General features: G+C 36.8%; 2 protein-coding genes and 1 non-coding gene across 5 annotated transcripts; 2 read left to right on the top strand and 1 right to left on the bottom strand.

Moving 5' to 3' along the window:
• Nucleotides 1-5,549: 5,549 nt before the first annotated feature.
• On the bottom strand, nucleotides 5,550-74,208 carry NUP62CL (nucleoporin 62 C-terminal like). 3 transcript variants are annotated; one of them, XM_067722782.1, is made up of 11 exons: nucleotides 73,907-74,208; nucleotides 71,291-71,315; nucleotides 43,717-43,821; nucleotides 42,205-42,306; nucleotides 37,823-37,982; nucleotides 30,832-30,982; nucleotides 30,525-30,574; nucleotides 30,246-30,380; nucleotides 28,450-28,561; nucleotides 24,637-24,703; nucleotides 5,550-5,779 (listed from the first exon to the last, which is right to left on the bottom strand). In XM_067722782.1, exons 3-11 carry the CDS (start codon nucleotides 43,772-43,774, stop codon nucleotides 5,688-5,690), a joined length of 927 nt encoding a protein of 308 aa, XP_067578883.1. In that variant the 5' UTR covers nucleotides 43,775-43,821; nucleotides 71,291-71,315; nucleotides 73,907-74,208; the 3' UTR covers nucleotides 5,550-5,687. The 3 variants fall into 3 exon arrangements, with proteins under 3 accessions (XP_067578883.1, XP_067578885.1, XP_067578884.1); XM_067722784.1 differs by lacking the exon at nucleotides 71,291-71,315 and adding an exon at nucleotides 47,695-47,824; XM_067722783.1 differs by lacking the exon at nucleotides 71,291-71,315.
• Nucleotides 74,209-74,356: 148 nt separating this feature from the next.
• Nucleotides 74,357-114,844, top strand: DNAAF6 (dynein axonemal assembly factor 6). The gene is made up of 7 exons (XM_067723098.1): nucleotides 74,357-74,419; nucleotides 80,276-80,398; nucleotides 84,654-84,717; nucleotides 91,855-91,960; nucleotides 94,890-94,986; nucleotides 109,296-109,381; nucleotides 114,116-114,844. Exons 2-7 carry the CDS (start codon nucleotides 80,279-80,281, stop codon nucleotides 114,243-114,245), a joined length of 603 nt encoding a protein of 200 aa, XP_067579199.1. The 5' UTR covers nucleotides 74,357-74,419; nucleotides 80,276-80,278; the 3' UTR covers nucleotides 114,246-114,844.
• TRNAK-UUU (transfer RNA lysine (anticodon UUU)) lies at nucleotides 112,931-113,003 on the top strand. Its single transcript has one exon. It is a non-coding gene; the product is annotated as a tRNA-Lys (tRNA).
• Nucleotides 114,845-116,808: the final 1,964 nt, after the last annotated feature.

The raw sequence follows: 116,808 nt of genomic DNA, 5'->3' as shown, positions 1-116,808 counted from the left end.
ACATCCAAAATATCCAGCTCATAAGCCTAGGAGTCGCCTTTGACTTCTTGACTCTCTCATCCAGTATCACCAAATCCTGGCCCCTCTAATTTCCCTCGAATGTGTCCCTATCAACCCTGCTTCTGCTTTCAAGGACTTCTTATCCTGCATCCCACCTACCTGCTGTTTCCAGTCGAGCCTCTGGTTCATCCTCTGCAGTGTTACCAGAGTGATCAGACTCAAGTTTGACCACGTCACTAGCACAAATGGTTCTCCTCTGTCTCTAACAGAGGCTAAGACATTGTACTTCCTATCCTGAGAATCAGAAACCCACGTGTATTCAGGCCCATGAATGTTTTTATTGATAATTACAATGAATCAAGAGAGTGGTAGAACACAGTGGTTAAGAGAATGGGCTCCTAGTTCCCGGAAATGGAAATACAAATGTCCTTAAGTACATGAAAAGAAAGATGTTTAATCTCACAAGTGACATGTAAATTTCAAAGTACACTGACTATAAAATACCTGATGTGTACTCCTCAAAACTGTCAAGGTCATCAAAAACATGGAAAGTCTGAGCATCTGTCACAAAAGAATCAAAGGAGACATGATGACCAAATGTAATGTGGGATCCTGGGACAGAAAAGGGCCCTATGTAAAAAAATATGGAAATATCAATAAATTATGCACTTTAGTTAATAATCTATCTATCATTATCATTATCACATCTATCATTAGCTGTGACAAATATACCAGAGTTATTTAAGATGTTAACACTAAATAAAACTGAGTGGAGGAATACAGAACTCTGTACTATGCAACTTTTCTGTGAATCTAAAACTTCTCTTAAAAAATAAAGTTTATTTTCTAAAAGTACATTAAAATAACATTTTTCACCCACCAGATTAGTAAAGATCCACAAGTTTGAGAACACACTTGTTTTGTTGAGATTGAGGGGAAACAGGCATTCTCAGTACACTGCTGGTAGAAACATAAATTGGTACCTCTGTGGAAGGCAACTTGAGAATACAATTTAAATCATAAATGCACAATTTAAAGCAAGAATTCAACTTATCCTCAATACTATGTATCCTCAAGAAATTAATTTTATATGTACATATCTAATTATAGGCTATACAATTTTATAAACTATATATATTATAAAATTTTGTATATATATAAAATTAGTCATGCAACCTTGTTTATAATAACAAAATATTGGAAACAACTTAAATATCCATGAATGTTATACATCCATTCAATGGAAAACTATGCAGCAGTACCAAAGATGACAAAGTTCTCTATGGACTGCTACTGAACAATCTCTAAAATATATTCAGTGCAAAAGCAAGGTACAGCACGATGTGTATAGTATTCTTCCATTTTAGTTTTTAAAAAAGAAGGAATATATGTATGTGTTTGCTTGTATAGGCAATAAAATACCTCTGGGAAAACATAAGACAGTGATAAGTAAATGATTCCGGGTTAAGGGAACTGGATGGTGAGGGATAAAACTTTTCCCTTTATCTTCTTGAATTTTGAACCACATGATTATATTACCTAGTCAATATATTTTTTAATTAAAGAGAACCCTTCTTATATCACAAAGAGCCAAAGAAGAAAAGGATCATGGGTTTGGGGGGGGGGGGTCACACTGCTTGGATTCTCAGTTCCCACAGTTATTGACAATATAACATAGTAGGCAACCTGGACTTGAACTTTTGTTTGGTAAGTTACAAGACTATGTAAGTTTCATTAAGATTCTTTAACTGGTCTAGGCCAGTTTCCTCATCTGTAAAATGGGAATAATTCTTCAGAATAGGGTGACTATAAAGTACTATACAAAAGAATGTTTTTTGTTTTTTGTGCGGTACGCGGGCCTCTCGCTGCTGTGGCCTCTCCCGTTGCGGAGCATGGGCTCCGGACGTGCAGGCTCAGCGGCCATGGCTTACGGGCCCAGCCTCTCCGCGGCATGTGGGATCCTCCCGGACCAGGGCACGAACCCATGTCCCCTGCATCGGCAGGCGGACTCTCAACCACTGCGCCACCAGGGAAGCCCAAAAGAATGGTTTTAAAATCACTTGCAGCGTGGTCATCTATGAGCAAATATTCCAAGTTTATCCAGTAGGTTCAGACTTATTCAAACTGTCTGTATTGCCACACTCAAGTTAGAGGATAAGACCAAACAGCAGCTACTGGAAGACATCATACTTCCTATCCTGAGAATTTCTAACAGATGAGAATGTCATGGAAAGTACTAGAGTTACCCAAGACCTAGCATATGCAAATGACTGTGCTCTTGAAGCACCCAGGTGAATGAATGCAGCTCTAACATGCACCATTTTGTGGTTTTGGCACAGAACAGGGATGGAATCTAAGCAAAAACAAAGTGTGGGTCATAACATAACCTGCATTAAGTAAATCCTATATGGTGGTGGGCTGAATTCTGCTGCTTAACCAAACTGTCCAATTGACACATTGATCAACAAGGAAATGGAAGAATACACCGAAGTTGCTAGTGTGTCTGTCCCCTGGGAAGGTGGCAAAGGGTGGAACAGATTACTACACTGACCACCACACCAGACTTGTATACAGCTTCCTATAAAACATACATTCTATTGGTACTGAAGTGATACACACTACATTACAAATCCACTAGGTGGGATGAGTGGAGAATGAATGGCTAAAAAGACATACATGGAGTGGAATTACAACTACAAAGCAAGGTCATAAGGAAGTACTCTATGTACCTGTGTATAACTGTAGCCAGTCCGAGTGGTAGGTACCAAGGGACAAATATTCAGAAAATTGCGCTAGAAGGAAAACCAGGCTATTTCTAGCTCTGCCAAATTTATTACCTGTGGAATAACAGCTATTCCATTTCCCCACAGCATCCTCTCCCCACTTCAAAAGGATATCAGACAGTATATTAAAAGCTTTGAGATTTCTAGATGTTATTCATGGGCACAGAGATCTTAGCACGAGGTAATTTCACAATTTCGCCCCCAGAATTTATGACAAACTGAAAAATATGCCTCATGTGTCTTTCTGACAATTTAACAAGGTTAGTTTAATTAAGCCAGAAGTTCCTCCTTAACATAGACATATTTTCAGGCTTTGTCCTTTTTAGGTGCTTTGTTCACAGCACACTTCTGATGAATACATTATGAAGCAATTATAATTTCCAGATATGAAAGAAGATGCTAAAACCAAAAATCTTCTCTTGAAGAGGGATAGCATCACTCATCTAATATTAAGAGTAAACAACTGTGCATGTCTTTCAAATCCTCCAAATGAGATAGCATAAATGCTGTCTTTTTCAGAGGACAAAAAAAGTAGATAAGCACTGGGAAAGTGTCAGCATGACAAATTTAAGAATTCTCCTTCAGCTAATATCTTAGTTGGTCTTTAACAATGGCTGTGGGGGAGAGGGGTCTCAAGATTCCAGTACCTAACATAAATGTAGCCTTAAAATTACTTGCAAGAATAGGTTATTTCTGATCTTTTAATTAATATCTGTTCAACAATGCCATGTCTTTTAGACACATGTTAGAACTAGAGTCAGAAGGAACCTTAAAAACGATTTAGTCCAAGGCTCCAAACAGTACACTGAGATCTACCAGTAAACCCACAGTATTACTGCATTGACCTGGAAGTCACTTGCCATTCACATGCCTCTTTTTTTTTTTTAGCCTTTTTTTTAAACATCTTTATTGGAGTATAATTGCTTTACAATGGCGTGTTAGTTTCTGCTTTATAACAAAGTGAATCAGTTATACATATACATATGTCCCCATATCTCTTCCCTCTTGCATCTCTCTCCCTCCCACCCTCCCTATCCCACCCCTCTAGGTGGTCACAAAGCACCGAGCTGATCTCCCTGTGCTATGCGGCTGCTTCCCACTAGCTATCTATTTTATGTTTGGTAGTGTATATATGTCCATGCCGCTCTCTCACTTTGTCCCAGTTTACCCTTCCCCCTCCCCATATCTTCAAGTCCATTCTCTAGTAGGTCTGCGTCTTTATTCCCATCCTGCCCCTAGGTTCTTCATAACCATTTTTTTTTTTAGATTCCATATATATGTGTTAGCATACGGTATTTGTTGTTCTCTTTTTGACTTACTTTACTCTGTATCACATGCCTCTTTTATGTCCTGGAAAAAAAATATTAGAACTCCCAATGCAAAGTCAATAGGAGTACTGTAGCCTCCTCTTTCTTTATTTTACTGAGGAAGTTTACAGTAAGCAAGTACTGGTAGTGAAAAGACATAAAGGAATCAAAAAACTTGTGAGAAATGAAAACTAGTTTCTTCCAGTTGGGAAAATCTTCATATGGTCCAACTCTTTCATGTTATAGACAAAAGATAATGCTCCAAATGAAATTATCTGTGCAGTTAATTAAGCAGGGACAAGAATAAATCCAGTATTTCCTTCTATATACTATGTTCTCTTTACTGAATGTGGAACTTAACGTATTCACAGACTACAAGAGTTGAATTGCCAAAAACAATAGGGGAAATGTCTTTATCTAGGATAATAATATTGTATTCAAACATTAAAGATTACTCAAGATAATACTCAAAAGCTGTTTACCTACAGAAATCATCCATAAAATTAAATGGTCTCTGTAATTTTGAGAGGTAATGAAAACTTACCTGATTAGAAGCTGCTACTTTGAGAAGTGTGGGTAGGAAAGAAAGAGGCCATGTAAGTTCTGATATTTGGTTTACTCATAAGGTGATGTAAATCACTAATACTCATTTCAAAAATATATTCTTTCCATAATATGTACCCTTCAGGATGTTCATGTTCAGTCACTACAACAGAAATTCAGCTCAGGAATTACAGGCAATTAAGCTTTAGTCACTCAAAAACTTTTAAGTAGTTTATTTTAGTGTTATACTTTTATTTTTCAGAGCTTTGCCTTTATTTATGACTTAGGTAAAACATGAAACACAAGAAATCAGACTGTTTCCAAGCTAAGAACAATGCTTTTTCTTGAAAAACAGATAAACAAATACACAAAACCCACAACTATAAATCATATGCTAAAACCAAGTAAAACACCAGATTATCTGGACATCAAAAATAAACCAATTGCCTGAACCATACCCTTTTTTAAATAACCTAAATCAAGTCCCAAATCCATCCTAACTCTTCCTCCCTTCTCTGAATTTCTATAGCATACTTTCTGTACTTCATAACACACTTCCTTGTATTGTCTATACTGTTTTTTTATACAGACAGGCATTAAGTACATCTCAAAGTAGACAGTAAGTTCTTTTGACGAGAGAAACTTTACAGTAGCTAACACTATACGTTGAATGTTAACAGGCACCCAGTCAAGACTGGTTGGCATCTATTTTTTGGCAAACATTTCTTTATGATCTGGCTGGAGTGAAAAGGACAATGCGTGCTGCCGGTAAGATATGGAATCTAGCAGAGTAAGCCATGAATTGCACACACAGAGTCAACATCAAATAGGCTGCTGTCTAGACAGAAGAGCTGATATAGTTTTGAGTTGCTAATACTAAAAGCCAAACTACAGTATCATTGCCAACAGCACAATATTTAAGTGGGGGAAAAATACATGCAGCCTTTATTGCCACCAAAGATTAAATATTAACTGTAAATACTACTCTAACAAACACCATCAAAATTTGTAGGTAATGTATAATCCAAAAACAGCATGCTGAAGATAGGGTCATTCAATCAAAAGCAATCCTGACATTGCATTCCTGCTCCCTGTAATGACGATGCTCGAAAACTTCTATCTCTTCTACATTCCTTTGCAGCATGCCTATAAGGGGAAAAGGCACACATCATTACTCAGAGGACAAAATATCCCAGGAACATAACTTACATTCTCCCTTCAACCTATGATTGACAAAACTTTACATGTCAATTTTTTTTTTTCCATGCCATGCGCCTTGCAGGATCTTAGTTCCCCGACCAGGGATTGAACCCGTGCCCCCTGCAGTGGAAGTGCGGAGTCTTAACCACTGGATAGCCAGGGGAGTCCCATACATGTCAATTTTAATAGCTTTAAGTATTAGAAAATACAGAGGAAGAGAAAAACATGCCTCTGTCTGGTTGGAAACTATTGCACAAGACTGTTCTTGATTGGCTCTCCCTAGCTTTCAGGGAAGTAACAGTCTACCTGACATTTGTATTTTGTTGAAGAGAAGTGTTAACTGCTTTTTACTCATTACAGCCTAAAGGTGTCATACAGGATAGTCATGAAATTGAATGTGTGGATTTTGGTAGGTCTTTGCTGCCTATAAGCAAAGTAGTACACTGAATATTTTCACATTTCAGTTCCTTTCTAATGATTTATTTAACTTGGTGGTCCTTAATTTGCTCAGGGGCAGAACAACACAAAATACCATTAGTTTCACCATATAGAACAGTAACTTTCTGCAGTAAAAATAAGCTGTTGAAGTAAGTGTGATAATCTGAGTTTTTCTGTTAATGTGCACAAATAAATTTGGTCATTTGTTTTAGTATTCATTAATGCTCACTGGTTGATAAGCAATAACTGGTGCCAAAAATTTACGGAAAACTTCACAAGAGAAAAACTAAAAAATGTGGAACAATATACTTTAATTTTCTTCAGCCAATTGGAAAAGAACCAATGTTTTGCAGTTTTTGAAGTATAATACCTCATTCTATCTTATGACATATAGGCATTCCGTAAGATCACACCTTTTAAGAACAAGTGATTTAAATGATGGTTGTCTACTGAAAGGCTAGGAGAACAGTCTGGGAAAACACAACTCCTTTCTGTTGTAATAACTAACTGCAGGGACCAATTTTTTACCCCTGAATAACATTTTTCAATGTGACAGAAACACAAATGAGCACTACAACAAACCATTAACTTGAGGCCAAAAGTGTCAACTTAAGCACAAACTACTTAATTTGCTGATTGATACATATTAAATGCAAAAGAGTACTTTTATAAACATTTTTAAAAATCAATGAAATGTCGAAAAACACAAGTCAGCATTATTAAGAGAGGCTTACCATAAATATTTTGTCATGGTTTCAAATTGAATTCTCAAGACTATCTCTGTATTAACATACTTTACATTTTTCAGGAGTTTCATTCCTTAAGGGCAGAAACTGCACCTAGGCACTTAACTGCCCAGAGTTCTGGTCCCATGATATGCGTCAGTGATTGTCCCTGCAGGCCTATTAAATTATACATCATACTAGAAGTAAAATGCTAGTAATAGTCAAAATTTGATGGGAACTATGCCATATACATTTGACATTATTAAAAAAGTAATTGTACTGAACAATATGAAAGTGAAATTAATAAAACAACTCCATTCACAGTAGCATAAAAAAGAATTAAAACACTCAGGAATAAACTTAGCAAATGAACTATAAGACTTGTACACTGGAAACTATAAATCATTGCTAAGAGAAACTTAAGAAGATCTAAAAAAATGAAGAGATATTCCATGTTCATGGATTGAAAGACTCAATACTGTTAAGATGTCAATTCTCCACAAATTGATCTACAAATTCAGTGCAATGCCTATGAAAATTCCAGAAGGCTACTTTTGTAGATATAGACAAGCTTTAAAATTTACATGGAAAGACAAAGGACCCAGAATAGCCAAAGCAATCTGAAAAAGAATAATAAATTGCAGGAATTACACCACCCAATTTTAAAACACACTACAAGGCTACAGTAATCAAGACAGCATGGTATTAGCATAGGATAGCCATAGAGATCAATGGAACAGAAATGAAGTCCACAAATAAAACTTTATATTTATGGTCAATTCATTTTTAACAAAGGTGCCAAGACAATACAATGGGAGGAAGCATAGTCTTTTTCAGCCAATAATACAGGGACAACTGCATATCTACATGTAACTGAAGTTGACCCCCTACCACTAACTATGAACAAAAATCAACTCAAACCTCTGTAATAACCTATATGGGAAAGAATCTGAAAAAGAATAGATATATGCATATGTATAACTAAATCACTTTGCTGTACACCTGAAACTAACACAACATTGTAAATAAAGTATACTCCAATATAAAATAACAATTAAAAAAAAATCTCTCAAACACTTAAAAATCCTCAAGAAAATTCTAGCAAACCAAATCCAATAACATATAAAAGGAACTAGAAACCAGGACCAAGTAGAATTTATTCCATAAATGTAAGGTTGAATCAATGTTTAAAAATGTGTCAATGTAATCCACCATATCAACAAGTTAAAGAAGAAAAGTCATATGATTATATCAATTGATGTAGAGAAAGCATTTGACAAAATCCAGTACTCATTAATAATAAAAGTTAATGATAAAAAAAAGTCAGGAAAAGAGTGGAATTACCTCAATTTGATAAAAAGCATCTACAAAAAAACCTATACCTAAAATCATACTTCCAGTGAAAGACTAAACTCAGAAGCAAGGCAAAGATGTTTGTTCTCACCACTCTTATTCAACATGGTTCTGAAGTTCTAACCAGTGTAATGTGAGAAAAAGACATAAATAGCATACAGATGGGGAAGGAAAAAACAAAATTGTCCCTTTTTGCAGATGATGTAACTACTTATGTAGAAAATCCCAAGGAATCAAAAACAAAACAAAACCCCAAAATACCAAACTCCTAGAAGTGAGTTCAGCAGGCATACAAGATCAACATATAAAATTGTGTTTTTATGTACTAAAAATGAACATGTGGAAACTAGAATTTAAAACGCAATATCATTTACAATCACTACAAATAAAATGAAATACTTAGGTATAAGTCTGACAAAACCAAAACATATACATGATGTGGGTGCTGAAAATTACAAAATGCTGATGAAAGAACTCAAAGAAGACCTAAATAAATATTGAGACATACTATGTTCATGGATGAGAAGAATCAACACAGTAAAGATGTCAATTTTCCCCCAAATTGATCTATAAATTTAATGTAATTCCTATCAAATCCCAGCAAATTTTCATGGAAATGCAAAGAAATTAAAATAGCTAAAACAACCTTGATGGAGAAAAATAAAGTGGGAGAAATTACTCTCCAAGATATTAAGGCTTACTATACAGCTACATTGATTAAGAAAGTGTGGTATTGGTGGAGCGAAAGAAATATAGATCTACGGAATAGAGATCCCAGAAAACAATTTGATATCCATAGAGGAAAAAAAAGGCTTCATCTAAACCTCACATCTTATACAAAAATTAACTCAAAATGGATCACAGCCTTAAATATAAAATATAAAACAATAAAACTTGTAGGAAAAAACAGAGGAGAAAATTGGGGGTATATAGGACTACACAAAAAGTTCTTAGACTTCACACCAAAAGCATGATCCATAAAAGGAAAAATTGATAAACTGGACTTAATTTTAAAAACTTTTGTCCTGTGAACAACTCTGTTAAGAAGAGACAAGGTACAGAGTAGGAGAAAATATATGCAAACCACATAGCTAGCAAAGGACTAGTATCTAGAATATATAATGAACTCTCAAAACAACAGTAAAAAAAATCTAATTAGAAAATGGACAAAAGGCAAGAACTGACATTTCATCAAAGAGGATATACTCATGACAAATAAGCACATGAAAAGATGTTCCACATCATTAGCCATTAGGAAAATGCAAATTAAAACTTCAGTGATCTCACTACACATCTAGCAGAATGGTTAAAATGAAAAAAAAAAGTGAAAATACTAAATGTTGAGTATGCAGACAAATTAGATTACTCATACATTGCTGGTGGGTATGTAAAATGGTACAGTCTCTCTGGAAAACAGTGTAACCGTTTTTAAAATAAAACTAAAGACGCAACTACCATATGACCTAGGAATTGCACTCTTGGGCATCTATCCAAGAGAAATGAAAACTTATGTTCACACAAGACTCTGTACATAAACATTCATAGAAGCTTTACTCATAAGTAGCCAAAAGCTGGAAACATCTAAGATGTACTACAACAGGTAAATGTGTAAACAGACTGTAGTACATCTAAACCATGGAAAACTACTCAGCAACAAAAAGGATCAAACCAATGATACACATAGCAATTTAGATGAATCTCTGGAGAATTATGCTGAGTGAAAAAAAGCCAACCCCTAAAGGTTACATGCTATATGATTTCATCTTATATAGTATTTTGAAATGACAAAATTTTAGAAAGGGAGAATAGATTAGTGGTTGCCAAGAATTAGGAGGCAGGGAGTAGGGGGGATATGGTGGGAGGGAGGTGGGTGTGGCAATAAAAGGGGAATATGAGGAATTCTTGTAGTAATGGAACTATTCTGTATTTTTACAATGGTTGTGGATATACAAACCTACACATGTGATAAAATTGTATATGACTAAACACACACACACACACGCACACACACACACACACACACACACACAAGTAAAACTGTAGAAATCTGAACAAGACAAATTTTATCAATGTTAATACCCCAGTTGCAATACAGTACTACAGTTTTGTAAGATGCTATCACTGGGGAGAACTAGGTAAATTATAAATAGGAACTCTATATTATTTCTTCAGGACCTATATTATTCCTTACACTAAATGTGAATCCACAATTACCTCAATAAAAATTTCAATTAGTATAAAAAACTAACCCACACAAATAAGGTTTTGATTCCCAATTTCTTCTAGAAGTGCCTGCTGAGTATGCACATAATATGACCCCCAATTTATGTGAGGCAAGAGTTTTAACATTTATTCTCACTGCTTAATATGGTTGGCCATCGTTTCAGCTTCCAATATGGGTTTCCTCATTGTTGCATGCCTGCTAAGCCAAAGACAGATTTTAAGGTTTTAGTTACTGTAGAATATACTTCAGTATTAGGTTAGGCTGCTGTTTAAAAGCAGCCCTGGGGCTTCCCTGGTGGCTCAGTGGTTGAGAGTCTGCCTGCCGATGCAGGGGACACGGGTTCGTGCCCTGGTCCGGGAAGATCCCACATGCCGCGGAGCGGCTGGGCCTGTGAGCCATGGCTGCTGAGCCTGCGCATCCAGAGCCTGTGCTCCGCAGCGGGAGAGGCCACAACAGTGAGAGGCCCATGTACCCCCCCACAAAAAAAGCAACCCTGAAATCTCAGAAGTTTAACCTAATTAAGGTTTATTTCTCATTCAAAAAGTGGAATAAGGAGGTAGGAAGGGGGAGAGAGGGGAAGGGGGGGAGGAAGAAAGGAAGAGAGGGAAGGAGGGGGAAAAAGAGAGAGAGAGAGAGAGAACACTGTCCTCCCACTTATCATAGGTACTTTTAAGAAGATTCCCAGGTTATTGAAACTAAAGTAACACTCAGAATAAATATACTTGAATTCTTACTGTTAACTGTGATCTGGTGGGAAGAACAGTGTTTCTAGAAACATACGAAGCTCTCCACTCTGCCATGAGAATTCTCATCCTGATCTCACCACTGATACATTAAGGTGGTGTTGGGGGAGACCTTCAAGATGGTGGAAGAGTAAGACGTGGAGATCACCTTCCTCCCCAAAAATACATCAAACATACATCTACATGTGGAACAATGCCTACACAACACCTACTGAACATTGGCAGAAGACCACAGACTTCCCAAAAGGCAAGAAAATTCCCACGTACCTGGCCATGTGGCTGACAGGGTCTCGGTGCTCTGGCCTGGTGTCAGGCCTGAGCCTATGAGGTGGGAGAGCCGAGTTCAGGACACTGGACCATCAGAGACCTCCTGGCCCCATGTAATATCAATCAGCAAGAGCTCTCCCAGAGAACTCCGCTTCAACGCTAAGACTCAGCTCCACCCAACAGCCAGCAAGCTCCAGTGCTTGATGCCCCATGCCAAACAACTAGCAAAGGAGGAACACAGCCCCACCCATTAACAGAGAGGCTGCCTAAAATCATACTAAGTTCACAGATACCCTAAAACACATCACTGGACGCATCCCTGCCCACCAGAAAGACAAGATCCAGCGTCATCCACCAGAACACAGGCACCAGTCCCCTCTACCAGGAAGCCTACACAACCCACTGAACCAACCTTACCCACTGGGGGCAGACACCAAAAACAACAGGAAATACTAACCTGCACCCTGAGAAAAGGAGACCCCAAACACAGAAAGATAAGCAAAATGAGAAGACAGAGAAATATGCAGCAGATGAGGGAGCAAGGTAAAAACCCACCAGACCAAACAAATGAAGAGGAAATAGGCAGTCTACCTGAAAAAGAATTCAGAGTAATGACAGTAAAGATGATCCAAAGTCTTGTAAAAAGAATGGAGAAAATACAAGAAACATTTAACAAGGACCTAGAATAACTAAAGACCAAACAAACAAGGATGAACAACACAATAAATGAAATTAAAAACTCTCTAGAAGGAATCAGTAGCAGAATAACTGAGGCAGAAGAACAGATACGTGACCAGGAAGAAAAAGAGTGGAAATAACTACCGCAGAGCAGAATAAAGAAAAAAGAATGGAAAAGAATTGAGGGCACTCTCTGAGACCTCTGGGACAACATTAAATGCACCACCATTCTAATTATAGGGGTCCCAGAAGAAGAAGAGAAATAGAAAGGGTCTGAGAAAGTATTTGAAGAGATTATAGTTGAAAACTTCCTTAATATGGGAAAGGAAGTAGTCAATCAAGTCCAGGAAGTGCAGAGAGTTCCGTACAGGATAAATCCAAGGAGAAACACTCCAAGACACATATTATTCAAACCATCAAATTAAATACAAATTAAATACAAAGAAAAAATATTAAAAGCAGGAAGGGAAAAGCAACAAACAACATACAACGGAATCCCCATAAGGTTAACAGCTAAGCAGAAACTCTGCAAGCCAGAAGGGAGTGGCAGGACATATTTAAAGTGAAGAAAGGGAAAAACCCACAAGCAAGATTACTCTACCCAGCAAGGATCTCATTCAGATTCGACAAAGAAATTAAAACCTTTACAGACAAGCAAAAGCTAAGAGAATTCAGCACCACCAAACCAGCTTTACAACAAATGCTAAAGGAACTCCTCTAGGCAGGAAACACAAGAGAAGGAAAAGACCTACAGTAACAAACCCAAAACAATTGGGAACTGGTAATAGGAACATACATATCGATAATTACCTTAAAAGTAAATGGATTAAATGCTCCAACCAAAAGACAAGGACTGGCTGAATGGATATAACAACAAGACCCATATATATGCTGTCTACAAGAGACCCACTTCAGACTTAGGGACACATACAGATTTAAAGTGAGGGGATGGAAAGAGATATTCCATGCAAATGGAAATCAAAAGAAAGCTGGGGTAGCAATTCTCATATCAGACAAAATAGACTTTAAAATAAAGACTATTACAAGAGATAAAGAAGGACACTATATAATGATCAAGGGATCGATCCAAGAAGAAGATAGAACAATTGTAAATATTTATGCACCCAGCATAGGAGCACCTCAACATATAAGGCAAATGCTAAGAGCCTTAAAAGGGGAAATCGACAGTAACACAATCATAGTAGGGGACTTTAACACCCCACTTTCACCAATGGACAGATCAACCAAAATGAAAATAAATAAGGAAACACAAACTTTAAATGATACATTAAACAGGGTGGACTTAACTGATATTTATAGCACATGCCATCCTAAAACAACAGAATATACTTTCTTCTAAAGTGCTCATGGAACATTCTCCAGGATAGAACATATCTTGGGTCACAAATCAAGCCTTAGAAAATTTAAGAAAATTGAAATCGTATCAAGTATCATTCTGACCACAATGCTATGAGACTACATATCAATGACAGGAAAAAAATGTAAAAAATACAAACCCATGGAGGCTAAACAATAAGCTACTAAATAGCCAAGAGATCACTGAAGAAATCAAAGAGGAAATCAAAAAATACCTAGAAACAAATGACAATGAAAACATGACAACACACAACCGATGGGATGCAGCAAAAGTATTTCTAAGAAGGAAGTTTATAGCAATACAATCCTACCTCAAGAGACAAGAAACATCTCAAATAAACAACCTAACCTTACATCTAAAGCAATTAGAGAAGGAAGAAAGAAAAAAACCCCAAAGTTAGCAGAAGGAAAGAAACCGTAAAGATCAGATCAGAAATAAATGAAAAGGAAATGAAGGAAACAATAGCAAAGATCAATAAAACTAAAGCTGGTTCTCTGAGACGATAAACAAAATTGATAAGTCATTAGCCAGACTCATCAAGGAAAAAAGGGAGAAGACTCAAATCAGTAGAATTAGAAGTGAAAAAGGAGAAGTAACAGTTAACACTGCAGAAATACGAAGGACCATGAGAGATTACTACAAGCAACTCTATGCCAATAAAATGGACAACCTGGAAGAAATGGACAAACTGTTATAAAAGCACAACCTTCTGAGGCTGAACCAGGAAGAAATAGAAAATATAAAAAGACCAATCACAAGCACTGAAACTGAGACCGTGATTAAAAATATTCCAACAAACAAAAGCCCAGGACCAGATGGCTTCACAGGCGAATTCTGTCAAACATTTACAGAAGAGCTAACACCTATCCTTCTCAAACTCTTCCAAAATATAGCAGAGGGAGGAACACTCCCAAACTCATTCTACGAGGCCACCATCACCCTGATACCAAAACAAGACAAAGATGTCACAAAGAAAGAAAACTACAGGCCAATATCACTGATGAACACAGATGCAAAAATCCTCAACAAAATACTAGCAAACAGAATCCAGCAGCCCATTGAAAGGATCATACACCATGATCAAGTGGGATTTATCCCAGGAATGCAAGGATTCTTCAATATATGCAAGTGAATCAATGTGATACACCATATTAACAAATCGAAGGGTAAAAACCATATGATCATCTCTATAGATGCAGAAAAAGCTTTTGACAAAATTCAACACCCATTCGTGATAAAAGCTCTCCAGAAAGTAGGCATAGAGGGAACTTACCTCAACAAAATAAAGGCCATATATGACAAACCCACAGCCAACATTGTTCTCAGTGGTGAAAAACTGAAACCATTTCCACTAAGATCAGGAACAAGACAAGGTTGCCCACTCTCACCACTCTTATTCAATATAGTTTTGGAAGTTTTAGCCACAACAATCAGAGAAGAAAAAGAAATAAAAGGAATCCAAATCGGAAAAGAAGAAGTAAAACTGTCACTGTTTGCAGATGACATGACACTATATAGAGAGAATCCTAAAGACGCTACCAGAAAACTACTAGAGCTAATCAATGAATTTGGTAAAGTAGCAGGATACAAAATTAATGCACTGAAATCTCTTGCATTCCTATATACTAATGATGAAAAATCTGAAAGAGAAATTAAGGAAACACTCCCATTTACCATTGCAACCAGAAGAATAAAATACCTAGGAATAAACTTACCTAAGGAGACAAAAGACCTGGATGCAGAAAACTATAAGACACTGATGAAAGAAATTAAAAATGATACAAACAGATGGAGAGATATACCATGCTCTTGGATTGGAAAAACCAGCATTGTGAAAATGACTATACCACCCAAAGCAATCTACAGATTCAATGCAATCCCTATCAAACTACCACTGGCATTTTTCACAGAGCTAGAAGAAAAAATTTTACAATTTGTATGGAAACACAGAAGACCCATAATAGCCAAAGCAATCTTGAGAAAGGAAAATGGAGCTGGAGGAATCAGACTCCTGGACTTCGGACTATACTACAAAGCTACAGTCATCAAGACATTATGGTACTGGCACAGAAACAGAAATATATATCAATGGGACAGGATAGAAAGCCCAGAGATAAACCCACGCACCTATGGTCACCTTGTCTTTGATAAAGGAAGCAAGAATATAGAATGGAGAAAAGACAGCCACTTCAACAAGTGGTGCTGGGAAAACTGGACAGCTACATGTAAAAGAATGAATTTAGAACACTTCCTCACACCATACACAAAAGTAAACTCAAAATGGATTAAAGACCTAAATGTAAGGCCAGGCACTATGAAACTCTTAGAGAAAAACTTAGACGGAACACTCTATCACATAAATCACAGCAAGATCCTTTTTGACCCACCTCCTAGAGAAATGTAAATAAAAACAAAAACAAATGGGACCTAATGAAACTTCAACGCTTTTGCACAGCAAAGGAAACCATAAACAAGATGAAAAGACAACCCTCAGAATGGGAGAAAATAGTTGCAAATGAAGCCACTGACAAAGGATTAATCTCCAAAATTTACAAGCAGCTCTTGCAGCTCAATAACAAAAAAACAAACAACCCAATCCAAAAATGTGCAGAAGATCTAAATAGACATTTCTCCAAAGAAGATACACAGATTGCTAACAAACACATGAAAGGATGCTCAACATTAGTAATCATTAGAGAAACGCAAATCAAAACTACAATGATAAAAAAAAAAACCACAATGAGGTATCACCTCACACCAGTCAGAATGGCCATCATCAAAAAAATCTACAAACAATAAATGCTGGAGAGGGTGTGGAGAAAAGGAAACCCTCTTGCACTGTTGGTGGGAATGTAAATTGATACAGCCACTATGGAGAACGGTACAGAGGTTCCTTAAAAAACTAAAAATAGAACTACCATATGACCCAGCAATCGCACTACTGGGCATATACCTTGAGAAAACCATAATTTAAAAAGAGTCATCCACTCCAATGTTCACTGCAGCACTATTTACAATAGCCAGGACATGGAAGCAACCTAAATGTCCATCAACAGATGAATGGAAAAGAAGATGTGGCACATATATACAATGGAATATTACTCAGCCATAAAAAGAAATGAAATTGAGTTATTTGTAGTGAGGTGGATGGACCTAGAGTCTGTCATACAGAGTGAACTAAGTCAGAAAGAGAAAAACAAATACCATATGCCAACACATATATATGGAATCTAAAAACAAAATGGTTCTGATGAACCTAGGGGCAGGACAGGAATAAAGACCCAGACGTAGAGAATGGACTTGAGGACATGTGGAGGGGGAAGGGTAAGCTGGGACAAAGTGAGAGAGTGGCATGGACATATATACACTGCCAAATGTAAAATAGGTAGCTAGTGGGAAGCAGCTGCACAGCACAGGGAGATCAGCTCGTTGCTTTGTGGCCACCTAGAGGGGTGGGATGGGAAGGGTCGGAGGGAGATGCAAGAGGGAGGAGATATGGGGATATATGTATACATACAGCTGATTCACTTTGTTATACAGCAGAAACTAACACAACTTTGCAAAGCAATTTTACTCCAATAAAGATGTTTAAAAAAAAAGTTGGTGATGACAAGACACTCTTCTTGTATATAGCACTACCCTTCACACAAAATTAATAAAAAATACATTTAAAGGAAAGGAATAAAAATAAAAGATGGTGAAGGTATTGTGAGTTCTTGGAGGCATGGGCAGGAGGGGGACAAGATAGTAGAATTATTGCATTTGAAGTCGTTCTCAGGCAGTCATCCTGTTGAAATGTTACTTACTGTTCAAGTCTTATTTCAAATTCTAGCTCTTCTAGGGAACCAACTAAAGATAGGTTTCTCTTTCTTTACTGCTCCCTACACATGCACTTTGAAGCTTTTCGAGGCAGAGGTGCATGCCACTGATGTTTACACCTCCTACGCTGATTAACACAGCACCTTGGCACATAGTAGGTGCTTTGTATCGAGAGTCACTACTCTCTGGTTTTGACCTGTATCTAAAATAACACTTTCCATTATACGGCACTTGAGTTTTCAAAATGTCTATGCATATTACCTTATTTGATTCCCACAATATCCTAGGATGAAGAGAATAACTAAAAACTCAAGAAGGTTCAGTGGCTTTCCAAAGGCCAAAACTAATGAAAATTGACACTAGGACTCATATCTTCAGACTCCCATCTAAGAGCGCTTTTTCTGTTACAGTGCATCTGTTTGTCAAATGCTGGGAAATTTTTAAATAAAAAGTACTATCTGGCACCACATCATAACACTGTTTGTTGTCCCTTCAAACACTGAAGTGCTCAAAATAAGACAGGCCTATCTGAATCCCAACTGGGGAGATTTCATTGGTGAAATACTATCAGGCCACTTTATCTATGAGGTAGCCACAGAGCGTGGGCCCCAAAACTGCGTTATAGCAAGGCTTCAGTATATTTATAGTTTTTAGTCGCTAACAGGAAGAAAATTGCTTTGGAGAAAAATCTGTATACCTCACAAACAATATAAATTCTGCTATTTGGGAGTGATTTAAATCATGTTACATATAATTCATATGGGGAGACTCTCCAGCTTGAGGAAATTCACTTGGGCACAAAATGTACATAAGGAGGATTAGTGAGAAATCTAATTTTGCAGATGTATTGAGTGTATTTCAAATCTGGATTTACATATAGAAAGGAAGTTTGGGAAGAGGAGCTCTGAGAATGTTAACCATCACGCACTCTTTCCTAACAGAAGCCGAAGTCTTGATCATTTTTAATCTCAGTATCCTAATCTAACCTACAAGAAATTCTTTAGAATTAAGGAACAATGGTGTGATAATAAATCTATTTTGTCTGTAAAGAGGAGCAGAGATGAGCAGGTAGCTCATTAAACAATGAAAAGAAATAAAATACCTTTCAGTTAACTGCAATGGGAAGAAGCAAGTAAGTACCTGTCTCTGTTGAGCTTAACAGACCTTTAAAGTGAGTCTTTGTGTTGTTACCACATCTCTGACAGATCAAGAGCCTCTCAAGTATCTAAAGTGGAACATTATACTCCAGAACATAAGAGATGACCTCATCGATCAACCAATGTCACCAAGATTTCCCAAAGAACTTCAGAAAAAGAAGAGGTAAAAGAAACCAGCTTAATCAGTAAATCAGATTCTATTATAAAAGATGAACTAGGAAGAAGACACTTTGATTGGAATCCAAAGGCATCTTTTGGCATGTCGGCATTAGATACTCTTCAGATATGAGAGGGCTGAAAGTAATTAATAAAAAAATTTTTTAAAGCATTTCTTATCTGGACCAAAGCTTCTTAAAAAATACAGCATGGTAACTATAGTTAATAATACTGTATTGCATACTTGAAGGTTGCTAAGAGAGTAGATCTTAAAAGTTCTCACTGCAAGAAAAACAATTTTTTTTTTCTATCTATGTAAGGTGATGGATGTTGACTAGGCTTATTGTGGTGATGGTTTGGCAATGTATACAAATATTGAATCATGCTGTGCACCTGAAACTAATATAATGCTATATGTCAAATATACCTCAATTTTTTAAAAAAAGATAACAACATGCCCGGCCCTGAAAAATCTAATTTAAAATAATCCCGCAAACAATAAATATTAACATTGGGTGAAAATGAAGTATGATTATGACGTATCACAAAAAGCTGCTTCTCTAAAATGATTCTGAAGGCGTTTTATGCAAGGTAGTAGAGTCACGCTAGACGACTAAGTATGTTTTATGCCAAAAGTAAATAAGGTGTTCACAGACCACTGCTAATAGAACTATATTGTAGAAATACCGCAAAATTCCTTATGGCATTTTTAGTTACTCTGAAGATTCTTCTCCTTCTGCCATAAATAGCAGTCTAAATGTTGTGAGCAGCTATTAAATAATTATGGGGCTCTAACCCATAGGAGACTGCAATGATTATGGATGAAATACATTTTAGTCATGAAGCTTTGGGACACTTCATGAAAGAAACAAATGCCATGAAAATACTCAAGGAACTTTCAAATAACGACTTGCATAAGATTTTCCACTGCCCACCCCTTTATTATGGTGTTTGATAAATATTAACGGACATGACAAGGTTTGGTATATGAAGAAACAAAAAACGCCTACCCTTCAGTCCTACCTCCCTCCTCTAAAAGAAGTAGCTCCATATATTTAAAATGAATAACAAATTGGCTCAGATTGACTTTCAACTCTGTCATAAGTGGTCCCAGCAGAGCTGGAGTTGCTGCAGTTTCAATGACTGCCAACTGAGAAGACAGATGTGTGACTGCAGCGTTGCCATCAAGCCAACCTCGAAATAATGCCGTAAATTTGTATGAAGAGAAAGACAAGAGAGGGAACTAGTATTTGACTATAGTTACTATTAACTCTCAATTAGCTATATTAATCATGAGGAAAAGAAGCAAAGAAAATGTTAAAAAATGGATAAGTATCAAATTTTAAAACTGGTCAACAGCAGTACATGTTCAGACACTCCCTTAATTCAATACCCTTAAACTTATCTCTTCCTAGTTTGGTTCCATCAGTCAGTTCTATATGGGTTAGAGGAAGAAAGGGGGCTGGTTCTCTGCTTACTCATAGATATTGAAAAGTTGATTGGACAGTGTAATATTTTAACATATAAACTGTAGTGTATGATTTTCAAATCACTTTTAAAGATAAGCTGATTTTTAAGTTAAGTACATAGCATAACAGTTATGTTTTATAGCAGAAAAAAATTTGTACTGTCATTAAAGATATCAAATCATAAAAATATTTCCCAGAAACCTTCCAAGATAGAGATTTTGGCTTTAAAACCATTTTTATTTAAAACAAACCTTACTGTTAGAGATTTCTCTTTAATTAAAAAAATTACATTATTTCTATTGTTAAAATAACACATGTATTAGTTTTTTTATAACTATTATTTGGATGTGAATAAAGAGACTCATTAAGAAGTTTAACCTTAAAACTTCTCAGTCCACAGACCATTTCAGCAGACATGACCCCTTAATTATTAAAAAGTTAAATAAACCAACAACAAAAAAAACCCTTCTCTTAGCATGATTAAATCCTGCCACTCTCCATTCCTTGATCATGTCTTTTCCTGATATGAAAAGGAAAGGTTCCTTGTGGGAACAGCAAAAAAGGAGCCCACAGTATCAAGAATCACCAGGCTTTTTTCCATTATCATGGCTTCCCCATCTAATTTGGGAACCTGTATGAGCTCTCATTGCCCCTCCATCTCAACTCAAATTTTAGCAGAAAAGTACCTCCAAGTAATCATTACTCTCCATTGTCTTACCCTTTTTACCCTGTGTTGACTGAAACTTTACTCAGACACCTAGAACTTACATCCTACTCAAGTACTACCATTATCATACTTTGAAAACCCATGTCCTCTACTGTTAGGTAAATGATTAAGATTTGTTTTTATATCCAGTGATGCCTACATTAGAATTGTTTTAAGAGCATACCAGTAGAAAGAATACTGTTCTGATAATTAGGAAATTTAGATTCTGGTCCTAGCTCTGCCACTAATTAACTGTGTGTTCTTAGGGAAGTCATTTAACTTCTCTGAACCACAGTTTCTTCATTTACATAATAAAGTAAGTTCTTTGTAGCACTAACAACCTTAATTTTATCAGTAGGAAAACACTGGCTGAGAGCCTTGAGATTTCATTTATGACAAAGAGGATCTCAGCCAAGAGAAAAAAAAATCGCTATAATCTTTCTTTACCTAATTACATTTTGACATCCCCCCCAACTCTATCCAAGAAGCATCGCTCATTGTAGGAAAATATGCAACAGAGAGGAATACAACTGAGTCAAACTTTGTATGATCTCATTCCTCAGTGTTTTCTAGCCACTGACATTCTCCCACATCTCAGCTGTTCTTAACAACTTCTCTAGGTAAGTGGTTTTCAATGATAATCTATGCGGAACTGCTTTCTCTAGACTCATTTAATAGCTACCTTTTGAACCATATGACCATTCTTGTCCTTCTCCCTACCCCGCCCCTCCTATGTACAGTAAACTCTGACAACCAGTTCTGCTTCTGTCATTTACTGAGCACCAACCATGAGCCAGGCACTGCTCAAGGAAAGTTCAATTTTGCTTCCTTTAATCCTTACAAAAGCCCTAAAAGGTAAATATTGGCCCTCATTTTTAAAATAAGGATACAGACTCAGAGAGATTAAGTAACAGTTGAGCTCACACAACTATTAAGTAGTAATACCTTGACTTGAATCCATATCTGTCTGACTCAGAAACCTCTCCCTCTCAGGTAATTAATACTAAAGCAATATAGAATTTAACTTCCCTCTGATGATTCAAAACACAGTTTAGAAAGCAATAGAACACAGGAAAGAAAGAAGTAAAGATGGATGATGATGATATAGGTATGTTTGGAAGGGAAAGAAGCAAAGGAAGTTCATGGTTGATGACCTCTATTAATGTAGAGAATGAGGAATCTATAAAGCCAAACAAGATTTGTATTATTTTCATACTACATCTTTAAAAGTAGTAACTCTGATTGGCTAACTAGCCCCCATTTGTCTCAATTACTGAGGTCTCAATATATTCCATATTTAGGCAAAAGTCTATAAAAATCACTTTCTACCAATTTTTATTTTAAATCTATTAAAAAGTTGAGAGAATAGTAAAAGTCACAAACTTATATACCCTTTCCCTGGATTAACCCACTGTTACCATTTTGCCACAAATCGCTCCATCTTTTTCTCTCCACAAATGATTTTGGTTGAACCACTTGAAACAGAACTAGAGATATGACACTTCTCTAAATAACGTAGCATGCAGCTTCTAAGAATAAAAATATTTTCCTACATAACCACAGTAAGACATATAAGAAAATAAAAAATTCCTTAATATTTTATGTGTAGTCCAAATTCAATTTCCCCAATTGTTCTAAATAATGTCTTCTTGGCTTTAATCCAGTATCTAATCAAAGTTAATATGGTAGACTTGATTGTTATATTTCTTTTAATCTACAAAATCCTCTCAATTTTTTTGTTTTGAATTTTTTGGTTTCCCATGACTGATTTTTCAAGAGTCCAAGCCAATAATCTTTCAGAATGTCTCATGCATAGACTGATTATTTTCTTGTGACTTGATTCAGTTAAACATTTTTGGTAAGAACACTACATTTTCTTCCAGAATGTCTCACACATAGAATGTCTGATTATTTTCTTATTATTAGACTCAGGTCAAACATTTTTAAAAAGAATACTACATATGGGATATTGTGCACTTCTCATGTCAGATCAAGAGGCAAACAATGTCATTATCCCACTATTGGTGATATTAGATTTGATCACTTGATTGAAGTGGTACTTGTCAGCACTGTTGCAAAGGTACATTTGCTCCTTTGTAATTTTTAAGTAATGTGTAGAGTAATATTTTTGAGACTATGCAAATATCCTGTTCCCCAACAATTTTAAATTCAATGGTTTTAGCATCCCTTGATGACCCTTGCCTGAATCATTCAATCATTGAGCTGGGGCTACAACATGGTGGCTTTCTCATTAAATTGTACAATTAAAATGAGTGTATATAAATTAAATTAAAATGAGGTATATAAATTATACCTAAATAAAATTTTAAAAATAATTCAGTAACTTGCAATTTATATTTGGTTCATTTCCTGCTAGTATATTTTTTCTGCCAAGAAATGACTGACAGTTGAAACATTTTATAAATGAGGCCGAGTACTCAAGATCAGGGAAAGCTTAATAAATGTATTCTGTTGAAAGTGTTTTTAATGGTGGTTCTCTAATCCTATCATTCCTTCTATAATTATTAGCTGCCATGGGTCTATAAAGACTTTTCCCTGTACCTTCCATTTCTCTCTCTCTCTCTCTCTCTCTCTCTCTCTTTTTTTTTTTTTTGGAGTATCACTGTGGACTCATGAGTTTTTCTCCCTCCATGTGTTATAATCCATCACTGTCATTATTCTTTTTGATGCTGAAACCTGATTTGGCCAGTAGAAGCCCATTAAAGCACAATCTTGTATCCTGATATAATCTCATAAGTCGTTGAACAATCTTTGTTTTCTGGCATGAAAAGTGCCAAACTCACCCTGTACTTTCCCTGCCTGAGACCTGAGATCAGATATTTCTCCAAGGTTCCTTTTAATCGTAATGGTATTTAGAAACCAAGATCTAGGTGTTAGATGTGCTCACTGCTATCAGGATGTGTAATTGCTTCTTGGCCCCTTCCATGTACAGAAAAAGGAAATAGGAATTCATACTGATGTTTGCAATTCAAATTTATAATAAAAATATGAAAGGAAGAAAAATATATATCTCTTTTATCTTTCAATGAAAATCTTGGTTTCTATTATCAATATACTTGTGCATTTGCTTTCTACTATAATATATATAATGGTAGTAATATTATACCACATGCATATATAATACATAGTATAATTCTGAAACTAATGATAAGCTTACTAAGATAGCTTAAGATTTCTTTGCAGTTCTTTTTATCATTAAGATTACATCCTACCAAGGATGCATCATCAAGAACACTATGTACAAAAGTTATCTGAGCTGCACGTTTATGTTATAGATTAGTTACACAGATTTATTTGTTTTCATTTTGTATTCAATTTTAGCATTTGTCTTTCTTCCCATTATTTTTGGCTTAATTTAAATTTTTGAGTATTTAAACTTTTATATGGTCCAGAAGTCAAAATTGTATAAATAACAGAAGCACTGTTTCTATCCCTATCTCCTCCACCTCATTCCTAAACATCCCCTATTTTCATCAGTTTCTAGTTTATCCTTCCTGTGTTTCATTTTATAAAAATAAGCAATTACAGTTCTTCAGAATTAATATAGACATACCATGTGTTAATACCCCTACAACTGAGCTCTTATTTGAGTGTGGTCATGGTGCACAAAACCTGACTTGTATCACATTTTCTACTTACAGATAACTTGGGGTACAAATAAACTCCCACCTGAAGTCTGATGAATCCATTGTAGAAAGTCCATATGAGCATTCAGAATTTTGCAGATCTGCTGGAGCTAAAAACACACACAGGATTTTTAGATTATGATTTTTCTGATATGGTAAATTAAAAAAAACATAAAAAATTGAAATTAGGAAGTTATTTTCATTTCTTCTGGTAAGAAATTGACTGAGAATGTGCTAAATATTAATTGCATGGGGTTTTTTTTGCTATTTTATATTTGTAATGTTCATTACATCTATATATTAGTTCAATCTATTTTGTAACTGTCAAGAATTCAACTTCTATAATTCAATAAAACACTGACTTCTATAGTACAAAAATAAGTAAAGAACATTAAGAGACATTTGACAGGACAAGAACTTCATATAATAATTTTTAAAATATTACCTTTTTAAAAAAGGTAATCAACTTTTTTATTGAGGTATAACTGACATATGTAACATTATATTAGTTTCAGGTGTATACAGTAATGATTTGATATTCATATATATTGTGAAATGATCACCACATTAAGTCTAGTTAACATCCACCATACAGTTACAAAAAAAGTTTTTATGATGAGGACTTTTCCAATCTATTCTTTTATCAATTTTCAAATATGTAATACAGTATTATTATTAACTATAGCCACCATGACTTATTTATTTTATAACTAGAAGTTTGTACTTTTTGACCCCCTTCAGCCATTTTGCCCACCACCTACCTCCAGCCGCTGGCAACCACCAATCTGTTCTGTGTATCTATGAGCTTGGTTTAGTTTTAGTTTTTGTTCTCAAATTCCATATTTAAGTGAGATCATATGGTATTTGTCTTTCTCTATCTGACTTATTTTACTTTGCATAATGCCCTCAAGGTCCATCCATGTTGTCACAAGTGGCAAGATTTCCAAATAGCAATTTTTAATAAACGGTAATACTCAGTTGTCAAGTGTGTGGGGGAAATAGGTACATTCATATACAGCCTATGGTAATATAAATTGACCCAGCCCTTCAAAATGTAAATTTTTGCAATATATACCAAAGTCTTAAAACATTCGTACCTTTTAACTCAGTATATTCTACTTCTAGAAATCTATCCAGAGGAAGTAATGAAACCTAAACACACAACTGGTCATTACAGGTTAATTTCACAGTGGTAAAAATTTGAAACAATATCTCCATCTATAAAAAATGATTAAATATATTATGGTAAAGTCATCTCTAATGAAATGTTATAGAGTCATTAAAACCATATTTTCAAAGAATGGTTAAAATTTTGGGAAAATACTATGAAAGAATATTAAATGAAGACAGAATCCAAAACTTTATATAGGTATGTTTCCGAAGCTATTTAAAAGAAAATAAGTATTTTTACCAGCATAGCAAAAATACTTGGAAGAAATACACTAATATATCAGCATAGTACTGGTAACACAGGTGTTTTACTTTTCTTTACAGATTTCCATATTTCCCGAGCTTAATACATGGAATAAGCATATGCATTAACTTTGTAACAAAAATACTAATCCTTTTAAAAATGTTAGAACACTTTTGACAAATACTCTGGCAAAGTCCAGGACAATACTGAAAACAAGAAGAAATGAAAATGTTACCACACTTAAACAGTATGTAATAAAAACAGCAAATTCAGTGTATCTTAATATAACAAACAGAAATATAATTTGTAGTTGGAACAATGAATTTTTATAAAAATATGAGGCTGAATATCATATACCATAATATGAACTTGCTTAATAAAAATTTTAGAAATTAGGTGGTCTTTCCTATCTCCCCTCAAAAATGGTGAAAATAAACAGGTAAGTCTCATCATCGTGAATACTGTTGAACATACTTGGTATTTTTCTACCCTGGTGTATGGTCCACAATAACAAAGCTCTGTTGATCTGGTTACACTTAATTATCTACAAGAATATTATTGTTCAACAAATGTTTTCTCTGCTTCCTGTCCAATGATTTATGCTATCTGAGAAAAGAGATGAATTGTTGCTGATCTCTTGCTTCTTTTGTCCTGCTATCAAGAAGCAATTATCCTTTAATTCACTCATCTTAAACATCTCAATCACCCTTGCCAGTAAAAACAAAAAACAAAAGACTCAAATCATTTACTCCCCACTACTAAAATAAAATAAAACAATCCAAGGCTAAGCAGAGAAAAAGGATAAGGATGGGATTACAGTCTCCTTTTACTTACTCTGTTCAGAACACTCATTTTATATTAATTCAACACAGAGAGATTAGACATCAACTCTGCTTCATGTCTAAGTATGCATGTATTTATCTATGCATCAAAGTTCTATGACAACAAAACAATTTTGAATTTTAGAATCACAATGGTGATCTAATCTTTCACTAAAAAGAAAACCTATATTGTCAACTCCTGCATCTGCATGAACACAGGAAGATGGTAGCATGTATAATCCCAGACTAATTTATATTTGTAATTATTCAATTTTAGATTCACGCAAAGTAGGGAATGGCATAATTTTTATAGCTGGAGGAGACTTCAAGATCATTTAGTCCACCCTTGACATTCTGCAAAAGGAGCTAAGACCCAGAGAGATTAAGTGACTTGAATAAAATTCTAGTGCTTTCTCAACTATACCATGCTCTCTTTCTAATTAAAAAAGCTAGTAATATGTATATAGATAAAGAACTGTCTATGTATAATTGACAAAGAGCTCACTAAAGAATAATTACTACTTACAGATAGGTCACTCATCCTCGCCTATCCAGCTCCTGGCTCCACTCCTAATTATAATCAACTGATAGAAAGTACAATGGAAGCTCCCACAAGGGGAGATTCCTCTAACCGTCACTGTCATGGGGTGGGAGAGGGGAAAGGGAGGACTCCATTTAGCAGCTAAGACAATAGGGAAAGGTTGAGGAAATAAGCTCTTTAATTAGAGTATAGAAAAACGAAAATAAACCAGTCCTTCCTTACCTCCAAATTAACTCAAAAATCTCAACTCTCTAATTGGAGTCTCTGCTGTATTTTCTCATGTTACAATAAATTTACATTATGAGTTAACTAGGATTCCACAAGGCAGGTGGAAACCTAATAAGCATACTTAACAAATATCTATGGAAAAATATATTTTTAAGTCTTATAGTTGACTTATCAAACTTTTGAGATATATCCTAATTATAAGTTAAGGATTGCCTGGATATACCTAACAGACTCAAACATGTATATACATACAGATATATGTATATATACACACTTACAGTTATATGAATATATAAATATGTAAAAGGAAGGATAAACTAGCTAACGAGTAAGTGAACAGAAAAATAAGAACAAGGACAGGGCTTCCCTGGTGGTGCAGTGGTTGGGAGTCCGCCTGCCGATGCAGGGGACACGGGTTCGTGCCCCGGTCCGGGAAGATCCCACATGCCGCAGAGCGGCTGGGCTCGTGAGCCATGGCTGCTGAGCCTGCGCGTCCGGAGCCTGTGCTCCACAACAGGAGAGGCCACAGCAGTGAGAGGCCCGCATACCGCAAAAAAAAAAAAAAAAAAAAAAGAACAAGGACATACTTATAGGAAGAACAGAGAGAAAACCCTGAAAATTTTGGGAGAACAGTAATTTTTTCTACCCTCCTGGGAATAACCAAAAAAACTTACAACCTTTTCTGCTCCTAAATATTTCCTGCCCCACTAACTACACCCAAAAGCTTCATATATCTGGAGGCAGGTAAGGAGCACTACAGTGGACAGGAGAAGGTAACTAGCTAAAGGAACGACAGAATGCTAATTTCATACTAAATTCTGGTTGCCTAAATAGATAAAGCAGTTAACACACCGGGCCAGTAGTGTCAGCAGGACTTCCAAATGTATTCAGGTACTCAATAATGTCCTTGAGATCTTGGGCCGTTCGTTTCAGCCGAGCATATACATCTTCTGCTAACTGGTAACTGAAAAGGTAGGTAAAATAAAGGGATTAACCAGAAATGTTTTCTCCACTATGCACTGTTACTGACATACAAAGAATGATACCACCAACTGGATTTGCCCCAGTTCCCCTACCTTCTCATTTTAATGGATGTAGCATTCATGACCATATTCTAAAAAGACTCCATAGGTGAAGGCTTTTATCCATCTTGTCATTTTTACAGTCACCTATTTACTCTCTTTTTAGGTATCAGAATAAACCCATAGGTCACTTAGATATGTGAGAAGTTATTTGGTGTTTGGCAATATTTAGTAAATGCTGAGATGTCTTCAACAATTTTGAATACATAAATTTTCAAAGTAAAAACTTATACAAATATCCTCCATCATCCAACAAAAGATATTTTAAGAAATGAGATTCACAATAATCAAAGGCAGATAAATCTGCTAAGTTCACAACAAATTGATTAGTTGACTAAATTCTCAAGATTTCCACACCAACTATTTGTGCATGCACACACACACACACACACACACACACACACACTCTTAACCTAGTCAATGAATATGTTTATAAGAATTAAAGTGACCAGAGGATTTTTCAATCTTAACGTCTATAAATATTAAATAATTCAATTAGATTTATTGATAACCATCTACTGCTTTTCTGTCCCAAAGTACTTATAGGTAATTGGTTGCCTAGATTGTTGAAGATTCTAGTAAAGATTCCAACACAATGTAAATCTGACTACCTAAAAGCAATTGGAAAGAACCTAATGTTTCAATTATTTCTTCAACCTACAGTTAGGATCTCATGGCTGAAAATGTAAATCTATGTTTCCCCCCAAAAATGATAGAATGCATAGAATAGTCAATGCAAAGGAAAGAAATATTCACAAAGGCTGAAATACAAAAGCAGAAACAGAACTAGGGTCCATACAGATTAGCTGTACTTATCACATTTAATGCACCTACAAAAAAGCTAACTTGCAAGGTTTTAAAAAATAAGCTCAGTCTTGACTCACTAATAAGCCATTGATAAAATGAGTCAGATTTAACCTCAATCTAGTTTATGTAGCCATTCATACAAGTTCTCCTAACAGCATTTTATAATTTGGCCTGATTAACAAATCTCAGGTCCAAAGAGATAGAGTTACTGTGGGAACATTGGCAATATATTGACCAAAGGTGAAGACTAAATCACACACAAATAAAATATATCCAGCCCAAGACATTGACAAAATCATTCAACGTTTAAAAGCCATGCAGTTTGCCCCCAGATTAACTAATTGCCTTTAAAATAGGAAATGGATTTATCACTGAAGCAACTGAAGGAACATTAGGTTTAAAAGAGTTGGTATAAATAGGAGATCATAAATATTCCACAATATCATGACACCACATATATAAAATTGGTATTTCTGATTTAAGAACAAATTTGACAAATATAAAAACTTTATATAAGTGGTCATGTATAAGCTTGAGATTAATAACATTGTACAAAATGCTATAAAACAAAATTGCCAGAATGATTACTTCATTTTCAAGCAGTCTGAAAAGATAATAGTCAAATAAGGTGATAAATGGCAACTACCAGAACTTGCACTTTTCTACCAATTATTTTATTCCCTGCCTTTCAATACCATTTTTTCCCTTTTTTGGTAGCTAAGTCCTGCCCCATTCCTCAATCTTTATTCAGTTGCTTACATCCTCTCACGCTCCTCATCTGTATGCTGCAGACAAACAGACCCACTCTCGTCCTTTATAGACTCCTCTAAAGGGGTCAAGAGATCTTCTAGTTCTTTCTGCTGTGACAGGATAAAATACAATTCTTCCTCCAGCCTGAAAAAAATAACAAGTCAATAGAAGGGCTGATGAAAGGAATGTGGAGTGACAAAATAAATGTCAATAAACTATAACAAGGAAAAACAACTGGACAAAGAAATAGATCTTTAATCTTTCAACCTAGGGAATCTAAGATTCTACCTTTTCTGATCCTGTTTCACCTTTTGCACTTCTCCATGTAAAGCAATAATCTATAAAGGAAAATAAGAATACAATAGTGTAAATATTTGAATTTACATTGTAATTTTAAAGTAGTATTTTTTTTCTCATATACACTTGAAGTATGAAAGAGTTCCTAATTCAGGGCACTTATTACCTACAGAAAATATTTTTAAGTTTATCACCAATATTGGAAGGAAAAATTAACCACTAAACACAGGTCTATTCTCCTGTGTTCATCTGAAAGTACTTGTACAATGCAGGTAGATTAATGAGAATATCTTCTTACCGTCTCACCATTCTCAATCAATGTATAGTCCCAAGCATTGACCTGGGTGACCTGGTGAAGAAAGTGTTTCTCTTGATCCTCTAACTCAAGGCTCCATTTGTTTACCAGACCACTCAGCTGACCATATGTCATCACAGGAGTTATGATTTCACTAAAAAAAAGGATACAGTATGATCATATGATCATACTTTCAAAAGTATGATCAGATTCTTTTATACTTTAGTGCAACATATGAGGACTTAAAGAAGAAAACAGCACATGAGGAGTTTCTCAGACCTGCTCCCCAACAAAACCACCATAACTGGTAAAGATTATTTTAAAAACAACCATTCAAACTCTCTGGAAATTATCTTAATGGAATACAGCAAATAACAATTTATTAAGATATCTACTAAATTTCAGTAAGAACAGCTAAAGTCTGTGCCACAAACTGCTCCCTTCCTTCTCCCTCAACTCAGCATGACGTAAGCTCCATTCTGCATTTATGCGGCCAAAGAGATGGGATTCCCTCTCCCCTCAGCTCTTAGTCAAAGTGATCCACTCCCCATCTAAGCAGTATCCATGGCACAGTAGGCAGCTGATCTTCCACCCTCCACTGGGCAGAACTAAGGGGAACTCTGATTCCCCTACCAGGTGGTATCAAATAGGCTGAACAGATACCTTATTTTCCATCAAGGGACTGGCGGAACCAGGCAATGCTCTGATTCCCTGCTGGGGCAGTGTCGGGAGGGCTGGGTGGAGAGCTGATCATCAATTCCCAGCCCAGCAGAGGCAGGCAGTGTTCCAATTACCCCACCAGGGCATTGTTGGCGAGGTCCAATGATAAGCTGAACCTAAATCCCCACCCAGCAGCAACAAGACTTAATAAGGCAGAGTGAGACAGTGTTAGTTACCATGAGGCTTCACCCCTTGTCTTCAGTGTCAGTGGCGGCCAATGGAGACCTGAACCTGTATACCCACCTGGCATCATTAAAACTGAACAAGGTAATGCAACTCGGGCTAATAAGGACTCCACCTCCCACCACCCCTATGTCAGCAAGGCTAAGTGGAAAGCTTAACCTCTATATCCACTGGAAAAATTAAGACTGACTGAGGCAGGGCAAAGCAGGGCCAGCACTCTGTGCCCCTTCTCCCAGAGCCTCAGTCAGCACTCTAGTCCCCCGTCTCCCAGAGCCTATGTCAGTGGGACCCAGTAGTGAGATAAGCTTCCATACCAACCCACCATCAATGAGGCTGAATGAAGTGATATGAGGCAGAGTAGTTGACATCTTGCTTCCCCCCTCCGCCTGTGTCAGTGGGGCCCAATAGGAAGCTGAAATTCTGCAGCAACTAAGCAATATGAGTTAGTCCCCCGCTTCCTCTTGTTCTGGGAGCCCTGGGGCCCAGATGGGAGTTGAGCTTATAACCCCACTAGAGGCAATGAAGTAGTACGATGCAATTCCCCCACTTTCATGGGGAATGAGTCAGCAGGGCGGAGGGGGAACTGAACTTCCACACCTTTCATCTGCACTGAGGCAGTGTGAGTCACTGCACCACTTTGGCTGAGGTGGTGTGGGCAGGGTGCAGTGGGAAGCTGAACATACAAACGTACCCAACTTTTGCACTACACCTTAACAAAAGGATTCCCTAATTAACAAAGATTTAAATAGGACCAAGATCTCCTAACATAATAGATAAAATGTACAGGATACAATCGAAAACTACCCATCATATCAAGAACCAGGAAAATGACAACTCAAAAGAGAAGAAAACAACCTAGAGATCCCAACATTGAGAGGTATCTGATGTTGGAATTATCTGAAAAGAATTTTAAAGCAACCATCAAAAAAATGTTCCAACAAGCAATTATGAAGTCTGGGGAAACAAATGAAAAAAAAGAAAACCTCAGCAAAGAAATAGAAGTTATGAAAAACAATCAGATGGAAATTAAAGAAAAGAAAAATAACTGAAATAAATGCTCACTTGAAGGGTTTGATACTAGAGTAGAGATGACAGAGAATAGAATAAGTGAACTTGAGGATAAATTAATAGAACTTACAGAACAGCAGAGAGAGAATAGAGACAAAAAATGAAAAAAATCTCAAGGAACTGGAGGATGGTAATAAGAGGTAACATACTTATCATCAGAGAATTATACAAAGACAAAAAAAGACAGAATGAGATTTAAAAAGTATTCTGAAAAATAAAGGTTGAAAAATTCCCAAAGTTGTCAAAAGATATAAACCTAAAGACTTAAGAAGCTGAGCAAATCCCAAAGAGAATAATTCAAAGAAATCTATACTAAGACATATAATACTTAAATTTCTGAAAACTAAAAATAAAGAAAAAAATCTTGAAAGCAGCCAGAGAGAAACAACACATTACTTAAAATACAACCCTAATTTGAATGACAGGAGATTTCTCATCTTAAACCATAGAGGCTAGAAGCAAGTGTCACAACATTTTTCAAGTACTGAAGAAAAAAACTGTTGACCACAACTGCTATATCTGGTGAAAATGTCCTTGAGAAATGAAGGGAATATAAAGATATTTTTATGCAAAGCAAACTAAAGAGAATTTGTTGCTGTCGAAACTACCCTTGAATATTGGCGAAATAGAAAGGAACTGAAAACAGAAGAAGGCATGGAATTTCATAAAGGAAAGAAGAACAGCTAAATGGTTGGAAAAGGGTAAATATAATAGGCTATTCTACCCCTCGTGAGTTTTGTAAATCATATTTGATGGTTGAAGCAAAAAAGTATAACACCATGGAATGTGGTGTTCAAAGTACATAGAGGAAATACCTGAGACGACTATACTTAAAAGGTAAGAAGCATAAAGGGAACTAAACGGAAGTAAGGTTTCTACACTTTACCCAAAGTGGTAAAACGTCATTATGGCTAGATGGTTGTAAGTTACATATGTATATTGCAACACCTAGAGCACTCAGTAAGAAAACTATACAAAGCAATATACTCAGAAGCACTATAAACAGAACAAGCCGGAAACCTAAAAAATGTCTGAATAACCCACAGGAAGTTTAAAAAAAGAGAAACAGAAAACAAAAAACAGAGGTAACAAAAAACAACAACAACAAAATAATAAAATGGCAGACTTAAGCCCTAACACATCAATAATTACCTTAAATGTAGATGTGCTAAATATACCAACTAACAGAGAGAGATTGGCAGAATGGATAAAAATTATGATCCATCAATATGCTGTCTATAAGAAACTCACTTCAAATACAAGAACACATGTTGAAAGTAAAAGGATGGAAAAAGATATACATGCAAGATTAATTGTTAAAAATAAATGGCTATATTAATATCAGATAAAGTTGATTTGAGAGCAAAGAAAATTACCAGAGTCAAAGAGGAACATTACATAGTAATAAAGGAATTAAAGCACCAGGAAAGCTAATGATCCTGAATATGTACCAACCAAACAGCAGGACCCCAAAATACATGAAGCAAAACTGATAGGGCTAAAGAGAAAAATAGTCAAATCCACAATTACAGTTGGGAAATTCAAAAAGCCACTTTCCACAACTGAAAAGAAGCACTAGAGCAGCAAGGATACAGATCTGAAAATACAGTGAAGCAACAGAATCTAATTGACATATATAGAACACTCTACCCAAGAGCAGAAAACAATTTTTAGGTGCTCATGGAACACTGACCAAGAAAGACCATATCCCCGCTCGTAAAACAAATCTGAACAAATATATCAGAACTGAAATCATACAGAGCATGCTCTCCAATCATAATGGACTCAAATTAGAAATCAATATAAAAATAAAAAACAAGAAAATATCCAAACACTTGGATATTAACACACTTCTAAATAATCTATGAGTCAAAGAGGAATTCACAAGGGAAATTTTTTAAGTACATAGAACTGGATGAAAATGAAAATACAACATTATAGAAGATGTAGTACAAAGCTAACACAGTGCTAAGAAGGATATTTATAGCACTAAATGCTTTACATTACAAAAGGGGAAATGTCTCAAATCAATAATCTAAGTTCATACCTCAAGAAAAAAGAGCAAAATAAAACCAATGCAATCAGAAGGCAAAAATTCATAAAGAGTAGACGTCAATGAAATTGAAAATGAAAATAATAGAGAATAATCAATGAAATAAAAGCTACTCCTTTGGGAAAAGATGAATAAAATTGATAAAAGAAAGCTACAAATCACCAATATCAGAAATGAAATAGGGGAGTATGCCTATAGCTATTAAAAGGACAAAAAGGAAATATGTACAACTTTACACTCATAAATTCCACAATTTAGAAGAAACAGACCAATTCCTTGAAAACCACATACTACTAAAACTCATGGAAGATGAAACATAACCTGAATAGTCCTAGAACCACTAAAGAAATTGATTTATAATTTAAAAGCTCCTTAAAAAGGGGTTTCACTGGAGAATTCTGCCAAACTTTTAGTGAATTAACACAAATTTTACAAAATTTCTTCTATAAAATAGAAGAGAAGGGAATACTTCCCAGATCATCTTATAAGGCTAGTAACATTCAGATATCAAAACCAAGGACAGAATTTAAAAAAGAAAGAAAACAAAACTACGGACCAATATCTCTCATGAACTTGGATATGAAAGCCCACAAACAAAATACTAGTAAACTGAATCCAAAAATGTATTAAAAAATTATACATAATGACCAAGTGGGATCTATTCCACATATGCAAGGATGGTTCAACATTTGAAAATCATTGACTATATTTCACCATATCATGAAGCTAAAGAACAAAAATCTTAAAAGATCCTATCAATTGAGGCAGAAAAAGCATTTGACACAAATACGTCCAATTGATTTTTGACAAAGGTGAAAGAGCCATACGATGGAAGAAAATAGCCTTTCAACAAATGATGCTGAAAAAACTGGACATCCATAGACCCCCCACCCAAAAAAAAAGAATCTCAATCTAAAACACACACCTTATATAAAAATTAACTCAGAAGAGATCACAACCTTAAATATAAAATGTAAAACTATAAAACTTTTAGAAAAAAATTAGGAGAAAATCTTTGGGACCTAGGGTTAAGCAAAGAGTTCTTAAACTTGACACTAAAAGCACAATTCATTAAAGGAAAAATTGATAAATCAGACCTCATCAATTAAGTTTTGTTTGGTGAAATACTCTTTAAAAGATGAAAAGACAAATTACAGAGTTAGAAAAAATGTTTGTAAACCACATATCTGACAAAGGGCAGGTATCTAGAATACATAAAACTCTCAAAACTCAGTCAAAAAACAAATTCAAGTAGAAAATGGACAAAAGATATGAAAAGACACTTCAAATGAAAACATGCAGATGGCAGATTAACACATGAAAAGATGTTCAACGTCATTAGTCATCAGGGGAATGCAAATTAAAACCACAGTGAGATACCACTTCATATCTATTAGAAGGGCTAAAGTAAAAAATAGTGACAACACCAAATCCTGGCAACAGTGTGGACAAGGTGGATCTCTCATACATTGCTGCTGGGCAGGTAAAATGGTACAGCCACTCTGGAAAAGATTTACAGCGGTTTCCTAAAAAAATAAACTTGCAACTACCATATCACCCAGCAACTGTACACCTGGGCATTTATCCCAGAGAAATGAGACTTAGGTTCACCAAAAACCTGTACATAAATGTTCATAGCAGCTTTATTCATAATAGTCTCCAACTGGAAACAACCTAGAGGTCCATCAATGGGTGAATGGTTAAACAAATGATGGCACATCTATAATACCATGGAATACTACTCAGAAATAAAAAAGAACAAACTATTGATGCACATGACAACTTTATCTCAAGGAATTATGCTTAGTGGGAAAAACAGTTCCCAAAGGTCACATGCTGTATGATTCCATTTGTATGACATTTCTTTAAATGTCAAGGTCATAGAAATGGAGAACAGAGCACTTGTTGCCCAGGTTCAGGGAAAGGAGAAGAGGGTAGCGAGTGTGGATATAAAAGGGCAACAGGAGGGATCCTTGTTGTGATGGAACTGTTCTATATCTTGACTATATCAATGTCAGTATCCTGAATGTGATATTGTACTATAGTATCGCAAGATATTATTATTGGGGAAAACTAGGTTAAGTACACACAGAATTTTTTGTATTATTTCTTAGAAGTAAATGTGAATCTACAGTTAACTCAAAATAAAAAGTTTAATTAAATGCAGATGTACAGAACGGACTTGAGGACACAGTGGGGGAAGGGTAAGCTGGGACGAAGTGAGAGAGTGGCATGGACATATATACACTACCAAATGTAAAATAAATAGCTAGTGGGAAGCAGCTGCATAGCACAGGGAGATCACCTCGGTGCTTTGTGACCACCTAGAGTGGTGGGATAGGGAGGGTCGGAGGGAGGCTCAAGAGGGAGGGGATATGGGGATATATGTATATATATAGCTGATTCACTTTGTTGTACAGCAGAAACTAACACAACACTGCAAAGCAATTATACTCCAATAAAGTTGTAAAAAAAAAAACCCAAATACTTAGAGATGAACATGGCATAAATTGTAAGAATACAGGCTCTAGAGCTTGACTACCTGAATTTTAATCCTGGCTCAACCATTACCAAGTGTGTGACCAGAGGTGAATTATAAAATCTTTATGTGCTCCAGTCTACTCATCTATAAAATGAGAACAAAAATAGTACCTACCTCATAAGGTTATTGTGAGGATTAAATGGTATGATGCTGTAAAGCACTGTAATATTTCTAAACATATAGTAATTGCACAATAAATGTTATCTATTATTAGCAATAGTAATAATTGTATTATAATGGTATTCAGAAGACAATGGTATCCTTTTCGTTGTTCAACTTCCTAAGCAACAGAAATTCTTTCCCTAACTGCTCCTTGACTCTGAGTCATTTACCTAACATTCAAACACTATTCTAAAGATGTACAAGCAAACTATGCCTTCTATATGACAAAGAAAATGAGACTCACACGAATTTTCAAATAGGCTTACCTAATGGTCAAAGTAAAAGGTTTAGGAATCATGCCGAATGGAACAGTGTTATTCATGCCAGTTGATGTCAGTGGTTTTAGATTCATGGTAAAGCTACTGGTGGTGCTGGTGCTGGTGCTGGTGGTGGTGACCGTGGTAGTGGTGATGGTTGACGTTGTAGCTGGAAAATAAAGTGTATAATGTTAGTAATAAGTAAGGAATTTTTAAATTCAGTCCCTGATTATTCAGGATGAAAAACTATAGAAGTATTTTTTAATGTGAATTTGAACTCCAAGTTGTATGATTTTAACTCAATGTTGCTATAATATATGGCAGGCCAGGTATTTGGATTAAGCTTCCTGCTAACAACTTAAAATCCTGGATAAATGTATAGAAAAATACATTTTATAACCTAACCAGACCCATAACCATTAAAGAAATTGAATCAATCCTCAAAACTCTTCCCATAAAGAAAACTCCAGACCCAGATGACCTCACCGGTAAGTTCTGCTAAACTTGCAAGGAAAGAATAATTGCAATCTTACACAAAATCTCTGTACATCTATAACTTTGCATACTTATGTGAATATATCTGTGTAATTAATTTCTAGAAATGAAATTGCTAGATCAAAGGGTCAGCATGCTCTAAATTGTAATATAACTTTCCAATTCCCCTACCAAAAAGACTTTGCCAATTTACATTCCTATCAATAGGGGAGACTGCCTGTTTCTCTACACCATAGCCCATAGTAGGCATACATCTTAGCCAGTATTATAGTTAAAAGCCTCTCAAAGTTTTGTCTACAGCCCAGACCTCTCTTCTATGTGTCTTTTCTATTACACCCTTACTAAAATGCCCTGTCTCTGTACATGAAATTCTCAGTTCACATCATGGCCGAGCTCAGATTCTTCCTTCACCATGTTTACTGTCCACTTCTCTTCTACTCATGGTTATCTCTTGGTTTTCTGAACTCTTATAGCACTTTTGGTTCTTCCTTACACAGTGAGCACTTAACAAACAATGCACAGAAAATTGTGGCTGGTGGAGACTGGAAGTGTTTTCTTCTTTTTGGTTCTCTGTATTTTCAAATGTTCTTATAATTAATAAATGCTGCTTCTGTAACAAGAAATTTGTTATAAAAATATATTATAACATGTATACAATTATTTGTTTGTTTTACGTTAGCCTTGTTTTCCCAATTAACAATACTTTCAGGTTAACTGCCACCCTAGATAAATACATACATCATGGTGACTGCCAACATGCACTGCCTATTCTTAGGGAAACTGGCCTACTCTGTTCCTGCTGAGGGATCAGGCTCAGACACCCATTCTTTATTTCAGTAACTCTGTCCTTTGATCCTAGTTCACAGTTGACAAGGGTGGGCATCTGAAGTATAGGAAGCCATCCCATATGCTACTGGCAGCCTATAAGAGGGTCTGACACAAAAAGCTCTAGCCAAACAGGGATAAGGTAGGTCAGATCTCATTTTCGAATATTTAGAACTGTGGAAAGAATCAGACAGTAGGTAAAAATACGGAAATATTTCCAGAAATATGGAAAGAATCAGACTCTAAGCAGAAATTTGGAAATATTTCCAAGTATGTAGAAAGAATCAGACAACAGGCAAAGGGAGCTGAAAGGACTGACAGAGGAAAAACATAAAGTAGAATTAAAGAGTCATGAGCAAGTCAAAATTAAGAATATAAAGCAGAAAAAGAGGTAAAGAAACCAAAAGGAAGTTAAAAAAAGAAAAAAACAGGCAAAAGGAAAATAGCTGAATTATGTTTATGCAATATTAGATCCAGGAGGTCCCTAAAGCTGACTTTAGAACAACTTCTAAATTCCACATTCCTTGAAGTTCATTGCCACGATAATACCTGTATTAGATTTCCATAAGATTTCATTTCCCTTTTGGCCACAAGGATCCTTACAATAATTCCCCCATTCTTTTGGTTAGCTTTTGTGAAAGTAGAATGAGCACCACAAGAGAAGACCATGCCCAGTCACACATGCCGGGGTCACTATCACTCAGGACACTGGAGAGGTTAAAGATTGGATCCCACGTTCCATTCTTTAAAGCCATGTGGTCACCATGCTCTTCATCTGAGAATAAAAAGTCTTATTTGAAAAGAATTCCCTCCCCAGAAATGCTGAAAATTAATGACATTATCAAGACCCCCCCCTTTATTGATTAATTCATTCTAACATTGTGTAACTACTATATTCAAGGCAAAAAAACCCAGAAAAACAATTAAGAAAAAAACAAGTCCTTGTTGTAAGGGAGCTTATCTTCACCCAAAGAAGATTTTTTTTTTTTAAGTCAGAATTTCCTGACACGGACAGATGTCCAAAGATAACGTATACTTAAGAGAAAACAGCAAATTCTATGATTATGTCTGTGTGTATCCCATTTTTGTAAAACAAATAAATTTAATGTATGTTTGTAAGCATTTGGAAAAAAGCCTGTTAAGACAAGCACCAAACTGTTTTCTCTAGAGGGTGTGATATATGTATATATGCATGTGTGTATGGTTTTTATAATTTTTAAAAAAGCAACTACCATCACTACCACTAAAGAAAGAGGTTAACAGACAAATGAACAGCTCTCCAAAGATGCTGTGCGATACCTTCAGGAAATTAATACCTGTCAGTCTAAACACAAAGGACTCTTGAGTCATAAAAAAATGGTATGATTATTTTAAACTGTTTATATAGTATTTATCTTTGTTCCTTATTTTCATGGTATTTTTAAAAGGTATAAATTAGCTCTGGCATAGTAGGCAATATTCAAATAACAATAATATTTCAATTAATACCAAAAGAAGCAATGGTTTTGAGAACGAAGGTTCTATCACAGTCTGATTTTGCAAGTTACAACTTTGGTCTAAACTAAATACAGTCAGCTCTATGTTATCTGTGTACTAAAAGGGAAGCACTGTTCTATAAATAATAGAAAATAATTGCATACCAAATTTGGATTTACATTTAAATAAATCTCACTCTGATGATCTTAAAAATCATTACATAAAATAGTGAGACCAGCCTTTAAAAGATCTTACTATCCAATTTTCCTATCTTGTCTCTGATCAACAACTATGTATCTTACTCCATGCTAGGAATGGACATCATTACTTTCATAGACTAATGCAAAAGATGAGATTTATAACAAGCAAGCTTCTCTTAAAACTTGCTGGTTATACCTAGGGCAGAGAATAATCTCAAATGGCTATAAATTTACAAATACAGATACCCGAAAGCTGTCCTACAGGGCTAATTTGTGAGATGAAGAATCTGAGCAAGTAAATATACTTGGGGGGAAGGAAAGGTGAGTAGGGGAAAAAATCAACAGTGGGTTGGGGGTATTGAGTTGAGACATATCTGATGGGGAGGTGGGTAAGTACATAAGGCAGTGGTGGATGGGATGGGCTAGTAGCAAAGGTACCAGTTTGCAGGAAGGAATCTTAAGACTCAGATAGGTAGGGGATGAGTTATGGCAGAGTCACCAAAAAGCCTGCAAATTCATATTTCAGTGACTCCGCCCACGACTGAAAGAATCAATTTTTTGTTCAGCATTTTATAAGGGAAACTATGTGTTATATTTCTTGCAAATATGGTTACTTATAAAATTCTCAAGCCATGCCCTTCATAATGCTCATAGGTTGGCCAGTTAGCCGAGTACACAGTAGAAATTCAGTTAAGTGTTGGTCATGCAAAAGATGGTTTACATCTCTGTTTAGGAATAATTATTTTAAACTTAACAAGGACTGACTTTTAGTTTATGACAGGTTTGAATAAAGATTCATTTCAGCCCTAAGTAAACTTTTAAAAGTCAGAACAAACAAGACTTCCCTAAAGTGGAGTCTGACTTAAATGGTAGGTTTAAGTAGTAACTGACCTCTAACCACCCAGCTCACAACAGCTAAAAGGCAATGGATAACCAAGTTTTCTTTAATTTACAACCTAACTAGTGCCTAACTGGCAGAAACAAATTTAGGATAGGTCCACAGAAACTCCTGTAATCAGCTTAAGGAGAGGATCAACTTTAATACAGGTCAAACCTTAAATTAACTTTTAGAGAATAAAACTCTATGAATCCCAGTGTACTGGGTCACTTTAAATAGTATGGTCAATAATAAGAATTTTTAAGTTTCAGAGTTGACAAGAGTTTGATAGCAGCTTTGATTATGGTCATCTCAAAGAAGTAATCTCATTGACATCAACTGTCTCATTCTACCCTTTGGCAATTGTCAATACTGATGTACCTTTTGGATATGCTGGTGAGATGATCAAAACCTTCTTAGTCCTAGAAGCTAAGGAATACAACCTACTTACTGCTTTTGTTATGCAGTACATTTCCAGTGAGCATTCAAACACATCCCAGTAGTTCTAAAAATCTTACTAGATGCAACAGCAGCTGCTCCACCTGCTCCAGGGAAATTTAATCCAAATCCCAATGCTGTACCACCAAGCATTCCAGCCAAAGTTGTAGGGGCACCACCAACTGCAGAGAACAACATAATATTACCTATTATTCTTTTAATCAAAAACAGTGAATGAAGAATTTATATAGGGTATTTTTCATCTGAGTCCTTTAGTAACTTTGGCTAAGCCTCAAAAAACTACAGTCAATCCATTTATATGAAAAGTCTAGAAAAGGCATAGATAGAGACAGAAAACAGATTAGTAGTTGTCTCGGGCTGAGAGATCTTACTGGGATGATAGAAATGTTCTAAAACTGCACTATGGTGAGAGTTACACAATTCGGTAAATTGATTAAAAATCACTGAACTATACACTTACATTAATTTTATGACATGTAGATTATATCTCATTAAAGTTGATTTTAAAAACACTGTGGTCAAGGTTTCTTTTCATTTTGTAGGCAAGGACATCAAAGACAGGAAAGAAAAAAGAAACCTGTCAAAAGTCAGAAGTCAGACTTACCCGGTGGCACAGTGGTTAAGAATCCGCCTGCCAATGCAGGGGACACACGTTCAAGCCCTGGTTCGGGAAGATCCCACATGCCATGGAGCAACTAGGCCCGTGCGCCACAACTACGGAGCCTGAGCTCTAGAGCCCGCGAGCCACAACTACTGAGCCCACACGCTGCAACTACTGAAGCCCGCGCACCTAGAGCCCATGCTCCCCAACAAGAGAAACCACCGCAATGAGAAGCCCACGCACCGCAACAAAGAGTAGCCCCCACTTGCCGCAACTAGAGAAAGCCTGCACGCAGCAACAAAGACCAAGTGCAGTCCCAAATAAATAAATAAATTAATTAATTAATTTTTAAGAAAAGGTCAGAAGTCAAGTTTTTGATTGGAAATGGAATTCATTCAATAATTTTAACTCCCAACCTCAGACATGGTCATATTCACAAAATCTATTATACTTGAGAAGGATATTGCTTACATATATCAAAAGGTTTCCAGAATCTCAGTCATGTCTCAGGAGTGGAACTGTATCTACTTGGAAGAAAATACAATTCAAGTGGCAACCTGCAATTTCAACTAATGTTCCACCTACGCCAACTGCACAAGGCAATGGGGGATGGCGGCCGGCATTTTTCAGGCTCAACTAGGCATCAGCAATTCCTGGCAAGTTTTATTCCCAGAAATGGTGACAGGCTTGCTATAACAGGGCTTTGGGAGGGCCATATTACTGCTAGGATTACAATAACAAACTCTAATGATGAACATCATGGCTGTAATAATCATGTTAATATAAAATTCATAGTGAAAGCCATGACAATCAGGTTTTTAGCAAAGCTACTATTGATATCAACAGTTACAAACGGGATCAAGCATAATGATAATTTATGAGACGTCGGAGATCCATAGCTTATACTGGCAAATTGAGTTAAGTGGCCTGATGCGAAATAATAGTATTTTCTTTGCAACCAGTAACTTACATGAGAGTCCAGTAGCAGCAGTGGAGGTAGAAACATTTGAAAATGAGGTAAACAGCATGGTGCTTGAACTAGTAGCGGTAGCAACAGTAGATGCTGGAACCAACCCTAAATTAAAGTAACAAGCAGAAAAATATGTCAATAAAAATAATTTTTAATAAGTAAAACACCATTATAACAAACTTCACTTATATGGAGAAATAACAACAAAGCAAGGAAAATCAAGTACCCTGATAGTTAATAAATGTGACATAGTAAAATTACGATTTAAAAAATAGTTCATCAGTACTGCTTAGTATAGCCAGCCTTCTAGCACCATCATAAGAAAGAAACTCTACTAAAAAAGTGAGCAACCTAACAGGGGGGTCCACTTCCAAATTTGTGACATAAGAAGTCCTAGGGACCCATTCCCCAGTGAAGCAACCATAACTGGTAAAAAATATTTTTTTAAAAAAATTGAAATCTCTGGAAATTGTCCTGAAGGTACAGCAAATAAAGAAACATTTATTCAAGAAAATCTGCTAAAATTCAGTAATACAAGTGAGAGTCTACAGCATATGAATCATAACCCACGCTCTTCCCTCCATCCCCTTGCTCCCCTTGAGAGAAGCTACACTCCAGGCAGGAGTCGCCAAGAAGACTGGACTCCCTCTTCCCTCAGCTCCCAACCAATGAATATAGTATCTCATTAGGAGGGGAAGCAGCCAGCATTCCTCATCACCCCTGACACACAGTTAAAGGATTGAAATTCCTGGTGAGTACAGCCAAGAGCTGAGGGGCTCCTTTCCTCCAGTCAGCCCCCACTCATAGGGCAGAGGGTCTACACCAGGCACAGTAGGCTTGCAATGCTGGAGCCCCATCAATCACCCTGACTGCCCTGCCCCAGCTTACCTGTAGGGCTGAGGTTGCATGCCGGAAGAGAGAAGCAAGAAGATCAGAAGCAACGGTCACTGCCCAGCACCCAAAGCACTGGTTCAAAGATTTTGCCCAGGGATAAAGGTAGCCCATAAGAACAGAAAGCTATGTCCAGAAGAACTGACTTTATTTGAAACAGAGTATGAGGAAGTTCAAGCCAAAGGACTCTCTCGAAAAAAAATAGAGATTTTGGTGGTAAGCAATTAAGAGGAAGTAAGCTTCATGAGAGCAACATTTAGGCTGCAGGCCAGCCAGTTTAGCAGAGATAACCAGGGAAAGAGAAGGCTGAAAAGAGCCCTCCTGAGGATCAGAAAAATTAAGTACTGATACATGAATGAATCTTGAAAACATTTTGCTAAATGAAAGAAGCCAGACACAGAAGGCCACATATTGTATGGTCCCATTTATATGAAATGTCCAGAAGAGGTAAATCCATAGACAGAAAGTATATTAGTGGTTACCAGGAGCTGGAAAGAGAAGGTAATGGGAGGTGACTGCTAATGGTTACAGGGTTTCTTTTTGCAGTGATGAGAATGTTCTTGAATTACATAGTGGTGATAGTTGCACACTCTGTGAATATGTTTAAAAGAAACACTGAATTGCACAGTTTAAAAGCGTGACTTTTAAGATATATGAATTATACCTCAATTATGCTGTTATTTAAAAAATACATGATCATCTCAATAGAAGCAGAAAAAGCATCTGAGAAAATCCAACACTTTTTCACGATGAAAACACTCAACAAACTAGAAAGAGAAGGGAACTTCCTCAACATGATAAAGGGCATTTATGAAAAACCTACAGCTAACGTCATGCTTATCAGTGAAAAACAATACTTTTCCACTGCCATCAAAAACAAAACATGGATGTCTGCTCTTACCACTTCAATTCAACAACACACTGGAAGTTTTAGCCAGGACAATTAGGCAAGAAGACGAATAAAGGATACCAGATTGCAAAGTAAGAAGTAAAATTATCTCTATAAACAGATGACATGATCATGAATACAGAAAATTCTAAGGAACCCATAAAAAAATCTGGAGAAAAACAAATATCATATATTAACGCATATATGTGGAATCTGAAAAAATTGGTATAGATGACCTTATTTACAGAGCAGAAATAGAGACACAGACGTAGAGAGAACAAATGTATGGATACCAAGGGGGAAAGTGGGGGGTGGGATGCATTGGGAGATTGGGATTGACATATATACACTATTGATACTATGTATAAGATAGATAACTAATGAGAACCTACTGTATAGCACAGGGGACTCTACTCAATGCTCTATGGTGACCTGAATGGGAAGGAAATCCAAAAAAGAGGGGATGTATGGATAAGTACAGCTGATTCACTTTGCTGTACAGTATAAACTAACACAATATTGTAAAGCAACTATACTCCAATAAAAAAAATCTATTAGAACAATGAACAAGTTCTGCAAAGTTGCAGGATACAAGATCAATATAAAAATAAATTTCAATTCTATATATTATCAATGAACAATCCAAAAATGAAATTAAGAATATAATTCCATTTACGATTGTTCAAAATGAATAAAATAGTTAAGAACAAATCTAACAAAACAAGTGTAAGGCTTGTATCCAGAAAAATAAAAAACATTATTGAAAGAAATTAAAGGCATCCTAAATAAACAGAAAGCTCTCATGTTCATGGATCAGATAATTTTATATTGTTAAGATGGTATGGTAGACAGAAAAATGGTCCCCAAAGATGGCCACATCCTAATACCCAGAGTCTGTGAACATATTACCTTACTTGACAAGAGACTTTACAAATGAAGTGAAGGTTAAGTAACTTGGAAGAGGGAGATTATCCTGGATTATCCAGGTAAGCAAAATCTAAGGACATGAATCCTTAAAAGTAGAGATCCTTTCCAGGCTGTGGTCAGAAGGAGATGGTGACTACAAAAGAATAGTCAGGGGATTTCCCTGGCGGTCCAGTGGGTAAGACTGTGCTTCCACTGCAGGGGGCACAGGTTTGATCCCTGGTTGAGAAACAAAGATCCCACGTGCTTCGCAGTGCAGCCAAAAAAAAAAGAAAAAAAGAATGGTCATAAAGATGCAAGGTTTTTGATACAAACGGCCATCTAACACTTGAAATCATACTCAATGTCATTAGTCATTAGGGAATTGCAAATCAAAACCACGACGAGATACTACTTCATATCGACTAGGATGGCAATAACCGAAAAGACATAATATCAAGTGTTAGCAAGGATATGCAGAAATTGTAAACCTCAGGCAATGCTAATGGGAATGTAAAATAGTGTAATCTCTTTGGAAAACTGTATGCACTTCCTCAAAGTGTTCAACATAAAGTTACCATATGACCCAGTAATTCCACTCCTAGGTATACAAACAAAAGAAATGATAACATATATCCACACTAAAATATGTACATGAATGTTCACAGCAGCATTATTCATAACAGAAAAAGATGAAAGGAAACAACCCAAATGAATATCAACTGATGAATGGATGAATAAAATGTGGTATATTAATACAATGGAATTTTATTTGGCCATAAAAAAGAAGCGCTGATTCATGCTAAAACATGGATGAGCCTTGAAAACATGCTAAGTAAAAGAAGCTAATCACGAAATACCACATATTGTATGATTCTATTTAGATGAAATGTCCAGAACAGAGCAATCTATAGAGACAGAAAGCAGATTCATGGTTGCCAGAACTGGGGTAAGAAGAGAACGGGCAGCGACTGTTAATGGGTATGACGTTTCTTCGGTGGGTAATGAAAATGTTCTAAAATTGACTTCAGTAATGGCTGCACAACTCTGTGACTATCCTAAAAACCAATTAATTGTGCACTTTAAATGGGTAAATTATGTGGTATGTGAATTATACAATAATAAATCTGTGAGAAAAAGTAATAAATAGAAGTCTGGAATAAAGTTTCAGAAAACAAATTACCTGGACTCTTCTTGAAAATTTAAAATAAAATCTATAAAAGAAATAAAGCTAGAGAAATTAAGTACATGAAGACACAAATAAGCTTAATTGGTTAATTGAAAACAAAGTTTACCTTTTCATCCTCACTATAGATCATTGCACACGGCACGTGATAGTAAGTACTCAATAAATATTTATGCTGAATCGAGCCAACCTTTTCCAATACATAATTTTCCAATACATAATTACAGATATTCTTCTTCCTTTTCAAAAGGAAAAAGTGCTTAATAAGTAACTGCATTTGAATCTATTGATACCTGTATCCAACTGTTGAACAATTCATGACAATATATGATGTAAGACTCTGCTATCCAAAACATCTAGGGCCACCGGGGGTTTGGGGACAGGGGGGAGATGCTAGGAAGGAACCGGGAACATTACCACATACCTCCAACTATTTAAAATATGTATCATGGAATATCCCTATGTTTCATTTAAGAGAAGCACCACATGTATACTTTTAAAGAGATAACCAATTATAGCAAAGGTGTTTTAATATTTCTAATTCAATACCTACCAGTGAGGCTAAATTTTTATCATGGGTTTAATGGCTGCTTTAATTTCTTCATTCAAAATTGCCTATTCATGTCATCTGCCCATTTTCTCATTGGAGTATTGTCTTCTTATTATTGATTTTTAATAAAAGTATTATATATATATTGAGGCTATTTAGTCAAATGTTGCAAATATTTCCTAATCCCAGTTTGTCATTTGCTTTTTTGATTTTGTTTTTATTTTTTATGTAGTCAAATCTTTCCATTGTTTTCTCCTTTATGGTTTATGTCTCCATATCATGTTTCAAAATTCCCTCAAACATATAAAAGGTGTTCAACTTCACTTTTAGGAGAAAATCACACATTATAACTACCTTGAGAACAATTTCACCTAACAGATGGGGAGAAATAAAAAAACTGGTAACACACTCTGTTTAAGGACACTGTGAAGAAATGGGCAGCCTCCGAGATTTCTAATGGGAGTGTAAACTGGTATAACCCCTATGCAAAATAAGTGGCCAATGTTTTAAAAATTACAAATGCATCTATCTTTTGAACCAGTAATACTTCTTTTAGAAATTTATCCACAAAGATATACTTATACACCTGCAAAATGACATGTAAAATAAGATCCATTGCACCACTGTTTATATTAGCAAAAGAGGAAACAACCCAAACGTCCACCAGCAAAGGGTTAGATAAATTATAGCACATCCAGACCATGGAATTCTATGATGCTATAAAAAATACTGAGGAAGCTCTCCATATACTGATTGATGTGAAAAGAGCTACAAAATGTTTAAAATAAGTGTATTAAGTTTTACGTTTAAAAAGCAAGGTACCGAATAATGTGCAGAGTATACTCTCATTTATATTATTTTTTAAAAAGGCAGAGGGCTAAGAATATATATTTTTATTTGCTAGCAAATCCATGAAGAAACTCTGGAAGGATACATACAATTACAGTGGCTAGCTGAATAGAGGGGGTGGGGAAGGGGTAAGGGAGTAATACAGGGTAGATGGGGGCAGTATACTTATTTATACTATTTTTATAGTCTTAATTTTAAATCATTTGACAGACTATATTATATATTTTAAAATTATACTTAAATAAATGGTCCTCTCCCTAACCCAAGAAATATTATTTACACATTTTCATATTCACCTATGCTTTTTAAATATTTATGGTTTCATTTTCTATCTTTAATTCACCTAGTATTTCTTTCAGTTAATCTTTTTAAGCAAAACATAATCCCCTTCCCCCAAATCACCTGGCTAGCCAGCTATTGCAATTCATTTGTTCACTACTCCATCCTCTCTCCCCAGATTGGAAATGTCATCTTCATAAACCCAGGTTTGTTTCTGTACTTTAAAATTTTTCACTGATTTTTCCTTCTATCCCTGTTCCACAAGAGAGTTCCAATTATTGAAGCACTAGAATTCATTTATTTTTTATACTAAATATTTTAAACTTATAGTCAGAGAATAAATTTACAATATATTTTCATATATTTTTCTACAAGTACACTATCATTACTTTTCTTAAAAAACAAGACATGACTAGTCTCATGCACTTATCCCCTTCATTTAAACTCTAGAACCTTGTCAAGTCCCTCCTTCCTTTCCTTCCCTCAAAGATTCCCATTGTGGTTTTATAAGAATTATGTTCAACGTGTTGGTTAATTTAGAACTAAATGACATTCCTGTACTATCGAGTGTGTGTATTCTTCATTTCTTCATGTCTTTTATATTCCTCAGTAAAACTGTATGGTTATCTTCATATAGGTCATGCACATTTTTAAAGTTCATTCTTAGGCATTTCATACCTTTGGTTGAAATTGTTAATGGGAAATTCCTCCATTATATTTCCCAATTACTACTGTTTAAACATGGGAAAGTGACTGTTTTTTGCATTATTTATTTTGTAACTGACTGTATTACTGAAATCTCTTCACTAGCGCTAATTAAATTTACACTCAAGTTATGCCCATATTTTAAAGTCTTGATCATCTGTCTCAGATACTGGCATAATTTCAGGGGCCTGACCTTAAATCACATACCCAAAGGTAACTAAGGAAACAAATGCCATTTAATATGATGTGCTTTTAAGCTAAAGGAGCCTGACTCTTAAATAAGGAAGGGTTTAAAAGACAAAGTCTCATTTTCCTAATCATAGGGCTAGAACAGGGTTTTTCAACATGGCACTACTGACAGCTTGGGCCGATAATAATGGACAATGGAGGACTGTCCCATGCTGGGATTTAAGACATGCATATTTGGTCTTTGTACCCTTTCTTGGACAAAGACCCTAAAACCCTTGTAATTTCCTAAGTGAGGAGAGAGATAGAAGCATCTTCTGTTATAATATTTGGGTTTTGTCCCCAGTTTCAGAAATAGCTCCGAGAGCAATAAAGGTGAAAGGAGCCTCTGCAAGTCCCTTTCAACCACACCTGATTTATGTCAAAGAGGTGAACTTTAGAAAGCCCCTAAGGCTGAGAGACTGGTTACCAGAGGAGCCAACCAAGTGATTAGAGGGTTGGGGCTTTTAGCCTAACCCTCTGACATCTCAGGAGAGGAGAGGAGCTGGAGATTGAGTTCAATCACCAGAGGCCAAAGATTTCATCAATCATGCCTACATAATGGAAGCTCCATCAAAACCCTAAATGAAGGGCTTTGGAGAGCTTCTGGGTTGGTGAACACACGGAGGTGCTAGGAGGGTGACGTGCCTGGAGAGGACATGGACGATCTGGGCTGCTCCCCCATACTTTGCCTTACGCATCTCTTCTATTTGGCTGTTCCTAAATTGTATCATTTATAGTGAACCAGAAATTTTAGGTCAAGTGTTTCCCAGAGTTCTGTGAGCTGTTCTAGCAAATCATCCAACCCAAGGAGGGAGGGGTCACAGGCACCCCCAGTTTGTAGTCAGTTGGTCAGAAGTACAGGTGACAACCTGGGACTTGCAATTGATATCTGAAGTGGGGGACAGTCTTGAGGAACTGAGCCCTTACCCTGTGGGGTCTGTGCTACCTCCAGGTGGTGAGCATCATAGCTGAATTGTAGGACACCCATTTGGTGTCTGGAGAGTTGGAGAATTGGTTGGTGTGGGAAGAACTCCCATATATTTGGTGTCAAAAGGTTGTGTGTTGAGGACAACAAAATTTTCCTTTATGTGCACTGCAAAGTATTTAGCAGCATCCCTGGGCTCTACCCACTAGATGCCAGTAACACTCACCCAGTCTGGACAACCAAAAATGTCTCCAGATACTGCCAAATATCCTCTGGGAGAAGGGGCAAAAATCGCCTCCAGTTGAGAACCACTGGACAAGAGGAAGGGTTCAATACCATAATTTTCTCCATCTAGTGCTATAAGGCTAACAAAATCAGCCTTAATTCCTTCATGTTTAAGAACAGAGGAAAATGTCAACTAGCTTAATGAATTGTTAGCCATAGAAAATAGGCATTTTTTTTAACAGAATGGGGGAAGGTGGCCATACACTACAAGATAGTGGGGCTTGCTACAATAACGAAATGGTGATACTAGAGGAAGAAAGGACAGATAATAGAACAAAATAGGAAGTCCAGAAGCAGAACCAAGCATATATAATAATTTGGTGTATGAGGAAGGCAGCATCTCAAATCAATAGGGAAAAAATGGCCATTTAATGAAATACTATGGTTTAATTCACTAATCATTTAGAAAAAAGATTCCTAAAAATATAATGGAATTCTATAAATGTTCAAGTAATCAATAGGAAGGCAGGAAATTCCTAAAAATATAAACCATAAAAGAACAAAAAGAATTAAGAATCCTAAGGTGAAAAAGGCCTATACAAATAAGTCCAGAGAGAGAAACTCAGAAGAATGAGAGATTTGACAACATAAAAATTTACATCTTAAGGATTTCCATTTCCAGGAAAATGTACTTTCCCTATTCCTCCCACTACGTATGGCTTAAACCCCTGGACATTATATATAAAATGAACAAGAAAACCCTGAAAGGTGGCGAGAAGGCAAATCAACTAGGGATCTTGAGACCCAAGGAACATTATGGTAATGAATTCCATGGGTTTTCTTTCTGCCTTGTATTTCCCAGGCTCGGAGTTGAATAGGTTGGCCAGTCAGAAATGACAATGGGTATAGAAAAACAAAACCAAACCCAACAAAAACCTGCTCTCTAGACAAAAGACAAGAATGGGGCAGACCAACAAGACAGAAAACTTTTAGACAATAACCAAACATCACAGAAAAAAGTGTGGTCCCGCTCCCTACCTATTCCAGAGAACAGCAAGTGAGGAACTTAAACTTCCACCATTGTGAGGCTATAACGAGGTGTCCCAGTACCCCAGCCAGGATGGTATCAGAGAAGGTCAAGTAGGGAGCCAGGATGTTACCTCTGCCAGCAGTTAATGAACCATGTCCTCACAGTGTCAGTGGAAACCACATCAGGAGCAGGAACTCCCACTCCTGCCCAGCAGTAACTAGGAGACCCTTGCCTTGGGTAGCAATGGAGACGGACTAGGGAAAATGAAGTTCTACTCCCACCTTACAGTAACACAGTGAAACCCTTCTGTCTCATGCCAGAGCAATGTCACATAAAGCCAGCTAAAGCAAAAGTCTTGAATCTGATTCAGAGTCTCATAACATAATAAGAAAATGTCCAGGTTTCAATTAAAAATCACTCTTCCTACCAAGAACCAGAAAGATCTCAAATGGAATTTAAAAAGACAATACCAAGATAATAGAAATGTTAGAATTATTTGACAAATATTTCAAAGCATCCATGATAAAAGTGCATCAAAAAGAAATTATGAACACACTTGAAACACAAGAAAAAATACCCTTAGCAAAAAAAAGAAAAAGAAAAGAAATGAAAATCTCTACAAAGAAATAGAAGATATAAAGAAGAGTCAAGTGGAAATTTGAGATAACCAGATAACCAATAACCAAAATGCAAACCTGAAGCCAAGCAAAAGGACTCAGCAGCAGAACAGAGGGGATAGAGACAAGAATCAATGAACTTGATGACAGAATGATAGGAATCTACACCAAGACACTTAATAATTAAATTTCTGAAAACTAAAGACAAAGAAGAAATATTGAAAACAGCAAGAGAAAAATGTCATCTGACCTACGGAGGAAAAATTATTTGAATGACAAATAGTTACACAAATTGACATCCATACCATGGAATACTATGCAGCAATAAAACAAACAACTGACTCACACAACAATCTGGATGATCTAAAGGGAAGTATACTGAGTGAAAAAAGCCATTCCCAAAAGATTACATACTGTATGATTCCATCCATATAACGTTTTTGAAATGTCAAAATTACAGTAATGGAGAGCAGATTAATAGTTACCAGGGTTAAATAGAGTGTGGGAGCAGAAGAGAAGTAGGTGTTGCTATGAAAGGGCAAAATGAGGAATCCTAGTGGTGAGAGAACTATTCTATATCTTGACTACCAATATCAACATCCTGGTTGCAATATTGTACTATAGTTTCACAAGATGTTACCACAAGGAGAAAGTGGCCAAAGGGTATGTGGGATCTCTTTATTTTTTCTTACAACTGCATGAGAATCTACAATTATGTCAAAATAAAAAGCTTAATTTAAAAATTTAAAACCTTTTAATATCTATAAAACTAAGTAAAGTAAAACCGAAACAAACTGGGGAAAATACTTCTTTTTGGGGGGGAGGGGAATTACGTCCTTATTTTCACTAACATCTAGCAGAACCTGAGCACTTTCTTTAGTTATAAAGGTAGGTAACAAACCACGTAGGTTAGTAGTACCTGTGACTTTGTCACCAACAGAAATCATAGGTACAAAAATACTTCTTATACAAATATCAAAGCGTTAGGCTATTGCAACTGCATATAAACGAGAAAAAGATAAGCACCATATTAGAAAATTGAGCAGGGAATTCCCCGGTGGTCCAATGGTTAGGGCTCCACACTCCCACTGCCAAAGGCGCGGGTTCGAGGGCCTGGGTTCGATCCTCAGTTGGGGGAATTAAGATCCCGCAAGCCGCATGGTGCGCCCCCCCCCCCGCCAAAAAAGAAAAAAAGACAGAAAACTGAGCAAAAGATACAAAAAGGGAATTCATTCAATTTCCCTCTCTCTCTCTCTCTCACACACACACACACACACACACACAAACACACGAAAAAAACACAAATACAATTAATCAATCATTTGAAGAGAAGTCAGCCTTACTACTAATAAAGGAAAATGTAAATGAACATGATGCTATGATACTATTTTCAGTGTTAAACTACCAAAGCTTAAAAAACAAACAAACAAAAGGGATAATATCCAACATATTTAACACCGTGGGGAAATGTATACTTTCATAAAAACGACAAAGATAGCCAACGTTTATTGAATACCTATTATATACATGTCAGACAAGGTTCTAAGCAGTTATTTATATTCACTTACCTACCTAATCCTCACAACAACCCTACAAGGTAAAACGCTGAGCACTTACTGATGAGCAAACCAAGCACTGAGAGCTTAGAGTAACTTGTCCAAGGTCAGAGAACTAGTAAACAACAGAGCCAAAGTTCAAACACTTATTTCCTGGTTGTTTTTTTATTGATAACAGATATGTATTATTTGTAATATCAAAAATTCATTTGTACACAATTAAAATAATGCCCCCCAAGGTAGTGACCAAATATTCTAGCATCATAATGATTTTAATGCTCCACTTCATCTCTTTGTGTCCTACAATGCCATACCAACCAATCAAAATTGGTTACATTATCACTACTAAATACAAATTATAAATAAGTTGTTTATTATCTATAATTTTTTACATATTTTACCTTTTTGGTTGTTTCCAAAAGCTCTGAAACCATTACTATGAATATGTAATTCAATAAAATATACCATAAAGTAAAATGTATACAATATCTCACTCAGTGTATTTCTCAAGCTCTAAAATATCTGAGGCATCTACAGTAAAACCAAGCTTATGTGGCTTATAAACCAGTACTTTTTATTAACTGCATTTTGGTTTAGAAAGATCCTAAATGTCTTCTCATTAATGTTCAGTATAGGTTAAATGCATTTTACTGAATCTGACTTATTTAGAAACTGGTAACCCATGCATGCAAAATGTCTCTACCAGCCAAAATATTTTACCATTCCCCAACTATGCCATATAACTCACTTATTACTACATTATTAATATTCTCTAAAATTTTATACTACTCCAGAAATGTTCTTTCCTGTTTTATCGTACCTCCTGATAAATTTCATTTCAGAAGTTTTATTTTAAAAAAGGAAAACAGAACATATCAACAGATTGTGAAAAAAAATGCTTGGTAAACACAAGCATTAAACAGTTGAACAAAACATTTCAGTGTAACGCTATTATTACTAGTGGCCAATTTGTCTAGACTATTCATTCTCAGAAGGTTGTAACTTTTCCCCCAAACAAACATTCCTTGGTTCTAAACCTAAAAATGCAAAACCAGAAGGAGCAGTTTAGATTACATTTCTATCGCATTCATCAATAACACTAACCTCCAATAAGAGAAGTCAGTCATATTCGGATGAATCAATCAAATAAGAATCTCAAAATCAATCTTGAATACTGTGCTTCTCCATTAGAGAGCAGAGTTCAAAACTTACCAGTGGACTGTCCACCACGGTTGAAACGAGTAACTGATTGTGTAGCAATCGTTCCACTAGACGTCCGAGTAGCAGGAGTGAGGGGTAATCCTGTAAACGCTGTTGGTTGAGAGGCGTTCCCCATCAAGACAATATTGAAGTTGGTGCACCCAGTCTGAGGTGCACTTCCACCAATGAACGAGAACACTGCTGCAGACTGAGTGACAGAGCCAAAAGCAAAAGGAGTGGATGCTGTCCCCTGGTGTGATAGGGCACTGCTTGTTACAGCATTAGTACGGGTGCTGGCACCCAGCTCAAAAGCCCCTAGAATCACTGTAGGTTGTGTGAAAGCCCTGTTGCCCAAGTTTAATTTTATTGCATTTATTCTAAATAGAGAAAGGAAAAAATCAATATAATAGTTCGCCGCCACATTAAATGGCAGCTAGGTAACATAGCTCCTGTCAAATTAAGTTTGTTTTTTTTTTAACATCTTTATTGGGGTATAATTGCTTTACAATGGTGTGTTAGTTTCTGCTTTATAACAAAGTGAATCAGTCATACATAAACATATGTTCCCATATGTCTTCCCTCTTGCGTCTCCCTCCCTCCCACCCTCCCTATCCCACTCCTCCAGGCTGTCACAAAGCACCGAGCCAATATCCCTGTGCCATGCGGCTGCTTCCCACTAGCTATCTACCTTACTACGTTTGTTAGTGTGTATATGTCCATGACTCTCTCTCGCCCTGTCACAGCTCACCCTTCCCCCTCCCCATAACCTCAAGTCTGTTCTCTAGGAGGTCTGCGTCTTTATTCCTGCCTTACCCCTAGGTTCTTCATGACATTTTTTTCCCCTTAAATTCCATATATATGTGTTAGCATACGGTATTTGTCTTTTTCTTTCTGACTTACTTCACTCTGTATGACAGACTCTAGGTCTATCCACCTCATTACAAATAGCTCAATTTCGTTTCTTTTTATGGCTGAGTAATATTCCATTGTATATATGTGCCACATCTTCTTTATCCATTCATCTGATGATGGGCACTTAGGTTGTTTCCATCTCCGGGCTATTGTAAATAGAGCTGCAATGAACATTTTGGTACATGACTCTTTTTGAATTTTGGTTTTCTCAGGGTATATGCCCAGTAGTGGGATTGCTGGGTCATATGGTAGTTCTACTTGTAGTTTTTTAAGGAACCTCCATACTGTTCTCCATAGTGGATGAACCAATTCACATTCCCACCAGCAGTGCAAGAGTGTTCCCTTTTCTCCACACCCTCTCCAGCATTTATTGTTTCTAGAGTTTTTGATGATGGCCATTCTGACTGGTGTGAGATGATATCTCATTGTAGTTTTGATTTGCATTTCTCTAATGATTAATGATGTTGAGCATTCTTTCATGTGTTTGTTGGCAGTCTGTATATCTTCTTTGGAGAAATGTCTATTTAGGTCTTCTGCCCATTTTTGGATTGGGTTGTTTGTTTTTTTGTTATTGAGCTGCATGAGCTGCTTGTAAATTTTGCAGATTAATCCTTTGTCGGTTGCTTCATTTGCAAAAATTTTCTCCCATTCTGAGGGTTGTGTTTTGGTCTTGTTTATGGTTTCCTTTGCTGTGCAAAAGCTTTGAAGTTTCATTAGGTCCCATTGGTTTATTTTTGTTTTTATTTCCATTACTCTAGGAGGTGGGTCAGAAAGGATCTTGCTGTGATTTATGTCATAGAGTATTCTGCCTATGTTTTCCTCTAAGAGTTTGATAGTTTCTGGCCTTACATTTAGGCCTTTAATCCATTTATAGCTTATTTTTGTGTATGGTGTTAGGGAGTGATCTAATCTCATACTTTTACATGTACCTGTCCAGTTTTCCCAGCACCACTTATTGAAGAGGCTGTCCTTTCTCCACTGTACATTCCTGCCACCTTTATCAAAGATAAGGTGTCCATATGTGCATGGGTTTATCTCTGGGCTTTCTATCCTGTTCCATTGATCTATCTTTCTGTTTTTGTGCCAGTACCATACCGTCTTGATTACTGTAGCTTTGTAGTATAGTCTGAAGTCAGGGAGCCTGATTCCTCCAGTTCCTTTTTTCGTTCTCAAGATTGCTTTGGCTATTCGGGGTCTTTTGTGTTTCCATACAAATTGCGAAATTTTTTGTTCTAGTTCTGTGAAAAATGCCAGTGGTAGTTTGATAGGGATTGCATTGAATCTATAGATTGCTTTGGGTAGTAGAGTCATTTTCACAATGTTGATTCTTCCAATCCAAGAACATGGTATATCTCTCCATCTATTTGTATCATCTTTAATTTCTTTCATCAGTGTCTTATAATTTTCTGCATACAGGTCTTTTGTCTCCTTAGGTAGGTTTATTCCTAGATATTTTATTCTTTTTGTTGCAATGGTAAATGGGAGTGTTTTCTTGATTTCACTTTCAGATTTTTCATCATTAGTATATAGGAATGCCAGAGATTTCTGTGCATTAATTTTGTATCCTGCTACTTTACCAAATTCATTGATTAGCTCTAGTAGTTTTCTGGTAGCATCTTTAGGATTTTCTATGTATAGGATCATGTCATCTGCAAACAGTGACAGCTTTACTTCTTCTTTTCCGATTTGGATTCCTTTTATTTCCTTTTCTTCTCTGATTGCTGTGGCTAAAACTTCCAAAACTATGTTGAATAAGAGTGGTGAGAGTGGGCAACCTTGTCTTGTTCCTGATCTTCGTGGAAATGCTTTCAGTTTTTCACCATTGAGGATGATGTTTGCTGTGGGCTTGTCATATATGGCCTTTATTATCTTGAGGAAAGTTCCCTCTATGCCTACTTTCTGCAGGTTTTTATCATAAATGGGTGTTGAATTTTGTCAAAAGCTTTCTCTGCATCTATTGAGATGATCATATGGTTTTTCTCCTTCAATTTGTTAATATGGTTTATCACATTGACAGATTTGCGTATATTGAAGAATCCTTGCATTCCTGGAATAAACCCCACTTGATTATGGTGTATGATCCTTTTAATGTGCTGTTGGATTCTGTTTGCTAGTATTTTGTTGAGGATTTTTGCATCTATGTTCATCAGTGATATTGGCCTGTAGTTTTCTTTCTTTGTGACATCCTTGTCTGGTTTTGGTATCAAGGTGATGGTTGCCTCGTAGAAGGAGTTTGGGAGTGTTCCTCCCTCTGCTATATTTTGGAAGAGTTTGAGAAGGATAGGTGTTAGCTCTTCTCTAAATGTTTGATAGAATTCGCCTGTGAAGCCATCTGGTCCTGGGCTTTTGTTTGTTGGAAGATTTTTAGTCACAGTTTCCATTTCAGTACTTGTGATTGGTCTGTTCATATTTTCTATTTCTTCCTGATTCAGTCTTGGCAGGTTGTGCATTTCTAAGAATTTGTCCATTTCTTCCAGATTGTCCATTTTATTGGCATAGAGTTGCTTGTAGTAATCTCTCATGATCTCTTTTATTTCTGCAGTGTCAGTTGCTACCTCTCCTTTTTCATTTCTAATTCTATTGATTTGAGTCTTCTCCCTTTTTTTCTTGAGGAGTCTGGCTAGTGGTTTATCTATTTTGTTTACCTTCTCAAAGAACCAGCTTTTAGTTTTATTGATTTTTGCTATTGTTTCCTTCATTTCTTTTTCATTTATTTCTGATCTGATTTTTATGATTTCTTTCCTTCTGCTAGCTTTGGGGTTTTTTTGTTCTTCTTTCTCTAATTGCTTGAGGTGCAAGGTTAGGTTGTTCATTCGAGATGTTTCCTGCTTCTTAAGGTGGGCTTGTATTGCTATAAACTTCCCCCTTAGAACTGCTTTTGCTGCATCCCACAGGTTTTGGGTCGTTGTGTCTCCATTGTCATTTGTTTCTAGGTATTTTTTTGATTTCCTCTTTGATTTCTTCAGTGATCACTTCGTTATTAAGTAGTGTATTGTTTAGCCTCCATGTGTTTGTAGTTTTTACAGATCTTTTCCTGTAATTGATATCTAGTCTCATGGCGTTGTGGTCAGAAAAGATACTTGATACAATTTCAATTTTCTTAAATTTACCAAGGCTTGATTTGTGACCCAAGATATGATCTATCCTGGAGAATGTTCCATGAGCAATTGAGAAAAATGTGTATTCTGTTGTTTTTGAATGGAGTGTCCTATAAATATCAATTAAGTCCATCTTGTTTAATGTATCATTTAAAGCTTGTGTTTCCTTATTTATTTTCATTTTGGGTGATCTGTCCATGGGTGAAAGTGGGGTGTTTAAGTCCCCTACTATGAATGTGTTACTGTCGATTTCCCCTTTTATGGCTGTTAGTATTTGCCTTATGTATTGAGGTGCTCCTATGTTGGGTGCATAAATATTTACAATTGTTCTATCTTCTTCTTGGATCGATCCCTTGATCGTTATGTAGTGTCCTTCTTTATCTCTTGTAATAGTCCTTATTTTAAAGTGTATTTTGTCTGATATGAGAATTGCTACTCCAGCTTTCTTTTGGTTTCCATTTGCATGGAATATCTTTTTCCATCCCCTTACTTTCAGTCTGTATGTGTCTCTAGGTCTGAAGTGGGTCTCTTGTAGACAGCATATATAAGGGTCTTGTTTTTGTATCCAATCAGCTAATCTGTGTCTTTTGGTGGGAGCATTTAGTCCGTTTACATTTAAGGTAATTATCGATATGTATGTTCCTATTCCCATTTTCTAAATTGTTTTGGGTTCGTTATTATAGGTCTTTTCCTTCTCTTGTGTTTCTTGCCTAGAGAAGATCCTTTAGCATTTGTTGTAAAGCTGGTTTGGTGGTGCTGAACTCTCTCAGCTTTTGCTTGTCTGTAAAGGTTTTAATTTCTCCATCAAATCTGAATGAGATCCTTGCTGGGTAGAGTAGTCTTGGCTGCAGGTTTTTCTCCTTCATCACTTTCAGTATGTCCTGCCACTCTCTTCTGGCTTGTAGGGTTTCTGCTGAGAGATCAGCTGTTAACCTTATGGGGATTCCCTTATGTGTTAGTTGTTGTTTTTCCCTTGCTGCTTTTAATATGCTTTCTTTGTATTTAATTTTTGACAGTTTGATTAATATGTGTCTTGGCGTATTTCTCCTTGGATTTATCCTGTATGGGACTCTCTGTGCTTCCTGGACTTGATTAACTATTTCCTTTCCCATATTAGGGAAGTTTTCAACTATAATCTCTTCAAATATTTTCTCAGTCCCTTTCTTTTTCTCTTCTTCTTCTGGAACCCCTATAATTCGAATGTTGGTGCGTTTAATGTTGTCCCAGAGGTCTCTGAGACTGTCCTCAGTTCTTTTCATTCTTTTTTCTTTATTCTGCTCTGCAGTAGTTATTTCCACTATTTTATCTTCCAGGTCACTTATCCGTTCTTCTGCCTCAGTTATTCTGCTATTGATCCCATCTAGAGTACTTTTAATTTCATTTACTGTGTTGTTCATCGTTGCTTGTTTCATCTTTATTTCTTCTAGGTCCTTGTTAACTGTTTCTTGCATTTTGTCCATTCTATTTCCAAGATTTCGGATCATCCTTACTATCATTATTCTGAATTCTTTTTCAGGTAGACTGGCTATTTCCTCTTCATTTGTTAGGTCTGGTGCATTTTTATCTTGCTCCTTTATCTGCTGTGTGTTTTTCTGTCTTCTCATTTTGCTTATCTTACTGTATTTGGGGTCTCCTTTTTGCAGACTGCAGGTTCGTAGTTCCCGCTGTTTTTGATGTCTGTCTCCAGTGGCTGGTTGGTTCAGTGGGTTGTGTAGGCTTCCTGGTGGAGGGGACTAGTGCCTGTGTTGTGGTGGATGAGGCTGGATCTTGTCTCTCTAGTGGGCAGGTTCACGTCTGGTGGTGTGTTTTGGGGTGTCTGTGGTCTTATTATGATTTTAGGCAGCCTCTCTGCTAATGGGTGGGGTTGTGTTCCTGTTTTGCTAGTTGTTTGGCATAGGTTGTCCAGCACTGTGGCTTGCTGGTCGTTGAGTGAAGCTGGGTGCTGGTGTTAAGATGGAGGTCTCTGGGAGATTTTCGCCGTTTGATATTATGTGGAGCTGGGTGGTCTCTTGTTGACCAGTGTCCTGAAGTTGGCTCTCCTACCTCAGAGGCAGAGCCCTGACTCCTGGCTGGAGCACCAAGAGCCTTTCATCCACATGGCTCAGAATAAAAGGGAGAAAAAGTAGAGGGAATTAGTAGAAGTATGAGGAAAGAAAGAAGGAAAGGAGGGAAGGAAGAAAGAAAGAAAGAAGCAAAGAAGGAATGAAGGCAAGAAGGAAAGAAAGGAGGGAGGGAGGGAGGAAGGAAGGAAGGAGGGAAAGAAGGAAAAAAGACAGAAAGAAGATACAGTAAAAATAAAATAAAGTATAATAAAGTTATTGAATTAAAAAATTCTTATTTAGAAAAAAAAAGGGACGGATAGAACCTTAGGACAAATGTTGGAAGCAAAGCTATACAGACAAAATCTTACACAGAAGCATACACATACACCCTCACTAAAAGAGGTAAAGGGGGAAAAATCATAAATCTTGCTGTCAGAGACCACCTCCTCAATTTGGGATGATTCGTTGTCTAAAGGAGGGAAGGAAGGAAGGAAAGAAAGAAAGAAAGAAAGAACGAAGGTAAAGTATAATAACGTTATTAAAATTAAAATTGATTATTAAGAAAAAAATTTTTTTAAAAAACCATGGACGGATAGAACCCTAGGACAAATGGTGGAAGCAAGACTATACAGACAAGGTCTCACACAGAAGCATACACATACACATTCACAAAAAGAGGAATAGGGGAAAAAATCATAGATCTTGCTCCTAAAGTCCACTTCCTTAATTTGGGATGATTGGTTGTCTATTCAGGTATTCCACAGATGCAGGATATATCAAGTTGATTGTGGAGCTTTAATCCGCTGCTTCTGAGGCTGCTGGGAGAGATTTCCCTTTCTCTTCTTTGTTCTCACAGCTCCCAGGGCTCAGCTTTGGATTTGGCCCTGCCACTGCGTGTAGGTCGCTGGAGGGCGTCTGTTTTTTGCTCAGACAGGACGGGGTTAAAGGAGCCGCTGATTCGGGGGCTCTGGCGCACTCAGGCCGGCGGGGAGGGAGGGGCACGGAGTGCGGGGCGGGCCTGCGGCGGCAAAGTCCGGCGTGACTTTGCACCAGCCTGAGGCCCGCCGTGCGTTCTCCCGGGGAAGTTGTCCCTGGATCCCGGGAACCTGGCAGTGGCGGGCTGCACAGGCTCCGCGGAAGAGGGGTGTGGAGAGTGACCTGTGCTCGCACACAGGCCCCTTGGTGGCGGCAGCAGCAGCCTTAGCGTTTCCCGCCCGTCTCTGGGGTCCGCGCTTTTAGCCGCGGCTCGCGCCTGTCTCTGGGGTCCGCGCTTTTAGCCGCGGCTCGCGCCCGTCTCTGGGGTTCCTTTAAGCAGCGTTCTTAAACCCCTCTCCTCACGCACCAGGAAACAAAGAGGGAAGAAAAAGTCTCTTGCCTCTTCGGCAGGTGCAGACTTTTCCCCCAAATTAAGTTTTATAACATTTTATTCCATAGGTTATTTCATCTCAATACAGAAAGAAAGATAACCAGATATTATTACAGGAATACATGTACAGAGCTCCGTATTCGCTCATCCATAGATAAAGGTTTCCTAATTCGGTCTACTTTAAGGAGAACAAAAGTTTTAAAGGTTTTGATGGGGAAGGAGTAGCTGCGGAATTTTTATTTTCAGTACAGACAACAGAACTTACACTTCTTCTGCCGGTCTGGCAGACTTTATTAAAAACATAATTTTTAGTTTTAGACACTGAATCACAAAGTCACGTGAGGCATACCTTTAATAGAGTTTCTAGAAATTTTTAAATGTATTTCATGACCCACGAAAAAAGTGCTTCAGTATTTAAATTACCCGTCCTAAGAAAGGTTATTTAACACTCAATTACAGGTTATTAGATAACTAACAGTATAGGGGAGAATTCCAGAGGGAATTGCTTTCATCAGGCTATCAGGTGTTACTGAAAGAAAGGGCTGGATCCAACTGAATTTACATAGAAAGGCATTTTTTAAAATGCTCCCTTTAAAAATTCTGAGATGCAGGAGGGAAGAATGTATATCCAAGGTCATTAAAATGATCAATAGACAAAGATCTCTCTAGAGAGAGACATTTAATAAGCAAGCAGTCTAATTTCAAGATGGTATATGTTCAAAACCCAGTGAGTACTCTTCCTATGGCTCACATAAAACGAAGGGATACCACAGATCAGAATTCAACGTGCCTTGTGTCTCAAATCAGAAATGACTTCAATTTATAGGACTACCTTGGGAATGAGTAGCATAATTCCTAATAATTGACTTCGAAATGCCACACCATCCCTTTACCCTTTCCATACTCCGAATTGAAAGTTTGTCTTTGAAAGATGATTACCTTTGTAGCCACTAAAAGAATCAAATGGTACTCTTCTTACCCTAAGGAAATCCAGTTCCTACTGGGATAGGAGTTGATGCAACTGGTGCTCCAAAGCTGAATCCTGTATTCTGCCTAGCTGGAGTTGTGTTACAGAGTGAGAACAGGCCAGTAGAAGATGAACTTCTAACTGGTTGGTATGGAGTCCCTAAGTTAAACCTCCTATACTAGGTGTAGAGAAAGTAAACTCTGTAGCTAAGTGGTTGTCTCTGCAGAGCCAGAAGTGAACCAACCGGTAGGGGCACCAGTTCCTCCAAAAATAAACCAGCTCCTGACTCCAAACCCTAAATGGGGGTAAGAGAGGAATGGAAGAAGAAAATTTTTAGAGATCTCAATGAGACTTCCAGGTCAAGACGGCAGATGGGAGCCACACTGGAATCACTCTCTTATACTCCAAACTCCAAGAAATACCAGTTCAAAAGCATTTACTAAAAACACTTTTTAAAAAATACAGAGTTTTTTAAGAAAAAAGACAGTGTCTTCCCTGGAAGTCCAGTGGTTAAGACTCTCCACTTCCAGTGCAGGGGGCACGGGTTCCATCCCTGGTCGGGGAATTAAGATCCCACATGCCCCGCAGCATGGCCAAAAAAAAAAAAAAAAAAAAAAAAGAAAGAAGACAATTTTTCAGGTGCCAAACAGGGAATTCATATCTATGAGCAGAAGCTGAAGCTGCTTAGCCCAAGGGGGTGACTTGAATGAGATGTGTGCCCTAAAAGTTGGAAATATGCTAGATTGTGGGTAAATTTGAGGCCACAGGGTAAGGTCATAGGCTCCTCAATCAGCAGAAACCTAGTGGAGCTTATATCTGGGAAATCTCTATTAGGAGAATGAAAAAGGCAATGGAGACATGCAGGAACCCCAAGCTGGTACAGAAGATATACACAGACAGCTCAAATTCAATTTACCTTTGTGGTGTGGAAGCTTCAAACTAAGATGGTAACATAAAAACACTAATTAGGAGCTGATGAAACTTTCAGGGCCCAGGCAGGTTGTCCATGACATCACTTATCAGAGATATCTCCACTTCCTAGGTCATCCATGATCCAAAACACCCCGAGAAAATTAACTCAAAGACAAGAACTACAAAACGTCTAAGTAAGTAGTCTATAGACCTGAAAATTGAGGAAATTCTCATCTAAGGAATTAGAGGTGATAGAGCAATATGAATGGCACATTAAAATGTTTTATATGTTCAAAGAGCTCAAGAGGGAAATAGCATCCATAAAAGCAAACAAGTGAATGTGAAAAAGAACCACGGAGAAATCCAAGAAACGGATACAGTATTAGAAATAAAAAGGCTCAAGGGATAGATTTAAATAGTAGACTAGACACAGTTGAAGAGGGAAAAAAATCATTGAACAGGAAGAGAGAACAGAAGAAAAGAATCTGCCAGAGCACAGGGCAGATAAAGTGATGGGAAAGAAGAGAGAAATTAAGAGATAAGGAGAAAATAAAAGAGAAGTTTCAGTGTATATCCAGAAGGAATGTCAGAAGGAAAAAAATAGAATGGCAGAGACATTATTCAGAGTTAATAAATGAGTTTGCTAGAACTGAAGAAAAATGAGTCCTCATGCTTAAAGCCATCAAGTGCAATCAGGCAACTCCTCCCACCACCATACACACACACACACACCCTTTATATTGAAACCCTAAAATATTAAGAATAGAGAAAAAAATCTGAAAGTTATCAGAGAGAAAAAATCATTTACCTAATAAGGAGTAACAACCAGGTTGACAGCAGGCTCTTCATTAGCAACAGTAAATGTTAGAAGAAGATGGAATAATATCTCTAAATATCCCTTGAAGTGTTAAGGGAAAATCACTGTGTACTTATCATTCTATCCCAGTCAAGATTTCTAAAACGGGATGCGACTAACAATCAGGTTTTACATAATAGCTCTGAAAGGCAATTCTAAGAAATCAGTATCAAAAATATTTCATCAAAGTTATGAGCCCCATTACTTTATACACCAGTAAAAAGGAAAACAAAAACAAAAAGAAAAAAACCAACACCAATCTGTTACAGTTCCTTATCATCACTTATTTTTTTTTTACTTTTTGAAAGAGCTCCTTTCAATGTAGACACAGATTTTAATCAAACATGCATATATTAAGAAAAAATACTCAGAGTCCAATTTTCCACTCAAATTTCTTAAAGTCTTCTGTGCCACCAGGAGCACTGTTGCTGCAGCAATTCTTAAAAGAACTCATAAGAGAACTAAAAGCCATTTTTGCTATGCTTTCAAGCCAGCTTTGCAAATATGTAGACCAGCCTCCTTTTGTCTCCCACTTCAGCATAATCAATAACTAAGCCTGATTAACCATCTTTTGCGTTCGCTCCCCACAACCATTGGTTTCTAGGAGTTACAGGTGATCCCCTGTTATCTCTGGGATTTTCACCCAAGACACCCATTAGGCAGGTTTTGATCCTAGACATTTTGATATTAAATGTGCATATGGAAACAACTATGACATCACAACTGCCACCTAGCCAAAAGGGATTGTAAGATACCATCAACTGTTAAGACTCATTTCAATTGCAGAGATGTTAAAATATGGAAAACTATACCTCTTAAAATTGGTAAAATACAGTATCTTGAGTAGTGTTTGTGTCATGGTTATAAGTGAACACCTCCCCAAGACTAACTCTGAAGGACAATATTTATCTAAATGTGTTAATATGACATGCTTATTTTTAAGTCATACACATCTTAGAACTTTTAAAATGTGAGCTCCAAAGGGTGATTTCAGTGGTATAATAACTCAGTCCTGGAAGGCACAGAAAGAAAGGTATTCTGGGCAGAATAAGAGCCCTTGCTGTATTTAGTCTTATATTCCCAAGGGTACCACACTCCTGAGGTTATAAGCATTATAAATTATATTATAATAATATTATATTATTGTTATATAATTATATATTCCATATTTATGATATATAAGTATATGATAATATCACAGATGTTGACAGAAAAAATACTGTTGCCAAACCATGGTTCTTATACTGTCATAGACATTGATACTTTCAGAATTAGGTAGTGTCATCAATGTCATATTGCAGGCCAAAGGAAAAACTTCTGGTAGCCATCAAAAGGTGGAACTTTTTCTTGTGCTCTCGCATTTGTGGACTTTCCATTCTTTTGAAAGTAATTTAAGAATTACCCTGTTATTAGAATTTCTCTGCTAAATGTAGCATGAACATTTAAATATTTTCTTCCTTAGAAAATTGAGAAATAAAACAAATGAAAATCACCTTGGGACTAAAAATGAATCTGTCATTAAGAATTTGGAATTAAAAATTCCCTTCCGTCTCATTTAGATCGTATATCTGTCACATCCTTGTACTTTAAAAAATCTTTTTAATCTATTCTGCTTAACCGGTTTCTAACAAGGGTGTTTTAAATGTCTCTCATGGGCTCCCTGGTGGCACAGTGGTTAAGAATCCGTCTGCCAACGTGGGAGACACGGGTTCGAGCCCTGGTCCGGGAAGATCCCAGATGCCACGGAGCAACTAAGCCCGTGCACCACAGCTACTGAACCTGCGCTCTAGAGCCCATGAGCCACAACTACTGAGCCCACATGACACAACTACTGAAGCCCACACACCTAGAGCCCGTGCTCCGCAACAAGAGAAGCCACTGCAAGGAGAAGCCCACGCACTGCAACGAAGAGTAGCCCCCGCTTGCTGCAACTAGAAGAAAGCCTACGCGCAGCAACGAAGACCCAACGCACCAAAAAATAAATAAATAAACCTCGTTTCCAAAAAAAAAAAAGGTCTCTCATTATTAGAGATTATCAATTTCTGCTTATAATTCCATTGTTTTTTGCTTTATATATTTCAAGACTATGCTGTTAGGGGCATAGATTCATGGTTGATACTCTCTTGGCAGATCTCCTTTCTTTCATCAGTGTGAAATATCTGTTTATTACTAAATTGCCTTAGATCCCATTTTGTCTGACATTAATGTTGCTTCACCATTTTTCTTTTGGTTGCTATATGCCTAGTGTATCTTTTTCCTTCCCTTTGTTTTCAACCTTTCTGAGTCATTTTTAGCATGGCTTTTATGAATAGCAAAGCTGAAAATTTTAAAATAGAGTCTAAGAATCTCTTAATGAGTGAGTTTAATTTATTTACATTTATTATGACTACTGACACAACTGGATTCATATTTCTCCTTATTTTGTCTTTTTTATTTGCCATGTTGTATTATCTTTTATCTTTTTCTACGTAATTGGACTGATGGAATTTTCTGTATTCCATCATTTTTCCCATACTTGGAAGTTACATATGCTAATTATATTTATTTGTATGAGTTTCTCTTGAATTCTTTAACACATTTAAATTTATGTTCTTCTAAGAAAGCCTGAAGTTAATCAGTATTCCATATCCTTTTTAAGAAATAAGACCTTAGGAGCTTCCCTGGTGGCGCAGTGGTTGAGAGTCTGCCTGCCGATCAGGGGACACGGGTTCGTGCCCCAGTCTGGGAGGATCCCACATGTTGCGGAGCGGCTGGGCCCGTGGGCCATGGCCACTGAGCCTGCATGTCTGTAGCCTAAAAAAAAAAAAAAAAAAAAAAAAAAAAAAAAAAAAAAAAAAGAAATAAGACCTTAGCACACTTTAGCTTCTCTCTGCATATCACTACTTTAATAAAAATGGAAAACAAGTCTGTACTCCCTCTATGTGGCTATGAGTAGGAATATCTGTCTCTGTCATTGTTGAGTTCCTCTAGCCAACTTCTTTCTATTCCTCTTCAGAGTGCTCTCTCCTTATCCACACTGCCTGACTAGGAGCTTAAAGTTGACAAAACTACAGCTTTATATGTTGAGCCCAGCTTACAGTTCCATCCTGGATGTCTTAATGCAAGCACACATGTTCAAAGAAAGAAGTACTAGATGGTGAAGGACTTGTGCAGAAAATTCACTAGGCCTAAAGAAATCATCGGAGCTCACTGAAAAGGCTCCTGGAACTGGGCAGATGATCCCTGCCTGGTAGTCCAGTCTAAATGAGACAATTCAATCAGTGCTGCCACCTATCGGGCTGTGCTAATCACTTAAATGAATTAGAATCTGTTTCCTCACCTCTAAAATTCTGGCAGTTTCACTGAGTAACCAAAATGTTTTCTTAAAAATAAGTTTACAAAGGGCCTTCCACATATATTATCTTGTCTAATTTAATTTAATGTAAAGTGCTATATGAAAGCTTTCTAAAATATAATGCTGGGGTTGTCCTCACTGTCAGTGAAGGATCAGTCAATCAGGGGTATTTATGGGACACTCTCTAAGCTGGCCCAGAGAGTGTACATAAATTGCATTTCAAATTACAATTCAAAAAAATTACTACACAACTATCTCATTTATCAGCATGCAAATTATCTTCTTTTTGTACTACCTATCGTCCTTTATAGGTCCTAGGAGTGTTCTGGTTAGTAGGAAACCTGACTCAGGATCAATAAATGATGGTAGGTCATTTCAGGACACACCATTTTACCACTTAAGTTCTTGAATCTCTTGAATAAAAGGGAAATGATAAAAGCACTTACCGAATCTGACATTCCTCATCTTTTAATTACCTACAACAAACCGTAAAGGTATTTTGATCTCCATTCTATAGTTGAAGAAACTGAGGCTCTAAGATACTAAATTACTTTCCCAAGGTCAAACAAATAGTAAGTGAAGGAACTGAACACAATACTTTCACTGTAACATTAGCTTAAGCAACACATATTAGGAAGATAAGTCTGCATCTCAAAGAGCAGAAACAAAATAAGTTCAAGCCTGGGTACCTATTATAGGTCATTTCAACATAAATGTTTAGGGGCTTCTGTCTCACAAAGTATAAATGATTTTGGGGGAAATCACTCATGCCATTATTCCCCCACATTACTTTGAGAAATAACTGTCAAGAAGTGACTAGCATAGAAGTTCAGCCATGTAATGGATTAAAAAGTTTTTCTGCCTTCTTGGAGGCAAATCCTCTTTGGAGACAACGTTCTCCCTAAAATGCCTAGTTACTAGATAACCATTCATGAATTCCACGTGAATGGTGAATTCCATTCACCATTCCACGAATTCAGTTCACCTTCTCAAGAACATCATGACTAAACAACCTGGCCTGAAAATTCATGCAATGTGATTAGTTCTGGTATAAAACCATTCCAATAAATAGTAACTTCTGATGATACATATGGTTCCTTAACATATTAATTATGGAACTAAGGAGAGAGGCAGAGAAGCAAAGGAAAAGTACCAAATCACTGAAGAAACCCCTTTTCCACCAAGAAAGCGTTACAGAAATGGAACTAAAGAAGAAAGTAGAAAAATTGAAGCCTCAAAGTACAATAGGGTCCTTATTTGCACTGACAGTTATTGATGCCAACTCTGGAAGTAGAAACTGAGTTACCAATGTTTTATCCTAAATGTTTGAGTCCCCAGAGAGAATTGGATAGGGAGAGGTGAAATTAGCACAGCCATTTTCAAGGAAATAGGAAGGGATCAAACCTCTAATGGTAATCATTTTATTTTATGCCAAAATAAAATATAGAGCTATGGAAAATTGTGCATTAGTTTTCAGTTCATATTAAACATCTTAAGCAATATAACTCACTGATTATCTTTCACGTTAAGTGTTTTTCTCCCCCTTCGTACTCATACTATAACTTGTCAAGGCCATAATGTCAGAATCTTATTTTAAAGGCTAGAAAGGTTTTTTCAAATCCCAAAATTAAGACCAACTTTCCGAATATTACAAGTCTGACACTGCAGAGAAGACTGTACATTTCCATGAAACAAGTCTTATTTTAGTGAATGCCTTTAGCAGTTACAACAGTGGAAAAGAAAAGACCAGGGATGAGACCACAGGGGAGGGTGGGCAGAAGGACTCAAGAGAGGGGAAATCTTGGAGGAGCTGAGAAGGATACAAGGCAGGGGAGGGGACTCAATAGAGGACGGGAGTGGAGGGCAGAGAAACCCAAAGAGAAGGCTTGGCTAAATGGAAAGGAGGCAGAGGGACCCAAAAGGGCAGCAGTGAAAGAACAGGATTAGGAGAGGGGAGAGGAGAAAGAAGAGAGTACATCACTGGAGAGAACTAGTCTAAGAAATGAAAGAGGAATGGCATTCAAATGCAAAGTACAGCCTCAAGGCCTACTCACTTTTAGAAGAATCCTCCCTCAAAACCTTGGAGAAAAAGAGCAAAAAAAAAAAAAATAACAACAACAAATGAAAAACTGGAAACTTCTGAAGCATACTAGTATTCATAAAAATCTTAAGCATGAAGTAATAGTAGCATGAAGTAATAGTAGTCATTTAAAGATTTCAAAAAATATCATTTTACAAGGAAAAATAGATCTGGCTAATATAACTTAATTCAAGTTTATTTTTTAAAATAAATCTCACTTTTCTCAGGGCTTTACTCCACAAAAAAACTAGTCATCAAGTATGTTTTTCAAGGTATGCCTTTGAAAAATAAGCATAATTCTTATGTTTGTAATTTTTTTGTGTGGTAAAATATAATGTAAAATTTACCATTTTAACCATTTTTAAGTGTACAATTCAGTGGCATTAAGTACATTCACAACATTGTTTAACCATCACCACTCTCTATTCAATATTTACGAAACTTTTTCATCACCACAAACAGAAATTCTGTACCCATTGAACAATAACTTCCCATTGCCCACTCCCCCAGCCCCTCTATTTTACTTTTTGGTAACCTCTATTTCACTTTCTGTGTCTATGAATTTGCCTAATGTAGGTACCTCTTTTAGTGGTATGATTTATATGAATATTTGTATACTTGAAACAACCTAAATGTCCAACAACAATAGTGGAATGGAGATATTTTTAAGTGGCATAGTTATATGAGGGCTACTTTACAGCAATAAAAGCAACGTTTTTTTCTTTTCTTAATTTAGGTTTTATTACTCCTAAATGACTTTCTGTTTTAAGCTTTATTCCTGGATTGTGCAATAAGTCTACCGGGAGAAACCTATGAAAACTGTACATATTAAATGGCAAGATAGCATTTTTGAATATTTCTGTGTTACTGAAATAATTGTGTAAAAAATAAAAGTCACTTCACATTTTAGTATTTATATGAGTTATATATGTGTTATTTCATTTTAAAAATTTTTTAATTAATTTTTTAATTGGGGTATAGTTGATTTACCATGTTGTATTAATCTCTGCTGTACAGCAAAGTGAATCAGACATACATATACATATATTCACTCTCTTCCAGACTCCATTCCCATACAAGTCATTACAGAGCACCGAATAGAGCTCCCTGTCTATACAGTAGGTTCTTATTAGTTATCTTTATATATAGTAGTGTGTATATGTCAATCCCAATCTCCCAGTTTATCCCCCCTAAAATAACTAACTTTATCTACATTTATCAGTATAGACAAATCTCAAAAACAATGTTGACCCCCAAAAAGTTGCAGAAGAGTAAGTACAGTATACCATTTATGAAAATGTCAAAGGACATACAAAACAATATATTACAAATCATTTATGGCCATCTATGTTTGAGTGCACTTAAAAACACAGGAAAAATATTTAACAGCTTCAGAAGAACAAATATCTCTGGGATTGGGAAGGGGTACAAAGAGTAGTGTTTTAGTTTTATGTTTAGTTTTAGTGTAATGTTTTAGTTCTTTAAAAAAAACCAATATCTAATGAAAATATGGCAAAAGGTTAACAATTGTTAAATCTTTTGTGGGTACATGGATGATGGTGTATAATAGTCTCTGTAATTTTCTGTCTGAAATATTTTATAATTTTAAAAAGAGGCTCTAGTTTTAGAATGTTTTAGAATGACAGAAAATAAGACAACCTGTGTGCTTTGAAAAGGGGGAATGTGCTAATACAGACCAATTATAGCTTTTATTCTCCCAGTCAACTTAATTGCTTCCTTTATAAAAAATGTAAATTACAAATGAATACATACTCATATAATCTTTGGAAAAGACATTCAAAAAGAAAGCTAATCACCATGAGTGTTATTATGGCACTTGAATCTGCTTGAATATGCTATGATTCATACATTTTTTAGAGTGTATCCTTTTGAAAATGTCCATATTTATTAGTTAAAAAAATACATTCAACCTAACTCATATTGTGGTTGATGACTGCTACTCCAGCACAGAGAAACCTAGAGGGGCAAATCCATACATCCAAGGGGGCAAAAATTCACAGCTCAGGTCCAGATTCCTGGCCTTCTTGTTAGGATTCCTCTTGAGGGCATGGAAGGGGTTATATGTATAGCTAATCAGTTTTGAATACTCCAAACATTTATTAAGCCATCTATTCTGTTTCCCTTTTATTTAAAACCAAACCACGGAATTCCTGAGAAACTAGGGTCACAACTGTACCTCTAGGCCAAGTGCAAACACTCCGATTGCCAAGCAGAGCAAACTGGCGCCGCGCCAGCGTTTCTGCACTCCAAAGCGGGAAAAGCGGGGCACCGGGTCCGGCGACGTTCCCGTGAGTGGGAGCGACGCGTAGCTCCGGCCGGTGCCTCGCTGGAGCTGCATGGCAGCCGTAGGGGTGCTCCCCCTGGGGCTCCGGATCCAGAAGGCTTGCCCACAGCAGAGGAAAAAAAGCGCGATCCCACCCTACACACACATAGACACAAACACACACACAAACGCTGAGCCGGGACGGAACCACAACACGTGTCTCTGTCACAGCGCGGAAAGGGGGCGTGGGGAGCGCGTGGGGAGCCGCCACAAAACCTCCTCAAACCCCCCGGCCACCGAGCCTACCTTTCTGCCCACGCTGTTCGGGATCTGCTGGACAACTAGCGGTCCGATCTAGAATACACGTGCAGGAAGAAAGTAACAGTGAGGGAGCCTGCTGATTTCCTGAACAAACGAAAACCGGTGGTGGCGGTAACTGGTGGCTGCAAAGTAAAGGCGAAGGCAGTTAAAACTGCGGAGCGGCCAGAGGCGGACCCGGAACTTCTGCGGCCGAAAAGGGCCAGCCTGCGCAGCGGGCGCTTCTCCGCGGAGCGATGCTGAGACCCAGGCTTAAAAGGGGTCGACCTAGTTAACTGGAAAGGGCGGCCATTGACCACAACTGGCACGCGCCCGGATTGGTTACTTCTCGTGAGGTTTCAAAGGACACTCTTCTATGGTTGGCCAGGAAAGTCAAGCGGGAACCCGGAGGCGGGGGTTGGCGGCGATCTTAAACGACGTTGTTACCCAGGCAACAGAGGGACGCAGAGCTCTCCGCAGTGTATTTTTGGATCCTAGAGAGCCACCCAAAAACTGACCCAGGTGAGGAAACCCGAACCTTAGAAGGGGGAAAGAAGGGGTCCTCAGATGCCTTAGCTGTCAGAGAAATTAGGGAGAACTCTAGATACTTACGGCTCTGAGAGATACACTAAAAAAGCCACAAGTTGCCGATAGAACAGATCCGTTCTCTAAATCCCCCTGCCCTAGGCGCTCTAGAAGCAGGATTCAGCTTTAACAAAACTCAGTCTATCAGAATGTGAGTGAGATGGGGCAGTTTTACCAGACAAGGGATGGAAGCGGATGGAATGTCAGAAGGCCAAAATGAACAGGCGAACCTTCCCGACGTTTTTCTCTAGACACTTACATACACTTACTGTTGTAACGCTAATTTGAGAGTGAAAACTATTATTTCCTTGTAGGTAGATCAGGGTGCTCTAAGTTGAAGTAGCCACTGTTATCTTCTGTTTTACATGTACAGGCATGATTTATCTTGGACCAGGTTGCCTTGGTTGGGATATTTTTTTTAGGGGGTATAACGCTGTTCAGACTGAAAAAAATGGCCTGTATTTCGTGGACAATGCCCTGTGTGTCGGAATGTGAGCACTGTGGCCTGAGAGTTCCAACCACAGTTGGTCAGATTCGTTGAGGAGTGAGAAGCAGTCAGACCGCACTTGGGGGCCTGGAGCGTGGTGTGCAAAAGCCTACGTGTCCCTACCAAACCTGCTACTCACCAAGGGCTGATTGGGAGAGTAAGTGTTATATGTCGTTGGACTGTACCCGTCAAAAGGTAAGGGACTGTGACAAAAAATAAAATCTGAGTGAGGGGAGAGTACAGAGTTTGAGCAGAGAGGTAGGGGCCTCTTTTCCTAAGAGCTTCTTGTGACAGGGATTCAGAACAGAGACTATTTCCTGAAGAAATGAAGAAAACAGGCCTGTTGACTTAGGGAGAAAATTTCAAAGCCCTGAAGGAAAATGAGCTGTCTCAACTCCTTTTTAGATAGAGGTGGAGTATGGGAATGAGACAGAAACAAAAAAATTGTTGGCAAGTGTATTAAGTTTGGCTAAAACAAAGAATAACGGGTAGAGGAAATATTAAATCAAGAGGCTCATTTCTTGACATTTAGATTTATGAAATATTCCAGGTACTTTCAAAAATCATCTTCCATTAAATATATTTTAAATTTGTAACAAAAACTCTTGTTAAGTCCCCATAGTTACTTATGACTTGGTACATTCAATAGCAGTGAAAGTTAGAGACCTAAAAAAGGAAATTATTCTTGGTATTGTAAAAACAAGTCAAAATGAATTAGTTTTAATAGTCAGGGAATCATTGATGTGTATAGTTGTCAAAAAATGTAAGAAAAAACCAACCAGTATATTATAATTTAACTCAGACATAGGCATAGATGATGTTTACTTTTGTGTTTTCAGAAGAATTTTAATACAGGAATTGTTAAATAAGGTACTATATACATAAAGTTGCAGAAGAAATGCCAATTTTATTTAAGAGAGTAAATGAATTTTTAATACTTTGAAATCATTCAGCTATAAACAGTCAGTACTCTACATAGGGATATGTGTTTACCTATTAACCAAGTTCCCAAATGACACTATTTGGTGATTCTTTATTACCCTGATTTTATTTGCTATATAAATTTGAATTAATAAAATGTCATTTCTTTTTGAATAGTGTGTAATTCAGAATTTTCACTAATTTAACCTAGACTTCTCTCCAATTAGTTCAGGTCGAAGAGCCATTCCTGCTGAGACCCCAGCCCTCTTAACTAGAGTCTGACTTAATCTCGGGTTATTGATATTATTGTTATGGTGCCGTGAGTCTGGAGTCATCCTGGTTGAGCTTGTTTAGTCCCTAAATGGCTCCAATGTTTTGGTAAAGAGCTGGTTCTGAAGCATCTGTCTCTTTAGCTCATTGTGGCTAGTACCGAAAGAGATACCCCAATCACCTATGAAGGCCCTAAGGATTCAAGTTGATGTGGGAAAAATTAAAAGCACTGTCTAGAAAACTCTGCCACTGGAATTGGCCTAGCAAAAGAGAGTGAGAGAAAAAAGAAGGGTCTAGAAAATTTACTTTCTAAATAACCAAATCTCAAATAAAAGATTTAGCAATATATTTTTAAAATGAAGTTCCTGCTTAAATTTGCCTTAAATTTATTCTTGGCCTATTTAAGTGGCAATGACAGATTCAAACAGGCAGTGTGGCTCTAGAATTTTTTTTTTTAATCACTACACTATACTATCTGGGTAGTCTAAGCAAAAGGAAGAATACATTCCAAAGTACAAAGGCAGGAGATTATAGGGTATGTTTAATTAGCAGTTCAGTTTTTAACAGAATGCAGTTTACAGGTAGGAGAATAATAGGAGGGAAGGGCAGAAAATTAGGTTGGGGTTAAATCCTGAAGGACCTTGACTGTCAGGCTCAAGATGAACTTTATATCAAATTTACAAATAAAAGATAGTCCTACAAATAAATAACACTGCATAGTTCATAAAAAGGCATCTTGCTTTAATTTTTCCGATGTTATGTATTTGTCAAATGAACTTTAATATGTTTTTAATAGTTTAACAAATTATTCTTAATTTGTTAGACTTCTAAAAAAGCTAGTAGAACCTTCATTTCCATTGAAATTAGAATATAGTTTTCTAAAAATTCAGATCATTGTTTTTCTCTTTTGATACTTTGAGTTCTTTGATTAGTTACTTATAAAGTATTGCTGATTCTTTTGTTTGTCAAAATACAATATCAACAAACTTGTCGTGATTTATTATTTTGTGTTTATAGATGATTATTATGGTTGATATGGCAAAAATTATTTTTGCTGGAGTGCCAATTTTATTATGATATTTCTACTCCAATTTAGCTAAGTATGAACCTATGCCATTGTATGCCAGCATAATTTGGAATTTAAAAAGTCTGATTCCTAATATACTTCAGATATAAAGAGCATACTATAAATTATTGTGAATGATTTGTTTTACATCCCAAGGAGTGGTATTCCCTTCAAAGCAGTCACTTTGGGAGGCTATCCACTTATTCTAATGCTGTTGTTATTGCTCAAATTACTTTTGAAGCTACTCTTTTAGAATCGCCTTGAGGCTTGCAGCACATTCTTTTGAATATCCTCAAAGTATTAAATCTTCATATTTTGAAAGTAGATGTGATATCTAGATATATCTAGAAATCACTTGGAGACAAATCTGATGTGTAATCACACTGAGTGATACCATAGTGATACCTGTTTTCTTGGTGATACATATGAAGGCAGTTCCAAAATATTTTGAGCATTGATAGCATAATTTACATCAACGTATAACCTTTCAAGGTGACTATTTTGAAATCAACATTCGTATGAATTTAGTCATGCTTCATTCAGTATTCACCAACTGCTGACTACCTGCCAGCTCCGGTTACCGAAGACGCTCAGCCTCTAGGTGTAGCTTCCCACTGCCCACACTGCCCTGCCTCTTACCAAATGAGAACCAGGCGAGAGCTACTTCCCAACTGATGGGGATTTAGAATTAATCTGCTTTCCTAAATACAGTATCCAGTGTACTTACTGAACCACAGCCTTCCTTCATAACCTCCACTGGGACATTAGAAAGCCTCTGATGGAGTGCCTGTTTCCTTTTCTCTTTTATAGCTGTGATGTTGAGCCCAGCCTTATTCTGAACCTTCCTCTAGCTGCCGACTCCCCCATAATACTCAAGAACCCCTGCCTCCTATACCCCCACCTATGGACCAGGATCCTACTTTACCTAAATAGGCCTCCCTGTAACCATGGCTATTCAACCTTTCTGCCGAAACACTGCTCACGTCCTGAAACTCTCGCTGCCGTGTCACTGCCAAGCCCATGAGCACGCGTGAATAGCAGCTCTGATTGCTAACTCAGATGCTATATTTGGCACTTCTGAATACCCTTCTTCTGGGTTAGTTCTACTGGTTCCAGTTTCTTCCCTTCTCACCAGCCCACCATTAAGCTCTAGCAAGCCTCATCATCGTGTACCTGTGGGTGCTGTCGCTATGTGCCAAATAATAATGATATTTTTATAAAGCTTTTCATATTTCAGCAAACTCTTTTACCTGTGGTGCATAATACGGCCATCACAACAATATTGTAAGGTAGGTAATGCTGGAATAGTAAAACAATTTTGGCTATATTTGTTTTTTAAAAGTCTCATTGTACAATTTCAATTCAAAATACCATTTAAATCATTGCATCTGATATCTGGATCCATTTTTCCCTTTCACTGTCAAAGGTAAAAAATGTTTCAGTAAACTTTTTGCTTTTAATGTTAAGTAAATATTTAATGAACACATAATCATCTAGGACTTTAACAATATAAACAGAAGCCTCTTTGTTTAATTTAATGTGTCAATTATTCATTTCCATAGCAGACTACCAGACCATACTGTGAGAGAAGATTGTTTTAATCGGCTCTTATTTCACCTTTTCCAATTTAATGAGTTTTCAATGTAATGAGTTTTATCATTAAGTTATTCGACATCATTATTAGTTTAAATGATGTAGCCCAGAGTCACAGAGCTAGGAAGTAAACGATAGATACAAATCTAAGCAACATCACTCCAGAGCCCTTACTCTTAACCACTATGATATACTTGCCTCTGTGCTAGATCTATAGGGCAATTTAACATTTGTTTCATACCCTTGACATCTCCGATAAGCATTCAGATCAGTTTTCCTTTTAAAAAGGAAAGTCAAGATAATGGTAAAATATAATAGTAAAACAAAAGGTTTGTAAAACGCCATTTACATGCAGATTGATTTTGACAGGTGATTGTACCAGCACACTTTTGAGAATTCCTTTGTATTACTGTTCTAGGCACAACACAAAAATTTTAGTGGATCATTTAATAAAAGCACTAAAGAAAAGCTTCCTGTGAATTAATTTTCTAAAATAATATTCAAAAAATATCAGCAGAAGTGTAGAAAAGATTCCTATTATATTTATGCCCAAATCACTAACAATAGGCCTAATTCTACAGTCTTTATTCAGGTTATTCATTAAAGTGTGACACTCCCAAGATTTTTAAAGATCCTGAATTCCTACTCCAAATATAATGGTAGAGATTATTTAAAAGACTGATGTCTGGTTGGTAGGATTACAAGTAGTTGTGATTCTCTTATTTCTACTTTTAATGTATTATTTCCTAAAATTTCCACAATAGACATATATAGTATCACTATTATAATCAGAAAAAAACAATTTATTTTGTGTGAACTTTCACTAAAGTTAATGAACCAACCCACTAGAGGTCTCAAACAGCAATATAATGCAAGGCATCATCAAGGGTTGATTAAAATTTTAAATAAAGCAGAAGATACCGGCCTGCCTGAGGCAAAAGTGTGAAATGAGTAAAGTTCCTTGAGATATTCCCCCCAACAAACATCCTTTTCAGTTCACTAAATAGGAATATACAAGCTAGACAGCATATATTAGACAGATAAAAAGGTAGTCTACAAAAGTATGTTTCCAAATAATAATGTACATTCTACATGACACTGACAAACCCTTTCTCTTGGGGTAAAGTTTAAGGATGTGCATTTTTAACTAACTCCCCAAGTGACCTTTAAACACACTAAAATCTGAGAACCACTATGTAGGTGCTCAAGAAATGCTTGTTAGATTGAGCACGAAGTTTTAATAAAGCAAGCTGTATACTTGCGTTTACTTGCTGCCCCAGGTCTGTGAGTCAGCAAAATACATATATTTGAAGGAGTTTACAAGGATTTTCAAGGAGGAATAAGAGATAATGGAGTGACCCAGGGAAAGGAGGGAGATATGACAATTTAGAAAAATCTTCATGTCTTAAATAAAATAGAAGACTAAAATACCTCTTTCTATTATCTTCTTCCTCAGAATATGGAATCTGAAAATATGGAATCCGAACATATGGAAATGGAAACCATTTCCTCAGCTTCAGCTCTTCAAGCTCTCTCTAAGCTGCTTTATCCGGAAGAGGATGACTTTGAGTCCGGACAGGTGGTTGTATACTTACAGATGAATTAGTTCTGATCACACTAAGTTGTGAAACTGTATTTGAACAACTTGTTCCAACCTTGCTGTGGGAGCAGGGCTCTGTCATCTAATACATTCACAGGAGGTTGCAGGACTGATTATGCATGAGAGTATAACCTCTAGTACATTTCTAGCAAACATAATTATATTTTTTCTAAACTACCTGAACACTGAATAGGAAAATAGTTCTGTAACTATGGTAGCAATAGCCACATTTCAAAATGTTTGTCATTTATATTTATGGCCAAAGAATGCTTGACAACCATTACAAAGAGTGATAGCTAGGATTTTTAAGCCTAGACAATATTTCTATAAAACAAATAATTTTAATTAGACAATATTAATTAGGCCCCCAAAACCCTTAATTTTTAAAAATTTGTCTACACATGAAAGCAGAACAGAAAATATTTTGAGCCAAATAAGGGGACAAACTAGCTTCAGCCTATTAAAATTGGCTTCCTGCTACATGCTCAGATAGAGCTGTGGAATCTAATTAGTTGAATAGCATTTGGGGTCAGGACAGGGAACCTCAGGGAGGCTTGCAGCAGCAAGATGGGCTTCATTTTGGGTAGGAGAGTTGCATGAATTGACCTTTGGCCATTCCACAGTCACTGCCAGTATGCTCAGAATACTCAAAATACTTCCATGTAACCCCCTGCTCTCCATTCTCCTCCTCCTTAGATATTAGCAAACCTTGGCTATCAGACTGCCTATGTGAAGGCAAACAAAATTTGCGGCAGAAGTTTCATACTATAGGTGCTTCCCTGGTGGCGCAGTGGTTAGGAATCCGCCTCTCAATGCAGGGGACCGGGGTTTGAGCCCTGGTCCGGGACGATCCCATATGCGGCAGAGCAAATAAGCCTGCGTGCCACAACTACTGAGCCTGCGCTCTAGAGCCTGTGCTCTGCAACAAGAGAAGCCACCGCAGTGAGAAGCCCGCTCACCGCAACGAAGAGTAGCCCCCACTCCCTGCAGCTAGAGAAAGCCCTCGCACAGCAATGAAAACCCAAGGCAGCCAAAAATAAATAAATAAAATAAATAAATTTATTTTAAAAAGTCTCGTACTATAGCAGAATATATCAATTTGCTTTAAACTATTTTAATGTTCTTTGTTATCATGACCAGTTTACCATGAATAAACCATCTCCCATGAACATACATATCAATTTTCTCCTCCCCAAATTCTTTTTTGCCATAGTGTGGGAAAACAAGTAGTATAATCTAAATAGGCAGCCAATCCAGTGTCAACCAGATTGACACTGGATTGAGCTTCCACCCCCCAGGAAGAAGTTATGTGGAACAGGGCAGAATCAAGTAAGACATGCAATGGAAATAAAATTTGTAGAGGAGGGGAACTGAGTCAGCTTGGAGCCAGGATTAGGAACCAAGAAGTTTTAGTCAGGGAAAATTCTTAGTAGAGGCCAAAGAAGGAAAGAAAAAGCAGGCCATTAGTAACAGCATTGAATATATACAACAAATAGGACACAGAAGAAAAAGTTAAGTGCAATATCAATAAGTTTGGGAAGGCAAACTCGTTTTTGCTACCTTAGCTGAAATAGAATGATAAATCCTGGGAAAGGTAAAGTTATGTCATATAGAAAAAGTATAGAAAAGGTAAAGTTATGTCATATAGATAAAAGTATGTCATATAGAGAAACAGCGATGTGGAATAAAGGGAAGTGGAACTTGTAACTAGAACAGATTCAGAGATAAGAATTTTCCCTGGTTACAAAGCCTGTTTCCTTTGGCATTTATGTATGGAGATGTTTATTTGCATCTAGAGATGTTTCCAGGGGAAAGATGAGTGCTTATGAGAATAGAGAGACTAGAATCATTTTACCAAACTGTACAATATATAGAGGAAAATTACTATAATAATGTATGATTCTGTATATCTGGGTTATAAGCAATTTCGAGATAATTTGTCATTCAGCCACCACAGTACAGATATCATTAGAGGATATAGAATTGGGGTATCAGAACAGTGTGAGAAAAATTAATGTTTCTAATGAACTATTAAATTTTCCAGGAGAGAAACGGCTTTTCATTTTTTAACATGTATTAATCTTGGGAACTGTAGAACGATTACAAGAGCGATGTGTTTTTGAAAATACACTCACTGAAAACAGCATTTAGAACTGTTGCATACACATTGGTTTATTTACACTATCCCCACCAAGAATTGTTAAGAATATAGGAGATTGGGAAGAGAGTATGTCTGTTGTCTCACGAGGGGATCTTAAGACCTTGGGAAATAAGGTTTACCGCTCTGCACAGACAACGTAACAAGGATGTTCTAACTCTCTTACATATTGCAAAGTGGCATGAATTGCAATGACAAATTGCTCGGATAATTGGATGTAGATTCATGGTAGAGGCTGAAATGATATTCTTATAGAAACAATTACCAGATGGTTTTTAATGTTTTTATTATCCTGATCCATCTTTTCACTTGAAAATTTTATTTTTAATCATTTATTTTCATTAAGTTAATAAACTGAAACTCCTCCTCTGTTCTGATATACTGATCCAATCATCACTGTCCATGGAGAGCATACCAATTTTTGTCAGGAATGTTCAAGTTTTTATTTCTATGGATTTTAAATTGCTGAGGAAGGAAGCACTCAACAAAACAAGAGGCCCTCAGGTTCCAAAAAATGCTTTACCCTGGTTGACTATTAGTAGTATTAATATTCTCATGATTAATAACTTAAGAAAAGCACTGCCAGTTTACATGACTTTAGTGATTTAAAAGGAAAAAATGTACAGAATATTGTCTTGGGATTTTCACATAAAAATGCCTGTAACACCTTAACAGCAGACATAGCACTTTTGAAGCACCTTTTGGAAAGCAATAGTTACTGTCTCAGAAACCTTTGAAATGTTACAGATTAATTTATAATTTATAGCTGTTGGAATAATTTAGCATAAAAAAGACACAGTTGAGCTTTTCCACCAGCTTTCAAGGACAGACCCTATTCCTCTTGCCCAAACAGGACATTATAACTTGTGTACCTGTCTGAAGTCTTGGGAGATAAGGGCAGGAGCCTGGAAAAGGAGACTTGGAGGTACTAGTTTGCCAGGACCACGCAATAAGAAGTTTTGACTGCCAGCAATGGAGTGAATTGGAGCTGCAGAGTCTGACATCAGCAAGAACAATTAGTAAAAAAAAAAAATTGGGATTTCTTGAAGTAGCGAAGAACTCCTGACAGGGACCAATAAGGTGGTAGCCGCTATACTGATGGTGTAATGTGTGTTATGCTTAGCTGAAAAAAGAAAACTGTTCTTCTACTGGTGAGACAGGGGCAGTATGTCTGCTGTTCCTGTCCCATACAGGGGGTATGTCTGCTCGTACAGAAGATGGCAAAATAAACCTGAACTTGCATGAAGACTGAAGTGGTTCAGCATGTATTTGACACTATTAATCTGGCGTTGCTGTTTAAATCCACTAGTTCAGTGTCATGAGGTGATGGGACAAAGAAGTATTTCATATCCACAGTGGAAACAAGTAAAAGCTATTATCAAGACTTTTTGCGGTACGTGGGCCTCTCACTGTTGTGGCCTCTCCCATTGCGGAGCACAGGCTCCGGACGTGCAGGCTCAGTGGCCATGGCTCACGGGCCTAGCCGCTACGCGGCATGTGAGATCTTACCGGACCGGGACACGAACCCGTGTCCCCTGCATCGGCAGGCGGACTGTCAACCACTGCGCCACCAGGGAAGCCCTATTATCAAGACTTTTGAATGAGTTGTTTGATGTCTAAATACTTAGACTCTATTTAGTGGTTTGTTTTAATTTCTATAAAACTTTCCCATACTTCTGTCCCCCATCTAACTATGACCAGACAACTGCCAAAACCCAAAGGGGTCGATGCTCTTATTCTAACACTTGGTTCTAACCTTCAAAGAGTTGAATGTGGCTCATTCCCCTAGCCCCAAGAATACATGATTCACTGGGCTGGAACTGGGGATTTAGTCTGATCAAAGATCAATTCTGCCTTGGGGTCTATTAAACCAAATACTTTTTGAAAGGACGAGGAAAACACATTCAAAATAATACTTGACATCTGTCTCTTGGTTATATAATAGCAATGGGTAATGAAACTGGGAAGCTTAATGAAACTGTAGACGGAAAGCTTATCAAATTTAAAGTATCACTGGTCGTGCAAGTTATACAAGTAGTAATTACAGAATGTTGGACTTTTTTTCCTCTCCTCCAGTCAAATAGTTCATCTGAAATGGGTCCTGGGGATATTGGACCACCAAAAACAGAAGCGCTTAAAGGTAAGTTATTTAATAAAGCATATAGATCAATATAATCAGTATAATCTTTTCTTTGGGAGCAAAATGATAGGGAGAGTAATACTAACACTAGCACTTATCAAAGCTGAACTCAAATAATTGTGAGAACGATGAACAACTATTTACATATAAAGATATTGTTTTTACTCTAGTGTTGCAGGTAAGTTGTTTTTCTGGTAATGGAAATTAATTTGCCTTGAGTTCTTCACATTTTTTGGCATATTTCCTGAGATGGAAAACCAGGACAGTCACATGTGGTTAGATAACTTTTTTAGTATTTAGGGTCTAGTTACCACGACATTTAACTCCTTCACGTTCTGTGCTGCTATATTCTGGCAATTTCACAGAATTCATTAATTCATTCAATAAATATTTGTTGAGAGCTAATTATGTACCAGGTAGTATGATCATCTCTGAGACTACAATGGAGATCAAAATAGAAAGGTTCCCTGCCCCCATTGAGCTAATAGTCCTTTGGAGAACACAATGAAACAAATAACTACACAATTTTATCTTAAGTTGAAAAGCTTATAAATTAAAGCCCATGGGGTGACTTATAAAGTCACGGGTCCGGTAAACTAGAATAAATATTTTTTGGGTGTTTTCCCAGCATTTTGGCCTATACATTTTCACAGAGTTGAACATTTTGCACATCTTTAAAAATGTAGAAATCTGTAATTCTGTTGGTCGTGATCACAGTTACCAAAGGGTGGACAGGGAGAGGAGATGAAGTACTCTCATCAATTTAGGTAATTGTAAAAGATTTTGTCTGGAAAAATGTTTAATAATGACTAAAATGAGGTCTGAGTGGACAATTTTAAAATTTCAGTTATTCTACATACTCAAGAGCCTATTTGCCTTATTCAAGAGATATTCATTTCACAGAAGACTAGTTCAAATTTGGATGTATTTCTGTGCTGCCTGTATTTCTGATAATGTAGGTCTAATAATCTCTAAATTCTAAGAACAATGAGTCATATGTAAAACATTATATGTAAATCTGTAATTATGCTTTACAAAGCCCATGCTAGATGGAAGCAGATCATTTCAAATGAACTGGAAGAATTGAAAACCTGACAATCAGGTGCATTTCTGGGAATGCTTAACAGTAATCAAAATAATGTTCTGCACCTAATGTGGGTCTCCATTTGCTGCCGCAACAGTTGGAACAAATGCAAGCTGGGATTTAGCATGCCTATTTACTTTCTCTTTTTTTTTTAACATTTTTATTAGAGTATAATTGCTTTACAATGTTGTGTCAGTTTCTGCTGTATAACAAAGTGAATCAGCTATACCTATACATATATCCCCATATCTCCTCCCTCTTGCATCTCCCTCCCTCCCACCCTCCCTATCCCACCCCTCTAGGTGGTCACAAAGCACCGAGCTGATCTCCCTGTGCTATGCGGCTGCTTCCCACTAGCTATCTATTTTACATTTGGTAGTGTATATATGTCCATGCCACTCTCTCACTTCGTCCCAGCTTACCCTTCCCTCTCCCTGTGTCCTCAAGTCCATTCTGTATGTTTGCGTCTTTATTCCTGTTCTGCCCCTAGGTTCTTCAGACCCCCTTTTTTTTTTTAGATTCCATATATATGTGTGAGTATACAGTATTTGTTTTTCTCTTTCTGACTTACTTCACTCTTTAGGACAGACTCTAGGTCCATCCACCTCACTACAAATAACTCTAATTTCATTTCTTTTTATGGCTGAGTAATATTCCATTGTATATATGGGCCACATCTTCTTTATCCATTCAACTGTCAATGGACATTTAGGTTGCTTCCATCTCCTGGCTATTGTAAATAGAGCTGCAATGAACATTGTGGCACATGACTCTTTTTGAATTATGGTTTTCTCAGGGTATATGCCCAGTATTGGGATTGCTGGGTCATATGGCAGTTCTATTTTTAGTTTTTTAAGGAACCTCCGTACCCTTCCCCATAGTGGCTGTATCAATTTACATTCCCACAAAGACTGCAAGAGGGTTCCCTTTTCTCCACATCCTCTCCAGCATTTATTGTTTGTAGATTTTTTGATGATGGCCATTCTGACTGGTGTGAGGTGATACCTCACTGTAGTTTAGATTCGCATTTCTCTAATGATTAGTGATGTTTAGCATCCTTTCATGTGTTCATTGGAAATCTGTATATCTTCTTTGGAGAAATGTCTATTTAGGTCTTCTGCCGATTTTTGGATTGGGCTGTTTGTTTTTTTTTTGATGTTGAGCTGCATGAGCTGCTTGTAAATTTTGGAGATTAGTCCTTTGTCAGTTGCTTCATTTGCAAATATTTTCTCCCATTCTGAGGGTTTGTCTTTTCGTCTTGTTTATGGTTTCCTTTGCTGTGCTAAAGCTTTGAAGTTTCATTAGGTCCCATTTGTTTTTTTTGTTTTTATTTCCATTTCTCTAGGAGGTGGGTTAAAAAGAATCTTGCTGTGATTTATGTCATAGAGTGTTCTGCCTATGTTTTCCTCTAAGTTTTATAGTGTCTGGCCTTACATTTAGGTCTTTAATCCATTTTGAGTTTATTTTTGTGTATGGTGTTAGAGAGTGTTCTAGTTTCATTCTTTTACATGTGGCTGTCCAGTTTTCCCAGCACCACTTATTGAAAGACTGTCTTTTCTTCATTGTATATTCTTGCCTCCTTTATCAAGATAAAGTGCCCGTATGTGCATGGGTTTATCTCTGGGCTTTCTATGTTGTTCCATTGATCTATATTTCTTTGTGCCAGTACCATACTGGTTTTGTGCTTTGTTTTTGTGCCAGTACCATACTGTCTTGATTACTGTAGCTTAGTAGTATAGTCTAAAGTCAGGGAGCCTGATTCCTCCAACTCCATTTTTCTTTCTCAAGATTGCTTTGGCTATTCGCGGTCTTTTGTGTTTCCATACAAATTGTGAAATTTTTTGTTTTAGTTCTGTGAAAAAGGCCTTTGGTAGTTTGACAGGGATTGCACTGAATCTGTAGATTGCTTTGGGTGGTAAAGTCATTTTCACAATGTTGATTCTTCCAATCCAAGAACATGGTATATCTCTCCATCTGTTTCTATCATCTCTAATTTCTTTCATCAGTGTCTTATAGTTTTCTGCATACAGGAGTTTTGTGTCCTTAGGTAGGTTTATTCCTAGGTATTTTATTCTTCTTGTTACAATGGTAAATGGGAGTGTTTCCTTAATTTCTCTTTCAGATTTTTCATCATTAGTGTATAGGAATGCCAGAGATTTCTGTGCATTAATTTTGTATCCTGCTACTCTACCAAATTCATTGATTAGCTCTACTAGTTTTCTGGTAGCAGCTTTAGGATTCTCTATGTGTAGTATCATGTCATCTGCAAGCAGTGACAGCTTTACTTCTTCTTTTCCGATTTGGATTCCTTTTATTTCCTTTTCTTCTCTGATTGCTGTGGCTAAAACTTCCAAAACTCTGTTGAATAAGAGTGGTGAGAGTGGACAATCTTGTCTTATTCCTGATCTTAGTGGAAATGGTTTCAGTTTTTCACCATTGAGAATGATGTTGGCTGTGGGTTTGTCATATATGGCCTTTATTATGTTGAGGTAAGTTCCTCCATGCCTACTTTCTGGAGAGGTTTTATCACGAATGAGTGTTGAATTTTGTCAAAAGCTTTTTCTGCATCTATTGAGATGATCATATGGTTTTTATCATTCAATTTGTTAATATGGTGTATCACATTGATTGATTTGCATATATTGAAGAATCCTTGCATTCCTGGAATAAACCCCACTTGATCATGGTTTATGATCCTTTTAATGTGCTGTTGGATTCTGTTTGCTAGTATTTTGTTGAGGATTTTGCATCTATGTTCATCAGTGATATTGGCCTGTAGTTTTCTTTCTTTGTGACATATTTGTCTGGTTTTGGTATCAGGGTGATGGTGACCTCGTAGAATGAGTTTGGGACTGTTCCTCCCTCTGCTATATTTTTGGAAGAGTTTGAGAAGGATAGGTGTTAGCTCTCTCTAAATGTTTCATAGAATTCACCCATGAAGCAATCTGGTCCTGGGCTTTTGTTGGAAGATTTTTAATCACAGTTTCAATTCCAGTGCTTGTGATTGGTCTGTTTATATTTTCTATTTCTTCCTGGTTCAGTCTCGGAAGGTTGTGCATTTCTAAGAATTTGTCCATTTCTTCCAGGTTGTCCATTTTATTGGCATAGAGCTGCTTGTATTAATCACTCATGATCCTTTGAATTTCTGCCAGGTCAGTTGTTACTTCCCCTTTTTCATTTCTAATTCTGTTGATTTGAGTCTTCTCCCTTTTTTTCTTGATGAGTCTGGCTAATTGTTTATCAATTTTGTTTATCTTCTCAAAGAACCAGCTTCTAGTTTTATTGATCTTTGCTATTGTTTCCTTCATTTCTTTTTCATTTATTTCTGATCTGATCTTTATGATTTCTTTCCTTCTGCTACCTTTGGGGTTTTTTGTTCTTCTTTCTCTAATTGCTTTAGGTGTAAGGTTAGGTTGTTTATTTGAGATGTTTCTTATTTCTTAAGTTAGGGTTGTATTGGTATAAACTTCCCTCTTAGAGCTGCTTTTGCTGCGTCCCATAGGTTTTGGGCCGTCGTGTTTTCATTATTGTTTGTTTCTAGGTATTTTTTGATTTCCTTTTTGATTTCTTCAGTAATCTCTTAGTTATTTAGTAGTGTATTGTTTAGCCTTCATGTGTTTGTATTTTTTACAGATTTTTCCTGTAATTTATATCTAGTCTCATAGCGTTGTGGTCGGAAAAGATACTTGATACGATTTCAGTTTTCTTAAATATACCAAGGCTTGATTTGTGACCCAAGATATGGTCTATCCTGGAGAATGTTCTATGAGCACTTGAGAAGAAAGTATATTCTGTTGTTTTTGGATGGAATGTCCTATAAATATCAATTAAGTCTATCTGGTCTAATGTGTCTTTTAATGTTTGTGTTTCCTTATTTATTTTCATTTTGGTTGATCTGTCCGTTGGTGACAGTGGGATGTTAAAGTTCCCTACTATTATTGTGTTACTGTCGATTTCCCCTTTTATGGCTGTTAGTATTTGCCTTATGTATTGATGTGCTCCTATGTTGGGTGCATAAATATTCACAATTGTTATATCTTCTTCTTGGATTGATCCCTTGATCATTATGTAGTGTCCTTCTTTTTATTCTGCTCTGTGGTAGTTATTTCCACTATTTGATCTTCCAGGTCACTTATCCATTCTTCTGCCTCAGTTATTCTGCTATTGATTCCTTCTAGAGAATTTTTAATTTCATTTACTGTGTTGTTCGTCATTGTTTGCTCTTTAGTTCTTCTAGGTCCTTGTTAAATGTTTCTTGTATTTTCTCCATTCTATTTCCAAGATTTTGGATCATGTTAATATCATTACTCTGAATTCTTTTTCAGGTAGACTGCCTATTTCCTCTTCATTTTTTGGTCTGGTGGGTTTTTATTTTGCTCTTTCCTCTGCTGCATATTTCTCGTCTTCTCATTTTGCTTAACTTACCGTGTTTGGGGTCTCCTTTTCACAGGCTGCAGGTTCGTAGTTCCCATTGTTTTCGGTGTCTGCCCCCAGTGTCTAAGGTTGATTCAATGGGTTGTTTAGGCTTCCTGGTGGAGGGGGCTGGGGCCTGTGTTCTGGTGGATGAGGGTGGATCTTGTCTTTCTGGTGGGCAGGACCACGTCTGGTGGTGTGTTTTGGGGTGTCTGTGAACTTATTATGATTTTAGGCAGCCTCTCTGCTAATGGGCAGGGTTGTGTTCCTGTCTTGCTAGTTGTTTGGCATGGGGTGTCCAGCACTGGAGCTTGCTGGTCGTTGAGTGGAGCTGTGTCTTAGCGTTGAATTGGAGATCTCTGGGAGAGCTCTCGCCGTTTGATATTACGTGGAGCCAGGTGGTCTCTGGTGGTCCAGAACTCGTCTCTCCCACCTCAGAGGCTCAGGCCTGACACCCAGCTGGAGCATCAAGACCCTTTCAGCCACACAGCCAGGTACATGGGGATTTTTTTTGCCTTTGGGAAGTCTGATGTCTTCTGCCAGCATTCAGTAGGTGTTCTGTAGGAGTTGTTCCACATGTAGATGTATTTCTGACGTATTTGTGGGGAGGAAGTTGATCTCCACGTCTTACTCCTCCGCCATCTTGAAGGTCCTCTGAATGGTTAAACTTTACTGCTACTATTGGAGGGACTCCTGAGGAGGCAGGGGGTGGCTGTGGCTCACTGTGGGGACGAAGACACTGGCAGCAACTGCTCTGGCAAGTACTCATTGGTGTGAGCCTCCATTTACTTTCAAACATTTAAATATGACATGTAGAAACCCCAGGCATGTGCTCAGTTGACATAAAGGACAAATGAGAGAGATTTTCTTTAGAGCCCATGTCTATATGAGGAAAATAATGCATTAAAAATGATCATTGTCTCTACTGTTTTCAGTTTCTTTCACTGATAATATTTTTAAAGAACTATGTCAGGCTTGCACGGAAAAGGTATCAAGGGACTTTTAAATAGTAAAACACAAGGCAAGATAAAGTATTTCTATCCAAATCAGATTGATTGCATGTTTGATTTGTTCTTTTATGTAAAAATATTTTACGTATGATCCTATTTGTTTCTGAAAAAATGTGTAATATTTCTTTGCATATATGTTGTATATAATATATATTTTATACACAATATGTTATTTTATGTACTAAATATTTGTATATTATATGTTTTATATGTGTATATACACATATATGTATATATATTTCTGTAGATATAGATATAGATATACGCACATATACAGAGAGAGAGAGAGAGAGAGAGAGAGAGACTGGAAAGATGTACACCAGAATGCTATCATTGATCATCTCTGGGTGGTTAGAATGTAGATTATTCTATTTTCTTCTTTTTGCTTATATGTGTTTTCCAAATTTTCTACAATTATTATTACAACTCTTCAATGTATTGGCTGTGTGTTGATTAAAAATTTAAGTCAATTGTTACGAATTTAGCTTCTCTGACCAAAAACCAAGCTAGCGATTACAAATAGAAAATATTTCACTTCAGTGATCCCAAACTTAGTGTGAAGAAGAACAGGAGAAATTTCAAGGGGTAAAACAGGCAAAAGCTTCAACTTTATCTTCCCTTTCTTCACAGTCATCCCTCAAACAAGTGATGAAAATAGTGAGCACATCTGGAATCCGGAGGAGGTTCCAGAAGGGGCAGAGTACCATGATGTGTGGGATATTAGAGAAACACCAGAGTAAGTCAAATGAAGCCAGGAACATGTTTTTTGGGGTTTAAGTTAGATGTGTCATCTGATACCAGTCTGTTTTTGACAAGATTCATAATGTAACTTCTACCACATAAAAGGTAAAACTATGGTGACACACAGAAGGCATGTGTAATTGATGAGTTTTTTCCTTCTAGAGCAGAAACAAATATTAAGACATAATACCTTTCTTTCAGTTATTATCTAACAAAAAGTGAAAAGTAGTCATTTCCATTATCAATTTATATTTAATATCATTTAGTTGTATAATGTGGAAGTAACAGTGGGTAAAACCAGCCCATTAAATTACAAGCATTCATACAAACTAAATTATTATGCCATGTTTTTGTGTCAAAGACTTGCTTTTAATTACTCAGTGTTCCACAATTTCAGTAAAAGGCTATGTTCTGCCACCAATTATCAGCTGTTACCTGGACTAATTTACTAGTTATTTTAGGATTATGTTTAGTATATTGTGCAAGCAGGATTAAAGGCTTGCTTTCTAGTCTTTTAGTAGAAATTATAAATATGAATTTTAGAATTATCATAAAAAGCCTTTCGTACGAATAAGTGAAATCACTCATACTGTTAAGGATTAAAGTGTGTTTACATACATAATTGAAATTAATGATTAAATACACTAAGCTTTAAATATGTATTTTAAAATAAAATCTTGTTTGAATATTTAGAATAGCTTGAAAAACAAAGGCAATATTTATTAAATTATAGTGTGCTTTATGATGTCTTGAAAACTTCTATGGCAAATGATCTGAGAACTTTTCTAATTCTGACTGTAAAACTGTGTCCAATGCTTAAAAAAAAAAAACGATGCTTCTATCTTCTATGTCAGTTCTGAAAATAGAAGCAGTGGGAGACTGCAGATAATTAACTAGAGAAAAAGTGTCCAGCTTTCAAATAAACAATGTAAAAAAAAGTAAACCTCATAAAAAAAGGGGATTTTAAAACATTTCTGTCTGCATCTTAAGTATGAAGGGAGTGAATCCCAGGTTATGTTTATACAGTGCCCACACATCCCTGTGAAAGGTAAGATTTAAGTCATTCATTTGTCACATAGTTTAATGAATGTCAAACATCCATATGTGGCAAGCTCCAAATCTGAGAAAATTTTAATTTTTCATCCTGATGTTTGATGTTCTGTAGAAAGAACATCCCTCAAAGCTTTAAATGAACAAGAACTCCAGTCAGGATATGAAGAAGATTGCTTTATAAGATTTTTTAATCTCTATTTTCTATGTTATGCAAATACATTTCGAACTGTCCCAATTGGTAAAGAAGAAAATGGGTAAAGAAGGTGAACAGGCAGATCACAAAAGAAGAATCACAAGTTACCAAATAAAAAATAATAAGGGCCTGAGCTAAGTCACTGGCCTTGGAGAGAAATATGAGGGTCTTTATTTGAGAGATATTTGAAGGAAGATTTGGTATTTGATTAGATATAATGAATGAGAGGAAAGCAGTAGCTAGAGCAAATCCATGTGGGAGTCCTGGGCATATAGATCAATATCTTTCTGTTTTGTTTTAACTTGGCTTCACCTTTGTGAATACCTGGTAGCTGTTACAGTCTATTAAGAAAAAAGTGTCCTATCTCAAATAGCTATTTACTGTTAGCCCTATTCCAACTCAGAGAAGTCCCTCTTTCATCCTTGGGCATTCCTATTTGCAAGTGGTCAGAAGTTCAATGTCTCCAGATACAATTTTCCAACCGCCTACTATATACATTTGCCTGGATGTCCCAAGGCACCTCACATTCCACACACCCTAAACCAAACTCACCATTTCCCCTCCACCTACATTCCCAATCACAGTTAGTGGCTTCACTGTTCACCCAGTCACCCAAGCGAGTAACCTCAGCATCATCTTTGATGCTTTCCTCTCATTCATTATATCTAGTCAAATACCAAATCTTCCTTCAAATATTTGTAAATGTTTACTTACTTCATTCCATCTAAAAAGATAGGGTAGGGACTTCCCTGGCGGTCCAGTGGTTAAGGTTCTGTGCTTCCAGTGCAGGGGGTGTGGGTTCAATCAGGGAACTAAGATCCCACATGCTGTGCAGTGCGACCAAAATAAATAAATAAATAAAATTAAAATTAAAAAATAAAAAGATATAGTTCATTATGGCTGGGGGTTTCTATAAACCACTCTATCCCTGGGGTCCCAAATTTGGGGGCAAGGAAAGATTTATGAATTGTCATGTGTGAGGTGAAATACCAGAAAAACCTTTCACTGAACTAAGAATTCTGTAGGACTAAATTCTAAACACTATAGTTGTACCGGTGCTGACTACACTACCAGTGTTTCTACTGTAGAATTTTTGAGGTAGAAAACACAATAGAGATCATTTAGTTCAAACCCACCCCCTCCCATAAATTGTACAAATCCGGAAGCTGAGCACATGAGTTTGTGACTTGACCAAGATCACACAGTTAATGACAGAAAGAGTACGAAACCTGGATTTTCTAACTCTACTCTGAGGCTTAAATTTAACAGAGGAATGCTTCCATCTATCCATCAAACCCTGGATTATGGGCTCACTATTCTTCTGAGCCATTGTTTTCCAGGAAAGGACCTTCCTTTTTTCTTCTGCTTTTACTCTTATTAGAATCTTGTTAGAAGTTCCCTCAATCTATTTTATTTGTATAGCTCTGAAATAGTCAAGCTTTATTTTTAGAAACCAGTATACACAACATAAATCCTGACAGTGTTAGGTATTTTTGACTGAATTTCTAGACTTTTCTTCCCTTATATTCTGCTACGTGCCTGAAAAACTGCAAGCACTTTATTTATTTTGTCCTTTTATTTTTTGTAATAGCATGTCCTCATAAGTTTCTAGTTTTCTGCTCTGTGACAGGAAATTGCTCTTTCATTTGAGTCTCTATATCGCTGGCTTTTTTTTCAGATATGAAATTGTGTTCAAACAGAAGGTGGGAACTGAAGATATGTTCCTAGGATTGACCAGAAAGGACCCTTCAACTGCGTGTTGTAAGGATCTAGTGGTAAGCCTCTCCCCTCTTCCCCATTTTCCATTTGACCATTATAGTTAAATTGACTGTTGTATACATAATACCATAGACAAGGCTGTAAACCCTTTAAAAATAGTGGTTGCTATGTTTGAGGTACTAAGGGAATAATAGGATAGACAGTTTAAAATTGGCAAACATGTACAAAATAAACTAAGTTTACACATGTGGATAAGATTTACAAATAAACAGAATCATATGACATAACGCACTACTTCTAGTCCTAATAAAACTGCCCAATCTGGACTGAATTTTCTTTCATCCTAGTTCTGTCCCATACATGTCATCTGATTGGTTATTAATTTCTGATGAGTGACAGTCAATCAAAAAGTAATATTTCCTTCCCTGAATCGGTCTTATCTCTTATATCTGTATTTCTTTTAATGACTCAACTTACATTGGGGGACATAAAAGGGGATTTTTTTTCTTAAATTTTGGATCTGAACTACTGACTTAACCCTCTCAAAAGACATCCAAAATGTTACTTGGCTCCCTTGTCTGAATGACACTACAGCATGTTGAAGAGCATCCTTTGCCAAGCCACTGTTTCTGTATAATAACAGTAGCGATACCAACAATATCAATAAGACTTCCTTACTGGGCCTAACCAAGAGTGTGGAATGCAACTCACTTTCGCAATATACACTAGTAATTCTGGTGTTTGGTGCTGGGAATTTATTTTTTGAGATCAGGGGCTGTGCATCTGTATTTTCCCCTCCCTCTCTTATAATACTCTACAACACAGAGTACTGAAGTACCCATAGGAGATGCTTAATATTTTCCTGAAGCAAAAGATAAATGCATTCTCTCTTTTGCATAAACTTCAGGCTTTCTCTTATTAGCAAAACCTAAGACATTCAGTTGGATCACATAACATAATAGGAATAGCGTCTTTAAGGACCTCAGGAGATTTTTCAAACTTAATGAGTTAAGGTTTCAAGTGATCTTGAAGTAATTAGCTCCCAGGGTTTTACCAGTAATATTCAAATTTCTCTCTCTTAAATGACTGTAGGATTATGTTTTTGATGTTTGGTATTGCGGATTACTCTAAACTCTAAAGAAATTCTAGGCCCTAAATAAATAAAACTGTTGTGAGCCTTTCCATTTCCTTCTTGCAGCTTGCTCCCAGCATTAATAATAAAGGTATGCTGAATGAAGAATCTTGGAAACTAAATCACACCTCAGAGTAGGAGTACACAATTTATCTAAAACTCAACATGTATGTACAGAAAAAGACTTGATCCCTCCCTCTAATGAGCTTATAATTGACTGGGGAGACTAAACTAACATAAATGAACCCATTTTATTATTAACAATTAAATTCAGTGTTGACAATTTTAAGTTTGCCAGGAGTTCAGACGGTTTGGATAAGACATGGACACCTTTGAATGCCAGAAACAGATGAAACATTTGTTGGTGCCATGGCACTTCACCACATGTATAGCATTCTTTTCCTCTTTCTTTTTCTTCATACATTCAATCTTTAAATACTACTACATACCAGACACTGTCCTAAGTACTAGGGATACAAAGACAAATAAGAAACAGTCAATTACCCTCAAGGAATTTACAGGTAATGAGATGGACACCTAAAAAGTCATTGCAGTTCACTATGGCAAGTACATATTTGGAGGCATATACCAGGTACGTGGTGACATGAAGCAGAAAGGGCAGAAGGGGATCAACACCAGGTGGATAGGATTTCTCCAGTGGACAGCATTCCAAGAAGGGCATTCCAAACAGAGGTAAGAGCACATGGAAAGGTATCCAGGCATGAAATAGCATGACCTATTTGGGTAAGCATTGAGTGTAACAAGAGTAAAGAATAATTGTGGACAGTGGTGTACTGGTAAGCTGTCCCTCAAAAAAGAAAAAAGAAAACAGATCTGCGCTTGAATTTTATCCTATAGGCATATTGATGATGACACCCACTGTCATTGCTTAACCCTGCTGGGAAGACTCCGACTGCAGAGATTAATGACCTCATCTCAGATATTTCTGGCACAATTTTTAAGCTTATTATTCCTGTTAATAATATGGCATTTTTTCAACTCTAAGACATCATCAAATTGTAGATGTGCCATTTGTTTAGTAACATAGGAAAAATAGGTATACTACTATATTAAATATGCACATTGTGTGATTCATCCCAATAACAGAAACATAAAAATGTGAGGAAAATTGCACCTTAGAATTGGCTAAATATGTTATTTGGGTCCTGGACCTGGTCTCTATGTAACAATCTGACCCAGAGACTTTAAGAAGAAGCCCTCTGCTTAAGCTGAGGAAGGTAATAGGAACGCAAACAATCTGTTTAAATACAAGAACTGATTTGGGGTTTAAAAATTTATAAGAACCGCCTTTCCTTTACCCTCCCCAGACTCCAAATAAGAAAGCAAGATTTATGAGTCCTAAATCAAAGTGTTGATCCTAAACAAAATTCTGAGTTAAGAATATGTATGTCTTCAGCAAACCTTCCATCTTTTCCTTCTAACCCCAACCCAGAGAGTTCCATTATCCAAATTATGCCTGCTGCTCTACTCCTGAGTTTGTAGTTACCAAGCTTCCCGTGCCTTAATCTATATTTGGGCATTTTATTTTCTAAATAAAAACTGTATATATTTAAAGTATACAGTATATTGATATACATATACATAGTGAAATGATTACTACAGTCAAGCTGATTAACATATCATCTCTTCACATACCATTTGTGTGTGTGGGTGTGTGTGGTGATAGCACCTGAAATCTACCCTTAGCAATTTCCCAATATTCAATACAGTATTATTAACTATTGTCATCATGCTGTACATTAATTTTAGAGCTAGAACTAAGCCAGTGGTTTGCAGGTTTGTTTTGTTTTGCTTTTAGCTGCCAAGTCTTTTCTTCAAACAAAATTCTGTGAGAAAGCCTAACATATAAAACACATACTACTGCCTTGGTTAAAAGGGTGCTATCATCTATGAGACAGCTCCTAGGAGAAAAACTGAGGCTCTTTGTAACACAGTTTGAAAGTGTTGATTTAGACTTTCCTCCTTATATTACAGTTGGGAAAATAAGGTCATGCTTACGATGCCTCTTACACTGATATAAGAGAGTCTAGAGGGCGTTTCCTCCTAGGTGACATGCATGTTTTTCCTTAAACTTCATGAGTAGAATGCCTCTGTCTTATTTTATTTTATCTTAAATTATATTTTCTCTTTTATCTTCTATACTCTCCATCCCTCCCCACAAGACTTCTACTATAATGGATTTGATACATATCCTTGAATACATATTTATCATTGTTTTCTGTAATTTTTAAAATTCAACAAATACTTATTGAGCATTTACTACAGGCCAGACACTTGACATACAGTGTTGAACAAAATAGATATAAGGTTCTCCTTCTCTGCAGGTGCTTAACTGTTAAGAGGTCAAATAGTCCATAAGCAGCAGCACATATTTTCATAGATCCATCCGATAAGGAAACAAGTCCAAAAGGATATAGTTTATTACTTATACAGACGGCATAAGCAAGATCAGCATGGTATCAGCTCCCCATGTCCCTTTGCCCCACAGGACAACATTGAACTACAGGAGCCAGATGACAGGTGACACAAGTAGTGGGGCACTCTTGCTGAAGAGCCAACTATAGACTGCAGCTAAGCTGTTTAACAGCCTGCCTCTATACCCAGGGGAAGGGAGGTGGAAAATCCTATGCCTCATTGAAACATCATGGCATCCTCCTGCAAGATAGGGAGCCTCCAAGGTCGAAAGACAGATAAGAAACAGCCTTGAGGCAACTCCTCACAAGACCGCCTATCTTCTCATGCTGTAAGAGAATCACAGGATGTTCTGCCAAGACCTAGGGCAGACTGAAGTTGAGCCTTGCTTACATGGCCTATGTGAATAGTGCACAGTTGCCAGAATGCCATAGTGGAGACATTTCCCTACATTTACAGCCCATAAATAAAAGTTTCTATCCTGATTGTCTTCACTTAACATGATATAGTAACAGAAAACAATTTATATAATGCTTACTATGTGCCAGGCATTTCTCTAGGAACTTTGCACATAGTAACTCATTATTCCCACGCCAAAACTCTATGAAATAAGTGCTGTTATCCCCATTTTACAAATGAGGTTACTGAAGCACAAGGAAGTTAAATAACTTGCTTAAGGTCACACATTTAAACTCTGGCAGAACTACGATTTGAATCCAGGCAGTTTGAATTTGATAGAAGTGATATGGGTACAAAAAAGAGGAAATCCAAGCAGACTTCACAAAACAGGTGGGATGTGATGACATTTGAGGAACATAATAGTTTGCCAGGGTGGAACAGCTGTCTAAGCAGAGTAAACAGAATAAGCAAAGGCATAGTGCTGTGAAAGTATATGATGTGTTTTGAGAACTATATGTGATGTTCTTGGAGCCCCAGAATGCACTGGTGTGGAGTAATAAAAGATAAAACAGAATACCCAGCTTAGAGGTAGTTGTAAAAGTCTTTGAATATCATACCATATGCTGTGGACTGAATCGTGTCCCCCGCCCCCCCCCCCCCGGCAATTCATATGTTGAAGCCCTAACTCCCAGTGTGATGGTATTCAGAGATGGAGCCTTTGGGAGGTAATTAGGTTTAGATGAGGTCACATGTGTGGGGCCCTCATGATGATATTACTGCCCTTATACAAAGAGATACCAGAGCGCTTGCCCTGCTTGCTTTCTATCCCTGCCATGTGAGCACGGTGAAAAGGCAGCCAGAAAGAGAGCTCTCGCCAGAAGCCAACCATGCTGGCATGTCTGGCATTCTCAGACTTTCCAGTCTATAGTATTTTGTTATGGCAGCCCAAGCAGACTAAGATACCATGAAATTTGGACTTATTTTGTGGGCACTAGAGCTCCTCGACGTTTTAAAGTAAGTGAGTTAAACAAGTAGATGTGTATTTCAGAGCAACTCTAGTTGTTTGTGGAGATTATGGTAAGAGATGAGTGTGAGTTTGGGAGACTGGTGATAGGAAAACCAGTTGATAGACAGTTGCACTAATTCAGGTAAGAGAAGTAAGAGCCTGGACTATGGCAGTGGAGATAGAGAGGAAAGAATGGTTTCAGTAAACATTTTGGAGGTACAGTTAACCCTTAAACAATGCAGGGGTTAGGGGCACCTACCCTCCACACAGTCAGAAATCTGCTTCTAACTTTATGGTTGGCCCTCCACATCTGTGGTTCTGCATCCATGGATTCAACCAACTGTAGATGTGTAGTATGTATTTATTGAAAAACAAAACACATATAAGTGGACACACACAGTTCAAACCCAGTGTTGTTCAAGGATCCACGGTAGTATCGACAGGATTTAGAAAGTGGTTGAATGTGATATGTAAGGGAGAAACAGGAGTCAGATTTCTAGCTTGAGTGACTAGGTGAATGGTGATGGCATTAATCGAGATATGGGGAGGTAAAGTGGTTTATATCTGGATGGTAATCTTAGAGATGTTTTTTATTCATATTTGCTCATCTGAATTTTCTATATTTTTTACAACTACTATTACTTTTGGAATGAGAGTAAACAAAGGTGGTTTTGTTTGTGTTGTAGGGATCAGGTATGGAATGCAAAAGAGAAAGAAGACAAAGTTCTATAAGAAAAATATTAAGTTCGGGTAATATTGAGTTTGAAGTGCCTGTAGAAAATCTTGTTGGATGTGTCCAGCAGGCTGTTAGAAATACAAGTCTCTATGGAATTCAAAGACAGAGACTAGAGATGTTGATTTTCAGAGTTGGTGTTTACTCTCTGCAGGGGTTAGAATATAATACCACAGAGTGCTGGCTTTCATCCGGCTTGGAATGAAGTAGAACTGTTTTTAAGTAACATGTGTATGTTTGGAGAGGGGGAGGAGTTGAGGGGGATACTAGGAAACTTGCAGAAATGGGTCTAACCAGGGACAGAATAAATGACCCTTGGGACGGGGTCAACAATCAGAGACAAAGTTCTAACAGAGACATTGTAAATTCTAACTCAAGTTCCAGGCTAGGTATTGAAAACTAAGAGACATCGGCTCAATGAAATGAGGTTGGAATTGTGACATGGCTTTAGAAATGCAAACAATGGGCTTCCCTGGTGGCACAGTGGTTGAGAGTCCGCCTGCCAAAGCAGGGGACATGGGTTCGAGCCCTGGTCCGGGAAGATCCCACATGCCGTGGAGCAGCTGGGCCCGCGCCCCACAACTACTGAGCCTGTGCTCTAGAGCCCGGGGGCCACAGCTACTGAGCCTGTGTGCCGCAACTATTGAAGCCCACGCATCTGGAGCCCGTGCTCTGCAGCGAGAGGGGCCACCACAGTGAGAAGCCCATGCACCGCAGCGAAGAGTAGCCCCCGCTCGCCCCAACTAGAGAAAGCCCGCGGGCAGCAACGAAGACCCAACGCAGCCAAAAATAAAAAATAAATAAATTTATTAAAAAAAAAAAAGAAATGCAAACAATGATGATGGAGAAGCCAAAAAGCTGTCCTAGAAACAAGGTGGGAAGAATGGGAACCTGCCTACCCCTGAGAAACAGGGATTACTGAGGTACCTGACCTCTTGGGTGCCAGTTGGGGAGAGTGGAAAAGGAATTTTAGGTATCAAAGATATGTAAGCAGATAGCCTGGCTTCCCCATAGGACTATTTGTGGCAGAAATGGGGATGGGTGAGTGGGGAAGTAGGTCAGTGGATTTCCATTTTCACCCATGGGTGTTTAACAGCACACTATCTCTAAAATCCAAAAATGAATGGGGCTAGGTTTGTTGATATTCTGCCAAATGGCCCATCATTTGTCCTAGGAGCGGGGACAAACCTGCAGATGGCTTGATACTCTTTTTGAGCTGCCATGGATACATAATATTTTGGTGCTCCTACTATAATGGATCTATATTGATAAGGGGACATGTTAATGTGACTAAAAACAAGCCATTAAGCCTCTTTTTATTTTTCATTGTCACCTCCTCACTGGGATATGAGCCTTACTCCATCTTTAAACCTCACTGGGAACGGGGTGAGAGTCAGGGATGGCATAGGAGTCAGTCACCATCTGGCAGACACAACCAAGAGTCACATGTTTTATCACACATATTCATCTCAGAAAGAGCTATCAATCATTCTGAGCAAAGTGTCTGCATGTCCTCTAAGAATTCACTTCTTTCTTTAATGGCATGCTTCTCAAATCCCGATTTCTCTGTTAAGGTTAAAACAGTCATTTTCATTTACTTCTTATGAATAAATAGATTTGGCTGCTTGAAAATGGAGTGGATTCTCTTTCCCATTTAAAATTCTGGAGGATGGACACCTTTTTATGGTAGGCTTTCTGATTATGCTAACCTTACCTGACTGGTTATTTATCAGACTGTGTGTCAGGGAGAAGGATATTTCAGCTGTAATACAATTCCTTATTATCAGCTCCAGGCAGCACAGTAAACCTTCAATTAAATTTCTTATAGTTCTTTCAGTAATATAGATACATTTATAGTTAATATCATAATATTTTTCCATAACGATGGTAGGGGGATGAATACCTCCCTTAAAAGCTAATCTAATTGTATAGACTTAATATATTTCTGATGATGGAATTTATATATATTTAAAATTTTAAATAATACCAAAATTAGTAGAGTTGAAAATAAAAGTCCCCGAAAATGAGAGAGATAGAGATAGATAGATGCACAGATAGAGATTGAGAAAGACAGAGAGGTAAGAGAGAGGGACAGGGTGTTTGAGATGGGCTTAAGGTCAGGTATTAAATAAGGGTGAAAGATATCTTATACATATTACTTGGTAACAAAATCAGTAATTTTACATTCTGATTATGTCATTTTGAGGAGGTTTAATCAAATATTTTAATTATATGGTCCAGAATCCTTGAACCAGAACTGGCAGAAACTTCTGAACCTATGCAAGCAGATTCACAGGTTGACCATAGAAAACACAAATATTTGAGGGATGGATAAAGGAAGAGGAACTCAGAAGGATATGCAGAGATGGAGAAAGCTATAACAGTATCTCCCACTGTAGAAAAGTAAAGCAGGATTAGGATGCAGAAGAAATTTTTAGATTCATCAGTTTAGAAGACATTGGTGATTTTTGGAAGAGAGCAGCTTCAGAGGCATGGTAGGGGCCAACACTGGGTTGCAGAAAGCTGAGAAGTGGATAGGAATTGAGGAAGAGAAGGCAGCAAATATAGATTGTTCTTTGAAAAAGTTTAGCAGTGAAAGGGAGGAGAGAGAGGAGATGGTTTGTTGAAGAGGAGGCCCGGTTTAGGGATTTTTTTTTTTAGGATAGGAGAGACTTAAGAATGCTTTTCAGTTGATGACAAGAATCCATTCATTACTGTGGCTAAAACTTCCAAAACTGTGTTGAATAAGAGTGGTGAGAGTGGGCAACCTTGTCTTGTTCCTGATCTTAGTGGAAATGCTTTCAGTTTTTCACCATTGAGGACAATGTTGGCTGTGGGTTTGTCATATATGGCCTTTATTATGTTGAGGAAAGTTCCCTCTATGCCTACTTTCTGCAGGGTTTTTATCATAAATGGGTGTTGAATTTTGTCGAAAGCTTTCTCTGCATCTATTGAGATGATCATATGGTTTTTCTCCTTCAATTTGTTAATACGGTGTATCACGTTGATTGATTTGCATATATTGAAGAATCCTTGCATTCCTGGAATAAACCCCACTTGATCATGGTGTATGATCCTTTTAATGTGCTGTTGGATACTCTTTGCTAGGATTTTGTTGAGGGTTTTTGCATCTATGTTCATCAGTGATATTGGCCTGTAGTTTTCTTTCTTTGTCACATCCTTGTCTGGTTTTGTTATCAGGGTGATGGTGGCCTCGTAGAATGAGTTTGGGAGTGTTCCTCCCTCTGCTATATTTTGGAAGAGTTTGAGAAGGATAGGTGTTAGCTCTTCTCTAAATGTATAATAGAATTCACCTGTGAAGCCATCAGAGAAGAAAAGGAAGTAAAAGGAATCCAAATCGGAAAAGAAGTAAAGTTGTCACTGTTTGCAGATGACATGATACTATACATAGAGAATCCTAAAGATGCTACTAGAAAACTACTAGAGCTAATGAATGAATTTGGTAAAATAGCAGGATACAAAATTAATGCACAGAAATCTCTGGCATTCCTATACACTAATGATGAAAAATCTGAAAGTGAAATCAAGAAAACACTCCCATTTACCATTGCAACAAAAAGAATAAAATATCTAGGGATAAACCTACCTAAGGAGACAAAAGACCTGTATGCAGAAAATTATAAGACACTGATGAAAGAAATTAAAGATGATACAAATAGATGGAGAGATATACCATGTTCTTGGATTGGAAGAATCAACATTGTGAAAATGACTCTACTACCCAAAGCAATCTACCGATTCAATGCAATCCCTATCAAACTACCACTGGCATTTTTCACAGAAATAGAACAAAACATTTCACAATTTGTATGGAAACACAAAAGACCCTGAATAGCCAAAGCAATCTTGAGAACGAAAAACGGAGCTGGAGGAATCAGGCTCCCAGACTTCAGACTATACTACAAAGCTACAGTCATCAAGACAGTATGGTACTGGCACAAAAACAGAAAGATAGATCAATGGAACAGGATAGAAAGCCCAGAGGTAAACACACGCACATATGGTCACCTTATTTTTGATAAAGGAGGCAGGAAAGTACAGTGGAGAAAGGACAGCCTCTTCAGTAAGTGGTGCTGGTAAAACTAGACCGGTACATGTAAAAGTATGAGATTAGATCACTCCCTAACACCATACACAAAAATAGCTCAAAATGGATTAAAGACCTAAATGTAAGGCCAGAAACTATCAAACTCTTAGAGGAAAACATAGGCAGAACCCTCTATGACATAAATCACAGCAAGATCCTTTTTGACCCACCTCCTAGAGAAATGGAAATAAAAACAAAAATAAACAAATGGGACCTAATGAAACTTCAAAGCTTTTGCACAACAAAGGAAACCATAAACAAGACCAAAAGACAACCCTCAGAATGGGAGAAAATATTTGCAAATGAAGCAACTGACAAAGGATTAATCTCCAAAATCTATAAGCAGCTCATGCAGCTCAATAACAAAAAAACAAACAACCTAATCCAAAAATGGGCAGAAGACCTAAATAGACATTTCTCCAAAGAAAATGTACAGATTTCCAACAAACACATGAAAGGATGCTCAACATCACTAATCATTAGAGAAACACAAATCTAAACTAAACTTACTCTTGACTCCTGTGAGAGGAGAGGAGTCATGCTCCATGATCTTATGAAACAGATATGGCCATATAGTACTGGAATGTTTCACCATGGTAACTTTATAGAAAATGTATCCATTAATATTAAAAGATATCTGTTGGTTTTGTGTCCTAGTTTTGGAGAACACATACCTCTATATTTTTATTCTCCAGAGGTAAATACTTATACAATTTCAAAGTAGGGGGTCCATCACCTTTACATTTTTTCACTTTCCTATAGATTATCATTGTTCCTGAGAGTTTTTATAAAATATTTATTATGGCTGCAATGGAAAAAATATCTCACATGCGTTTCCATAGTAAAACAATGGGAAATTAAATCACTGAAGCAATTCAGAATGGGTCCTACCCAAACTTTTTCTGTTAATCAAAGTTTCCTAATGTTATGTTTCAAATGGAAACTCATATAGTCTTAATTTCTTTGCTAAAAATCAAGTATATTGGAGGTAGTTGCTGTATTTCTGTCAAATGAAAATATTTTTACAATATCTAGAACCTGTAAAGTAAGACTATCTTCCAAAGCGACAGGCCAAATTTTTCTGTATATCTTAAGCTTCACTAAAATTTCAGTAGGTAGCATAGACTGGTCAAGTTATATATATAAGGTATGTATCACTTATTCTTTTGTTCTGGCATTCAGGAAATGACAGTTCAGGAGGAAGCCTAAAATGGTTGGTCTCCAACAAACACTTGCTGTTTGGCCTTCTCATTTCAATTTTCAAACAACTTAAAATATGATCAAAGACACTCATCAGAGGACCTGAGGCGCCTGTATTAATCACTTATAGATTTTAAGAACCACCTTGTCATATAAATTTAGCATAAGAACAAGACAATAAAGAGGAAATTTAAAACTCAAAATGACAATCTCACATTAATGACCCCACCCCAAAGGTTTTGGCATATTAAGCCAGCTCTTTTACAACACATAGAGGAGAATAAATGAATGACAATGAAAAATAAGTTGTAAGTAATTTGACCTACATTTACCCATTTCTAGGAAAGCCCCAAAGTGAATTCCTATAGAGACTAAAGGAGTAGTTTCAACTACTTGCCCGAAGACAGGCTGAACATGGGAAAAAGGGATCTCACAAACTTTAAATTAGTGGACTCTTTTCCTGTTACTTTTTATTCATAAGGCCGGAAGGCAGAAGTGTAAATTGAAGTTAGTGTTGGGTATGGTGGTAGCCAGGCTTTGAGATGGTCCGCAATGATTCTCACCTCCTGATATTCATCCCTTTGTGTAGTCCCCTCTCACATCGAATGGGGCTGACCTGTATAACCAATAGGATATTACAGAAATGAAAGTGTATAATTTCTGAGGCTACATTTTTTAAAAAGGCATGGTTTCTGTCTCACACTTTTGGATCATTCACTCTGGGGAGAAGACAGCTGTTGTGTCATAAGGACACTCAGGGCCCTAAGTCCTATGGAGAAGTCCATGTGGTGAAGAACAGATGTTGCAGGAAGGGGGACCCCTTCCAGGGCCCGAGAGTGGGCTCTTGTCTAACACTCAGAAATGAATTGTCCAAGGAGACACACGTGCTGACAAAGCAAGAGACTTTATTGGGGAGGGGCACCTGGGTGGCGAGCAGCAGGGTAAGGGAACCCAGGAGAACTGCTCTGCCACATGGCTCTCAGCCTCAGGTTTTATGGTAATGGGGTTAGTTTCCGGGTTGTCTCTGGCCAGTCACTCTGACTCAGGGTCCTTCTTGCTGGTGTGCGCATGGCTCAGCCAAGATGGATTCCAGCGAGGAGGATTCTGGGAGGTTGGTAGGACATATGGACTGACGTCTCCTTTTAACCTTTCCCGAATTCTTCGGTTGGTAGTAGCTTGTTAGTTCCGCATTCCTTACCAGGACCTCCTGTTGTAAGATAACTCATGCAAGTGGTTACTGTCGGGCCTGGCCAGGGTGGGTGGTTTTGGTCAGTGGTTCCCCTAACACTGAGCCCTCTTGCCAACAGCCATGTGAGTGAGCCACCTTGGATGCAAATTCTCTAGCCCCAGTAAAGCCTTCAGATGTCTGCAGCTCAGCCAGTATTTTAACCACAACCTCATGATAGACCCTAACTAAGCCAGAACTACCTAGCTAAGCCACTCCTGAATTCCTAACCTATGAAAAATGTGTAAGATAATAAAAGTTTATTGTTGTTTTGAGCCATTAAATTAAGGGGGGGAGGAAGTATAATTGGTTTTCGTTATACAACAATAGATAACTAATAAGCAATAATATGTGACAGAACCAGAATTCAAGCCCAAGTTTGACTCCAAAGGTTGAGCTCCCAAAAGGTTGAAAGTTTCCCAATGACATTTTTAGCTATTTTCATTAGTTTACCTATTAAAATAATTTTTCTTTGAAATGAATTCAGTTTGCCTCCTATGTAAAGAGAGGAACATCAATCCCTTTGTTTGGTCAGTGACATACTGTATTTACTAATACTGGACAAGTTAGGTCTTGGGTACAGTCAGTTCGAAGTCAATAATAACAATGTCTATTTTCCAGGTATTCAATAAAAGTATTTCTGAAGAAGTCTGATTCATGTTTCAGGAGGAGTTTCTCTGTTGACTCTTCATTGAATCTTCTACCTTATGAGATATTAATGTGTATCATTAAGGAACTTAATTTGTTCCTTCTCCTGTCCCTCCTCTGAAACCATTTTAGTACACAATTTTAATTTCCTCAAGAGGAAAAATTAATGAGTTGTTTCTGAATTACCCTTAACTAGAGTTGCAAACAATTTTAAGAACCACTTTGAAGTTCTACCCAAAAGTTGTATCTAAATTTCACTTGTCATAATTTTTTTTTCCTTACTCAAATGTCATTTCGACCCTGGGGAAATAATTTTTTACCTTGAAAGAGATAAACATTTCAAACTAAAGAAGCAAATATTTGTACTTCTTAGTCCAGGTGAAATGAGTCATCCTGCAACTAAAGAACATCTCAACCTGACTATCAGATCTGAATGTTATTGAAGTAAGACTAGGTCTTTCTTGTCCAGTAGACTGCTCATTTAATTTGAGGTAGAGCCCCTATAACTACCTCTTTGAGAAATGTTCTATTTCTCTCATTCAAAGCATCTCTAATTAAGAAGATATGAATTTTCAAAATATAAATTAGGAGGTAATTCTTTGTTTAATGAAAATATTAACTAAAGGATATATTTAGATAGTAGGACCTGTAGAGCTCTATTTACAAATGTTTGTTTATATACAGTTTAATAAAGTAAAATATAACTCACAGACATGTATTTATTCACATACTTTATATCACAAAAACACTATTGCCTATTTTAAGCTTCTTATAAGGAATTCTAATTTTTCCCACTACTTATTTGATATGTATTTCCTTTATAACCTGTTGCTTTTATGCTTGCTATTCCAGCTCTGAACTCACCAGATATCCAAGATTTCAAGTCTTCTAGCTCATAATTGAGATGAGACAGTTTTAAGTGAAATCTTACTAAATCAATAAATAGTCCCATTTTTGTGTAGGGGTCATATTGTTATTTCTCTTCTGTTCTGTTAACAACTTTTCTGGACCCCTACATTTCTCCAGGAAATGTGTATGGGAGTTTATACCAGGAGACTATAACATGGCATCACCAACCCACACCCAACATGAGAACTAACCACTTTTTATACAAAGTACCCAGTGATATAAAAGTAGTTGAAGGTCCCCAACTCTAGCAGGTGCACTAGTATGCACCTTCAAGCAGTGAATGTACAGGCATGTAACCAAAGTGTTTCTATAATAGTTTTGGAGGCAGATAGATCTTAGTCAAATTACAGACAGTTGCCTTGGGTCACTCACTAAACTTTTCTGTATCTTGGTTTCTCCATCTGTAAAATGGGGGTAATAATCACTGCTTCTCAAGATTGTTACGAGGAAAGAGCATAGTCTGGCACATAGTCGGCATTAAATAAGTATTACTTCTCATTCCCCTGTCTTTTACTGCACTCTTCAAATTAACTGTTCCTCAAGACAACAGTATTTTTCATTTTCTCTTTCAGATTAAAATTAAACTGCCAAATACGATCACTTCTGAAATTGAACTCAACGTTCAGGAAATGACCCTTGACCTCCGTACTCCTAATAAGTGAGTAAAACTTAGAACTAGAATAATGAATATTATAATATTAATGAACCTTTAGTCAATATCCTTTATAAAAGTGTACGTAATTATTTTGTATCACTCCTAAAGTCTGAAGAAAAGTGAAAAAGTCAGTCATTCAGATGTTTGATCTAGGTAATATAAACATATATTTGTAAATACCTAGATTTTTTCCTACTTTACATGCATATATTTGGATTAGGTTGATACCACCAAGACATAGTCCTTGACATTCAGATACAGTTTGCTTATCTGTCAGGAAAAATAGCTAGAGGTGAAAATCTCTTAAGTTGTAAGTCTTGCATGTGGCTTTCTGGTACAGTGATGGCATGAAAGAAGCAATCTTTAAGCATATTGGATACTGTGGGGCTCTAAGGTTAAATTTGATTATATTCATCTAAAAATCAACAAAAAGTCTTATCAATTGCTTAAAACAAAAGTTCTAACAGCTAATTTATCACTAGATCCTCAAGTTGCATGAATACATTTAAAAATAATGCAGATGATAATGGAATAATTCAACTAAACATTTGATATTTTCAAAGTAGTCTTGTTATTATACAAGTTCAAATCATGTTCCCCGAACACAATGTATACGGTAAAATTCTGATAAAAATGTTTATCTTGAAACCTGGATAAATCAGCCCTGTCTCTCAAAACTAACTCTATAAGGAGGGAATCTATAGAACCTGGCAGGTGCTAGATAAAATGTCTAAATATCTCACTGCTTTGTTCACTTTTCATCTGGATGTATAGCAGTGAGCACACTTTGGCTGAGTGCAGTGATTCTTTGTAACTCATAGACATTTCAAACTGGGTGCGGGGAGCAGTCAGCTCCTAACACATTCTCTTCCTTCCATTATCAGTACCTACAATTGTCCTTTGTTGATTGTAGGGCTTCAAGAAAATAACAAAATTAAATCTCTGGTACAAAAGACTTCTGTGTGTAAACAACCCAACGTAAAATGCATAGCTTAACCTTGATTTCTACAGTAGATGCATTTAACCCCAAATGATCTACAGATGAATGCATATCAAATATTTTCTCATTACTTAATATGATTTCAAAAATGTATTCACTCAAAAAAAGTCTCATATTATAAAAATTACATTCCCTATTCCTACCATTCACTTCAAGGAGTATTGTAATTTTTTCCCATTACATGTTATACACGCATTTACTCTTCCACACAAACTTTGCAAGGAAAGTTGGTTAAATGAACAGTCAAATTTTTCATGATATTTGTGCACTTGTTAAAAGCACACACATATCTACACACTATGGAGTTAATTTCCGTTCCCCTAGCAGTTCTCACTGTCTCCATCCATCTTTAGGCAGCTGCTCTGGCTACGCTGTCATTCCAGATATTTATCAGAGCTCACTAAATGAAAGACTCACACAGAGATATTTTTCCACATAGAATGTAGGCTGCACTAGGTCATTTGGATCTTACAGTACTTATACATTAAATGCTCAGTGCATGAAGGTACTGTCTCTTAAGAAGAAGATTCATTAATTAAGATAGAAGACAGAAGATAGAATTAAAGTTTTTATCACTTTTCCTAAACACTTGAACATGCTTTGGAGCCATGCTATTACCTGAAATTGTATTATTGGAAATGTGTCTTGTTTTTTAGTTTATTGATATGCACATCTACTTTCTTTAGTTTCTAACTTTGACACCTGTAACACTATGCTTACCGGCTCCAAGAAAGATAAGAGCGGACATTCTGCTAATGTATCTATAAGGCAAAACAAGTGAATTTATTTTAACTGAATTGACTAGTAATATCAGTCTATTGATAGTCAACTGCATTAAAATTATAAATAAAACAGAATTTTGGCATTGTAGATGGAAAAGAAATAAAACAGTTTGCTGAATTCTTCATTTTTTACAACGTTGTTTTGGTATGTAGATTCCCAACATGGAGTAGATAGAAAGGAAGAAAGATAGGGGAAATTGTATAATGTCTCAGAATCTCCTGACTTTATCTTCATATGGGGTTTCATTAGTTTTTAAGATGAATTCTAAGAATATCATAAATGAATTCCTTGAATGTGATAATAAAAACACACTCTGAAGACAAATATGAGTTAATTTTTGGTTGTGTGTTGCTTTAGATTATCTCACCTTTGCGGTGCTCCTTTGATTTATTGCATTGGCCAAAAAGTTATTTCGGGTTTTTCCATATGTCTTCCAAGAAAACTCGAACGAAATTTTTGGCCAACCCAATAGATTGAGAGTTGGCTGATATTCAAAGACGTAAACACCTAAAAAAATATTTTCTAAATGGAATAGTGAACTGCAGCTCAGTAGCTATTTCTGCACTTTCTTTGAAAATAGTTATGTCTCCAATAGGAAACGTTAAAAAGGCCATGTCCTTTTTTTATCCCAGATATGTAAATCAAATAATTTATTAACGACATAAAATAAAAAGTGCATTATGTGAATATGTACAGAACAAGGTTGTCCTTTATTTAAATCTCTTGCAAGAAACATCAACTTGGGGCTTCCCTGGTGGTGCAGTGGTTGAGAGTCTGCCTGCTGATGCAGGGGACACGGGTTCGTGCCCCGGTCCGGGAAGATCCCACATGCAGTGGAGCGGCTGGGCCCGTGAGCCATGGCTGCTGAGCCTGCGCGTCCAGAGCCTGTGCTCCGCGGTGGGAGAGGCCACAACAGTGAGAGGCCCGCGTATCGCAAAAAAAAAAAAAAAAAGAAAGAAACATCAACTTGAATTCTCTAATATAAATGTAAACATGTGAGTCTATAGAGTTCACTGTACAGATAATTTTGGGGTTTTACTTTCATATATTATTGTTTGCATTTAAATAATTTCTAATGAAAATTAACACTGGATAAACATTTGATCAGTGACTAAACTGTAGCTTCTTAAAAGGCAAATATATTTTCAAAGTAGAGGCAGAGGGATTGGGTTCAAATGTTCATTCATATTTTATTATAGTACTAATTTATACCAGTTATTCAAATATCATTTTGTGGTGACCTGTTTGCTTTTCATTCGTTTATTCATTCAGTCAACAAACATTTATGAAGTCTGCTAGACACTGGGGGGACACCGAAATAAAACACAGTCCTGTTCTTCAATGAATTGTATATGATTAAGTATTAGTAGAATTTTATATTGTTTAAAATATAACTCTCACTTCAGATATCACACAGTATTTTCCTTCTTCTAAGAGCCTAAATAAGTTGCACAGTTTCTACTCAAAATTTTAGTATGGGAAGCTGTACTACTAAGGACTAGACAAAAATGCAGGGATAGATGGACCATTCCAATGGCCACTGTCTCTTTTGAATTTATTTCTCTCTGGATAGAGAAGTGCACATTATCATTGGAACTCCTTCTTCAACTGATTTTAGGTGTCTTTTAGTGCAATGAAGCTACCACCACTGAGCTTTGCTTTCTTTTAAAAGTGAATATACTATCATTTGTAGAATAAGGGATAAAGCAAATCTAACTCTAGTACAACCTATATTGTAAACAACTTTAAAAAGATGGACTCTCGGGAATTCCCTGGTGGTCCAGTGGTTAGGACTTGGTGCTTTTACTGCCGTGGGCCCAGGTTCGATCCTTGGTCAGGGAACTAAGATCCTGCAAGCTGTGCAGCAGGGCCAAAAAAAAAAAAAAAGGACTCAATGGTTTTTGCACCCATTTTTTTTGAGATGCCAAATATTACAGGGTATATTAAGAAACATCGCGATTTCATTACTTCAAGTGGAGAAAGTTGTTTCTCCTACCCCAGATATTTGGAATGGAACAAGAGTAACAGAAAATTCCTCCTATAGGTTCCAGAGATGTGTGATAAATACTTTTAATGAGCCCAGTTTCCTGAACTTAGGTCTTTGCAAATGAGCAAAGAAGCAATTGATTTTCAAGGGCTTTATTTTCAAATACTAGTTCTTTGTACAAGTATTCAATAAGTACCCCTAAAAATTACCACATTTCCTATACTGATTTGGACCTTATACCTTCTAAAAGAGCTTTTCTGCCCACTTTTTATAGAGATACTCAAGCCTTCTCTACTGAGAATGTGAGGTAACAAGTGTTTCATGTATTTAATTTTCTTCAGATACCAGCATGTGCCGACCCTATGCATAATTCAGATTCATACCACTATGACAGAATTATGGATGTCTCATCCCAACCATGCATCTAAAGCATACAATTATCCAGCAGCTGAGCCATAAACTGCAAACTACACTCAGCAATCTCTCACAGGAAATTTTTGCCAATGTATAGTAGAAAGAACAGAAGCAGGCAGAGAAAAGCACTTTCATTGATCTGGTATTGAAATCATTCCAGGCCTGAATTTCAATAACTACACCTAATGTAGTAGTAGAGATTCAGTTGTGTTAGCAGAATTATTTAGAACCATTCCAATTTTCAGGTTTCTATCAGGCAGCCACATTCCATCTACACATAAGTATGACTGGCAATAGATCTATCCAGCCAACTTAAAGTTGCAATGGTTCTATTTCTATGCCAATAAACATAGCCTGAGACTACGTGTATATAATGCAAAATGAGGTCAATTTAGAAAAAAAGAGGGGTGGTCAAAACCACTGGTTGGATTTTTAAGGCCAAAAAAATGGTATACTAAATAGTTTTTTGGTTCCTAACATTGTGGTGATATATATTGCTTCCCATTGTCTTGATATCACTGATTCTAGGTTTTTATTTTGTTTTGTTTTTTAGGAAGCTGTTGTTAACCCTTCCCTATCCTGTGGAATGCAACAGTGCCAAAGCTTTCTATATCGCTGAAACTGAGACTCTCGAGGTCACCATGACTATGAAACGAGAGTTGGATTTTATTAATTTCTTCTGAAACAACATGAATAAGGAGGAAAAGTGGTAAAATACCACTGATAAAAAATTTTAAAAACTTTGAAAAAATTGGTTAATGTTTACTATCTTCTCTTTATTATTCTGACATATTTCAGGCAGGGCCTAAATTCAATTCTAATACTATTCTCATCATTTACAGTCATTTCTATTAATCTAGTAGGAAATGCTGTTTTCTCATACTAATAAGCTATTCCATTTTTATAGTGATAGCTGGATAGAATTTACAGGCTAACCAATTAGATTACTACATGGTCAGCTAAATAACTGAAATATGACCATGAAATCGTTGGTCCACTTATTTCAGTAGTTTGAAGAACTTAAGCCAATTGATTATACCATGGTACAATCAGGTGCATAGCAATTGGTCATTACTGTCACCAGAAAAGTTTATTTAGTTTCCTTTTTGTTGATTTAATCAAATGATTTCGAGTGTTCTCTGTTTAGGCTCTCACTATTGTTCTGGAATATACAAATAACAGAGGATTATAAATAGTCTGATGTGCCATACTAACAACATGTTTACTAGAATAAGAAATACTCTTGAGCACACAGTGTTATTTGGCTTCCTCGGTCCTGTTCTCGGTGTTTGGATCTATTTAAGTTAAAAATACTTTCCTTTTGTGCACTAATAATTATTAACAATGCCTTTATGAGTACTGTGTTTATATTAATTGAATTTCTTGACATTTAAAAGGAATATAAAGAAAAGTGTGGCGCATTTACAAATCCTGTCTCTCTCATTTCGTATATCGTAATTGGACATACTTATGTTTGAATTTGTACCCTGCCTCTTCTGTACTGTATTGCATAAGTTTACTTTAGAATTATTTATGAATAACTTGACTTGGTGTCACACATCATTGTAGAACTCTGGAGTTACCTGGGAGTAAAGTTTGAAAAGAGATGAACAGCGGAAAGATGTGAACAATTAAGGGACTAAATACTCAAGCAGATATTGTCTAGGTTTAATTATGCAGATAACTATGAAGCATCTAGTTTATGACTAGATCAAATAGAAGGAAAAGACTGAGATTTTGGAAAAAGTGGTTATGTTAAAACACCAAGCTCTTGTAGAGAATTTGACTTTGAAATTACCACCATGACTTTCTTCTGAGGGTGGGATTAACTGAAAAGAAGTTAGTGTCTGTGAATTTAAGTCCATGGTGTCACAGAATTAAGAGTGTCCTACTTTGCTTTCTTAACATCTTTTTAAAAGGCTGTATTTTAAGAATTTAAGACTATACCCTAAACTTTAAACTCTGGAGTAAGCCTAAGCAGTAGCCAATATTTTTCTTCTCTAGAGAGCAACAGTGAGTCAGTGGAAAATGTATCTCTTCTTTCTATGTAGTGGCCCTAATTACAAAGACCATTATTACTCAAGCTGACTGTATGTGTACAAGTTGTCCCTGGAAGAGAAGATAGAGCATATCCAGGGCAACTTGAATTGGGCTTTGGTTATGTTGTACTGTATCAATTATATAATGAAACAGAGCTTCAGGACAATGAAATGTGATCCAGTAATTTATACCCATCTTCAAATCATCCTACTTCACTGTCCTTGGCCTCAGAAGTAACAACTTTGTTATCGTTGCTGTTTTGTTTTTTTAAGCTAATTCACAGGACTTTTCTCTCTTTAAAGGGGAATAGTCCATTAAAGCAAATGTAGAAAAAGAGAATACAAAAGGAAGTTAAAACCACGATTGTGGCATATTATTAGCCTTCTCCTTCATGAACTTCTTTACCTCCCTTTTTGGTTTTATAATCTCAAGTTGCGTTTGTGAAGATTCAGTCATTCATTCATGCACTCATTAATGCATTCTTTCAACAAATATCCACTGAGCATTTACCACATGCCTGGCACTATGTTATGTGCTGGGCATATAGCAATGAGCAAACCGGATGTGGTCCTTGTCCTCGTGGAGCAAGTAGTTTAGCAAGGGAGACCAACAATAACCAAGTAAACACATAAACACATATTTTCAAGTTTATTATTAGTATGAAGGAGAACAATGCGTGCTTTGAGAATATCAGAGAAACCAAACCTAGTCTGGGGAAGGAGGTCAGAAAAGGCTCCCCTAAGGATTTCATACTCAGCTGAAACATGGAGAATAACTAGGATTTAGCCAGGCAAAGAGAGTGTTGAGGGAAGGAGGGTGGTAGGGCTTCTAAGTGCAAGGAGTAGCAAATGTGAAGACCCAGGATGGAAAGAACCTGGAGCGTAGAGTTCAAGGAAATTAAAGCCTGTGTGGTTGAAGTAGAATGAATCTGGCAAGTGTGACTGGAGGTAAGGTTGGAAATGTAGGCTGGAGCAATATCACGTAGAACCTTACAGGCCAAGGTTAGGAACTTGAATTTTATTCTAAGTTCTTTGTAGAAGAGGATGTATTTGGAGGCAAGAATGAAAATGAGGAGACCACTTAGGAAGCTATTGCAATAGCCTAGGCAAGTTATTATTCTACACTTCATCCTAAGTAAAATTCATTTGATTTTTTTCTAATTAGAAAAAAAGTACATGCTTACATGATCCAAGTAGGAAACTTTAA

Source organism: Pseudorca crassidens, chromosome X, assembly GCF_039906515.1.
Source record: "Pseudorca crassidens isolate mPseCra1 chromosome X, mPseCra1.hap1, whole genome shotgun sequence".
NCBI lineage: Eukaryota > Metazoa > Chordata > Mammalia > Artiodactyla > Delphinidae > Pseudorca > Pseudorca crassidens.
Note: the sequence above shows the minus strand (reverse complement) of the source record. Positions and strands in the feature narration are given on the sequence as shown.

Bases quoted from the DNA above. Each gene is read 5' to 3' on its own strand.
- NUP62CL (XM_067722782.1), bottom strand. From the start codon at position 43,774: ATGCTGTTTACCTCATTTTCAAATGTTTCTACCTCCACTGCTGCTACT. The intron at 37,983-42,204 runs GTAAGATTTTTA...TTTATTTTCCAG, and splicing joins AGCAGCTGCTGTTGCATCTA to CTACAACGTCAACCATCACC. The intron at 28,562-30,245 runs GTAAGCAACTGA...CTACCTTTTCAG, and splicing joins GATGAGGAGCGTGAGAGGAT to TTACCAGTTAGCAGAAGATG.
- DNAAF6 (XM_067723098.1), top strand. From the start codon at position 80,279: ATGGAATCTGAAAATATGGAATCCGAACATATGGAAATGGAAACCATT. The intron at 80,399-84,653 runs GTGGTTGTATAC...CCTCTCCTCCAG, and splicing joins ATGACTTTGAGTCCGGACAG to TCAAATAGTTCATCTGAAAT. The intron at 94,987-109,295 runs GTAAGCCTCTCC...TTTCTCTTTCAG, and splicing joins CGTGTTGTAAGGATCTAGTG to ATTAAAATTAAACTGCCAAA.